Source organism: Wyeomyia smithii, chromosome 1 (genome assembly GCF_029784165.1).
Source record: "Wyeomyia smithii strain HCP4-BCI-WySm-NY-G18 chromosome 1, ASM2978416v1, whole genome shotgun sequence".
NCBI lineage: Eukaryota > Metazoa > Arthropoda > Insecta > Diptera > Culicidae > Wyeomyia > Wyeomyia smithii.
The window spans coordinates 1,991,765-2,113,660 of record NC_073694.1 but is presented as its reverse complement, the minus strand read 5'-3'; the positions used below and the strand labels follow the sequence as shown (position 1 = coordinate 2,113,660).

The 121,896-nt window shown below is 40.6% G+C and overlaps 1 protein-coding gene across 15 annotated transcripts; it reads right to left on the bottom strand.

The window, feature by feature from the left end:
* Nucleotides 1-17,959: 17,959 nt before the first annotated feature.
* Nucleotides 17,960-102,050, bottom strand: LOC129718171 (rho GTPase-activating protein 190). Of its 15 annotated transcripts, none has more exons than XM_055668659.1 (12): nucleotides 101,685-102,050; nucleotides 88,333-89,422; nucleotides 39,941-40,376; nucleotides 38,726-39,870; nucleotides 37,719-38,171; nucleotides 36,164-37,662; nucleotides 21,381-21,425; nucleotides 20,700-21,269; nucleotides 20,258-20,646; nucleotides 19,833-20,196; nucleotides 19,493-19,775; nucleotides 17,960-19,430 (listed from the first exon to the last, which is right to left on the bottom strand). In XM_055668659.1, exons 3-12 carry the CDS (start codon nucleotides 40,088-40,090, stop codon nucleotides 19,232-19,234), a joined length of 5,097 nt encoding a protein of 1,698 aa, XP_055524634.1. In that variant the 5' UTR covers nucleotides 40,091-40,376; nucleotides 88,333-89,422; nucleotides 101,685-102,050; the 3' UTR covers nucleotides 17,960-19,231. The 15 variants fall into 15 exon arrangements, with proteins under 15 accessions (XP_055524634.1, XP_055524652.1, XP_055524660.1 ...); XM_055668677.1 differs by having other exon boundaries at nucleotides 88,333-89,342; XM_055668685.1 differs by having other exon boundaries at nucleotides 88,333-89,342; nucleotides 101,715-102,050.
* Between the last annotated feature and the right edge of the window lie 19,846 nt (nucleotides 102,051-121,896).

The following is a 121,896-nucleotide window of genomic DNA, read 5'->3' as shown; positions in this document are numbered from 1 at the left end:
CTGAAATATGCGTTTCACTTGTATGAGAGCTCACCCCAACCTCCACTACCGGAAGTATAGAAGAGTCTAAAACCATCATGAAAACATTTCTTGCTCTCAAAGGCCCCCCACATACCAAATTTGGTACCATTTGCTTGACTAGATCTCGAATTATGCAGAAATTTGTATGGGCCCTGTGCCCCTTTTCCAGAGTAGGGAAAGGTATCATATAATCATAGAAACATTTTTTGCTCTCAAAAACCTCAACGTGCTTAATTCGGTTACATTTGCTTGATTAGTTGCCGAGTTATGCAGATATTTGTGTTTCATTTGTACGGGACCCCTTTCTTTCAGAAAGGGGTCACCTTTCCTGGCCCATATGTACAAAATTTCACGCCGATTGGTTCGGTAGTTTCCAAGTCTATATGGATTCGACAGACAGACAGCGCTGCATTTTTATATGTTTAGATATTTGTAACCACTATTTTCTTGTTATGTGTTGAAAATTGAGAAAAAAATCGAATATCACTAAATATTTTTGATACGATTGACATATTTAACGCAGACATCAAAAAGGTATACGAAATGATTCTATGCATACGGTCATTAGCTGGTAATGCCAGGCAATAGACACCGTGTTAGTGCTACATTTTAATTCGGAGCTCGACCTTCTGTTTGTTATACACAGACTTCGCAGCCGACTGTTTAGCGTACAGGACAATTGCCCCATCCTGAGCCGAGACTAGAACCAACGGCGACTAGCTTGTTAGGCTAGCATCGTACCTCGAGACCATCTGGGAGGTTCTGGCCAAACTTCTGTTAAAAACACCTGTGAGATAACGAAGAACTAATATGCCCGCTTAGTAGGCACTGGACCACTATTTAAAAAAGCTCTGGCAGCTCTATTTACGTTTACGTTTTATTTGTGCATGAGGTTGTCATAGCGTTTCTCTATTTACGTTTCATTTGTGCATGAGGTTGTGAAAGCGAAATTTGTTCGCAATACCTTTCGATTTTGACGAAGAACTACGTATTCCTTTAGCCTACCACATAGGGATGTAAATAGGAAAACTATTAACGAAAAGGGGACGAAATATGTCCCTTTCTAAATGCTTATAAATCGGTTTGTTTTCAACCGATTTCCTTCATTTTTGCAGCAATTGTTTGGAAAATTATACACGCATCCACCCAAATGTGGAAAATTGTTGATTGATTATGCAAACTATTGTACTATTGATAATTGTCAAGCCTTGTTTAAACGAAAATTACGTCCTCTGATTGGTCGTTATATGATTGCTTCCCAAGCACGGTCGACAGAATCATATACCTTGCAATTGAAAACATGCTATTTGGCCTATATAAGAGCCAGTTTCAGCCGAAGCCGCTCATTTCATCATTGGCATTCGCACATTACATGATCATCATCATTGATCAAGTTTTTGACCGTTGAACAGAACAGTCGTTTTACAAACTGAGCAAAATATACGTTGTGCACTTAGTAGATGGAGGTGGAAGAAACCTGGAAGCTGCAATCCGCGGCGAATAAATCTTCCACGGGCACCAAGCCTAAGCGGAAGAAAACAGAAGCACCCGACATTAGTGAAGACGAGCTGGAAGCGGAGTTATTGCGAAAAAACACCTTCAGTAAGCTGACGGAGAAACTTAAAGCCACCAAGAGCCAGCCGGCTCCAGTGGTGACTGCATCGGTAAACTCGTCCGGGCAGAAGAAGCAGCCTCCGTTGGTGGTTAAGAACATCGGCTTCGCGAACCTAGTCGAGAAAATGGAGCACTGCGATGCCCGACCGACATACAAAATAACCCGGTTCGGCATCAAAATTTTGTGCTCATCGGCGGAAGAATTTGACAGAGTGAAAATCTACCTGCAGGAATCTGATTGTGAGTTCTACACACACGACAAACCAACCGAACGCCCTTATCGGGTCGTGCTTCGTGGCCTCCCACTGGCTGACCCTACCAGCATCCTGGATCGGTTGAAGAAAGAATCCAACATCACTGCCCTGGCCGCACACATCATCCGGCGTAAAGTTGAGTGTGCCGATCTGGACGAGTCGTTTTATCTGGTACACTTTACAAAGGGGTACACCAACTTGAAGAAGCTGAGTGAAGTTAAAAGCATTGGGCACATCATCGTAAGATGGGAAGCTTACCGCAACAAACGCGCTGATGTCACACAATGCATGAACTGCCTGTACCATGGTCACGGAACCCGAAATTGTCATCTGAAGAGCCGCTGCAACAACTGTGGTGAACTGCACGCTACGGAAAAATGCAAATCTAATGCACCCGCCAAACGATGCGCCAACTGCGAAGGCGCTCACGCTGCTACGGACCGCAACTGTCCCAAGAGAGCCGAATACATCACGATTCGGCAACAAGCGACAACTTCGAATCAGCCCGGTAGAAACATAAGAAAAAGTCCGCCTGTGCCTGCTCTGAACGAGAAAAACTTCCCAAGCATCCTGCAGCCCGCCGGTGTGCCAATCCCAGTGGGCTTTTCGTCAACTTCCAACGCCTGGACAAACCAACAGAAGGATGAACGGAAAATCGACCCCCGTGCTAGAGCAGGAGTACGAAATTCACCCTCGAATCCCTCCACGGAAGGTAACAAAGATGCGCTCTACGGATTTGACGAGCTGTGGACCATCTTCAACGAGTTCTGCGATCGTATAAGGCAGTGCAAGAATAAATCGGACCAAGTCCGAGTCGTTGGCTATATGGTTTGCAAATATGGGGTCAATTGAGCCTCGCTGCATCCGTATTGCCAACTGGAACGCTCGCTCTGTAAGAGCGAAAAAGATCGAACTGAGCAACTTCCTTGCTCAACAAAACATCGACGTAGGAGTTATCACCGAAACCAGGCTAAATCCAACATCCAACTTCTCGCTTCCCAACCACACCATGGTTCGGCTAGACCGCCCTAACTCCAGCAGTGGCGGTGTTGCTGTGATCGTCAAACACGGCATCCGCTACGAAATCCTCCCGCATCCGAAGACGAGTATCATCGAAGCCATCGGAGTGAAGATCCATGCTCTACATGGGGGCATCATGCTGTTTGCTGTCTACTATCCTCGCCAGTGTGGGGAACGCAACGGTACATCCAAGCTCTACGCAGAAGACCTCCAGAAACTCACCGATACCAGAACCGGCTTTGTGGTGGCTGGTGACCTCAACGCGCGCCATACACTGTGGCGGAACCGAGGCTGCAACAAAAATGGTGATCTGCTGGCGGAACACCTTAGCTCAGGCACGTGTGCTATCCACTTTCCAGACGAACCAACCTTTCTATCCCCAGCTGGTACAACGTCGACACTGGACGTCTTCCTAACTGACCTGGCCCTGTCTAAGCCGGTCACCCACCACGAACTGAGCTCCGACCACTACCCGGTGGTGTGCGAACTCGAACTGGATCCAACACCTGCTCCGGTCCAGATGAGGAGAGACTATCATCGGGTCAACTGGGTCACATTCAGCCGACTGGTGGACACACGCCTACCTGACGACGAACCGATCCTGCCATCCGTTGAAGCCATAAACAACCAGCTGCAAATCTTCGAGGAAGCAATTCATGCCGCAGAAGAATCCTGCGTCCGTTGGGTACCGGTAAGGCGCCAGTTTACCGCAATTGACGCCCAAACCCGTAGGCTAATCCAACAGCGAAACACCATCCGACGGCAATTTCAGCGTACGGGCTGCCTGCTGAAGAAACAACAAGCCGCCATCCTCAACCGAATCGTCGCAGACCGGGTGGCAAAAATTCGAAACGACCAGTTCGCTACTGACATTGGTCAAATGGGTGACCATTCAAAGCCCTTCTGGAAGGTGACAAAACTACTGAAGCAGAAACCGAAAGCAATACCACCCCTGAAGGACGATCAAGGAGGCATTCTGGTGTCTCCTCCCGAGAAAGTGAATGCTATTGCCAACAAGCTCGTCTTGGCGCACAACATCGGAGACAGCATGGTAAGCCCACACGAGGACATGGTTCGACAGACGATTACCCAGCTAGAACATCAAATCCAAGACATTCCGGAGGCCAGCCAGGTATCAGAGAGGGAAGTGAACGCTGCGGTTAAATGTGGCAAAAATATGAAAGCGCCAGGCAACGATGTCATCTTCAACCTGGTACTGAAGAAACTGTCCAGCAAAGCTTACGGTTTCCTGGCGGCCATCTTTACAAGATGTTTCGAGTTGGAACACTTCCCGACCAGATGGAAAACAGGGAAAGTTATTCCCATTCTGAAGCCAGGAAAGGACCCGACTCTACCGACAAGCTACAGGCCCATCACACTGCTGTCAGCGGTGAGCAAAGTCTTCGAAAGGATCATACTTCAGCGCATGTTGGGGCACATCGAAGAGCATGAGGTCATCATACCGGAACAGTTCGGCTTCCGGAAAGGGCATTCCGCCGTTCAACAGCTGGTTCGAGTGGAAAACATCATCTACCGAAACAAGTCACTCTCCAACAACACTGCCATGGCACTACTAGACGTCGAAAAAGCATTCGACAATGTGTGGCACGACGGGCTGATCCACAAAATTGTCCAGTCCAGGTTCCCGCTGTACCTGATCAAAATGGTGAGGAGTTACCTGAGCAATCGGCATTTTCGAGTCCATCTCTATGGAACGGACTCGGAACAACACGGCATTCCAGCTGGAGTACCACAGGGCAGCTTACTGGGCCCAATTCTCTACAGCATATTTACATCAGACGTGCCTCCACTTCCCAGTAGGTGCAAATTATCGCTGTACGCGGATGATAGCGCGATACTGGCAAATGGACGAATGCCAAAGGACTACCGAGCCCGGCTGCAGCGGGGGGTAACTGCATACGTCAACTACCTTGCTAGCTGGAAAATCAAAGTCAATGAAGCGAAAACACAAACAATAATCTTCAAGCACCGACAATCGCAAAAGCTCTCACCACCGGAAAGTTGTCGAATAACGATCAACGGTATTCCCGTCGAATGGTCGAGCAAGGCAGGCTACCTCGGTGTAACCATCGACGACAAACTGCTCTACAATGCTCACACAGACAGCCTCAGAAAAAGATGCATCGGACTCATGAAGAAATTATACCCGTTGACAGGCCGTAGGTCGCGGTTGTCGCAACGAAATAAAATCGCAATCTTCAAAATGATAGTCGCTCCGGTAGTAAACTATGCCATGCCAGTATGGGGTTCCTGTGCCGAGACCCATAAAAAGAAACTCCAGGTAGTCCAGAATCGTCTGCTAAGGAACATAATGAATGCCCCCTACGACATCCGAATAACAGACCTGCATCGAGCGGCCGGATGCAAGACAGTACAGGAGCGAATAGAAGACTCCTACGCCAGTTTTGTGGAGAAGGCTCTCTCCTCAGAGCACCAACTCATTCGAGGCCTGGTAAATTAGGTTATAAAATTTTAGTGTAAGTAGGATATTCAAATTTAAATATCGATGGTTGAACCATCAAAATAATGCACATATGGAAAAAGCAATAACAGATATTAAAAATATTTAACGAGGAATCCGAAGCTGAAAACAAATATTGTAAATCTCTTAAAATGTTCAACATTGTACAAAACAAAAAGAATTAAATAAAGACCAATTTTAATAATTTTTTAATATTTTAATACGAAGCCGCTCATAATAGTTCTGGACAGCGACAAGTTGTCAACAGCAGTCGTCCTTCCTTAGCAGCAGCACTAGCCCTGTGGTTGGTCACCACGTCTCAGGAGCAGCGCGGTTCTTCTCAGCGTGTGTCGCCAGACTGCCATTATTCCCCCGTGTTAGGGCAGCATGAAGATCGCCATCACCAAATCCAATTTTGAACAGCAAAATGCCTTTTTTCAAGGCAAATAAACAAGTCATTGAAAGTTAATAACTTTTGACAACGTAAGCAAGCATTCTGTGCGGATTCTAGCAGTTACATCTGTCGCGGCCGTCTAATTTACAGAAGGTGAAATAGCTTTCACAGTGCATGTTGTCCGTGTATCTTAACTCCCCCACTGTTGGGACAGCACAAAGGCTGCGATCAACATAACCGATTTTGAATAACAAACTGCCCTGTTAGAATGCATTCACAAAGGCAGTTAATTCGAATATGCAGAGCTAATATGAAGTCGATTCAGTCAATCAGCATTAACAGAATTTCGTCGTCTCCCAGCTGCCAAGTTGCAACATGATGCAACACGCAACAACGAGCAAACGAAATCGCTTGATGTTACAAACAGCAATAAAATACGGGTTAAAACCCGTTGCGTGTGTGAGAGCACCGTCGGTGTTTATTCGCTGGAAACAAATATCGAATGCGAATTGTGGAATTATTCGTCTCAAGAATATTAGAGAATTAGACAACTGAACAGAAAGGCGTGGCCAATTACGTAGCACCCTTCGGCTATAAAAGAGTGTTTCTGGGAAAACTAGCTTCATTCATTAGTCGGAAGGTGAGCTGGATGGACCGTCCACAACGTTGACAGCAGTAGCAGCAGATATCGGCACTAAGCAGTTGCAGTAACAGACCATAGCAGCGGGTCGCGCCTGTGGCTGTCTTCAAATTAAGCACTTGCCCTGTGGTTGGTCACCATATCTCAGGAGCAGCGCGGTTCTTCTCAGCGTGTGTCGTCAGACTGCCGTTATTGCCCCACTACTGAGGCAGCATGAAGGTTGCCATCAGCAAATCCAATTTTGAGCAGCAAAATGCCTTTCTCAAGGCAAATAAACAAATATTTTCTAGAATACTGAGAGCTCTAGTTTAAGCGTTTAGGTTAGCCTCGGTTCTAACTGTGCGAAAGTATGTAAGATTCGCATTCCTATTTTCGTTCGAATCAATACGAAATTCAAGTCTCCTGATACGTGCATTGCATCTTCAATTGTCATTTTTTCAAAGTCATTTGCCGCAAATTGTAGCGAAAAAAAAACATGAAAGAAAAAAAATGACAACTACCATTCTTCCAAGACGCTTTAAAACCGAGTGATTTGTAGGCGATATTCAATTCGTGCAGGAAATCTCAAGCCTACCACAAAAGATCATAATGGTCGCAGTGGTCCAGTTCTTACAAAAAAAAATCTCAAGCCTCAACTTATGATATGAAGGCACTCAAATTTACTCTAGGGCCTATTACAGAAGACGAGGCGAGCAACTCGCCTAGTCTCCAGTCACTGACGAGGCGAATAAAATGTTGTATTACGGAACGCGAGTAAAATTCGGCTGGTAACAACTGAGTCAGGAACGAGTCGAGCAATTTTGCAGATGAGCTACTCGTCCAAAATCTCGCCATCTGCAATACCAAAATTGATCAGGCGAGTAACTCACCGCTCGCCTAGTCTTTTGTAATAGGGGTCTCTGTTTAAGAAGTCCTACATTTATTAATCTTAATCAATATTGGAGATTGTACGAGATAATTAATACAACCATAAAAAACAATAAGAGTGAACATGTCACACAGATTGTAAATGCCTTTTGAAGACCGAAAAAGTCTGTTGTGAGTGCCGAAAAATGCGACATGAAAGTCGTCATCGAAGATACAAGCGTGATTCATATTCATAAATTCCAAATCCTTTAAAGGTAATCCTTTAAGACCAGCTTTATATTAAAACTATAACTTTCCTCAAGGATGAAAATTCGATGAAGAAAATTTACTTTAAATTGGCACAGCTTTCGTAAAAAGCTTGTAGAGTGATTATATTCATCCCGAAATATTGAAACATTTGAAAAAAATATTCTGCAAAACTTTCATTCTACGGAAAAATTACTTTTTTTTTCCAAAGTGATGGCGTACGAACCACATTGTCAACCAGCCAGCAACGATGTGGATTTATTCTACCCAAGATGTAGCCATTTTCACCAAGCAGCCCCGACCGTGGAGAACAATATCTCCAGACGCAACGTGGAGGGATACACTATTGATACGCTTTTTGTCAGTGCGTTAATCATCGCGATCATCGTTTGACGATGGCGCAGAAACGTGCATGGCCTCAAGCAATTGGAGGGCACCGCAAGGAGGCTGTGTCAGCAGCAAAATATAAGCTCTGTATAAAACAAGCACAAAAATAAAAGTTAGTCTAATTCAGGAGTTGAACGTGGCGCGTTCATGATCGACTTGAACTGTCCTACAGTACGGTCGCATTTTACCAACAGCTCGAGGCTAAGTCTTAGACTACCGAGAGATATTGAAATTTTGTTTTTCGCTTTCAACAGGCAATCTTCTTGAAAGACTACCTGTTGAAACGCAAAGTAATAAATTTGTTTTTAACGTTAACTAGTGTTTAGTGAGTAAATTTGGTTTGAGATATTTCTACTTAAATTCTATAGTGAAGCGAAAGTGTAGTGAAGTTTTTCAGTTATGCCTGGAAAAAATAAAAAAAACTCGCTTTGATGCGGCTTCAAGGGAACGTGAGGCATCTCCTCCAAGTGACACTGAAATTTCGACTAACAGGTATGATATTCTTTCTTCCGTTGGGGATCAAGAAATTCAAACTTCTCATACTGAGCATAAAGCCGTTATGAAGAAGGTTAAAGTTCCACCTATTGTGGTATTTGTAGCAAATTTAAAAGCATTCGGATCAGAACTTTCATCATTTCTGTCGGATGTGAAAGTTAATTTTCAAATTGGCCGCCAAGGCGAAATTCGTATTTTGGCCGAATCTCTTGATGGCCATAAACATCTTTTACAGTATTTGACTGAAAAGATGTATAAATTTTATTCTTTTGATGCCAAAAACGAGAGACCGTTTAAGGCTGTTTTGAAAGGTCTTTCAAATGACCAAACTATTGAGTAAATTAAAGAATGTTTGTCAGAATCACTTGGATTTGCTCCCAACCAAGTAATTTTGATGAAACGAAAGGCAAATGCCAAAATTAATCAAACTGGAATACACCAGGAAAATAACTTGGTACATTTTGATCGTACCAAAGTAAATAATTTGAAATGTTTGGAAAAAGCACGTGTTTTATTTAACGTGCGAATAAAGTGGGAAACTTTCAAGAGACATGGAGAAATCCATAATCTTACTCAATGTCGGAATTGTTAAGCCTATGGTCATGGAACTCGAAACTGTCATATGGCTGCAAAATGTATGATTTGTGGTGACTCTAGTCACACGAAAGATATCTGCCCCGTGAAAGAGACCACTAATAGTTTCAAATGTGTAAATTGTGGGGGAAATCACAAATCTAATTTCTTTAATTGTCCTGTAAGGTAAAAAATTATTGCTTCCAGACGACGTAGGAATTCTAAGCAACCTGTTGTCAATGTGGGTATACAAAAGACTTTCAATACTGTTCAGGCATCACCAGCACTTTCATTAGCAGGTGTGTCTGTAGGTAATAATTTAAATTCAGATAACAAATTTCAGACAAAAAATCCTGTTCAGGCAACACCAGGCTGTTCATATGCCAGTGTCCTTACAGGTAATATTTCAAATTCAAACAGTAACAAATCATTCGTGGTTGGTGCTGAAAAGTCAGCCAGTATTGATTTAGGTAGTCCAACTCCAGAAAAGATTGCATACCTACAACAATCCATGCTGCAGCTAATGTCCGTTTTATTGAACTGTAACTCGATGTACGAGGCTGTTCAAGAAGGTATAAAATTTACAACTAATATTGTTATGAAATTGAAATTCAATGATTTTAAATAATGCTGTAAATTTTCAAAATTGGAATGCTCGCTCTTTAAAAGCGAAAGAAGATGAATTTTTCAATTTTTTAACAGTCCACGATGTGCATATTGCAGTTGTGACTGGAACGCTTTTAAAGCCAAATATTAAACTAAAAAAGAACCCAAATTACATGGTTCATAGGTTTGATAGAATTGATGTTGCCGGTGGTGGAGTTGCAATAGTTATCCACCGTCGAAAAAAACATAGTGTCTTACCCCATCTTGAAACCAAAGTTATCGAGAGTTTGGGAACTGAAATTGAAACAAGTATTGGCATTTTATTTAAAGCCGCAGTGTATTTGCCTTTTCAATGCACTGGTGAGCGAAAAAATTATTTCAATGGAGATTTGCAAAAACTCACAAGAAATAAATCTAAATTTTTAATCATCTGTGATTTTAATGCGAAACATCGATCTTGGAATAATGCTCAAAGCAATTCCAATGGAAAAATATTGTTTAATGATTGCTCGGCTGGATTTTATTCAGTTTTATTTCCAAATGGTCCTACATGTTATTCTTCTATTAGGAATCCATCTACAATTGATTTGGTACTAACAAATCAAAGCCATTCATGCAGTGATTTATTAACTCATGCTGACTTTGATTCTGATCATCTTCCCATAACATTTTCTATTTCCCATAAAACTATTTTAAATCCCACTAGATCTGTGTTAAATTATCACAAGACTAATTGGGATAGATATCGTTCTACGATCGAAGAAAATTTGAATGATGATATTATTTTACAAAATAGTGCTGACATTGACAGAGCATTAGATAATTTTAGCAGCTTAATACTCAATGCCCGGAATTTATCAGTTCCTAAGGCTCGAGTGAAATTTAATGCACCAATTATTGACAGTGAACTTCAACTTCTTATACGTTTGAAGAACATACGGAGACGTCAATACCAAAGATCTCGTGATCCTGCTTTGAAAATTATTTTTCAAGAATTGCAAAAGGAAATTAAACATAGATTCACTCTCTTGCGAAATGAGAATTTCATGAGAGAAGTTGAACAACTAAAACCTTATTCAAAACCTTTCTGGAAGCTTTCGAAGGTTCTTAAGAAACCTTCGAAGCCCATTCCAGTCCTTAAAGATGGTGATTGCATTTTTCTAACGAATGAACAAAAATCTCAAAAACTTTCTCAGCAGTTTGAGAGCGTTCATAACTCTAATTTGACCGTAGTAAATCCTATTGAAAATGAAGTAAACCAAAAGTATGATCAGATCACCACCCAAGAATTCCTTTCTGAAGAGGTATTGGAAACAAACTTGAATGAGGTGCGAACTATTCTCAAAAAATTCAAAAACATGAAAGCACCAGGAGATGATGGGATTTTCTAAACCCTTATCAAAAGACGAAAACTTTTTAAATTTCTTGGTAAAAACTTTTAACAGATGCTTTGCACTAGCACATTTTCCTACGAAATGGAAAAATGCCAAAGTCCCTCCAATTTTAAAACCCGAGAAGAATCCAGCTGAGGCATCAAGTTATCGACCAATGAGTTTACTTTCCTCTATTAGCAAACTTTTTGAAAGAATAATTCTCAATAGAATGATAACACATATTAATGAGAACTCAATTTTTGCAAACGAGCAGTTTGGTTTTCGCCATGGGCATTCCACTACTCATCAGATACTTAGAGTAACAAATATGATTCGAACTAATAAATCTGAAGGCTATTCGACTTGAGCAGCTCTACTAGATATAGAAAAGGCATTCGATAGTGTTTGGCATAAAAGCTTAATAGCTAAAATGTCAAATTTCAGTTTTCCGCTTTACCTTACAAAAATGATACAAAGTTATTGAACTGACCGCACTCTTCAGGTTAACTATCTAAATGGTAAATCTAATAGATTGTCTGTTAGAGATGGTGTGCCTCAGGGGAGTATCTTGGGCCCAATCTTATATAACATTTTTACTTCTGATCTTCCTTTGATTTACCACCAGGTTGTGAGAAATCTCTGTTTTGTGACGATACAAGCATTTCCGCAAAAGGAAAAAGCCTTCGTGTTATATGCAGTTGGCTACAAAAAAGTTTAGATATATTTTCTTCATACTTGCAGAAATGGAAGATTTCCCCTAATGCTTCTAAAACACAGTTAATTATTTTTCCTCATAAGCCAAGAGTTTCATTTCTCAAACCCACCCATAACCACGTTATCAAGATGAACGGTGTGGTCTTAAATTGGTCTGACCAAGTTAAATATTTAGGGCTAATTTATGATAAGAATCTTACTTTCAAGGAGCACATTGAAAATATCCAGTCAAAGTGCAACAAGTATATCAAATGTTTATATCCTCTTATCAACAGGAATTCTAGACTTTGTCTCAAGAATGAACTGTTAATTTACAAACAAATTTTTAGGCCAGCAATGTTATATGCAGTTCCCATCTGGACAAGTTGTTGTACAACCAGGAAGAAGACACTTCAAAGGATTCAGAATAAACTTTTGAAAATGATTTTGAAGCGTCCTTCCTGGTTTAGCACGAACGAGCTACATAGGCTCACTAATGTAGAAACATTAGAAAATATGTCAAGCCAAATTATCAACAAATTCCGACAAAAATCGTTGCAATCCTCAGTTGCAACGATTAGCTCACTTTATAGTCAGTAAGATAGTTTTAAGTTTATTTTAAGTTTTGTTTTATTCCTTTTTTTCCCTTGACAAGTAGGTTTAATATTTTTCCTACAATTACATTAACTTAACTGCGAAAGCTAATAACATTCAATAATATAAAAAAGCGTACAAATATATATATATATATATATATATATATATATATATATATATATATATATATATATATATATATATATATATATATATATATATATATATATATATATATATATATATATATATATATATATATATATATATATATATATATATATATATATATATATATATATATATATATATATATATATATATATATATATATAACTAGCTGACCCGGCAAACTTCGTCCCGCCTATTTTTGTGTTTAATTTAATATTTTCAACATTTCAAATTCATTGATTTCTTGGGATTTGTTTAAATCGTTTGAAATTATTGGTTTTATCGGAATGACAACATCCTCGTTTTTTGCCTTTAGTACATCACCTCTATTGAGTGGTATTCAATTATTTTCAAATGCTTGGCTTCTATACATTATTTCGATTATGGAAATATTCATATGTAGTAGTATCCGGTTATTTCCCAGAAGTTACCATCTTACAAAGGGTGTCTGAGGTCAATGTTTAGCTTCATGCATTATTCTGGTTAAAGAAACACTCATATTGGGTGGTATTTGGTCACTTTAGGCTGTTTTTCAGAAACCGGAGGTCACCATCCTGGATTTTAAAATGGCATTTGGAGACAATTTCTGGCCCCTGCGCGTCATTCTGGATCAAGAAACACCCATAATAGGTGTTATTTAGTCGGCTGTTTTCCAGAAACCGGAAGTCACCTCATCTTAGAATTCAAAATGGTTTCTGTGGTCGATTCTAGCTCATGTGTATCATTCTGGTATCGAAACATCTCATATTAGATGGAAATCGGCCATTTTTGGCTGTTTTTCAGAAAGCGGAAGTCGCCATCTTGGATTTCAAAATGGTAATTGTAGACAACTTCTGACCCCTTAGCGTCATTCTGGTTGAAAAAACACTCATATTGGGTGGTATTTGGTCATTTTCGGCTATTTTTCAGAAACCGGAAGGCGCCATCTTGTATTCCAAAATGACATTTTGTGACAATTTCTGGCCTCTGAGCATCATTCTGGTTGAAGAAACACCCATATTTGGTTGTTTTTGGGTCATTTTCGGAAGTTTTCAAGTTTTCACCAAAAGTTGCCATTTTACAACTCAAAATGTTGTCTGAGGTCGATTTGTAATTTTAATGCATTATCACGATTTCGGAAATACCCATATTGGGTGGTATTTGGTCGTATCTCGCTGTTTTTCAGAAACCGGAAGTCACCATCTTGGATTTCAAAATGGTATTCAGAGACAATTTCTGGCCTCTGTGCGTCATTCTGGTTAAGGTGAAACGGGACAGTGGCTTTATTTTGTACAATTTTCAGGTTAGGTTTCATTTCACTTGACGATTTTGAGCGTAAAAATTTCAGCTTCCGTTTAATAAATAGGGCTCGAATTGCTACTCTATGCATGCGTCGGTAGTGCAAACAACCGATCAAAGTTTTACACTTGTAATCTTAATGATTTTCGAGAAAATTACATGGTAAAGTTTGGACAAAATTCGAACACGGAGTTTCACCTTAAAGAAACACCCATATTAGGTGGTATTTGGTCATTTTCGTCTTCTATCCAGTCACCGGAAGTCGCCATCTTACAATTCAAAATGTTGTCTGGGGTCGATTTGTGGCTTCAGGGCATCATAACAATCCCGGAAATACCCATATTTGGTCAATTGCTGCTGTTTTTCAGAAACCGGAAGTCGCCAGCTTGGATTTCAAAATGGCATTTGGAGACAATTTTTGGCCTCTGAGCGTTTTCCCATTCACCGGAAGTCGTAATCTTACAATTCATAATGTTGTCTGAGGTCGATTCGTGGCTTCAGTGCATCATAACAATCCCGGAAATACCCATATTGAGTGTTATTTGGTCATTTGCCACTGTTGTTTAGGAACCGTAGGTCGCCATATTGGATTTCAAAATGGCATTTGGAGATAATTTCTGGCCTTTGAGCGCCATTCTGGTTAAAGTCGCCGACATCTTTGTTACCCCTAAAAATATTCACCTGCCGAATTTGGTTCCATTTATTTGGTTAATTCTCTAGATGTGCAAAAATTTGTGTTTCATTTGTTTGTAACCCCTCCCTCACATAAGAGGGAGGGGTGTCGAGCCATTATAGACACATTTAATACCTCTAAAAACATTTACATGCCAAATTTGGTTCTATTTGGTGGATTGGTTCTCGAGCTGTGCGAAATTTGTGTTTCTTCTGTATGGGACCCCTCCCTTTTAAAAGAGGGAGGGGCGTTAAACTGTTATGGATATATTTGATACCTCTAAAAACATCCATCTGCCCAATTTGGTTCCATTTACTTGGTTAGTTTTCGAGATGTGCATAAATTTGTGTTTCATTTGTATGGGACCCCTCCCTTCCAGAAGAGGGAAGGGTCTCGAACTATCTTAGTCACCTTTCTCGGCCCCTAAAACCCCTATATACAAAATTTCACGTCGATCGGTTCAGCAGTTTCCAAGCCTATATGGAAGACAGACAGACAGACAGACAGACAGAGCTGCATTTTTATATGTATAGAAGATAGTGTTGAAATGTCACCATTTGTGGCAAAACACACAATACTAATTCTGAATAGATATTAGTACATAAATAAATCATTACAAACATTCCCCCCCCCCCCCCTATTAAAAAAAAAAAAAACGTGGTGCGTTCTTATCACAGATGCGAAAAAAACCAAAAGACCAATCCGCGACATTGGTCCAAGTGAGAACCCCAATCGGGATGTTGTGGGGTCTCTACAAGTAGGCGTCCAGTGTTCTGTCGCGGTTAGAGGGAATCGAAGATCCCCAGCAACGTAGGGAGCCTTCAATGGCAATTTATTTGGCCATGAAGGTGACGCTCGAAGAGTAGGCACAGCAAATTAAGCAGGCTACACCAGAGAGTTCTTCACATCCGCCGCTGGATCAGACCATTCAGCAAGCACAGGGAGGTTTTATTATCTATCGTGTACCGAGCCGCCCAGATTCGACGAAGTGGCTCTCGTTTAAGAGTCGTTTCGATAAACGGATATCCACATTGCAAGAGGACGCCGACAAGTCTGCATTCCTATGCAAATTTTTGGAGCAGTTTGAGCCAGCAAAAAACTAAGTTAAAGCTTTGGGAAATTCAGAGACAAGGTTTGCCAAGGCCTGGCAGAAGCTTGAGCCTGGGTTCTATAAGCGTAGAATAGCCTCCGAAGGCTATTTCTTGAAACTACTAAAGGTAAGAAAAGGTTTAACCCTAAACGCAAAATCGATGTCAAGGTTGATTTACGCAGATTCACGCTGCGCATGAAATCCAAGGAAAGCGCCGACAAACGTTGGACTGCGTTGCAAATCACCGCCGTGGAAAGCAAACTGGACGGCGTGACCCTATCCAAATTGGCAGAAAGATTAGACCTTCAAAAGGTTCACACTTAGGCTGAATTCCAGGCAGAGTTGGAAAAGCGAGCTAACCAATTGGCCTGCCAAAGCCTAGACGAGGTTCCACTCCGAGCTCGTCAAATCAATCGGACGACTGCAGTGACCACTGCCGGCCAACAGAAAGAGCAGCAAAATTGCTTCGCTTACGGCGCAAAAGGTCACAGCATATTCTACTGTGTCGCCAGACGATGCTATAACTGCCTCATGGGGGCATTCCGCGGTGTCCTTCTAAGACCAGCTGCAAGGATTTTGATGCTCGGCACTATTGCATCAAGATTTCATGGGAAACCGACAACAGCCAGTTTCAGAGGTCGTCCCGAAGTGCCGAAGGTAATTTTATGACGACTAGTGAGCTGGTTGTCTGGTTGTCCCACGGTTATTAGAGGGCCAACCGAGCATCGCAATACGGAAAGGAGAAATAAAGGTGAAGGCCCGGCATCGAATTAGCCGATCCAGCGTTTTATCTGAATCAACCAGTGGAAATCTTACTCGGATCGTAGGTATTTTTTCAAATGATTGGTCCTAGAATCTAAGGAGTGGACTAATTTCTCAAAAGTCTGCATTCGGATGGCTAATCGGTGAGTTAGCATCTCTACAAGCAGTCAGGCTGGAAAGATCAAAACCCGGCAGAAAACTTACACAAATGGATGCAGTTAAAGAAAACACTGCCGAAACTTACTGAACTGGAATTTCCACGTCAAGCTATCCCGAGCAACCCTGTGCAGTCAGAATAATTGCACCGGCCTTTAGACGCTTCTATACGTGGTTATGGAGGCGTAATTTACGCTTACGTAGTATATGCGCCATGAAAGGAACTGATAGGTGCCAGCGCTAGAAATACATTCCAACAGACCAAAACCCGGCAGAAATTGTTTCCCGAGGAATCTGTAGCAAGTTCAGACTCAAAAGGCTAAATATTAGATCGTGAAAATGTGAGCATAGACCACGCTTTTTGTGTTCAACACTCTTGGAAAACTAAATGGAAAACTAATTTCCTTTTTTTCGAACGCGTGTGTGTTTTTTTTATAAAGATGGACACGTAGAAACTGAAAACAAATATCTGATGCAGTTTCGAAAGCTTTCATGACAGCATCACTTATGTCTTCAATAAAATTTGATTTGTAGCCCTAAAAATATGACGTATCACGTATGATCGAAAACTTATTTGCCTTCCCCTCCTCCGTGTTAAGTGTGTAATTTTTGTCGTAGTGTGTGAGTGTGTGTGGTACAGGTTACATGTTTAGATCAAAAACGTTCAACTGACTTGCATGTTTGTTTATACACATTTACACATTTAACACTTGTATTGTTTTTTTTTTGTCTTTGTTGTTTGCTTTACTTCACACGGCTAGTTCTCTAGTTGCAACTCATTTTTTTTAATGTATCGTTTTTATTTGGTTTGTGGTTTCTTCCATCATAATTGATCCGATTTTTATCTTCTTTTTGCTAACGGAGTGGTGTTTCGCCAATATGCTCTTTTTTTCTCACTCTGCTGGAGAAAACGCGTTGAACGGTTATGGCTTCGTTTGTCATTCTTCTTCCTACTTTAAAAATACGGTCTCTATCTAAAGAATGGTGAAATACTTTCACACTGTTTTTACCACATTTACACTTCTTCCGCCGCGCTCTTGCTCTTGCTATCTCTAGACTTCTAATGGGGGTTTTGCGACGTACAATAGGCTAGCTTAATAAAACTTTTTTTTTCTTTAAAATAAGATAAAACCCAACAAATTAAAAAAAAATATGCATAAAAAGCGCATCTTTTACTTTACTGTCTCTCACTGTTGTGATCACTTCTAGCGTCTATTCAATGTTCGTTTTGTTTGTTTGTTTGTTTGCTTCGCGGTTTCATCAGTAATAAGTAATTGTGTGGACAACTAAAAACTATAGATTCGTTTTAGCGTTTCGTAGTTTTCGTTTAACCTAGTCACAATGCGTTTTGGGACGTGCTCGAGTTTGTAGTTTGTTTGATGAAATCATTGCTTCGTTCCTTGTTAAGGGAGGGGGGGGGGGTTAGTTTTTATACAATTTGTGGCAGCAGGGAGTTTTGTTTTCTTATTAAAAACTATAAAACAAAGTTTATAAAAAAATCCGGGACAAATACGATTCAGGATGGCACGCTAGGTTAGTGTCTCGGATGAGTGGCCGATTGAGAAAGGGGGGAGAAAAGATAAGGGGTAAAAATCTGGCAAATCTGGTCGAGGTTGACTAGAGTCTCGATAGTAATCGTCGTCTTGCGTTTCTACTAACTGTTAATGGAATTTATTTTACGTCGATTCGATTACTGAATAACAAAAGAAAATGCAACGACAAATTTGACACCCAGTTCCGAATGGCAACACAGATGCTCTCCCAGAGGAAGTAATTTAATTTAAAAACATTAAAGCTGCTGGGGGGGCAAACACTGATCAAGCGCAGTTTCGCGGTTTTGTCGTGTCGGTGTCTTTTTTTTTATGTTTATGCTGCTATGTCATAGCATTTCAACACATTAAATTTCCCGCTTAGAGACAGTCACATAATTCCTATCCATGTATGTGTGTGTGTTTGTGTATATATATAGTGTTTACGGGTATAATTAGAGTATGAGTTCGTTTCGATTCTCTTTCCTTAAAAGTACACAAAGTACAATAACTAAAGTCTACCGAAAAGTATTTCACTTTATCACCACATATTTGTTACAGCTTATCGCTTTCATATCAATAATTGTATTTAATGGCTTAACAGGCTTATCGCTTACAAACGATACTATTTTTTTTTCAATAATTTGTTCCACTATTTAGAGCATTGATGGTTTTACTGTTTTTTTTTTTGCCTTAAAATATACACAGGTAAATATACAAATATTTGTTAGCATACTTAGCTCAAATACACTGAAAAACCAGTTATCTGAAAAATATCTCTGAATCTATAATAGAATGTTGGTTGGTTTTTTCACGTCTCCCTTCTCGCCTGATTCGGGACTAAGTAGCAAGTTCCTAAAACTCCGCCGTTGACTCCTCCTCCTAAGCAGTGGTAATAAAATAGCAAAATTTTCCAGCAAACAAAAATAGTTCGAGCCCCGTTTGAGTATCTTGAAGCAATAAATATACACGTTCACATCTACTGAAGGAAAAGATGCGTGCTTTTTCCTTTCGGTTTAATAAAAGCGCACAATACCGCTAAGAGTAAACACAAAAATGCACAACAATTTTCCCTTCTTTTCTTCTTGATTTTGTTTCCCTAAACGCCTAGCTAAAAATGGTATCGCTAATTTTCGAGCATTCGAGTCCCCGATTCGAGGGCGCGTTCCACGAATGACGGGTCAAACTAAAAATTAATCAACAAGTCACTCGGACTGCATGCACTGACACTGACACTGACACTGACTACTCTTTTTGTTCGCTACTACGCTACTCGGTTACTGCTCCGGCCGGTCCCGATCATCAGTGCATCAGACCATCACGAAGGCTTCCTCACCGCGGAACAAGAACGGATACTGATCGATCATCGTCTGGACGATGTCCTCCAGGTAGGGTCGCATCGTTTCGAACCGCATCATGTCGGTGAACTCGATCGGCAGCAGTGTTGGCCACCAGCAGATCGCTAGGTTTTTGCTATCCATGCTGTTAAGCTTGGAGTTTTCCGAGACCCTGTTTTGGGTAAACAAGTAATCAGTAGTTACAGTTGAAAGGTTAAAAAACTCTCAATTTACCTCACGAAATGTTGGAAGATATAACTGAGGATCGCAAAATTATTCGTCGGTAGCCGACCGAGCAGCGATCGCAGCGCAATCAGTCGACAACTGCGGTCGGTTTTCACCACATCCATGTTATGACTACTGATGGCCTGCTGAGGCCGTGATCCGGCAATATCCTCCAGCTCAGCCATCATATCGGCGGCAAACAACGGCGGCAATCGCTTGGAAAAGAAATCCTTCAAAGCTGTCGCCACCGCATTCACAGGAATGTCCAACTTCTCGATGTCCACATCAACCTCTGCAATTTTAAACCTTTCGTAACACTCCGAAGAACAAAAATTCAAATTAAAAGTACCTTCATCGAACTTCTGATACAGCAGATCGACGTGAGTCCTATTACCGGGAACTCGATAGATTCCCTCCGAGTCCAGTCCCTCCAGTTCGATAAATTTAACACACTTTTCCACGAATAATGGAACTAAATTCTTGTCCGACTGCTTGAAGCTCGCCAGCGATGGCTGCTGCGGAACGGGAGGAACATTTTTAGCATTCTTACCGGTCAGCTTTCCGGTACGGCCGGCCGTCTTCTTCGAGTTGGTGTCCGAATCCTTCGAGTCTTTGGAACTGCTCTTGCTGCTATCGATCTCCTTACCGAACCAGTTCTTCTGCTTGGTGATCAACTTTTCCCGATCGCCACCCATTTTGGGAAGAACGCCAAACTGTAACCAAAAACAGTAGAATTAATCAATCTAAATTGAAATGTGTTGACAAAAAACGTACGATCGGCGAATTGTTGTCCCTCGGCGAGGACACATCAATACTGGATTCATCCTCCTGCCGGTCCATTCCGATGTTCTTTTCGTTTTTAAGCTTCTGGTACATCATCGGCATGCCGAGAGCGGAGCCAAGCGGGCCTCCACTGCCTGGCATGGACACCATCATCGGAGGTCCTCCGCCATCACCTGCCCCCGCGGAACCGAGCCCGCCACCACCTCCGAAAGGACCCAGCGGGATTTTTGGCGGCTGCACTGGGATTGCGGTACGCTTCTTGCGGTGCCGCTTGTGTGTCTGTGGTTTACGGTTGATTTTCGAGTACCCGTCCGTTGAGCGTTTGCGTTCCAGCGAACTGGAATCGCTCTCCGAATCGGAGTACTCTGGAATGTTGAAAACTACACGAAACGTTAGAAAATCATCAATTGTAGCTAGCTGAAGTTGTACTCACTTTGTTCCTTCTCCCGCCGCTGTCGAAGCTTGTTCTTCCCAGCCAAATCCATGGCTTCCCGCTGTGCCGCATCGGGTCCGACGATTACACGCTGCCCACCGGAGAAGGTGGTAAATAATTGACTCGCCACGTTGTTAACCGCATCGCTAAATGCATCGTTGATCTGCTCGTAGCCGGCTTCATCTTCGTAGTCCTCGCTATCATCCTCGGGAGCCGCAAGCGGCGCATTTTCTAGCTGCTGCTGCAGCAGCTTTTTGGCTTTCTTTTTCTCCTTTTCGGTCATCGGAGGAGGCGGCTGGCCACCACCCATTCCCAGCTGGCCTTGACCATCGGATTGGCCGATATTCATCCGAGCAATCGCTTCATTGACAATGGCGAAACTTTTTAGATTTAGTTTTCCCGGCTGCTTCAATGTTTGGCTTGGGCCTTTGGGGCGAATTTTCTTCGCGAACGATGTCTGATTCGGTCTTCGACCGGTGGTGAAGGCGTGGTGGGCATTAACCTGCTTCCAGATGTCTTCGTTCTGTTTGTTGTCCTGCTTCGGGATTAGAAAACCGTCGTCTAGCCAGCCTGCAGGGAATCAAATTTGAGGTTAATTATAGAACAGTAATGATTCAAAAGCAATTCAACGGATGTATATTAGTAGTAAAGTTGAACGAAGGAAAAGATGCAATTAGTAACCTGAGTCGTAGGTGTTGATCGAGTCCTTGGATCCGCTGACGTCGGCTGGCAGAGAGAGTGACAGGCATGAGAAAGAGAAAGAAAGCCCAACCGGGGTTAGTTTATTTAATGATTTGTTTTTTTTTCTGGAATGTGGTATTAGAATGAGGTATTAGTTTATTATTTACTTGAGCTATCATCAAGATCCCTTATAAAATCCACCTCCCTATTTGTTCATATAAATGACAATTCTACAAAAGAGGAAAACTAAAATTATTTTGTGTTGGTAGTCGAGCGATGCAAATAGGTCGCAGTGATGCTTCTTTGAGGTCTACAGTTCAATCAAAAATGGTTCTTTTCAGGGCTACCAAAAATATCACTGAGAAGTTCTATGTTATTCTGCGTAGTCCTATGTCAAAATTTCGGTCATGTTTCCTAGAGAACATTTTGGTCCTAGATGTGTTTCTCGTGTTTTTCAGTTTAAACCAATTAACTTTTAGATCACAGAGTTTGGAGTTGAGATTTGCGTTCCTTGAATTTAACTTGCAGCTCCCAAAAATTGCGTGACTTCTCAAAATTATGTTGTAATTAAAATGCGTCTCGAAGATGTTATAGAAAAAGTATTCTAAAAACGTCACAAAAATACACCAAACTTACTCCAGAAACGTTTTAACAATAAATCAAAAATATTTCAAAAATGTCACGAGAATGTGAAAAATGCTGCGAGAAAGTTCCAGATATTTACAAAGTATGTTCTGAATATATTCAAACACATCCAAAAAATGACCAGCAAACGGGCCAAATACGGTTCATAAATGTCCTGAAACTTTTCTAAAAATCTTCCAGAACACGTCAAAATCTATGAATATTCAAAAAATGACCCGAAAGCGGGTTCAATATGTTCCTAAAATGTTTTAATGTTCGAAAACAGTCTCGAGAATTGTCTAAAACTGTTGCTTGGATGCCAAAGAAATATACTAAAAATTAAAAAAAATAGTTCCAAAGGTTCTTTGGAAATATCCCGGAAATGTTACGAAAATTATTTGGAACACAGTAGACCTACTATTGTGTAAAACCAACATTGCAAAAATATCCCAAGATGGTCTTAAGAAGCAAAAAAAATCAAAATGTCTCAAATATGTCTTTTTTGTTGTTGTTCTATCCAATATCGATTTTACAGTTCGCAAGATATTTTTAAATAGAATCATTTCCGTTAGAATAATGTTCGAAAAATTCGCACCGAATAGTTTAGGCTTCAATGCCCAGTTGATCCTAAATCTGTCAAAATCAAGCCTAGGCAGAACCGCATTCAGGAAGTTTCTTGGAGAGGAAATTCAGTAATATTTGTGTCCAGTTATAAAATCTTTGTCTTGGAAAAGGGAGTAATCAGTAGGGCAAAGTCCAATCGGAGTGCGAAAATACGGTTCATGAAATCATGAAAACTAAAAATCTATTTTTATGTGAATAAAATACATCAAAAATTTATGCCCACCTCCAATGGAACAGATTCAGGTACGGAAGAGAGTTTAGAAACGTAAAATATGCGAACAACGCGTGATTTAGGGTTGGGACGTAGATCTCTATCAACAAATGAATTGTTTAATGGCGCAGGAAGGCATTTCCAACTGAAAATGTACCGAAAATGATGAATTTACCATGCTGCTGTAACATTGATTTCAGAGTTCTATGACATCAATGTCAAGGAAACAAGGCCCTTTAAACCTTCTTACGTACCATTATAGATTAAATGGTATAAGTGTAATTAAATTTTGAGTGTAAATGCGTCGCTACTTAAGATAAAGAGAAATGGTCTCGTTTCCGATTCCTTAGATACATACTAGCTGTAGCGATTGAACATCGCTGGGATTATAAGTTATGGTTCAGACTCTTTAGATGATGTTTTCTGGCTACGAGATAATCATTTTCAAGTTTACCATCAGAAAACAACCTTCTAGACAAAAACGACACAACTGAATTCGCCTAAAAAAAGCCACCAACAAGCGATCGAAACGTCAGATAATTTAACTAGATCGTTGTGTTTTTTACACAATGAAAATCAATGAAAAAACCCATGTATTTATTTTATATTTTGACGTTGAACTTCGTCTCTCAGGAAGTTCGACTACATAAGGGTGTAAAATGAATAAAAATAGAAAAAATGGAATAGTGAAAATATATGTTCAGATTCAAATTAATAATTCGGTTAGTTTTCAATGGATTTCGTTCTTGCAGCAAACGATTCCGCCCAAATACAAAAAACATGTAATTTGATTATTCTATTGAAAATTGTCAAGCCTTAGTGGAACGCAGATTTCGACGTTTAATGCTAGCTTTCCCAAGCACGGTCGACGGAATTATAGGAAACCGGGAACACACTCTTTTGGCCATACAACAGCCTGCTTCTGCTCAAACCTACTAGTCTACTAGTGGATGGCTACTAGGATGGTCCTAACCAGTGATGCCATATATACACTTTCACGTATTTTTCATACATATACAGATTTTCTGGAAATAATACACATTTATACAGATTTTTTTTTGGTTTTCGTGGGGTCGCGAACGAAACTTCTTGATGAGGAGTATCGCTCGTCTTCAGCAGGCTTTTGCATTAGATTGCTGCAGAAAATCTGCCCGAAGAAAACCACTGTCGAAGACGTTAGATGCCCTAGATAAAAAACAAAAATGAACTTAAATGCTGTTGAGCGTGCTGGAGGGTTTTTACATTTATTTGTAAGTTATTATTTATTTATTTATGAAACAGTGTTTGTCTTTGAGCCGACGGCTCTCGAAGACTGCTTAGTTTTCAATTAACAGTTGTTACAAATTTACAAATTTTACAAATTACAAATTTTGAGTTATTGATGGCAAACGATGCCAAATACTATAAAGTTTCATCCCCCAAAGACCCATTTCAAAATTCATATTAATTCCAGAAATATAAGTAGATGTGCTTTTATTGCACAAATCTAAAATAACCCTAAAAGGACGGAAAAATGAGGTTACAACTCTCATAACTTGCTTATTCCATGCACATGATAGACCCACACAAGTTCAATAAAAAAAGGAAAGTCTTACAATTCAAATTTTCAACGAAAATAAAAAAAGAAATTTTTGACGCAAATTTTCAAACGCATTTTTCTCGAAACTATGAATCTTGAGTTGTGCCAGTATTGAATTCAACTGACGATATGCAGATTTATATACAGAGCTTGTGGAATTTTTCCTGAGCTTCAAAATACAGATGAAAATGTGGCATCACTAGTCCTAACTAAGCAGTAGCGAGTAGCAGCAGCGGCGGCTGTAGCAGGTACCGGCAGCAGTAGCTGCAGCGGTAGCGGGAGCAGCGTCAACAGTAGGTAAATTGGTCAGCACTTCCTATAGTGAAAAGCTTTGCCGTATTTTGGCAACACACAAACGGGAATGTTGTCAATCACAATATTTCGTCACCGTCACCGTCAAATTTTCTGTGTGAAAACTGCGTGAAAAACAGTGGTTATAAGAAGAGTGCCTGATTCCCGCTGTCAGGGATAGCACGGAGATGCGATCAATATATAACCGATATATAACTAAACAACAAACTGTTCTTTTGGGGACAAATTAAATACTCAATCTGAAGATGTAATATTTTATCATTCATTCATTACTTCAACAGCGGTAGTGGCAACGACAGCGGTGATCTGTCACAGCTCGTTTCTTTTCTCTGAGTCGTAAGCCGCCTTGAAATCCACAAACAGATGTTGAGTCGGTAAGTTGTACTCCCGGAACTTATCGAGGATCTATCGCAGGGTGAAGATTTGATCCGTCTTGGAACGCCCCAGTCGAAAACTAGCATGGTATTCGCCAACAAAGGATTCCGTTACCGGTCTTAATCCGAAGAACAAGATACGGGAGAGCACTTTATATGCGGAGTAGAGCAACGTTATGTCTCGATAGTTGCCACAATCCAATCGATGGCCCTTCTTATAGATAGAGCATAAAGGCCTTCCAACCAGTCGTTCGGCATTTGTTCATCCGCCCAGATCCTTAACATTATCTGGTGGATCGCATAGTACAGCCGCTCGCTTCCCGCTTTTAGAAGTTCGGCCGGGATACCGTTCTTCCCAGTGGCCTTGCCGTTTTTCAGCTCACAAATCGACTTTTTCACCTCCTCCTGTGTCGGTGGCTCCACAGCTTGTTGATCACTCACCATAGCCATACCCCCTTAAAATTGATCAGCCGTTGACATTCGTCAGCAAGTGTGTCCGGCCTGGCCGTTTCAATTTTAGACAAAGCACACAAACATAAGGCATTTGAATTAATCTGATGAAATTTTTGTTAACTTGAAATCTTTACATTTGTAATTGACAAAAACGGCATACGTGTAGAAATCGTCAAGCGAACTATTCGATAGGCAGGCACTGGTATCGTGCATTGAATAATGAAATCTGCCTCAAGAATATGGACTTAAGATTAGAAATAGTCCTCTCGAAGGTTTTGTCTCTTGGCAGTATATAGCCTACGTACTTCTGATGCACTACTCACTACTGTATTGATGTTTCGAAGCAAAAGTCTCGCCTTCGGTGCATCATCCAGGTTTTTCGCGTCTTCACTGTACAAATGCCTTCAATGTAACATTGGTCTCCGGCTCGTACGAAAATTTCTCCGTTTCATAGGGACTCGATGATAAACTCCTGACTGTGATTCTGTAGCTTCGTAGTAGAGATTTGCTGGCCTAATAAGTATCCATCTACTTGCGTCGCTGAAGATTGACTTTTCATGAGTTGATCAAGAATCATCTGTTGGTTTCGAATGATATTTAGAAGCGCTTCTTCCGGATTCATGATTTTGATTGTCCAATAATTTTCGTTGCCACAAATTATTGAATTTCGCAGTCAGGAAGAAAGACGTGTGAGCAAAGCCTTGGTGCTACAATCCGATTCGGAACTCGACCTTCTGTTTACTATATACAGACTTCGCAGCCAACTGTTAAGTGTACAGGACAATTGCAGGGCTAGCGCTACGATCCTACTGACACAAACAGTCTCTCCCGAACCAAGACTCGAACCTACGACGACTGGCCTGTTAGGCTTCATTAAGTTTCTAAGATATTGTGCCCATCGTAGAAAAAACTGACACAAAACTGAAAAGCATCCGAAAAATGTTGTGAGAGAAGCCTTGGTAAATGGTTGGACACGTGTCACCTGAGACCCTATTGTGGTCATTCACCTCTGTCCAGCAACTCCTATCCCAACCTCCACGAGGTGCCAACCGGAATACGAGTAACCTCAGCGGAGATCGGGTAACCAACCCCCGGTGGAAACTTTAGTCGTATGCTGACTGGGAAAGGGGAACGTACGCGGCTGTTTCCCCATGTTAGGGGCGGCGTACAACAGCGTCTGACCCGGAGCGGGCGGCTGAGTCATGAAACGCGGTGTCTCGCCAGCTAAATCTAAGACGACAGCCCCGTCGCGAGACTAGCCATCGCCACCCTAGTAAGGAGGCATGGTAAAAATACTTTACTACGAATAATCAAGAAGAAGAAACGGATCGGATCAATCGGCAACGACCTAGGCGACGAAAAAAGGACACTGATTGGAAGCTCGGAACATGGAACTGTAGATCGCTGAACATCCCGGGTGGCGACAGGATCCTACTGGATCAGTAGCGCATCGTAGCGCTGCAGGGACTTTGTCGGAAAGGAGAAACTGTACGGAGGACGTGTGGCCGCAGGGCCCAGTACTACCAGAGCGGCGGCACAACAAATGAGCGGAGTACCGGCTTTGTTGTGTTGGGCAAGATGCAAAGTCGTGTGATCAAGCGGCAGGCGATCAGCGACAGCTTGTGTGTATTGTGAGAATTAAAGGCCAGTTCTACAATTACTCCATCATCAATGTGCACTGCCCGCATGAAGGAAGACCCGATGGCGAAAAGGAAGCCTTCTACGCGCAGCTGGAGGACGTCTACGGCGGCTGCTCGCAGCGGGACATTAAGATCGTCATCGGGGATATGAACGCTCAAATCGGAAGGGAAGACTTGTATAAACCGGTGATCGGACACGAAAGTCTGCACACCGAAACGAACAACAACGGCCAAAGATGTGTCAACTTTGCAGCTTCCCGAGGAATGGTAGTCCGAAGTACGTTCGCGACAACGACACTAGGAACGGAGGCGCTGAGTGGCAGGAACGACTGGTATGATGGGGAATGCCAGGCAGCGGTGACAGAGAAAAACCGGGCCTGGGTAAATCACCTGAGGGTAAGGACGAGAGAGAACCTGGTCAAATACAGACGGGCAAGGAACGACATGACCACGATCCTGAGACGTAAAAAGCGCCAGCAAGAGGATCGTGACCATAAAGAGCTAGAAGAGCTGTTCATTGCTAATGAGACGCGAAAGTTCTACGAAAAGGTTAACCAATCCCGTAAAGGCTATGTACCGCGAGCCGACTTTTGCAAGGATATAGAAGGTAACTCCATCACGAACGACAGCGAGGTGGTCGACAGGTGGAAACAGCACTTCGATGAACATCTGAATGGCGATGCAACAAACAGAAGCGGAACTGGAACGGACCTGGGAGTTCCAGCAGTAGATGACCGGGTATTGGCCCCCGACCTCTACGAAATTCAGCGGGAGATTGGGAGGCTGAAGAACAACAAAGCCACCGGCAAAGACGGCCTCGCCCAACTCTACAAACATGGTAAAGTAACGCTTGCTAGAGCATTGCACTGGGTCATTTTCGAGATCTGGGAAGAGGAAAAACTGCCGGAGGAGTGGATGGAGGGAGTCGTCTGCCCCATCTATAAAAAGGGCGACAAGCTGGAGTGCTGCAATTATCGTGGCATTACGCTTATCAACGCTGCATAAGAAATACTCTCCCAAGTTCTATTCCAACGTCTAACACCTTTAACAAGGAGGTTCGTGGGGCAGTACCAGGTGGGTTTCATGGGAGCCCGCGCAACCACGAACCAAATTTTTTCAATCCGACAGATTTTGCAAAAATGTCGTGAGTACAACGCATCACGTTTTTATCGATTTCAAGGCAGCCTATGATACAGTAGATCGAGAAAAGCTATGGCAGATCATGCACGAGAACGAGGATATCTTCCCGGAAAAACTGACGCGGCTGATCAGGGCTACCGTGAACCGTGTGATGTGTTATGTGCGTGTCTCGGGGATGCTCTCGAGTCTCTTCGAGTCATGCCAAGGATTGAGACAAGGTGATGGACTCTCTTGTTTGCTTTTTAACATCGCCCTCGAAGGTGTTGTACGAAGAGCGGGCATCGACACGAGTGGTACGATTTTTACGAAACGGGTTCAGCTTAACGGCTTCGCTGATGACTTCGACAACATAGCACGAAACTTTGCGACGGTGGAGGGAACCTACACCAGACTAAAAGCGGAAGCTAAGCGTATTGGACTGCTGATCAATGCGTCGAAAACTAAGTCTACGAAGGGAAGATGCTCAAAGGAGAACAATGTCAGCCTCCCAACCCGGATCACCGTAGACGGCGATGAGCTTGAGGTGGTAAACGAGTTCGTGGTGATCGCTGACAACAACACCAGCAAGGAGATCCGGAGACGCATTCAAGCGGGAAATTGTGCCTACTTTGCACTTCGTAAGACAGTGAGATCCAATCGAGTGCGCCGCCGTACAAAGTTGAAGCTGTACAAAACACTAGTTAGACTGGTAGTCCTCTATGGGCTAGAGACGACAACACTGCTCTCAGAGGACCTCATCGCCCTTGGAGTTTTCGAACGGAAGCATCTACGGTGGAGTACAGACTGAAGACGGAGAATGGCGTAGACGCATGAACCATGAACTGCACGCGCTGCTAAGAGAGACCCCCATTGCACATCTGATCAAAGTTAACAGATTGCGATGGGCCGGACACGTCGTAAGGATGCCGGACGACAACCCGGTTAAAACGATTCTTTTCAGTAACCCCTCCGGCACCAGAAACAGAGAAGCACAGCGTACACGATGGCTTGATCAGATTGAAAGTGACCTACGAGTGATAAGACGCCTGGGAGCATGGCGTCATACAGCCCAGAACCTAGTGGAATGGAGACGACTTCTGATACAGCACGAGTCAGCACGTAACCCATGAGTCAGCAGCGAAATTTGATAGCTCTATCAGTCAAACTCTAACCGTGATGGCGGAAACAGTAAAGCTACTCCGTTCAGAAGTGTGCGCGTTCAATGAATGATTCCCCGCCTCGCGAAAAACGAACAACGACCCTGAGCTACAAGAAGCTCTAAAGGATTGAAAATTGAGGGAAAAGTGGCTACATCGCTGCGTGCGCTTGGCTGGAATGGCGATGCAACCGGCCAAAGAGTGAAAAAGTACCTGGCGAACATGGACATACATGACTGGTCTCGGAGCTGCAGGCAATGACGCAGCGGCAGCGGCTGAAAAAGATTGTCAAGTCGTTTTTCTCGGCGAATCGCGACAACCGTGATGGACGACGAGACCTATCTAACAATCCTGGATGGCAACAACTGGCAGGAATCTTCGTGTTTTACTCTTCCCACGAAACAAATGAACTCCGAGTGAGTTCATTTCACACACCAAGTTTCCCACGAAGGTGTTGCTGTGGCTGCCAATCAGCGAGAAGGGGATGTCGAACCCGCTCTTCTTCTTATTTGCACTGGCCGTCAACGGGGAAATTTAGAGTACGAAGTGCCCGCCGGAAGTTGCGTCGTTCATCAAGATACAACCATAAGGGCGAAGACGCGGTGCTCTGGCCGGATCAGGCATTGGCTCACTACGCGATCGCTGGAGGAGATGAAGCGGCGAATATCAATGTGGTACCCAACTTGGCGAACCCGCCCAACGTCCCCCAGCTGCGTTCCATTGAGAATTTCTGGGCAAATCTGAAGCGTAAGATCTACTCCAACAATTTCGTCGCAAAAATTTTGGCCAAATTATACCGTGAGGCGTCCTAATTCTGCGCGGCTCCTAATTCTGCGCACTTCGTACCAAACTGTTGATGCCGTTTAGTGAGAAAGGAAACATAAGCGGAAAGTTAACAGTTAATATATAGGAAATTACTTTCAAACTTTATTTTTGAAAATCTGCTTTTAATTGATATTTTTTTTAACATTTTAATACGAAGTGCGCAGAATTAAGAACCGCGCAGAGTTAGGGCGCCTTACGGTAATTAAAACGAAGAAAAAACCTCCAAAACATGCTAACACGCATGTTTTCGTCCACCATGCTGCCCATAATTCAAAAATTGGCTGATATGCCATAGGCATCAAATCGAGAAAAACGGATTTCAAAGTTTTTCGTCGGTACAACGTATTTTAACTGTCAATGACAACTTTATTATTGAGTATATCACCCTTAATATGTGCGGGAACCTTGCCGTTGAGTTGATACAGAGAAATCTGCAGTAAAATTCCACCTGCTAAGTATTTTTCACGCAGTAGCCGTTTTTTCAATTATAAACGAAAGGTCAGTTGACAAACCGGTGTGCAATTTGGCTAATATCCATACGATGTGAATTATATTGTGCTCGTTGGTGGTGAAAATGGTTTTAAATTTAATAAAACAACACTGAAGCACAAGTGAGGATGAAAAGGACGACGAGACAATCGTTTTGTGCAACAATATCACAATATAACGAAAATATTATTATTCATGACAATTCCACAATCCACTTTCCAATTTTTTCTCATCAAATCCAAAACAAAATCTGAATCTTCTCTTTAATATTACTTTTGATCAAAGAGCTAAATCGCATTTTTAAGAATGTAGATTTATGACAGAAGGAAACAGTCACGCGTTTTGATCATTGTGTTTCGCAACACAACAAATAAATTCTTGTTGCATTATATATTTTTCGTAAAAAAGTCAAATTTGATGCAATGGCCTTACGATCGCTTACTTGTCGCCAGGCCACAACACACTTTCGAAAGTAAGACGAAACAAAGTACAGTAATGATACACTGGTTCGTGAACACGCCACAGGTAGAAACATATTGGATATTAGCCAACTTCTCAATTATTTTGGATATTAGCCAAAATTGATCCATATTTGCTGCCTTTTCAAATGCATTTTTTGACAATCGGCTTCCATAGGGACCTTGTTTAGGGTGTTTACCATCACGAGAAACTGTTTTCTCGATTTTGGTAAAAATGGCATATTAGCCAATTTTTGAATTATGGGCAGCATGGCGAAGGCTCCGGTTAACTGCAGGAAGGCCGCTCGCAAGGGCGTAGTTGCAAGTAAGCTAGTACAATCACCTTCCATGGGAGATCAGTTATCTGTGTTATTTTTTTATTAGCCAACCGAAAAAAGTCCTTTTTTTAATGCAAACGATAATAAACAAAATGTACATGTTTTGAAATTCAACACGACCATTTTCATGGCCACCTTAATGTACACACAACTCTGAAATCTCAGTGAAAAAAGTATTCGATCTGATAAAAAAATCACAGGTGGGTTGTGTGCAAAGCCACGACCGCGAGGTTGAAGTAGAATACTTTTACACAGCTCTACTTACGACCAGTGATGGAAACGAAACGAATATGATGCAATCGTCGTTTATTCATCATATGTGCACTTCACGATGTGTACAGGCCGGGACTAAACTCGAATCCTCTCGACCCATAATGAAATGATGATAGGGTGCATAGGTTTCTGGGAGAAAACAAACACATGACTAGACTACATCAGCTCTGAGAAGCGATTCGATCGTTGCGTTTGTCTCTCCATAGGCCGGTAATTACGGGAAGAAAGGATAGCAACAGGAGAAAATCATGTCGCCTGAACAGCAGCAGAGGTGTGGTGCGGTGAGAGGAATGTGTGGGGGAAGGAACTACTTCGGCAGCGGTTGAGTTGAAGCGAGAGTAGGATCGCATACACTGTCATTTTCTTTCTTTTTCTGACAAAAAATCATATTCATGAGTCAAAAGAATAAGGATATAACAAGTTCTGATCGCTCTGTGTAACAGAGACGAATAACTTCATATACCGAGTTGTGCACATTGAGAACCACGTATTGTGGTGTACACTAATGAATAGAAATATATCGTAAAGAGGAAAGCAAAAAGAGTGCACCAGCACCGATACTTTGTTTTTCGCATACTGACGACGATGTCAACGCATCCTAGGCTTGTTTTATATGTATTCATTAATCGCTAGAGGTGATTTTTTTCCTTCGCTGCTTACGACTGCACATTACCCTACGGCCGGGCGAAACGGTTCACGCCGCTTTTCGCGTTTAGCCTGGCAGGGGCCTAATGTGCACGGCCAACACAATAGAAAGGTGTTTTCACATTGAAAATTAGACACGGCTTTACTGGAGTAAGTGTTGGCAAATGCATCTACCGCTAATACCGCCGCTATCGTACGAAAGCGCTTCGTTTCATGTGGGGAATAATATCAACAACGAAAAATGACGCGCGTCTAAGCACACCCGAACTGTTTCGCCATGCAGCTTCCATTTACTTCCTTATAACATCCGCCTCATGGAAGTACCGGCTGCAGCTACCGCTGAGGCTGTTACCATACTGCTACTGGTACCCAAAACTATTAACTCTTCAAATTAAGTGTTTTATTTGTCCTCAAAAGAACAATTGTTCAATTCCATATCGGATATAATGCAATCGCAGCTCTGTAATATTACCGACAGTAATATTCTTCTGTCAAAATGATCCAACTTTTCCATTAGAGGAAGTGCCGGCTGATGTACGGCAAAAATCTCGCCCGATCGCTCGCGTTGGCGTTCGTTCTTAGGCAGAGGCCTGAGACTTGGTGACCAACCACAGGGCAAGTGATTTGTTGAATTTGAAGGCAGCCACAGGCGCAACCCGCTGCTATGGTCTGTTATTGCTGAGTGCCGATATCTGCTGTTACTGCTGTCAACGTTGTGGACGGTCCATCCAGTTCACCTTCCGACTAATGAATGTAGCTAGTTTTCCCAGAAACAATCTTTTATAGCCGAAGGGTGCTACGTAATAGGCCACGCCTTTCAGTTCAGGTTTACCATTTCCTTATGTTCTTTAGACGAATTAAGGGCTATTCCCACTGCTTCCGTTCCGGGACCGGGCCGTGGCTGTTCCGTGTGTCGTCCGGGCTCGTTTGAGATTGATTGCATGCGTTCTTATGAACGCATTCACACCGACGCGCCGTGCCCAGACCGGGGCAGCGTTGAGTTGCCGTCGTGCTGCCGCAATGCGAGAGAAAAACTATCGTTGCCAACGATACTTTGTGTTGGCCGGAGAGTGCACGGAAGGCACTCGGGTGGATGCGTGTATGTAGTAGTGACATATTTCGCGCGGAGTGAGCTGCGGTATGAAAAAAAGAGAAAGACGTTCTTTCACATACACACATCAACATGTCTCAGCCAGAGCGCAGCGCAGGCACGGTTCAAGCACGGCGCAGTGTGAATGCATGAAAAGTCCCGGACGAGCCCGGTCCCGGTCCGGTCCCGGAACAGAAGCAGTGGGAATAGCCCTTTATTCCTCATTTCGCATTTGATTTTTGTATCCAGCGAATAAACACCGATGGTGCTCTCACACACGCAACGGTTTTAACCCGTATCTTATTGCGGTTTGTAACATCAAGCGATTTCGTTTGCTCGCTGTTGCGTGTTGCATCATGTTGCAACTTGGCAGCTGGGAGACGACGAAATTCTGTTTATGCTGATTGATTGAATCGACTTCATATTAGCTCTGCATAGTCAATGTCGGTTATGCTGATCGCAGCCTTTGCGCTGCCCCTACAGTGGGGGGTTTACTAAATAAAGTGAAAGTAAAAATTAGACAACTACAACAGAATTTGATTGCATCCCGCACAGAATGTCTGCTTGTGTTGATGCCAGAAAATTATTAACCTTCAATTATTTTTTCATTTGCCTTGAAAAAAGCATGTTGCGGTTCAAAATCGGTTGCTAATTACAACCTTTAAGCTGCCCTAACATTGGGGGAATTAAGATACACGGACAACATGCACTGTGGAAGCTATTTCACATTCAGTAAATAAGACGGGTGCGACAAATTTAAATTGCTAGGATGCAACACAGAATGCTTGCTTGCGTTGACAAAAAATATTAACTTTCAATGACTTGTTTATTTGCCTTGAAAAAGGCATTTTGATGTTCAAAATTGGATTTCCTGATGGCAATCTTCATGCTGCCCCAACACGGGGGGAATAATGGCAGTCTGGCGACACACGCTGAGAAGAACTGCGCTGCTCCTGAGACGTGGTGACCAACCACAGGGCTAGTGCTGCTGCTAAGGAAGGACGACTGCTGTTGTCGCTGTCTAGAACTATTATGAGCGGCTCCGGCTGAAACAGGCCAAATAGCATGTTTTCAATTGCAAGGTATATGATCCTGTCGACCGTGCTTGGGAAGCAAGCATATAACGACCAATCAGAGGTCGAATTTTTCGTTTTGACAAGGCTTGACTATTTTCAATAGTACAATAGTGTGAATAATAAAATTACAATTATCTTATTTTTTTAAGAATCTTAGAAGATTTTCCAATCTATTGCTGCAAGAACGAAGGAAATCCATCGAATACTAACCGATTTATTAGCTTTTGAAATTGGACATATTTTTCACTTTTTCGGTTTTAGATTTTCATTTCACATCCCTATGTAGCCGAACTTCCTGAGAGAAGTATTCTACTTCAAAAAACGAACAAAAGAGATACCGCAATAAACGTCGCTGAGTTGCTATAAGCTGCAATTGTCTAAGTGGTTGGATTCTGGAAATAAATTTAATTCATAACCAAAGGCACGTGAGCATCACATAGTGGTCTTATTCCCAACCATACATAAACCATCATAAACCAAAATTGCTTGACCTTTTGAACAATTTTTCTAAAGACTGCAACTTTCTAAGGAGTTTAATTGACGAAATAAAGTAAGTAGAATATACAGAAAACTGTATGCACGATAACACCATGTTGGGGTAGAACTCCAAACTAACTATTGCTCACCAGAAGTCCTTGACCTCCTGAACAACTTTGCTGAATATAGCAACTTTGTAAGTGGTCAGATTTACGAGATAAATTGAGTTCGTATTATTCAAAACTACAAACACACTAGTTGCGACTAAATTTCGTATCATACTGGCCGTCGACCATAAGCTCTTGAACTCCTGAACAACATTGCTGTAGACCACAACTCTCCAGATTGTTGGAATCACGAGATATAGTTATGTAAATCTGCCCATTTTAGGTGATGCAAAACTTTTCGGGGTCAATTTTGTGAGTTTCTCTTACATGCTTTATAATAGTTTGGCTCAATCCTGTTTTTTAAGACCTCCTTGCATTTTTTGTCAATTTCGGGCAGAATACTTTTTAATATTTGTTATTTGTCCCAGCTGTTTTTCTTTTGTTCTTAGTTTTAAATGTCATTATGCCATTTAGTTTTCATCCATGTTTCTAAAGAATGTATAACATAATTCTAGAATTTTCTATTTTTCTAGCATATTTAAGTTTTGTTTTCGAACATTTTTTGTTTGTAAATAAATGTTATGAAAAATTTAATGTACTTTAAGGTAATTTTGGCAGCTATGTTCTACGGATTTTGTTTGATTTCTAACGAATTTTTCAGATTCTCGATAAAATTGTTGATACATCTATCATTAATACAAATACGACACAACTAAAAACATTCCTTAACAAGCAGCCGAATTTCGTTTAGAATATTTTATCTGCTTGTGTTGTTTCTGGTAACAGAAATAATTCAAAAAGATCTTATCTTGACAACAAATACAATTTTGCTATAATTTGCCCCCACTTTTTTCCCGAAAGCACCCCACTACCAGTAAGTGCGTGAAGCAATTGTTAACAACAGATACTTACAGTTAATCTCCTCGAGGCTGCTCTGCGATTGCGAAACCGTGTTGGCCTTCAACTGGCGCAGAATGGACGAAGGCGTCAGCAGATGATCAGGTGGCGCCGGTTCCGGTGGTGTCGTTGGTGGCGGATAAATCTGAAAGCCCTGGTTACTTCCACCCTTGTCAAAATCACTGCTATCCTCGTAGTAGTACATGTTGGAATACTGTTGCTGATGCTGCTTTAGGTTGTCTAGATCGTCCAACGAATTGATGGAACGATTATCAAACAGCATCTTTTGCTGTTGATGGGGGTGCGGGTGCTGATTACCACTGCGGTAGGTTGTTGAGGAACCATTGATCAGATAGCTTTCGTATCGTGGCGGTGGTTGCGGCGCTTGCTGGTGATGGTGATGCATCGAGTGTTCCATCGTTCCTTCGCCGGAATCGATTGTCAGAGGTTCCTCCATGTTGAAGGCTTGCTCGATTTCTGGCTTCTTGTCCCAGACCTCTTTCAGGAAGGGAGCAAACGAAGCGAATTTGAACTGGTTATCGTCATCGGAGGCGGTGGCGAAGTGTGCCCGCAGCTTGTCGGCTATGGCGTTCCCCTCGGTGATCAGCATCTGGGAGGTTTCGTTGTTGAAGAAGGCATTGACACCACCTTGCTCCGAGACGGACACAATCTGCATTGGTAGGTTCGGAATGTTCAGCGAAAAGGCGCTCAGTGTCGATAGGGACGCCTTTCGTTTGCTTGAGTACAGCAGGATAAAACCATGGATTAGATCATCTCGGAAGGCATTCGCCCCATGGTAAGAGGACAGAATAAGTTCCACGCGTCGCTTGGAGTCCCCTAGGAACATCTCGAAAATGATGTTACGCTCTCCAGCACTGATGCAGGACTGTTCGATCATCATCGAACTCAGCAAGTTTTCGATCGAGAATGGATCGCCACAAAAAATGCACATAATAATCCGCAGATCGGGCATGTCCACCATATTCATGCCATACTTGAGTTCCTCGAAGGGAATCGAGTCGATTACACTGTTCAGTGTGGTATCCACGAAACGGGTCTCCTGTCCGGAGGCGTAGAATTCGTTCTCGTCAATGAAGACACAGTGAAGACGTTCCGCCAGCGATTGGCCATCACTTTGCAGCTGCTGCAGGGTACTCTCACTATTCTTCTCGTCACTCATAAACACGATGTGCAGATTGTTTACACTATCTTTGAAGTCTAGATTATCCACTAGTAGACGGTCGAGCACTTCGTAGATGTAGGTAAAAGTTTGCCTGTTCGAGTAGCAACAGATTAGCCCCTTGGAGGCCAAATCAAACGAGAAGGAATCGTTCTCCCGGTTGATGGTTTCTATGTTCAGTCCGTAGACCTGCCCGTCGACGATGTACTCGCCGTTGTCGTTGCAGTGCTGGTGCACTTTGTCGATAAAATCATTCGCAATGTAATCCAGTCCGATAACGATCAAATTTAACTGCAGCTGGCCATCTTTCTGGGCGAAGCGGGGATTCGGTAGGCTAAAAACAATTTTGAAGTTCAATAGAGTTGTATGAAATTAGACTAGAAGACTTACTTCTGGTTGGCGATCAAAATCCGTTCAATCAGCGCATCCATGCAATTCGGAAACGCCGGACAGTGCTCGCGGATCGGACAGTGAACGAAACCGAGATGTTGGAACAGCATCAGCTTACGGTCCTGATCGAGCCGATCGAGCAGCTTATAGCGGAGGTCCTCCTGCAGCACATCGGTGATCTCCTTCACGTCGTTCTGCGTGACCGTTCCCGACGGTTCAATGTTTTTAAAGTGGTAAAACAAATCGGCATGTTCCATAAGCAGCTCCTGGAAATTGTGCTTCGCTGTTTCGATGAGCTCCCGCTGGTGGTTATCGTAGATCTGCTGGCAGTCATGCTCCGACAGGGCTTCGAAGCACTCGCGACCCATAAACAGGACCCGGACCTCCGCCAGCTGTTTGCCCGGTGTTACGTAACCGGTTTCCTCCAGCAGCTTTTTGAACTGCTTCTTCCATCTGTACGCAGTTGAAAATACATAAAGAGTGGTTTTTTAGTTCAGATCTGATTGAAATAATATGTTCGAGAAAAAACTAATGATTGAAATTCAAAATCACCTCTTTGGCATCCTTTTATGGGTGTATTAGATTTTTGCATAACAGTATTTTAAGTTTTCACAACACAATGCAAGCCAAGACAGGGAGTAAATACAAGAGAAAGAGTTTAGTTAGATTCAGACGCAAACACACGCACGCTCGCACATACAAAAACCAACGCACACACAGAGAGCTATGCACTAATTGATCATTATTTCTCTTTTTTCTACAGTTGCTACATTCTAGATCTACTAACTGAAAAGCATGAAATTTTTGAAAGAAACCCATTCGTCTGAAGCCAATTGCACACCAAGCGGTTACTGTTTGGAGGGAAATCGGTTGGATGAGGCTTTCAGGGACTCCAATCGTCAAACCCGCGAAGAGAAAAACCTCCACTAGACTAGCCTACGACGGCACAAAACCAACCAACAACGGTTTGCACAACAGTGACAAAAACCCAGAGTTCATCTACTTACTCCAGCCGCTTCTGCTCCTGCTGCAGTGCGTTCATGTGGTTTTTGAACACCGTTTCCGCCTCGGCCGTCTCCAGGATATCGAACGGTATCCGGTTTTCGTCCTCCATGTCGCTCATATCGCTCAACTCCGCCCAGCTGCCACCCCGTTCGACCGCATCGAAGAAATACTGCTCGAACTCGACATGGTTACGGAAGTAGCCCCGAATAGACTGCCAATCGTTGAAGGTATCCAGCTCCAGGTTAATACTGTTCATGTCCGGTAGAAGCTCCTGCAAGACACACGCGAACGACTCCATGTAACTTTGGAGCTTCTTCGCCTGGTAGTCTTCACGTAACTTTTTAATATGCCGCCGGAATATCCGCTGACCCGCTTCCTGACCAAACAGTTCCAAAAAATCGTTCCACTCCCGGTGGCTGGCTAGTTTTTTCGACGAGCTAGTCCAAATCGACCGGTGATCGGTGATTTGGGTGCGTATCAGGCGGGTTACGAACTCGGAGCTGGCATTCAGCAGATCGGTTCGCTGTTTGGCTGCTTCGGTGTAGCTCATAATTTTCGAGCGCTGCTTTGCCTTATCGATAATCTGTGCCAGCACGATGAAACCCAAATCAACGTTGATGCTTTCGTGGGCCGACGATTCCACCATCACGATTTGACCTTTGTATTCCTTTCGACTGCAGAATTTTTCCACCTCGCGAATGTACAACTCGTTGGCGTCATCGTTTTTGGTCGTCACCAGCACGATTGGTTTTTTGTTCTTCAGGATGTTGTTCACGATCTGGTTGATGAACTCGATCTGCTTCTCGACGGTCCGATTGGGGACTACGCTGACGTCGAACACGCACACGAATCCATCCACTAGGAATCGACCCTCCGGGAGGACGACTTCTTCGTATTCGTGCTCAATGCCGAGCTGATTTTTGCAGATGTACTTTAGTTTTTCCTGCGAGCTAAGTCGGATGGCCGAACACCGTTTGCTGTACGGTTCCATTTTGCCCACCTTGAAGGGCTGGAATGTGGCATCGTCAACAAACTCGGTCTGCTCGACGACGCTAAAATTATACTCGACGCCCTCGTCGGACGTTTTACGCACCTCACCCCAGTAGAGAAAGTGATCGTTGTTTACAACCCGGCCGCTGAAGTCGGACTGCGTTGGAAAGAGAGAAAAAGGAGGTTAGGAATACTATAGAGAAACCGGATCCCGGACAGCAACTCACCTGACTCAGCACCGAAATGTGATCGATCGCATAATCATCGGTTTTCGGTCGGACAAACCGATTGCACAGGCAGGACTTGCCCACCCCCAGCTGGCCCTTGTCCTTCTCGACACCGGACAGTCCGACGACGGCAACATTGATCTGTTTCATTATCCACGCGGGACACGTCTAGATGGCAAAGTGTGGGGTGTGGGTGGCCACGCTACTCTGCAGGTGGTAGCAGCCAATTTATGCAAATGATGCTTGACTTGGAAAACTAGATTTCTCGGTCGGTCGGTTGGTTGGTATCAAGCTAGAGACCGGCCGGCTTCACGGTACTGTGATTTTCACCGGTCGACGTCGTCGTCTTTTTATTCTTCTTTCTGTGGTATTTCTCCGCGCGTGTATCTCACGTTTTCCTAGCAGCTCTGTGATGAGATAATCCTGCGTAATGATGCTAGAGAAGTAAAAAGAAAAAAAAAAGAAATTGCGTCATTAGTATTAAAAGCGCAATGAAATGAGAAGTTGCAATAATAAAAATAATACCAGCAATGGATAGTAAGAATCCGACTGACTGACCGACCGACCAACCGACAACCGCGGGGGTAGATCACGGAGACCGAGCAGAGAAAGGTCAATAAATAAAACTGAAAAATTGCACTGGAAGAAAATAAATGAAACACCGCCGGGAGCAAGAGCTTCGAACTGCGGGGTCAAGAAGACCAGCCACGGGAGGAGTGAACAACTTTGCTTGCTGCTGGCTGGACAGGGGGGAAAACGAAGGCAAGAGGCAAGATTAATTTTATTATTTGTGATTCGTTAAATCATCAACTTAATTCGGTTCGTGCATGGGTTACTAAATATTACGATTTTTTTTCGGGTTGGTGTCGTGCAATATTTTTGGTTTGATGAGTTTCGCCTCGACGGTAATCTGAGGGTGTTAGCGGTTTTAATGCGTGTATAAATTTGTATAACTTGATTCATTATATCGAATGGTTTGCTCGTGCTTCACTACGCCTTTGGCCATGTGCTGGCGGATGGCGATTTTAAGGGAAACCAAATTGAGTCTAGTTAGATCTATTTGTTTGAGCTTGTTTTTTTTTTTTATAATTATCACCAATTCTAACATTGCTGAAGAGTTAAATAAATTCCCTGATATCCCCTGATTCTTCCTGATGCACCAAACTTTTTCCCTGACTATTCAAATTTATTTTAAACTGATTTAAGTTACGACTATCATAGTTTTTTTCACCTAAATCACAAAACTAAAACGGATCAGACTTAAACTGGTACCTGCCAAATTTCGCACCAGTAATTAAAACAGTTTAGCTTCGTTTTTACTAACTTGAAACTTTAACAAAAATATATTTTTGTTGAGAAACACGTCCACTTTGATAAAATTGAAAATAAAATTGCATTGGTTGACAAAAGAGAAAAAAAGTTGTTCCAAAGTTCAAGAAAGTACCCTAGAAATTATTGCTTTTTAACCATTCCTATTCATTTGGGTGCTCCTGGTGAACGCAGAAGTGCGTCAAAAGGCCGCAGGGTAATTACTCGCTGTGTTCGTGGTTTTTACGTTTACTTACGGGAAAACTTTATGGAAGTGTTTGAAGACTTGAAGTATTTTTTAAGGGGCAGTTAACTATTTTGAGACACACCTGTTTTGACAAGAAATTCCATCAGATTTGGAATTCTGGTTGGATCAGTTGAATAATTATTTTAAAATCTTGACTGTAAAAAATAGAAAATAAGAAATTAACAATTTCGCAATCAAACCTTTATTCTAAACCCTGTCGAATGCTTTTTCTGAGTATAGAAGAGCAGCTCCACATGAATAACCTTCGAATTTCTTAGCTCGTATCATCATAAATTGATTGGTCGACAACTTGAAACCTCAGCTGGATCCTTATCCGGCTTTAAAATTGGAGTATTTTTGGGATTTTTCCATAATTTGGCTAAATATTCATATTGAAACAATTTCTGAGAGTTTCTCAAGAAGAACTTTAAATAAAATGTCACGAGTTCGCTTATTTTTCGCTTTCCCTACTGCACATACTGTCTGCGTAATGAACTTATGTCTTCTGTCAATTGGTTGCAAGAAAGTAATCACCATTTTTGATTACTGGAATATGACAATGGCGATAGTGAAGCTTGCTCAGGCGATGTTAGAAGGTGTGTCATTAGTTCTGAAAGAATTGTAAACGTGATGATGATGAAGTGCAAGAAACTGGAAAAAGATCTCGTCTAACCACTGGTTTTTACGAAAAAAATGTAGTAATTAGTATAAAATGCGCGCACTACTGAATGACTTGTTAGTACTTATTTGGATACTTTTCGAAAAATTTAAAGTAACTTTTTCTTGATATTTTGGTTACTACGATCAGTTCCTTGCAATTCATTCTCAGAAAGTTTTACTGTACCTACAACAAAAAGTTCCCGTGCATTCCCCGCGGGAATTCAACTGAAATTTGAACTGTGATTGCAGTTTAACAAATATACCTACTTCAAATTTTTGGAACTCAGATCAGATCTTTAGGTTGTGCAAATTGTGCATGTGCTTGCTGAGTAAGAAGAGTTTGAAGGTCATTTATCGAGGAAAAACGCTATCACTCCGCAGGAATAGGGTTAAATAAAGCCTATGCTAAAATGGATACGTTCTTCTTGAAATTTACTTTTCAGGAAAATTCTTCTACCAAGAGCAAATACTTAGTTTGCCAGTACGAGTACATAGTTTCAGTCAATTGAACAAAGATCGATTATTTTTTGCATATTTTGAACTCATTTGGCATTGATTGGTACTTTCGTTTTCGCGCCGGAAAAAGCAAATTAAGTAACCTTATTATTATTGAGTGTTGTTGTAGGGTTGCTGGTGAGCGTCCACATCGAATGCTCTGAAATAAATTCAATTCAGAACTAACTTTGTAAAAAAATCCCAAGCCTCTGAAATTTTCCCTGATGACGTTTCAAATTCCCTGATATCCCTGATTTCCCTGATCGAAAAATTAAATCCCTGATATTCCCTGATTCTCCTGGTTTTTCCCGGTAGACGCCACCCTGATTGAAAATGAATCTTTGCAATATTTTCTGGCTTTGAGAAACGTTTTTCAATATTCTGAGTTCAATTATTATTTTTTTGCTCTTTCCTGGCTTTTAGGAACGATTTTTCTCTATTCTGAGCTGAAATTGGAATCATTTTTTTACATATTATATACATATTTTATATACATATACATATCATATACATATTTGCAATTTAGAAGTGTATATTCACGATTTTTAGCTCAATTTGAAATCATTTTCTTGTTTGCCATTTTCTGGGTTTTGGAAGCGTTCATTTTTCTTTCTGAGCTCAAATTAGAATTATTGTATTTATGGCAGATATTCATTTACTTTTTGCATTTTTCTAACTTTCAGAAGTGTTTGCATCGCAATTCTGAAATAACTCTAGGAGCTTTTAAAAATGTTTTACGCCATTCTAAGATAATTTTAATTTTTTTCAGACCTTTTGTTTTGGGTTCTTTTCTGGACTTCAGAAGCGTTTTTCACCCGAAATATTCCAAAATCGAGCTCAGATCAATATCAACATAAAGTTTTTAGTTGAGCTCAATTTAGAATAATTTTCTTATTTGCTCTTTTCTGGTGTGTGAAAACGTTTTTGGTTTTCTAAGCTCAATTTGCTATCATTTAATCTTTGGCCGTGTATGGCCTTAATAGGAATTATTTCCTTTTTGCCCCTCAGAAGCGTTTGGCGGCATTCTATGCTTAATTTGGGATCATGTGTTGCTTAACCCTTTCCGGTTTTCCAGATTTTTTTTTTTGCAATTTTGCGCTCAATTTGCGGTAGATTTTTTTCTGGCTTCTCATGACTTTCAGAAGCGCTTTCCGCCTTTCTGCACGCAATTTGGGATAACTTTTGACGTAGAACTCTCTCAGGAAGTTCGGTTACATAACAGGAAATAGTGAAAAAAAAAGTCCAATTCCAAATGCTAAAAAATTAATTACTTTTCGATGGATTTTCTTCGTTCTTGCAGCAATCGATTGGAAAATCTTCTAAGAATCCTCCTGTACTATTTAAAATTGTCAAGCCTTGTCAAAACGAAAAATTCGACCCCTGATTGGTCGACAAAATTATAGACCTAGTAATTCGACATGTACTATTTGGCCTATGTAAGAGCCTGTTTCAGCCGAAACTGCTCATATATGCTCTAGACAGAGACTACAACAGTCCTTATTTAGCAGCAGCAACAGCAGTGCAGCGGATAGTAATGGCAGCGGATAGCAGTGGCAGCGGATAGCGGCCGCAGCGGATAGCCAGTTGATGCAGCGGCACTGCCTTTAGTAAAATGCTTCGTGCGGTAGCGGGCAGCGTCAGTAATAAGCTGCCTCATTTTGATGACACATCAACGTTCTGGAAAGCTGGCATTTAAAATACGTGAACCGTGAAATTTTTTATTGTTAAAAAACAGCTTTTCACTGTGTTATCTAGCACAAGGAATATCTTATTCGCACTGTCAGTGATAAAAAAATATGGGATCTGCGTCTTATCCGATATTATATTAAATAGCAAGTTGTCCTTTTCAGAAAAAATTAAATGCCCAATTGAAAAGCTGATATTTTCTCTTAGGGAACATCCATAAATGACGTAGCTTTTTTTTAGGTTTTTTTGACCCCCTCCTCCCCCATCGTAGCATTTCGTCACAAAGTCAGGACCCCCCTCTAGATATTTACGTAGCTTTATAACAACCCCCTCCCCCCACCAGATATTTTTTTGCAAATTTTATTATCCAAAACATACCTTGAGTCATAAATGAACAGGAAAAGACAAGGAAGTAATATAAATGTCCCTAAAGAGACAAAACACTGATAAAAAAGAACAATTAGAAAAAATCCAATTTTTTTCTTAGTTTCATGTTTGCTACGTAGCTTGGCTTGAACCCCCACCCTCCCCCTCGTCGCATTTCGTCACAAAACTGCAAACCCCTCCCTCTCCCCTCAAATGCTACGTCATTGATGAATGTTCTCTTGAATAATTTGCACTTAAATGATCGAACAGTTAGGAGATTGACTTCATCTTTATGCCTCAGAACGTACTGAATTATCTTCTCCTCCAGTAACATGTAACCCCCGAGCAGCTTTTCTTATCTGCATGAAAATTAAGTTATCACATAACCTTACTTTACTTCTACTTTTATGGCGACAGATCGTCTACGATCCACTGCCGAATTCAGGATACGTCTCCACATCACTCGGTCTTGGACTAGTCTCCTCGTCTCTAACATCTGCCGACTGGGAGTCCTCCTCCACAGCACACATCCAACGAGTACGGGGTCTACCACGGAGTCGCCGACCTCTGTTGGGCTCTCTGCTAAATATTATCTTCGCCGCTTGTCATGTTTTAGCAGCTTGATGATATCCGCATGTTGGTATGTTTGGTACACCTCGTGTTTCATGCGCCTGCGCCACACACCATTCTCCAATTTTCCGCCAAGTATGGAACGCAGGATCCTACGCTCGAAGACTCCAAGTGCTTGCCGGTCGGTCTCCTTCATCGACCAACACTCGTAGCCAAGGATGGAAAAACTCGTATCATTTCTGAGCGTGCTATTCATAAGCTTTCAATCCTAGCAAACCATCGCTATTAAAAGTTACACATTCTCAAGCTTGCAAGAGACAACTTAGAGCAAAGAAATATATGGTAGCTTTCTTTGACGATTTTGTTTCAGTATTGCCTGCTTTAGGCGGAGCGAGCAACATATAGCGAGTGTTTCACGAAAGAATCGTACACGATTGCACTCAAGCGATCGCAATGATTCTTTCAAATGTTGGTTGCTTGTAGGCGGAATTCGGCTACTCCACATCGTGCTTTCACCGTGATATACCACGATAATTCTTGGTGGTTTCAAGTATCACATGCTAATGCACCATGCTACAATTTCTGTTAGCATTAATGATACCTGCTTGCTCCGGTAGGCAAACAATTGAACGCAATCTAACGTTTATTTGGATTCATAATTTTGTATCACTGGCGATAATATCTCAAAGATTCTCGCGATAATGTTGAATGCAAGTGAACTTGGATACAATAAATACTATCGTGTTTGAATCATTCAGTCTCCTTCTATGATATTCGGAACTCTTAGAAGCGAAAAACAATCAGCAGCGTTTCTATGGAAAACTTGTACGCGAGTGGAAATGGTTGAACGATAACTGATGAATCAAAGAACACATTTGCATGAAATATTGCTAGCGAGTGAACTTTTCCATGCTTGCTCGTGGCCGAAGAGTACCACCGTGAGGATCAGCGTCCTGTAGAGCGGACATGCATGCTGCGGGACCTCAAATGGCTACGTAAACCGTAGAAGGTCCTGTTTACGGCTGCTATCCGTCTCTTCACTTCGCGACTAACATCTTTGTCACACGTCACGAGAGTACCAAAGTACACAAATTCGTTGACTACTTTATAAATGCCTCCATCTATCATAATCTCAGTACCAAGACTCGACAAACTTCCACGCTCTCTACTAGCCACCATGTACTTTGTTTTGGCAGAGTTGATGATAAGCTCAATTCTCGCTGCTATTCTTTAAAAGGCACGAATGCCTCTTCCACTACTCTGCGATTAATAGGGACGATATCAATATCATCCGGAAAGCCAAGGAGCGTATGAGACTTCAAAATAATGGTACCGCTCCGTTGCACGCTGGATCTCCGAACAGGCAATATTAAACAAACAGATTCGAGAACCCGTCACCTTGCTTCCGACCGTCCAACGTCACGAACGGGTCCGCGATTACGCCCGCTATCCTGACGCATGTTGAAAAACCGTCAAGGGTGGCACGAATCAGCTTAATCAGTTTAGTTGGGAAACCGTGTTCAAGCATAATCTGCCATAACTCGTTGAGCTTAACTGAATCGTATGCCGCCTTGAAGTCTATAGACAGATGGTGAGTCTGCAAGTTTACTGCTCGGAGCTTGTCAAGGATTCGACGCAAGGTGAATATTTGGTCCGTTGTAGATCGCCCTTCCCGGAAACCACACTGGTAATCTCCAACAAAGGCTTCATGCAACGGCCTCAGTCTATGAAACAGGATGCGAATCTTCACATAATCAAACCCTAAGAATAGGCGTCGGTGATTAGCACAACAACAGTGGCGGAGCTAGACCGACGGAAAATAAGTGAGAATAAAAAAAAACTAAAAATTGTCAAACTTTAATACGACTAGTAACTTCACCATTGTGAATCTCGATTGATCTGGTTGGCCGTTATATGATTACTTTCCCAAGCACGGTCGACAGAATTATAGAGATAGTGACAGGCAGTGATGCCACATTTTCATCTGTACTGGGAGCTACAAAAATATTTTTCATCTGTATTATTTCCGGGAAAAATCTGTACCAAAATCTGTACCACAGGTCCAAAGTTTTTATTTTCTATATTTTTGAAAAAACAGCTTCAACGTAAATTGTTTGGAGAAAACTGTGACTGCGTTGACTCAGTTAATATTGATTTTAAACTACCAGCTCGATTGTCAATAAAACTTTTGCACACTTGAGAATGGAGCTCGGTTATGCATATTACCGAGCCATTGCGGTTCAATCTCCTGAAAATTCAGCCAAAAAACAATGAAAACCATAATTCAGCAACACTACCCATATTTCGGATGATTTGTACCAACATTTCAGTTTGGTTGAATCGAGATTTATATTGTTTGTATTGTTGCAGAGTCGGTCAGAAAGTGTTTACTAATCTTTTCTAACCATTTAAAAAATCTGTACTTTTTCTCGAAATCTGTAACCTGTACGGTACAGAATCTGTACCGAAAAACGAGAAAATCTGTACATTTCCAGATAAATACAGTTGGTAACAGTGGTGACAGGGTCAGCTGATGCAGCGGCACTTTCTCTAATAAATATCTGCCTTTGTGCGGTAGCGGGTAGTATACAGATAGATACATCAACCGGCACTTTCTTCAATAAAAAGTGACAGCACACTGCATATACTCTGACTGTTGAACCTTGTTTGCGCTGTATAGTGTTTGTTTCAATCATGTTCAATGATGTCGTATTTATATGTGTAAATTAAAATTCGGTAGCAACTCCTCTTTTGCACAAAATTTTAAAAATATTTAATGTAACAAACAACTATTTCAAGCAGTAAATATGGAGCTGACGATTGAACCATGTAATAACTGGGGAAATAGTTATTCAGGAATTTACGAAAAATATAGTCCAGCAGGAGGGACTCGAACCCACAACTTCTAATCTCCGGTCAGATGCGTTTACGATTACACCACCGCAAGACGTATAAGTCGGCCTTTCTAAATAGCTATTTTGTATCGCTTGTACTTTATCGCACGTCATCATTTACTCAGTAGAGTATTGTTTGGTGGCTGGCTTTTGTTTCGTAACTCTCACGTCACAGTGGGGTTTACTGCATCAGTAAGAGATCGAAAAGCGCCAGTCTGTTGCCGTTTCTACCAACGGCAACATCTTGACGTTTTGGTCCGTCATGAAATATTTATTTTTATTGACTATAATGCAAGTCAAGAGATTAATTTTTATGTTATGTAAAAACCCATAACTTACGCATTATTCCACCAAATTAGACACATTTATCATATTTGGATCTCGTGGGTGATTGACTGTGTAGGACATAAGTACCTTTAGATTTGTTTTCACCATTCTGTGCTCAATTTGGGATCATTTTCTTCTATGGCTTGCTTTTGGAAGCACTTTTTGCCATTCTAAGCTCAAATTTCTTGGGAAATTCAATTTGACGCAGGACTACGTCTTTTCTTAATATGGTGGCATGCTGTGAGAAGTGTAATGATCGAAGGGATAAGGTCACCCCGAAATTGTTGTATAATAAAAATTAGTGTACCATTGCGATGGTAAATTAATGAAAAGATGAGTTGAAAATCACTATTTTCAGTTTTGCTTCGCAGCTTCAAACCAATTAGACCGCACCTCATTTTTTTGGTAAGATTCGGACCACTGCGACCATTATTTTGATCTTTTGTGAAAACAAATTTAACTCAAAATGCCGGAAAATGGAGAAAACCGCTTCTGAAGACCATAAGAAAGCGACTTGAGTGCAGAATAGTGAGGAAAAACGAAAATCAAAGTATCAAACACTTCCCTACAGGCTATACGATACAAAAAACTTATCTTAGAATGCTAAAAAAACCCTTCTAATTACCATTAGAAAAGCAGAATAGAAAATGATTCCTTTTTTGTGTTTTAAACGGTACTTCTAGGATGTTTTTTTTTTTCTAATAAATGAAACCGTGTATCTCCAAATTAGAACACTTTCGGGGTACACCAACTTTCAAAAGTCTATGACATAAAAAAACTGTTTAAGGTTTAAGGTAAGGTATTCCTATTTTGCGGGTTCGTTCTAATATATATGAGGTCATCAGTTAGTCTTATTTTCCTTCGAAAATCACAAATTTTAGCTCATGGATTATTTCTTATATTTAGCGCCACCTATTTTCTACCCTGCCAATCGCCTCAAATGCACACCGCGAAACGCTTTCCCAACCGATTACTTCTAATGGAACCCGTCCGAGCAGCAGCATAGTATTAATTCTGCACCGATCGAAGAGCTCAAATAACTAATTGCTTCGGTAATCTGTATAAAGTTAACTCTAAGTCCTACTTGTGCCGGCTTAGATATCGGCTCGCGATTCCTCTGTCGAAGGAGTGGACTTTAGAGAGCGCAGCTAGCGACGTGACTCCCACTCACTCGACTGGATGGCCAGCTCCGGGAAGGCGCGTTATTTCCGTCCGTTCGGTTCATCCTGTTAAGACTATCACATCGTCGTCAGGACACGATTGGAATAGACTGGCGGTGGCACCAGCTGCTGGCACTCACTGAAGTTATTTTTATGGCAATTCAAAGCCACTGTCATCGCATTGGCGTCGTTGTCGTCAATATCGTGGTGGAATGGAAATGGCAGAAACGCAAAATCCAACCTGTGCTACTGCTGCTATTACTCTACACTGGATCCGATAGATAATGAAAATATTAGTATTCAATGGATGCTCCTTTGTTTCGGAGCCAATTTCTGCGGGGAGGATAGTGAACTGACGACGATCGAAGAATCGTGCCCAAAGCATATGCACTGGCTGGCAGGGCACACTGCTTGGCTGCTGAAGGGCTGAATAATGAGTGACAAATTCATTGATTTTATTCATGTTTGCTCGGGTGGAGCTGCTTGGGAGAATGTTAAAAAGATTTTAAGTGGACTTTAGCCAGGTGCGAACACTCTGTGCTTTGGAGGGATTTCACGTAAACCTGGTCTGGGTTTAAAGCTTGCGATAATCTGTCTGTGTACAGCAATGGGTTGAAAATGCTGTTTTTGACCACTGTTCTGCTAACTTTTTTCTAAAGCAAAGCGACTCAGATGTCTCCAAAATCTCAAAAATTCACTAAAATCTGAGAATGAGAATAAGCCGCCAACAGCTGGCTTGGAATCGCTCCCCGCTCTTCGCAAGCTGCTGGCGTTTCAAAAAATTATTATAGTTTCCAGTAAGTTCTCCTAAGTAGCTTCGCCATCAAAAACAAACGATTCTATCAAAAGCCAACTTGACCTTATTCAACCGGTGTTACTCCAGCTCGTGATACGTTGGTTGTTGCCTGGAACGAAGGTGGACCTGACCTTTTTTGATCCCATTTAGCTATTTTTAACTCCCCTCAAAAGACTAATTTTCACTCCCACTTCGTAAGTCCCACTGCCATCGGGCTTCATTGGAAAAGATCGGTCCCTTTTCAACGATTTTCTCTAAACGTACGAGCGTTTCAGCGCGTTGTGCAACACAACGATAGCGGGTGGAACCTTCGTGTTAAGGGGTATTAGCCAAAATAGGGTGACACGAGTTGCAGATTTCAGTTTCACTAAATCTTGATCAAATTTCGTCCCACAACAAGTTAACGTCTTTGTGTGTGCATGTGTATGTTGGGATAATCGAACCTTTCCGGCAAACACATCGGTTTACCACCCTAATAATCATTAGGCCACAAAGCACACCCGACAGAGTGCGGTGACGACCGAGGCATTCAAGGATTCAACTATTTTATCCTTTCTGCCGCTCGCATCGCCTCCCTAGAACAAACTTTTTCTCACCCTTTCCCCCCTTTCATTCAGGGTCATTGTGGCCAACCGCGCTCACACTGCGGTCTCAGCCAAACCAAGCCAGAAAGGAAAAGTGAGAATGCGACTGAAAAAAAAAGAAAAATCTAGTCCAACCGGCATACACACACAGAAAGGGCATATCAGTTTCACATCGCGTCAACTTTTCCTCAACCTGACTCGGCTCGGTCGCCATATAGAGAGAGAGAGACAGAGTGAGACCTGTCGAAGATTAAAACTGATGCTTTTGATAAGTCATGCGAAACAAGGTGGTGGGGCGGCTGGCGTTTGTCGTCGTCACGGCCTCTGCGCGGCTAAAAGCATCATCAGCATCTCGCGGCAAAAAAAAAGTGAAAAATGAGAGCACTGCATAATTTGCAGTACTTAAGGAATTATTCTTGCGTAAGGCGATAAAAGAAACAGAGAAGCCTTCTCGCGTACAGTTTCGGAAGTAATACGCGCTGTGTTTGGCTGGGGCTCTCAGAAGCAGCACTGGATGGATGGATGGATGGTGGAAAGTCGTTGCTTTGTGCTGTGTGCGCGCAAAATTTTCCCTCTGTATTTTTTTCTTTTTTTATTATTATTATTTTGGCAGCCTCCACTGAGCCGTTAGCGTAGTTTAACTTTAGTTCATTTTTTCCAAACTGCTGATTTTCGTCATTGAAGTCGCTGAGGATGAGGTGCACCATCAACTTCCTTTCGGCTGGGAAGTTATTTACAAAGGAATTTTGTTGTGTGAATTTGTGAATTCTTTACTGGAAAATAATGGAAGTGAAAATTGAGTTGTGTTTTTTTTTTCAGTTGCAAAGACAGGTTTCAGTTTCAACCTCCATCCAGCTAATATACCCTAACTCTTAAACGTGCCTTATGGCACCTTCAATGTATGCATAAAGAGAATTAGAATATATATGGTTGAAACTACCTTATACAGGGGGTAGACAAAATGATTGAGACAGCCAAATTTTGTCAATTTTTAAATCGCCAGAACTTCACGAAAAATGAATCAATTGTGATGAAACCGGTTTTATTTTACTTGAAAACTGTTCTAGTTTCCAAAAATTACTAGGGAATTTGACGGGACCAACGGACACCGAAAATAATCCAGATTTTAGGAGTGTGTGTCAAAATGTGGATTCTTGCAACACTTATAACTTTTTCTGACATCTTGTTTCTTTTAGGTTTATATGTTTACAATAAACTAGAATTTATTCTGAGTTCATTGGTACCCAAAGGTAGAAAATCCGTCCTAAAACCATCGAGATATGAATTAATTAAGTATGTTTCTCGCAGTTTTTTCTGCTGTAGGGTACATAGTACACGAAAAAGTTTTTGTTAGAAAAATTTTTTTTCTTTAAGAGTTTGTACTGTGGTTTGTTCTGAAGAGTTTTGGGCAACTAAATTGTCTATTTAAAACCTTTCATTTAAAAAAAATCTCAAAAAACCTATATTTTTGAAATTCCCTTTAAAAAAATATATTTTTTCAGTGTAGGATCTGAAATTTAATTTTTTAATACTTTTAAATAAAAGTTCAGATAATTTTCTAGAAGTTATCCATTGACAATCATTCTCTATCTCTCGTCGTTATTTAAATATATTGATTTATAAGAAAGAGGTTTGAATAGGGTAGATGAGCCAGTAATAGTGGGTGTACCAGTAATGGTTGTATACCAGCATTAAGCATTATTAAGGCATTTTCCGGGATAATAATATATTATCAGATAATTTTGATTGATTTTGTGGAAATATGTCTACGATTTGGTAAACTTTATTGGTTTGAAATCCTATTTAAACACTTTGTATTTATTAATTCATTCAAGAGTGAAAAAAAACAGCAAGTTTCTTACGAAATTTGTAACGCAACAGTGAAGTTTCGTAGCTTGAAATATCAATGTAAAACAAACACGGTGCGCGAACTACTTTCGTGTGTAAATCTGATTCTGGTTCACACAATACAGTCCAGTTACCGTTATTCTTACATTTTGATATTATAGGTAAGTTTTTATTTCACCTTACACTAGTGGTAGCTACCGCCGAAACACAAGGATATATAATAGAGAAAAGAGATGAGAGAACAGCTGAAAGTTGATGAGATGCAGATGGACAAACTTGAGCTTCTTCAAGCTTCAAAGCTTTCCAAGCGCAAATGTGATACAGAACGATGATTATTAACTGCTGATTTTCTCTGATTTGGACTATTTAAACAATTGTTACATGACCTGTTTGTTTTTCTTTTATATTTTCATTATAACATTCGAATTTTTTGATTCATACAAGCGCTCGCAAAGTGTCCCTTGAATTGAAGAACAAAGTTGAGCAGACACAAAGATCAAAAGTAGAGTGGGGTAAAACTACCGAAAAAGATCCTTCTAGCATTGCGAAGCATCATCTGGAGCAAAAGAAGTAGTTTGTTTTTTATCTCACAACTTTTTCACCATTAAATTCTAAACGAATAAATATCACAGCTCATGCTAGACGATTGCCCACGGTGGAAGAAGAGGTTTGGAATGCTACCTTAGAGCATAAAAACAACTAAATTGTAATTCATTTGCTGCAGCCTATGAACAAATCAACTACCACCATTACTGGCACAGTTTCCACTATTATAGAAACATTGCCTCCATAACTGGAACATAAGATTGGTGTACAATTATTCATTTTTCATACTTAATTTGTTAAAAACATATACAAACTGTAATTATACATGACAGTTTATAACATTTTCTAAAACACCAAAGAAAAATGGGTTTGATATATGCGATATGAATATTGATATTCTCGTTTTTAAAAAACACTGGTGCTTAGACCCTCAATTACTGGATCATCTACCCTACTTCAAATCTTCGCAAATGTTAGTTCAGATAAATTTTCAAAAAAATACCCATTCTAAATTACTTCATATTTAGATGGATCTTCGACAGATTTTTAACCTTTGGGTACCAATTAACTCAGAATAAATTCTAGTTTATTGTAAACATATAAACCTAAAAGAAACAAGATGTCAGAAAAAGTTATAAGTGTTGCAAGAATCCACATTTTGACACACACTATTAAAATCCGGATTATTCCCGGTGTCCGTTGGTCCCGTCAAATTCCCTAGTAATTTTTGGAAACTAGAATAGTTTTCAAGTAAAATGAAAACGATTTCATCAGACTTGATTCATTTTTCGTGAAATTCTGGCGATTTAAAAATTGACAAAATTTTGCCTGTCTCAATCATTTTGTCTGTACATGGCATTTATACTGACCTAAAGTATTTTTTTATAATTAATCTGGTTGCTGATTCCGAGCCTCCTAGCTTTTTTGGCTGTATTAAGTGCTATGAAACTTTAATAAAACCAAGATTAGTTTTAGGGTGCCCGTCATCGTATGGAAAAAAAGTGACCAGAAAATTTCAAACAGAAACCCTATACAAAATGTTCACCTGCTCGAAAAAACACCCTGTGCAAAATTTCAGCTAAATCGGACTTAAAATGGGGTGGCGCAAAGCGATTGAAGTTTTGCCTATTTGAAAATCGAAAAATCACCCAAGGGGGGGGGGTTGCTACGTGAAATTCTGGTTTTCGAATTTTTTTTTTGATGCCAAATGACTTAAAAACGCATGAAATGTCGAGAATTGGTGTCATGAAAAATTATTTTTTTTTCAAAAATCGACTCTCTGGGACTTGGTCGTTTTTTCAATTGTGGAAGGCGGAGTTCAAAATGTTTAGAATTTATCTTTTGAAATTGATCACTAGTCTCTCGAAATAGCCTGTATAATGACCCTTTTGGGCGTAAATTTCGTCCGTTCTGCGTTAAATTCAATCGTTTTTGAGATTTTCGCAATTTCAGTGTACACTCTTGCAATCTCGGGGTATGTGATTATAAGGAAATGCTCAATGCGCCTGTATAAGTTAACACGTCATGTTCTCGAATATATTCTTGCAACAGACATCATTTTTCCTCCGAAAAGAGTGCAAAAGAGAAAGAAAAGGAATGGGAAAAAAGCGTAATAAAATTTCGCGTGTAAAATGCGTTCTCTCCACCGCTAGATGTCGATACTTAAAATAAAGAGATTTTGTCTCATTTTTGGTTCTTCAGTTGAACAGATGTGGTAGAAGAGAACAAAAACTACTCAAAAAGGGACATTTTTTGGACATTTGGATACCAAATGCTTCCAGGAATCTGTCCTCGTGCAACGTGGATGACCCCTGATCAAATTCTACTACATAGGTTATGGGCCCAGCACGCTTCTACTGCTTCCGTGCATATCCAAGATGAATACGAACCATGCGCCTCCGTTGATTGTTGCTGCTCACGATTTTGAGCTTCAAATTTGGAAGCAATAAAATATTTTTTGGCTTTCAGAAATGTCATTCTCTGGCCTTTGCTGCCCTTTAAAAGCGGTTTGTTACTCTTCCAAGCTAGATTTTGGGATTTTCTGAAGGATATTCAATCTATTTCGAACGAATTTTTCACACAGATCTGCATGATACTTAAACACAAAATTGACTAGAGTTTAATGTTGTAACTCCATCGAATCTTACCCTGTCAGTCATTCAAATGAGCATGAGAATTACTTTGTTGAGTGACTGAAGTGACAAAGATGTGATCAAAATAAACAGAATCTTGATGAAATGTCCGACAGTTATCGCGCTATCAAACGAGTTGTACAAGAAATTATGCTACCTGGATGATGGCAGACAGCGAGTGACAATATGTTAAAAACGGAGACGTTTGCACAAGCACCAATTTCACACAAATTCATCACAAACACAACCCGTCCCAAGCGAAGACGTCTCCGGCACTGACTATTTCGTTCGTTCAAGTGCAGAAAATGTCCCCAGATAGGTAGTGGAAACTGTTCCGCCTTGTCAGCGACGACAGCAGCAGCAGTAGGAAAAAGATAATAAAAACACCAAACGAAACCTAAAAACAAAACTTTTATTAAGCTCAATTTATACTCGTTGAAAACATCAACTTTCCGACAGTTGCAGAAAAATGTTACGAGTTACTTTCTTCCGTCTGCGAAAGAAAAGATCTCATCTCAGCAGCGCTCGGTTGAGATACATTGCGATGATATTCATGGCCCCCTACCTACTCATCACATTCCGAGACAGAAACAAAAAAAAAGTAGAATCCGCGCCAGTAGCTAGCGAAAGTCGGTACCGCTTCCGGTGTGCAGTCGATTCCCGTGGCGCTTCTTCTGTTGGTTTATAGTAGCAAATTGCATTTATGGCACTCAATGTCGCTATTTTTGTTTTTTCCTGTTCACCCCATTCTACCAAAACCGCACGCCACCTAGAGGACAAATCTGTGTATACCTTAAAGTATAGTATGACGCACTGCCCAGATTGGCCAATCGACGGCATCCACTCCCATTGGTTAGCCATTTTAGTAGCTTATTTTTCCACAATTCTTTCGAATGCTTGTTTCAGGGGGTTGGGAAGATGGAGAAAATTCAAATTGAGATTAAGCAGCACTTTCTACCTTTGCGCTTGCTTCCCGCATCCGACAACAGGAGAAAAGTTTTCCACTTCGTTCCTCTGGATAGTTCCGACCGTTTGGAGTTATCGAAAGCCGAACGGACTATAAGCGAGAGATTTGTTTGAGGACTTTATTCCATTGTTCGGATGCTACAAATGGACCAGAAGTGCCCGAGCAGTGCGATGCACTGAAAGTGAGATTTTTCCCAACTTTTCGTAACATTAAACCGCGTCTCCCGGGGCTCAATTTTAGATGCATCAATATTTCCCATCCAATATTTGGTTGTTGAACATCTGGTTCATATTTTGGTGGTCGAAAAAAAAGCTTTCTTCTGTAGCATGGCATCAGCAGCAGCAGTGGGTTTGGATGTTATTGGTATGCACCGTGGAAGCTTCGAAACTATTATCGGAATGGTAGACGAGTGCGACACCAGCTGCGCCCGGGCGGTCGGACGGTCGGTGGTCGACTGACTAACTAAACTAGAAAGAGCATTCCGGCGGTGGTCGAACCGGTCCGCGATTGGAGTGACACTTGAAGTTTTAAAATTGCAGCATGATTTTTTTACCTGCTTTCATTCCTTTCTATTTTTAATTTTTCTGCAGATTAGGACAGCGCGCGGGGCTGCACTGTCACTCTCGAGATGGTAGATGATTAAAAATGTTCGAAACGGATGTGGCGAAATTCTTTCTGGAGGCCGTGTTCACGCCGGCGATGACTGTTTGTAGAGTTTTAATTGGGAGCATTGCGTTTTTTTGGGGTTACTGGAACATTCTAACTAAAAATAGACATTTTATTCCAATTAACAGGAAACGAAATTTTTAACATTTTTGTTCGATGATTAGTTTTTCGTCTATGTATATAGGCTATACTTGCATCTCAGTTTTACTTCAACATTTCCGTACACAAACTAGAAAGATTCTATAGTTTTTATTCACAAAAGGACAAAATCAAAAATAAAATTACAAAAAAAAATCTCATTAATTTTGGCCTTCGAAAGCCTTTACTCGCTCTTCTAAGGTCTTTAGAATTATTCTCGTTTTGTTCTTTCTCGACCCCCAAGAAATGATTATTCTGCTACTGAAGCGCACTTTCAGCCGTGCAACACTACAACTCGGTGTTTTGGGTTTTATTCTGCGGTTGCAACTTGGAACAAAACTAAACTAATTTCGTGTTGGTAGATTCGAGAATGCAGGCAATTAGAATGAATGATACACCCGCGAAGTCAACAAATTAACCGTGTTCACCAAGACGATTAAATACCGAATGAAGTTCAATGATTGTTTTTATTTCAAGCCGAAAACGTGGAGTTGACGATTGAGAAATGTACTTAACTGAGGAAACAGTTAATTAGAAATTTACGAAACATATAGTCCAGCAGGTTGCAATATTTCCTCAGTCAACTCCACATTTACTGCTTGAAATAGAAACAAAAATAGCATGACTTGCATTATAGTCATTAAAAATAAGAAAGTTCGATGATTCGATCGGAATTGGAGTACAACTTCGTATAATATTCTTACTTTACTGATTTAATGTACAGTATAGACTTTTGTTGAGCATCATTAAAAATCATTAAAAATAAGAAAGTTCGATGATTCGATCGGAATTGGAGTACAATTTCGTATAATATTTTTACTTTACTGATTTAATGTACAGTATAGACTATAGAGCATCGTTAGTTCTGAGCATGTCTAGGGTTTTTCGCTGTTTCAAATTACATTTGTGATACTTTCAATTTAAACTTTTCTGAGTTCAATTTGGTTTTTTTTTATCCTTTTCAGATTATAAGAAATATTGTTACGCTATTCTGAGAGTGTGTTTTGTTTTTTTTTTTACCTTCAGAAGTATTTTTTTTTTAAATTTAGGATCTTTACTTGTCCGGTTTTTAGCTTCTAAAGTTGGGTCGCCGTTTAAACTTATCAAGCCGTTGTCCTTCTCTTGACCTTTTCACGCCTAGCTCAGTTTAATTTAGAGTCTTTTTGCTGATTTGTAACCCCAAGAAGCGATTTTTTTGTTCAGAATTATGAGCTCAAATTGAGATCGTTTCCAGTGTTTAGCCTAGCGAGCGATATTGTTTTTTTTCCAGTGTTTAGGCTTTCCTATTTTTAGAAGAGCTTTTCCGCTATAGCTTATGCAGCTTGTTTCACCATTCTGGACTCAGTTCTGGATAATTTTTTAGTTTTTTCTGGCTTTGCCATTGCTCTTTTATGATATAATATTATCTCCTTCTTTGTGTTTTGAAGTCGTTTTTCGCCGTTACGAGCTAAATTTTTAATTATTTACTTTTCTGATGACTCCTAGCTTTTTGTAGTATTTTTCGTCAATTTTAGCCTATTTTCCATTTATTCTTGTATCAATTTTCCGTTTTCGTTTTGTCTACTAGAGAACTTATTTTAAGTTTTCTTATTCAACGTTTGAAAGCGTTTTATGTCGCTATTGCTTGCCTAAGCTTGGTTTTCACTATTCTGATGATTTTTTTTACCCTAAGAAGCGTTTTTTTTTTCACAATTATGCTGTCAATTTAAATCTTTTTTAACCTTTCCTGGGATACAGAAGCGCGTTTTGATTGTTCTTTAGAAGGATTTTTCGTTCTCTTTAGTCAAACCCGGAATCATTTTCTTTACTGTTTTTGGCATTTAGATAGGATTAGAATTTAGAATTTAAAAATGATTATTCGGTAATTTTTCTAGCTTTATTTTAGATCATTTTCTTGTTCTGCCTTATGCGGCTTATTGCACCGTCCTGTGGTAATTTACCTTTTTTGCATTGTTAATCTTAAGAAGGGTTCGTTCGCAATTTTCTGTTCTATTATGAATTCTATTGGAATTCAGTTTTCAGTTTTTTTTTTCTGGTCAACCCGTTCAGTTTTTCCCCAAGTCCGAGTCCAATTCTGAAGTTTTCACTCTCTCCAGCTTAGTTTGGGACCATTTTCTTTTTTTTCTTTTTTTTTTTCGTTTTGGAGTAGATTTTCCTACCTTTTAGAAACGCTTTTTCGCTCTTTCCAGCCGAATTCGGATTCATGTTCTTGCTTGTTTCTGGCCTGAAACACGTTTTTTTTGCTGTTCTAAGACCAAGAATTTTGAATTATTACTAAAGCAACTGAACATCAACACTGAAACTTCAAGCTTCTTCAAGCTCACCAAACTCGAGTGATTCTCGAATCTGTTCGAAGCTCAGTTTCAGATTTTGGATCTTCAAACAACAGAACGTTAATATCACTCTTTTGAGCATATTTTTCGAAAGCAAACTAGTGAACAATTGCGGTGAAATTCAAGAGTTAGAATGTGCGAAAATCTAGCCACGAAACATTACTACTCACTGTTTTGTCTTCATGTTGCGGCTGCGGCTCAGTGCAAAACTAAATTAATTTTGTGTTGACAGGCAACCAGAATGACACTTGTATGATTCTGTTGTAAAGTCGACAATCGTTCTTATCGAGACGGATAAATAATGAATGGAGTTGATTGATTTTCCCAAATTAATTTTTGCAAACTTAGCAGAATACACCAGTGTCGGAGAAAACATCGCAAATAATACCACTGTTTTCGATGCACAGTACGGACTTTGATAAACATCGGCATATACAGTGGGTTCAAATCACTGTTTCAATCTGCGCAGTCAAAAGTTAATAATACAATCGAGTCTCAGTTAAAACTCCATATTTTTTTAATTGAAGGTCCTTCTCGTCATTTTTGTGATCCTTATTATAACTTTTCTGAGCTCAATTTAGGATAATTTCTTCACTCTTTTCTGACTTTAAGAAACATTCCATTCTTATCTTATTACTTATTACAAGCGGTTTTTCTGTCTTTCTGAGCCAAGTTTGGAACGTATTTCTTCTTCTGTCTTTTGGGGACCTTCGAGAAGTGTTTTGTTGCTATTCTGTGATGATTATTTGATTCCTTTTTTTCTTTTTTTTTTTTCTTGTATGGGCTATTACCTGCGGCCAGAAAAGTTGATCTATTGGTATTTTACCAGGTTGTCTATCATTAGCAATATTACTATTTAGAGTAAGTGATATGCTTAGTATTTATTCGTGCTCGTGTGTATATTTTTTTCACCCTTCCAGCTCTACTATACCAGCCTTGTTGCTCCTACCAAGTATCGCCAATTATGATTCCTTGGAGAAGTTCCAACTATGTGTCCTTCTGGTTAGTTTTATAATAAGAGGGAGTTAAGAGTTAGTCACAATGCAGTCGAATCCCTTTATAACATTTTTTTAGTAACAAATTTTTTATTGCGACATTTCTCGACTGTATTACAAAGTTTAACGAGAAAGAAAGGCAAGTAAGGAGCCTGAGAATGAACCTATGCTTAAGTTTTTTTGACATCGAATAGACATGATTCTTCAAAGATTCGAACCCACGACCATTCGCTTGTTGAGGCGGTCACGGAATTTTTAAACTAAATTTGTGAAACTTTTCGAAAAAAAAATTATTGGGCTTAATTTGAGATCATTTGTTTATCCTTTTTAAGCATTTAAGCTTTTTGCGTTATTCAAAGTTAATTTTTTAGGCCTTTACAAGTATTTTCCACAACCAGTTCGGCTTCCGGAAGGGCAGGTCCACGCTGGATGCAATCTCTTCCGTCATTAAGACGGCGGAGGTAGCAATCCAGCGCAAGAGAAGGGGAATACGCTACTGCGCAATCGTCACGCTCGACGTGAAGAATGCGTTCAATAGTGCCAGTTGGGACTCCATAGCGCTCGCGCTCAGGAGCATCCATGTACCGATGTCGCTGTACAAGATTCTGGAAAATTATTTCCAGAATCGAGTACTTGTTTACGACACGGAGGAGGGTCAGAAGTGCGTCCCAATTACCGCAGGAGTTCCGCAAGGTTCTATCCTGGGCCCGGTGTTGTGGAATGTCAGGTATAACGGAGTGTTGAAACTCAAGTTCCCTGTAGGGGTTGTGATCGTCGGCTTTGCAGACGACATAACGCTGGAGGTTTACGGCGAGTCTATCGAGGAGGTCGAGTTGACGGCCGCGCACTGTATACGCAAGGTCGAGGACTGGATGCGCTCCAGGAAACTGGAGCTCGCGCATCATAAGACGGAGGTCACGGTTGTGAACAACCGTAAATCGGAGCAACAGGCGGTGGTCAAAGTCGGAGACTGCACCACCACCTCGAAGCGATCCCTGAAGCTCTTGGGGGTTATGGTGGACGACAAGCTCACGTTCGGGAGTCACGTCGACTATGCCTGTAAGAGGGCCTCATCGGCTATTGCAGCACTATCTCGTATGATGTCCAATAGCTCAGCGGTTTATGGCAGCAAGCGAAGACTTCTTGCCAGCGTGGTTTCGTCCATACTTAGGTATGGTGGGCCAGTGTGGTCCAGAGCGCTAGGTACTAACAGTTACCGTGGTAAACTGGAGAGTACCTACAGGCTCATGTGCCTGAGAGTTGCGAGTGCGTATTGTACGGTGTCATACGATGCAATCTGTGTCTTGTCCGGAATGATGCCTATCAGCATCGCAAGGAGGACAGAGAGTGTTTCGACCAACGTGACACAAGGGGCATACGAGGTACCAGAAGGTCATTCTCGATGCTTCGCTGGCAGCGGGAATGGTCCAACTCCACAAAGGGCAGATGGACGCACCGACTCATACCGGAGATATCCGGCTGGGTCGGGAGACGACATGGTGAAGTGAACTTCCACCTGACACAAATCCTGTCAGGCCATGGTTGTTTCAGGCAATATCTGCACAGGTTCGGACACGCGGTGTTCCCCATGTGTTCCGAGTGCGTGGAGGAGGAGGAGACTGCGGAGCATGTCTTTTTCGTATGCCCCCGTTTCGTAAGAGCAAGGAGCAACATGATGGCTGTGAGCGGGCCTGGCACTACTCCGGACAATCTAGTTCGGAGGATGTGCGACGACCCGAACATCTGGAACGCGGTCTGTGCGGCCGCCTCTCAGATTGTCCTGGAGCTGCAACGTGTGTGGCGGGTCAACCACCAACACGCCAGTGGTAGCTAACTACCAGTCTCCAGGTAGTTAGCTAGGAGGTTATAAGAGTAAAGAGGGTGCATCACGCACAAAAGCCACTCCCCGACGTAATACTTAACCGTCGTTCCGGGAAGACCAGGGCTGGAGACTGGAGGGGTTTTAGTGGGTCGGGACAGGGATCAGTAGGTGCCTGGGCGAGTGTAACTACCCCAGCATCTCTCCCCTAGTCTCATCCCCACACCCTGAGTTCTCTTCTCAGGTGTCTGTTTGCAGATTTCCCCGCCACCTTAAAAAAAAAAAAAATACGGCTCTACAAAGTAAAGGAGTCGATAATAATACATTGAGCTGGATTAAAGCAATGCTCTAGAGCAGGAAAATCACAGCCGCATTGGGAGATACGTCTGTCACAGTTGAGCCAGTCAAAGGGTGTTCTCAGGGAGGAATTCTTTCGTCATTGCTATGCTCACTGGTGGTAGACGCTCTTCTCACTAAGCTATCGCAGCTAGGCTATGAATTCATTGGTTATGCCGACGACGTAGTCCTTATTGTTAGGGGAAATGTGATCCAACTCTTTCAGGTCGAATACAAACGAATTACTCCTCCACTACTGAATGGGATAAGACTGAGTTTCAGCAATGAGACCAAATATCTTGGAATCATTCTGGATAAGAAGTTGAACTGGACTGCTCAACTAGACTAGGCTATCAAAAAGGCAACTTCAGAGCTCTGGACTTGGAGTACACTGTTTGGCAAGATCTGGGGGTCAAACCCACAATTAGCACAACTGCATCCTGAAGGAGTTCAAGCTAACACCTTTAGTAACAACAGTCTCAGACTGGATGGAAGCAAAACCCAATATGGACGTTCCATATAGGGTGATTGACACACATCGTTCGGTGTGGAGCAATGGAGGGCCGAGTCTTCCATCGGGTTTTTGGTGGTTTTGAGAAGCGATCTGAGCTCAAATTGGGTACATTCTGATTTCGACTTTAATGAGTTTCAGAAGCGGTTTTTTTTTGCAAATCAGATCAGTACACGGTTTGTGTTATGTTTGGCTCATTTTGAAACATTTATTTATGTTTTTTGTGGCCTTTATCTGCGTTTTTGCTGTTCGGAGCTCAATCAAAGATTTGGAATTATAACAAGAGTATGTGGAGACCACACTAAAAACCTTTCTTTCTTTTAGTGGAAGAGTGTCACCTGTAGCATTCAAGCAACTTCAGGTCTCTGTTCAAAGTGATGCTGTCTCAAAATTGATAGGAGTATTCGCACCACCAGACGCTCCTTTCATTGTACGCTAATTTGTTGCAAGAAAAACTTTATTTAAGGCAGATAAAATTCAAGAATAAATTCACTTAGCGTTAAAATCGTGGGTCATATTGCAAACTGATCAAGTTATCACAATACTCTTTAAAAATATTGGTTCAGTCTTTGTTTCTGCATAAACAAAACATGAACCAATTCCAGCAATCCTATTCCTCGTGCTTCATTCCATCTGATCGAGCGTTTCGTGTATCCATCGGTTCACCTTAAAACAATATAAAGGAAAAAAGCTTCGACAGTTTGGATTCCGCCAACCCCAAAAGCCGGGGATTTAGTTGTTCAATTCCATTTCCAGGTGCTTTCTCGCAGCCAGTTCGGTGAATTTTCTCACCATCGACGGTCGCACAATTTCCCATTTCCACTGCACATATCCTGTGCTGTCACGCACTGAGATAACTTACTTTACTGGAAAATAGCGTGGAAACTGCAGCAGCACCGTTTCGCACGAGATCTAGCAACAGCAAACTATCCACGTTTGGTTCTGGAAGTTATGGGCTGTAGTATAAACGGCATCAGCCTGTACCATCTTTTGCTTGCTTGCTTGCTTACCGTCATGACATGTGATGTACGATTATCTTCGGTTCAATTCCCAGCGAAACCACACGTCAGCATTAGCAGCAAGAGGGTAGTGAATTTTCACACAGATGTGTAACGATGACGGTTGCTATCTGCTCTGCTCCTGTACATAGAAGAGCACGGCAGCGAGTTGGCGATAAAAAAAAAACGGAATGCAATCGATACAGTAAGTGCGAACCTCCTCTGCCACCGCTGCCACGAGATGGATTGAAGGTTAGGGATTTCGGGAGTAAGCTCATATGTGGCGTCTCCTTCTTCTTCGATAAGTATACCTGCATGTGTCGGATCTTAGGAGAAAGAAAAAGTAAAATTGCAAGGACTCTGTCGATTTCATTCCACTCGAAAAACAGCTAGAAAATATAAATGGTTTCAATTTCTATACCAACTGACACTCAACAACTTTTCCCATCTTTCTTCGCTGGATTCCGATTTGGAGATTTTGATGTGACACTCTCTCACTAGCACTACACTCAGTGTACCATTCGAGCAAAAAGCCGTCACGGGAAAGTAAGAAGAACAGCCATTATTGTCAAGGGATGTGAATGGGTACTTCAGCCCACCGCTCTGTGTGTCATTCAGTGGTGCGCTTCCTTCCACAGGGGTTTGCAACGGAGCGGCTGTTCTAACGTGAAGGACCTCTCACGCATAAAGCGCTCCGGGTTTGTCTGTTCAAAAATTACGCAATCAGTGCCGGAGATTCGCCGTATTACGGCCGGTCGCAGACAATCAAAATCCTCCCCCCCCCCCCCCCCCTCTCTGGACCCCACGGAAGGCAACACATTGTTCGGTAGAGCACATAAAGCGATAAAACTCCCTTCGGAGGAATCCTTCATCAGCTGCTGCTGCTGTTGGCGACTGAACGTTAGTTTGTCATCGCGCCCGCCATAAAGTGGGAAAAAATCGATGAAATAAAAACTATTACAACTCGCTCTCTATATATGGTGGCGCGCTTGAGTACATATCTCCCCATCGATGGGAATCTCCAGGCTTTTTTCTTCTTTTTCGCATCAGCATCATCAGATAGAGGTATTCGTTCGAAATTCCGCTTATTTTCCCGAACCCTGGAATGGCGTGGACTCGCCTCTGGCCCCGTGAGTATGTGTGTGTGTGAAAGAGCTGGTGTGTATGTGTGGCCCACCAAATGCGAAGGACCGTTGAGACAGCCAAGGATCCGCGCGTCTCATATCACGCCACCTTATCCGCCGTTTTTGCCAGCTCCTTCTAGATTGGAACGAATTTTTGGACTGCCATCGGGAGCGAGCTTTCGGCACACAGTAGCTCTAGACTAAAAGGCCATTATCCTTGACGGTTATTGTGGTCCATAAATAAGTGATGAAGCCTGTGTCGGTCGCGAGGAGAAGCTCGGAAAGCTTTTGCGTATAAAAGAATGCACGAGGATTCGTAGCTATAGCGTAGCTCTACGGTTGGCCCCGTTCTGTGTCTGCCTACTCTGCCGAGGGGACTGTCAGGACTTCGCTTCTTGTTCGTCGCCTTATTCTGCTTGCTCAGGATCCAATTTCCCGCAGGAATGCTGACGGTAATGTTACGAAATTCCGACGAGCGTGAAACTGTAGCACATCATTCTCCGCCATCGGCGGCGGCAGCATGGATGGAAAAGAACCGAATGGTGTCCCCCCGTAACGAAGCGGCGAGGGCAAATTGAATCTCGGCTCGAAAATGGTAAAATCAAAGTGTCACATTCTAATTTGGCAATTGCCAAACGGCATACTTTCATCACTCGCTGCTATGGGCAAAATCTGTACCTAATTGAGCGTTGGCTGATGATACGCGGACGGGAAAACGTCCAACCGTGTGTCAACGTGCGGAGTCTGATGTCTGATTGAAAACAGAAAAAGCTAAGATTGAGCAATCACAGAGATTGATGCAGAATCAAATTTTAATGACAACGATCTCCCCCAAAAATATCTAGCAAAAAAGGGACCGAACCAACAGCCTGTGTAAAATTTTATTCGCAAAGAAAAAACAACTATTGATGATTCAATCAGGACATTCGCTACATTTGATTGGACAATTAATGTCCGCTACGGTAATTTCGGATTTTATTCGTTGTTTTGCGCGAGACTTCCGGAGGAAGTGACAGGTGCAGAAGCAATTCCAAAATCAATGAGACTGATATCTCAGTGGTTCTAGTTATGGCTTGTCACGGGCATAAATTTTGCCATAAAATATCAAATGATGAAAACCATTTCTAATGGCCAAGATTGGGCATTAAAAGGGGGCTGACAACACTATCCGGAAATGCAAAAGAAGCTATGAAAGGGCAGAAAAAAATCATGTCAAAATGATCTAAATAAGCCAAAATATTACTCGGAATGGCGGAAAGGCAAACGAGAAAATGGTTTAAAAATGGCGAAAACCCAAAAAATAATCCCATAAACTAAATCAAGTTCAAAACAATGAACAAATAAACTCCTAAAGAAACTAGAAAACCACAAAAGAATCCCAAACTGAACTGAGAGTTCCAAAAACACTTTTAAAGCTTGAAAAAGACCAATACTACTCGTCATAAATTTTGAATCTCCTTACTGAGTATTACAACACAAAGTTTGGAAAGTGCAGCACTCCGAAAAGCAACACCTGAAATGGGCAGTTTTATGCAAAGCTATCTTGTGATTCCGACTACCTATAGAGTTGTGGTATTGAGCAAACTTGTTCGAGAGTTTAAGGTCTTGTGTAGGGTTTGCAATATTCCCGAGGATTGACTTCCCGGGAAACGGGAATGAAAAATCTCATTTCCCGGGAATTCCCGGGAACCGGGAGTAGAAAAAAAATCTTAGTAAAAATGAGATGTCAAATAATGTTATTAAAAAAAAAGGTATCAAATAATTGTTTGCAGTTTTATTATTAATTCGCATGAAAAAAAACTTTTTCAAGTTCACATAAAAAATTCACGATCGATTTTTGATGCAAATATTTGCAGAAGAGTAGATTTCAGGGTTTTAATGTCGTCGAATAATCGCTTCAGATCCGCTGATAATTTTCCGTTAAGCTCAAATAGTGTTATTTCCTTCTGTAGAACTTTGCTTAAGTTCGCTGAATCACCGCTGGTATTTGATTTCTAGAATACTTCTAAATCACCGATTCCAGCTCTCACTACATTTTATTAGAAACTGCAGCGTAAAATTTTTAGTTCATTGGAAAGTAAACTGAGTTTTAGGCAGGTATTAAACGAGGCAAATATTTGCTATATCGGTATTAAATTTTTTTGCGGGCAAAATATTTCTTCGGGCTTGGTGTGTGAAATCGTTGCCATAACTTAAGTTACACGGACTAAGTTTTATTCAATTATTTATTTCTGGTCGCATTGATTTATAAATTCACAGTTTTAAGAATATTTTATCAATGAACAAAGAAATAATCAAGTAAAAAAAATCGCTCAGTAGTGTACTAACTAGCATAGAACGACATTAAACGAGGCAAATATTTGTCTAATTTTTCATTTACTAAATGAGACAGTGACAGTGACAAATAATTGAAGCAAATGATTTCATGGTTTTACCTCGTTTGAATATGATAGTGGCTAATCTAGAGACCAAAATTCAATATTTTAAATTTTGAGTATTTACACCAAAAATTGTGATTTTTTTTAAAAACTGATATATGATCACTCGTGGCCTAAAACGGAAAACGTGATTGAAATGAGGTCAATATCTTGTACCGTTTTTAGTAATGGGGGAAAGCAACCCGCGTAAAAAAACGCGTAAAAAGCGACCTTACTGTGCTTTCTTGTTTTATTATTCAGGGGGTAGTTGTAGTAGCATATTCCTGAAACGAGAAAATATCGAATTTTAATTCTAGTCAGGACTCACACCTTTGGGCATTTACCATGCGTTTCAACCGTTCCCTACAGTTCTAAGGCCCATTACCAACCTTCAAGTATCATTCCGGTTTCTAAAATACCCAACAGTCAAATACAGTTGTGTCAAAATCAAAATATTATTATATTTTTCGAAACAAAAAATTGTTCTTTATTATTATCAGGCTGTAATTTATTCCAAGAGTTAAAACGTATGTGCTAATAGATTTTAACATATAATAGATTTTGTATGAAAAAGACCAGATCACACCCCTAGGTGTATTAATTTAGGTTTTTTTTTTCAAACAATCGGTAAACGGCAAAACTACATTTCCGGAGATGATTCGACCGAAGATCGAGAAAATTACGCTCGCATGTCTACGTAAAACTTCACTTATTTTGAGGAAATTTACGTAAAACACACGGAGGCTTGTCAACTACAAATATCTGCTAATTGATCAACATTTGCATTTCGCAGCAAATCTGCACATATAGTATCCCTGCTGTTTACATACTGTTTCACCTAGAAATACTCAGAGGAAGAGATTCGCGATGAAAAAGAAATCGCCAATTCGGCAACTGGGTTACATATGTCAGAGGTGTCAGATCTCTACTCAAAGCGCAATGTGGACTAACATTCGACTTGTATAATCGGTGGTGACGGTGAAAGTCCTCAAGAATAGTGAAGTGCTTCGCAAAAACTGTTAAGGTGATATATTTTATGTTTATGTTTAATTTTATACACCTTCACTTATTTTGTTACCTATACACAAGGTTTGTTGAACTCCGGGTAAAAATCACTCACAGCATTCTTAATTTATTCATTGGCAATAGAACAAAAAATCGTATAGAAATAAACACGTTCTTTTTTGTACCTGATTGCAATACCTCTCAATGTGGTGTTACCTTTCTTGTTCGTTTGGCTCCAATTTTGACGGTTCGTTTGGCTCACCGCATATCTCTTCCTCTGAGTATCTGAGAATCTTTCTGAGAAAAAATCATCTTGATGGTCTACCAGCGCCGCGTACGGTCGGTGTTGACAACAAGAGGTAAACAATGTTCAAAAATTTAAATAATAGTTTTTTAATTATTTTATTATGAAGTATGCCTATAAAAACTACATTTTCGTGAACCACAAATTAGGAGCTTTCGATTGATGTATATATCATCGTTAACCGATTCATTCGAAGCGAAATCATTTTCAGAGAAGGCTTGACTCAGTTTTCTGAAAATTTCTCAGAAATTACTCAACCACAAATTACCACAAGTTGGATTTAAAAACCACAAATTAACCACTAAATATTGGTGATAAAATAATTAAAAAAAATACTTTGTCAAGCCATCTTGAAATGAGCTCCTACAGACCATGGCATGGTGAAAAATGCATTTTAAGGATAGAAAAATAAAAAAAGATCCAACCCAATATGATGAAAAAATGCTCCCTGGGACTGATAAAGAATAAGCAGAAAATTATTCCAAACTAACTAAAAACCACAAATTATTGTTTCCTAATTAAACTCAAAATGACAAAAAAAAATAAAAGATCACAAACAAACAACATCGCACGCTAGCCTGGGGGGGCTAATGCGGTCTCGATCAACTAGATAAGTTAAGAGAATTCGTTATCGATATTATTTTCGGCACATTTTGCATGTTGTAGGATAAGTACAACGATACACCGTGCCCCAGTGCTGAGTCGAAAAAATTTCCAGCTCGAAAAGTTCCTCGACCTGATCGGGAATCGAACCCGATATCACAACCGTGTGGGAGAGCTAGCCGACCGACATCGCTAACCACAGAACCACGGGGACCACTAAGATCACAAAAGATCACAAAATTTAGCTCAAAATGCAAAAATAAATCTCTCACCGAACCAAAAATATCGCTCCTGAGAGCCATTAAATGGCAAAACAGAAAATGATGAGATAAGAAAAAATTAGAAGGAAAGCTATCCCATATTGAGCTCCAAATCACGAAAAAAATCCAGGGAAACCAAGAAAAGATACCATCCATATTGAACTTAGAGTAGAGAAAAACGCTTTGATAAAGACAAAAAAGAGAATGAAATCCAATCAAGTTTATGATAACGAAAAACGTTTCTAGGGCCTAGAAAAAGATGATAAGCAACGATACTTAATTAAGTCCAGAACGACAAAAAACACTTCAGAAGACTAGAAAGGGACAAAAAAGTGACTCCGAATTGCGCTCAGAATAGCGAAAAACTCTTCCAGAACCTTAAAAAGAAAATCATCTCGAATAACACTAAGAATGAAGAAAAAAGTGAAGAATAATGCAAAAATGTTTCTTATTCATAAAAAAAGCTCTATAGAGTGGAAAATAGGTTCCAAAGAAAATACCTTCTAAAATGTAGAAGAAATAAAAAATAAACAATCCCCGAATGAAATTTGAATTCCCGATAAAATGATTTCTGAAGGCCAGAAAATATCGCAAAAATTGACATTAAATTGAACTCAGATTTTTTCGAATGTCATGAAAGGTGAAAAAGAAGTGAGTAAACGCTCCTATAAAATAGCGAAAAATTACAAGTTGATTCCAAAGGTGCACAGATTGAACTCAGAAGAATGGAAAAACGCTTCTAGGAGCTAGAAAAGGGCAGAAAGGAAATTATCCCAAATTGACTTTAAAATAACGAAAAAATGCTTCTCAAGATTCGATTACGCGTAGGAATAAAGCGGACAAAATTAGGCTTAGAGTGTCTAAAATCGCCAAGAGGAGCGAAAAATCAAATGATTCGCTTTTATAAACCCCAAAATAAGGAACAATGAGAAAATTACTCCAAGTTGAGCTGGAAATGACAAAAAAGTGCTACTAAAGATTAGAAGAGATACAACAAATCATCTGGAATTGAGGGTAGAAAAGAAATCAGACTCAGAATGGCAATTAAAGAGTGTTGAAATAAAATGATTTCGAAGTGAGCTTAGAATGAGGCTGTTCAAGGCCGCAAATTGAGGAAAATGATTGCAAAATGAATACACAGGAAAGGGAAAAAAAAAACAATCAACACAGTTTCACCTTAAAAACTGGAAAAAAAAAACAAAAAAGAAAATAACGCCTAATAAGGGGTGATCACAAAAATTAAATAAGGGTTTAGGGGGGCTTTCGAAGGCTTATTAAGGGAGCGGGAGACTCGAGAAAATCTCACGTAAGATAAAAAAAAAACTAAACAAAAAACCAAAACAAACTCAAAGAAAATTATAATTCAGTTCAAAAATATATCGCAAGGATTTTAACAGATGAACCCAGGGCTGGCAGCGAATCCACCCCAACTGAATGAATATGTACTTTAGTTTGTTAACAAGGTATGAAATTAACTGGTTTATTTGTTGTTTTTTATTCTTTACGAATTTGTTGAATACAATTTTTGTTTTCGTAAACTGACCATGTTTTTGAATTATTTTCAATAGTTTCCTACAAAAAAAACTTTCACATAAGATTGAGTGGAGGGGGGGGGGGGGATGGAGGGGTATTATGAAATCTTTCAACGCCTTAAAATGGGAGGAGTGTCGAACATTCCGAAAAAAATATTTACGTAATTTGTGGATGACGCCTAACGAAACACACACAGGGGCCGAAAAAGTTATCCCAAGTTAAGCACACATTTACCAAAAAACCCTTTGGATGGTTTCGAACCCATATGTAATTGAGAATAGTTAAACAAATTTAAGGGCCAGAAAAAAAAAACAAAATATAATATTATCTTAAACTACACTGGTCGACAAAAGTGAAAAAAGCTCAAAACAGTTGCCCTAACCATTCCTGTGAATTTTAGAGTCTTTAGTATATGCAGAAGTGCGCCAAAATGCCGCACAGTAAATGCTCACCGGGTTCGTCACTTTTACGTTAGCTTACGGGAAAACCCATTCAAGTCTCTTAAAAGGTAACTTTGCAAGGGGCACCAAAATTCACACGAATGGTTAAAAAGATAATCTCTTTCATTTTTTCCGGTTTAAGCTCTAGAAAAGTCTTTAGAAAGGCATTTCCGTTTCTAAGGGACAAAAAAGGGTAGAAATAATTATACAAAAAACAACTCCCAAATATTCGAAATTAACGTGGGATAACAAATACCGGAAAGACGCCTCAAAACGCTAGAAAAGTATGAAAAATAAAATGAAGTCAGATAAAAAAAGTCTATTAAGTTCAGAATAGTGCAAAACGCTCCTATAAACAAAAAAAAAATATCTCGAATATAACTAAAAATGACGAACAAGTGTTTCTGAAGGTCTGAAAAGCATGCCGCATGCATGAAAATAACCTGAAAAAGACTCAGAGTAGTGCAAAAAAAGCGTTTCTAAAAACCTAAAAGATCGAAAAAATATATAATCCTAATTTGAACTCAGAATAGCGCAGAAACGGTTCCAAAGGCTAATGACTACCTAAACTTGTATAGCAGAAAACGTTTGCAAAATCCAGAAAAGTACCAAAGAGCATAAGCATTTATGGAGCACTGAACAGGAAAAATACAACATCTAATGACAAAAGAAATCCCATATTAGGCTCAGATCAGACTAGCGAAAAATCTTTTCTACTTACTGACTCAATTCGAACTTCAGAAAAGAACAAAAAGATCTCAAGTTGATTCTAAAGATTCACAGATTGAACAAAAAAGAGTGGAAAAACGCATCTAGAAGCTAGGGATGGTCAAAAAGAAAAACTATCTCAAATTGACCTGAGATAGGTTAAAAATGCTTTTTTATTAAATTTAGCTTTTTTTTATTAAATTGAACATAGAATAAGGATACAGATACTTGAAGCCCAGAGAAACGTAAAGATGAATTCAGAATGGTAAAAGCGCTCATTAATATCGGAAGCGTTCATGAAAACCTTTTTCTAAGAGCCAGAAAAAGCTCAAAAGAAAACTATCGCAAATTACGCAAAGAATAGGAAAAAACATATTGAAAAGCAGAAACGATTAAGAAAAAGTCACAAACAGCAAAAAAAATCAGATGGAGACTAAGATGCCAAATTGCAGGTAAAAAGTTTCCATATTTAGCTTCGTATAGCGGAAAAGACTTTAAAACGCTACAAAAAGAAGATAATCACGGAATAAGCTCAAAAACACTTCCACGGGACAGAAAAGAAGCTCAGAACAAAAAAAGAAAAAGGAAGAAAAAAATGGAAATGAGAATTGTTCAGTATTAAACCCAAAATGCCCAAAAAATACCAAATTGAGCTCAGGATGACAGGAACCGAATTCATCATAGCGGAAAATCACTCCAAAAAGCTAGATAAGAATACAGGAAGTAAATGATCTTAAAAAGTTCAGAATAGTGAAAAAAAAACAATAAAAAAGACCTTAGCAAAAATTTCAAATTAGGTTCAGAATGACAGAAAAATTCTTCTAAAGACGTGACGAGAAAGCGTAAAAAACTAAGCCCAAAACATGCATAGAGTACAGAGAAAACGCTGTTGAAATTCAGAATGGATTAGAAACAAAAAATATTTCGATTTAAGCTTAGAATAGCGAACAAACGCTTCTAAAGGCCAGAGACAGCGTCGAATCGAGTTACCTATGTATAGGGCCCCATGTCTTCAAGTGTTTTGAAATAGTTTTCAATACGTTTTTCTGGTTTTCAAAATATTTTCCCCCTTTAAGGTAATTCTGAGGAGCTTTATTTTAGATTTCATTGACTACTTTTTTATTGTTTCGTAATGTTTAAAGTGTTTTCAACTAGTTTTTTTTGGGAAGGGTCATATAGAGATTGATCTGAAATTGAACTTAGAATAGCGAAACAAAACCTACAGCTTAGAAAGGGCCGTAGAAAAACATGAACTTAAATCGAGCTCAGAAAGACGAGAAAATGCTTCTGAAGATCTAGATGACCTTCAATTGAACTCAGAAGTGGTTTAGTGGTATAAAAGGTCAACCGAACGATGATCATAACGCAAAAGAAATAATTATCCAAAAGCTTAAAATGGTGAAAAAAAAAACGTTTGTAAAGATAATATAAAGTAAAAAAAATAATCTTAAATTAAAAGCGAAAAATACTAGAATCATCTGAAAATTGAATGAAGCCAAATTGAGCTCTCCGAAAAGTACAAATAAATAATCCCAAATTGAGAAAAAATCTTCTCAAGGCTAGTAACTGGTGAAAAATAATCTCAATTCCTTTCAAGGTCAGAGAAAGCTCCAGAGGGCCTGAATACGACAAAAAAAGAATATAATCCCGAAATAAACTTATGAAAAACACATCTAAAGGTCAAATAATAAAATGATTCTATATTGAGAAAAAGTCAAGAAAGAGTGATCCCAAGTTCAGCTCAGAATGAAAAAAAAAAAACGTTTCCGAAGGTCAGAAAAGATTTAGCTAACTTTGTCAATGTCTTGTAGTATGATTAATGAGCTACCTTACCTACTTGAATTGAACGAGAAAGTGCAGAAAAAATATTTTTTCGATGAAAGCATTAACAACTTGATTGATAACGTATTATTAACTTGAAATTAGTGGTTTCAATTTAGGCAAACACAACTCAAAAGTCATAACATTTACTTAACCTCTGGTTAATATCCAATTCCAAAGATAAAGTTCAACAATTTTCATTCAACATTCAGTCGTTCAAGCGCACAAATATCTATCATAACCGTTTGTCCAAGGCACTCCTCCGCACTCGTTTCTAAACGACACAAACCTCCGCGAATTCCACAACCTTAAATGAGTATTTATCGTGCAAAGTAAATGGTGGCCGATCGTCCTCCCCCTTAATGTAGACGACGCAAATGGCAGCAGCAGAACCACGTGCCGTAACGACCCAAGGTCGTTGTCGTTGTTTCATGCTAAAACGTCGCCGTTAGTGCAGCGATAATAATTATTCAATTCATATCTTTTTTATGTACCGAAACATATTCGGTTTCTTTTAGTGCTTCAGTCATGCCTGCACCTTCTCCATCAAGACGCTCGCTGTGCTGAAGAGTCGATCCAATGATGATGCACCAGCACGAACGAACCGCCCACACGCCCTCTCGCTGCCCTGTGTTCAACCTTACCGAACCCGCGTAATTTGTGATGCCTTGTGTACTAAGAACGGGTAACGCGCAGAACATAACACAGCATGTAACGCGGTGGACACCCGCGTGCAATGACTGTTGATCAACGACCAGATAAAGATAGACAGAGTGCGAGAGAACGGGAGAGATTGCATCATTACTCTTCATTCCCTACATTCCCCGATAGAGCGAATAACGAACGAATGGCTAGACACGTGACTTGGATAGAATCTAAGGTTCCCTGTCGCGCGTCCCACCAATTGGCCTCGAGACAGGTGTTGATTACCACGGCCAGTGAATCACGCTTCACAAATAATTGTCATTAGATTGAAAAACCTCCACTGAATATTTTGTTGTTCATTCTAACGATTTGTTTTCTTCATTCTTTTGCTTCTAGAGTGACAGATAAAATAAAAACATATTGCTGGGAGGGCCCCTGCTGGAATTTCGGCTACAGAGAGCAAGATTGGGATGGGAATATAAATTGGCTAACCTTAACAGCATTTTTTACTCTCTCTGTTAACAGGTCGAAAGATTTACGACCCTGCCGTGACTCGCCAGCAAATGAACGCCCGGGGGTTTGCTCCTGAATATTCAAAATGCCATGAATCACCACTTGATTGCAATCAAAGTTCAGAAATGCTCGATGTTTGGTATGCAAAAATGACCTACACCTATAGCTCTAGCTAGATGTGTATATAAATATGTATATATGTTTACTGTCCCTCTCATCGGTCACCAGCCAGTACCGATAAGGGGCAAACAGAAACACCCCCTGTTTCTTGCACACGAAGTTTAAATTTATTCAGGATGTTAGAATTTAAACTACCACAACAATCTCTTCTCACCCACCGCTGCAGGGGCGATCCGAACCAGAAGCAAATTAAAATCGTGCAAATATTTCGCGACGCCTGGCCCGAAAAGTTACACTGCAACAAATCCGAACCGAACCCACTTTGGCACAAAATCAATCACACGTGAAAGGCCAACAACTTTCTTCCACTAGAGTGTTGCAACCCCCTCTGGGAAGGTCGACCTGACGGTGTGGGTGCGGTGCACTGCAGTGAGAAGGAATTGGCCGGACTTTGACATACCACATAATGCCAAACAAAATACTCGAAAAACACGAAGCGCATAAAAAGCGTGAGTGTATGTTTACAGTCAGTCGTCGTGTCGAGTGAGAATTGTAAACAACAATGAATGAATGCAGAGATCCATGTAGAATAAAGTGGCAGGGGGTCTGGAGGAGGAAGCGGGGGTTGGTTGGGAGGTTGGCTGGCTGCCCCGGGAACATCAAGGAGCCACTTTGTGACGAAGTGTGTAACAGGCGCAAATGGGCAACCAAACAGGGTTCTTTTGCGCTCCCCCAGATCATGTTGGCGGTAGGTATTAACACGAAAGGTTGCTGCATATTTCAACGTTTTGGCGGGGGTACGGTGAGTCGAGATGTGGTTAGATGAGAAAAAATATCTTTAATGTGAAAAGTGCAGAAGATTAAGAGGTTTAAATTTTGATTTGGATCTTGAACCTTAAATCCAAAAACGAAGTTTAAACTTGCGGGAAAAAATAAAGAAAACGACAAAAATACAGAATAAGAAGAAAAATGATTATGTAAAAATTAAGAGTGGAACATTTAGAAAATGTAAGTTGAAATGTCAAAGAGTAGAAAGTCCGAAAACAGATATAAAAAATGCTTGTAAAAGTCGGCAAAGCTCGAAAAATCTGTGTCTCGAATTTAGCCTAAATACGCTCCTCAAAGCCAGAGACTAGGAAACTTTAAGGATCACGAGAGGAAACAATCTAAAACAATACATAGCGTTGCATTGCCACACACGCTGCAGCTCCAGGGCAATGTAAGAGGTGAATGTGCTGGTCGCGCTCCAGAGGTCATCGCACATCCTCCGAACTAGGTTGTCCGAAGTAGTAGCTGGCCTGGCCCGCTCGTTGCCATCATGTCGAGGATGACCTTCTAGTACCTCGTATGTCCTTGTGTGCCACAAGGGTCGAAGCATTCTCTGTCTACCTTTATGACGATGCTGATAAGCATCAAGCCGGACAAGATACAGATTGCAACGAATGACATCGTACGATACGCACTCGCAACTCTCAGACACATGAGTCTGTAGGTACTTTCCAGTTTACCACTGTGGCAGTTAGTACCTAGCGCTCTGGACCACTCTGGCCGGCCATACCTAAGTATGGACGAAAACACGTCATCATACGAGATAGTGCTGCAATAGCCGATGAGGTCCTCCTACAGACACAGTCGACGTTGCTTCCAGACGTCAACTGCTCGTTGACAATAACCCCCAAGGGCTTCGGAGTTCGCTTTGAAGTAATGGTGCAGTCTGACCGCCACCCGTTGCTCCGATTTACGGTTATTCAGAACCGTACCTCCGTCTTATAATGCGCTAGTTTTAGTTTCCTGGAGTACATCCAGTCTTCGATATTGCATATACAGTAAGCGGCCGTCAACTCGCTGTAGACCTCTACCGTTATGTCGCCTGCAAAGCCGACGATCACATCTCCTACAGGGAACATCACCAGTCTGCTGAGTCTGCATCCTCTCAAGCACCTTGCCTGTAGTGTCCAGCAGACAGGTAGGCCTATATGCCGATGAGTCCCCTGGCCTATATGCCTATATGCCGATGAGTCCCCAGCCTTCGACCTTACTGTTGAACCAATCTCAGAGGTTCCACCTATTCGGGAAGAGGAATATCTAGGCGGAGGGAGCTGGTGATCACGATGAGTTCCTCACTCGGATTGGATGTTTGGCAGGGTAGGCGACCATCCCTGGTCTGTGTCTGAGATATTGGAACGTCGGACGTGATGTCAAGGACTGGGCTCGTGGCCTGGAAACAGTACTTCGATTATACGCTCTGTAGGCGCCAGCGCGCCTTCGGTCTTGCCCATTACGATCATGTAGGCGTCAACCCACAGATTAGTATTTTTACTCGCGCATACACTATCGAAGCATCTTGTTTGCCTTTATCGCACTCTTTAGCGTTGATTTTTCTGATCCGAAGACTTGCGAAGAAACAACAATGTTGTCAAACTTCAACGCTTCCAGTGTTTGCCCGCATTCTCATCAAGTCCACTGACGGAAGTGCGCGGAATCACAGCTAACATATCGCTTTGCACTGCGCTGGGAGATTTTTGGTCTGTTTTATGCCTCTCGCTTGTATCACTTATTGATATCGAGAGAATGTTGCTGTTGACTCAGGATTGAATGAGTAAAGCACGAATTTATTAAATGGTACCCGGCGTAAATCATTTCAACGCATTTGGTCATTTTTGATTTTTGTTTCACATACAGTCAGGTTTTTTTCTACGCTTCGAATTGGCTGCTTACGTTCGTTCACATTAGTTCATTCATCTCCGTGCGAACACAGTTTTTTCCGGTCTAGTTTCAAACTGCGAGGATTTTCGCCAGAACGTCGTAAAGAGTCGCGCACAATTGGGATACTGTGCCAGGCCTGTCGCTGAGAAAGCTGGCGAAAGATGAAGGAGTAAGTGTCAAAGCCGTTCGTGCTGCGATTCGCAAGTATGCTGAAGAGAACTGTTCCCAGGATTTATTGAAAAGTGGCCGAAATTGTGGTCCAGTATGTTCGGACATTGGCGAGAAATGGCAAGGAAATATTCAATCGTAAAAGCTCAGCGTATGTACATGATGTGGCGAAAAAGGTGGGTACGTCTGTATCGAACGTTGTATGTGCTAAGAAGAGACTCGGTCTGAAGACATACACCGTGTCCAATATGGTCGGTGTTAAGTCAGACCGGACCAAGTGACATTTTGATCATTTCGAGAAAAACGAGTTTGAAGTTTGTTGTTCTGGAAATTTTGAAGTTTTCAATATTTTTGTGCAGTTTTGATGTTATAAGTTGGAGTATCTTTCTAACTGTATCATGCAATGTTACAATTGAAAAAAAAGTGCCGTGAGCTCAAAAAGGACAGGTTTGTAACTGATTAAATGTACTTGGTCCACTCTGATTGAATCAAAGAAGAATCATTAATGACTTGGTCCATTATGACTGAACAATTGAACAAATAATTTTAGTCCATTGATCGTCGGACAGTCAAAAAATTTTTAATCTACATGGCTAGCTTCTGCGACATCAACAATTATTGAAAATTGTTTGAATAAACTTTAAACTGTGTTTGTTTAAGCAAATCAATGGTAGGAACGGAAAGTTTTAATGGAACAAAAATATGATTAATTCACTCAATTAAGTTATTCGTAATCATCTTTTTTCTCTGCAACTCTGGCCAAAATTGCCGTAGAATTGATAATGGACTGGATGGTTTCGTCGTGCGTCGTGCGTTCTGGAATTTCTGTCACGTTTGGATGTAGTGCTTCAAGGACAGCTTCATGAAAAGTTGGCAAGGTTCTCCATTATTGATTAGAAAATAATATTGAATAGATATTGACAATATGCTTTACACACTAAAATGTCAATCGAGTCAGCTTCTTCTTGTAGTGATATGAAAGGTCTTCTCCAAACAATCGCTTGTGTTGCCTTTAGCTCCGTAATTTCATTACGGGCATAAATCTAATTAGCTTGCATAAAACAGTAACAAACATACACTTACCACTTATTTAAACCTCCTGAGAATATAATTCATTGGTAAAATCATCAAATTTTAAGTCAGTATTACTACTGTAACTTGAACTTCATTCTGAAATTGTGGAATGTTGCGTCACCCACACAAATGACTAACGTTTCTCATTTACGTGTTCAATCAGAGTGGACCATGTACCTACATTTTCCTCATTTACTGGTAAAGTATACTTTTTTGACTAACGGGCATAGAAGCATTCCGATAAGTTGCCCAATAGTGTTGAAATTAATTTATGTTGACTTCAAACTGATGCTGTAAATTCCGATAATTTCAACTTTTTTCTGCTTAACACATGGTTCACTTTGTCTGCACACTATAAGGCATGATATCAGGTCATGTTAGTGACAGCAATAAACGGTCCAAAACCACATTCAAAACCGTGCGTGAAACTTCACAGATTCCGATGGGGGTGAGTGGAAGAGTTCTCTGATACAAAGAAATCCGGGAAAACGCTTGAAAATTCTTCCGTTCATTCGCTTTTATCAATAGCTGACCGAAGGCAGTCTCCTTGAAAATAAACACTTGGTCCATTCTGACTGAACACTGTAATCGCTTTTCATTGGTCATGCAGACAAAAATCATGCTGTTATTTCTGCTGCTTTAGAGATAAATAAAATGTGATTGTTGTGTGATGTAGCTTAAGAAAGTCTTTATCCAATACTATCGTTAACTCGTTTTTTCCAATTTTGCTACTTGGTCCGGTCTGATTTAACACCGACCATATATTCTCATACAAATTGAAACTACATTTATCATACAACAGCTGTTTCGATTTTATTAATTATTGTTCGATTTGAAAGGGACTATATTATTAATAAATTGCAAGTGCTTTGAAATAACTCCACCTTTAACCCTTTTGACGAGCTTCAAACGTTTCTCAAATCCGTCGCAGGCGGCACGAATGACTTCCATGGACATTTCTTCCCATATACGAAGGATTACGGTTTTGAATCAGGCCAATGTAGGTATCCTGTGTTCGGTAATCTTCGACAACATGTATGACCATACGAAGTAATCCAAGGGATTCAGATCTGGTGGACTGGGAGGCCATTCATTTTTGGCCATAAAGTCGGTCAAATTTTCCTGACACCAGTTCTGAACCAGATTCGCTGTGTGAGAGGGTGCTCCGTCCTGTTGAAACACATAATGACCTTCTCCGTACATTCTATCTACGCTTGGCTTTATAACTTTCTCCAAAATTTCCGTTTTATAATAAATAGCGTTAATTTTACCGCCTTTCTCAATGAAAACAAGCGGTAGCTTCCCTCGCTTGCAAATACCAAACCATCACTGAAGCGGCACTTTGGAACCGAGGCACGTTTCTGTCACTGTCGGGGATATTCTGCGAAGAGTAGGCCCACAATCTGTCATTTTGGACATTGTGAGACTGTTGCAGAACAAATAATTTTTCATCCGAAAAGATGAATTCTTTTCCGGTGTGCCGCGATAGTAGGAGAGTGGTTCTTTCGTACTTTTTTGTCTTCGAAGTTGCTAATACTCCGTGAACTTTACGTTTCTTGAAAGCTTGACATCTCAGGTGTTGTTTCAGCACGTTGTGTGTGGTTGATTTGGACACGTTAAGATCAGCGGCCATTTTACGTACAGAGCGGTGCGATTTTCGCCGAATTCGTTCTCTTACGATCTTAACCATTCGCTTAGTCCTAGCTGAACGTAACCGACCGGATCTCTTCCCGTCATCCAATTAGGAAGTGTCACGGTATCTTCTTATGGTCTGGTAGACATACTCCCAGGTTTATCAGGCTTTTGAAAATGTGGCCTGGGCGCTCACCTTTCAAAAACCTTTTTATCACTTCGGCACGAAATTGTTTCATCGTCGATAAACAATGGACACTTAATGAAAGGGAACAAACTGCTTCTTGAATAGTCTGTGTGAACATGGTACAAAATTACACCAATACATATTTGTGCATATGTGCTACCAGTTTATCACAACAATGATACAAAAAAAAGTATGAGAATATATTGGACACGGTTTACAAGACGTAACGTCTGCCGAAAGAAGCACAAAACAAACAGCATCGGTCAAATCGAGGGTAGAAAGTTGTACAACGACATCTTTTGCAAAAATGATACCTATCTTATAATTAATGATGGGACCTACGTAAAACTGGACTATAGAACGTTGCCTGGACCACACTTTTACACGATACGGGAAGGAAAAACCCTTGAGAAAGAGAAGATGTCTATTTATACTGCAAAATTTATAATATTTATATATTTATAATATAAAATTTATAATATGCGAGTGTGGAAAACTCTTCATTACAACTAATACTATGAACACTGAAACATGCATTTATAAATGCTTGCAAAAGAGAATGCTGCCCATTTGATCCAAAGCACATGAATCCGCCAAATTGCCCGGAAATACACTCAATTGAGACATTTTGGGCATTAGTGAAGGCAAACTCAAAGAAGCATGTTAGAGCAGAAGGTACTGTGGAAAAAATCAAAAAAGGTTTCGAAGCTTTGCACTCATGATGCGAGTTCCAGTTAAGTTTTTAAACAAGTATTACTTCAGATGAATATTTCACTATGGATCCATTCAGTGTTAGGGTTCTGAACGTCTTGCAAGGGTTTATATTCAATTTTTCATTTTGGCATCACTGTAAAGTACAATTTAGTGCAGATTGCGTTCTGTCTGTAATTGTGTTGACAAATTTCCACGAACCATTATAACAAAATCATCAACAAAGCCAATGACTTCAAAACCTTCAGCTGCCAATTGATGGAGGAAGTCAACTAGCAGCTGAAGGGATCATTAAAAGCACCATCTATATCAAGAAATACTACTAACGCAATCCTTTTATTGTTAGCAGTTTTTATTGTTTCACCAGCAGATCGTGCATCTTCTTCCACCGCGTGCGAGGCCTACCAAGGAGTTAACGGCCTCTTCCTGGTTCTCTATTGAAGATAGTTTTGGCGACTCTCTCGTCAGGTATTCTGGCTACATGTTCAGCCCACTGAAGCCTGCCCCGCTGTATTATCGTCACTATATCAGCATGTTTGTATACCTGGTACAACTCGTGATTCATGCGTCTGCCTCAAACTCCATCTTCCAGTTTACCGCCAAGTATCGATCGCAGAGCTTTACGCTCGAAAACTCTGAGCACTCGTTGATCAGCTTCCTTCAGCGTCCATGCTTCTTGTCCGTGAAGGACCACCGGGAGTATCAGCGTCCTATAGGGCGCACAGTGCGTTGACCCATAGACAAAAGTCGGAAATTTGACAATTTTTTCGTCATTTTCAACTATGTTTTTATGTTAGTGCAACCTTCTACCATCGTTTGAGTGTATTTGTGCAAGTTTCTGACGTCTCTGACACGCGTAGTAAGTGGACACAAAAACAAAGATTAGCAAGCGAAAAGGCACGTGTTTCCAAAGATTGAAATTGGTGTATAACGCTTTCTCTCTGATACACAAAAACTAAGTGACTTTTAATCGAAACTTGGAATGGATTACATGGATAAAGGTTTGTATAATCCATTTATATACAATTTAGAATGATTGTTATTGCAAAACATCGTGAATCAGTCGGTAAACATAAAGTTATTCAGAGAAAAAAAATGGAAAACATTAAATTTCCAAATTAACAAGTCGTTAAAAAATCTACCAATTTTTACTAATCTGAGATTTATGTTAAAAGTTACTATGAAAGGTAAAGAAACAATAGACATTAACTGCAACTGCTAATTTGTGCGAGTTTTAGATTTTTTTGCATTTTCGTAGGTCAACTTGCGCGCCAGACATACAAAACCTTATATGAGAAGTGGCATCAGCAATCAATTGGCAGTAAAAATGATGCAGTTTTCTCGACAACGATGGAAGTATTTGGATAAGAAGATGCTTCTAAAGCCAGTGAGCCAATTGTGAATCGATCTAATCAACACAATGATAGCAGTTCGGTAATATACTGTTTAAACTCTCTAGTCCCCAATATTATCAAACTATACCATTTAAACATTTAAATTTGTCGCTAGTGCCATAATTGGTTCACTTACCCTAGGAGATAAGTCAAGTTTTGGTCTTTTGTATAGTATTTTCCATAAAAAAAATCGTTCAAACAGAAATAGTGCTGAACAGAAGCCTCATACGAAGGATTTTGACTTTTGTCCAAACTTTCCATACGTTCAACGCACTGTGCGGCGCTAGTTTTGTGCGAGTTTGCAAACTACGGGAGCTTAGCTCCCATGTGAGATTTCGTGATGATCGTACCGTTTCTTTGCACGTTTGCTCTTCGTACTGCACCTTCAAGGGCGATGTTGAATAGTAAGTTAAAGAGCGCATCCCCCTGCTTCAGTCCATCCAACGTTACGAACGCGGCTGATGTCTCGCCAGTTATCCGCACGCATGATTTCGATCCCTCCAGCGTCATACGACTCTGCTTAATTAGTTTCGTAGTAAAACCGTGTTCCAGCATGATCTGCCACAGCTCGTTTCTTTTCACTGAGTCGTACGCCACCTTGAAATCCACAAACAGATGAGGATCTGCCCCAGGGTAAAGATTTGATCCGTCTTGAAACGCCCCTGTCGGAAACCAGCCTGGTATTCGCCAACAAAGGATTCCGTTAACGATCTCAATCTGAAGAACAGGATACAGGAGAGCACTTTATATGCCGAGTTGAGCACGTAATGCGTCGATAGTTGCAACAATACAGTCGATGACTCTTTTTCTAGATAGGGCATATGAGGCCTTCCAACCAGTCGTTCGTCATTTGTTCATCCGCCCAGATCCTTAGTATTATCTGATGGATCGCATAGTACAGCCGCTCGCTTCCCGCTTTGAGAAGTTCGGCCGGGATACCGTCCTTCCCAGCGGCCTTGCCGTTTTTCAGCTCACTAATCGCCTTTCTCACCTTCTCCTGTGTTGGTGGCTCTACAGCTTGTTCGTCACTCATAATCTTCATTCTGTGCTTGCTCTGCTCATCCGGCTCCTCACCGTTCAATAGCGCCTGATTTTGTGAAAATGGTATTAACTATTTCTGCAGTCCTTATTGGCCTACAGTCCTCTACTTCTGAGTTCTCCCTATCGTTACAAGATACTAAAGTTGACACTCGAAAGTGAATCTGCATCATTATTTGAGAAGTTTTATGGCTCATTTCAAGATGGCTTGACAAAGTATTTTTTTTTTTAATTCTTAGAGCACCAATATTTAGTGGTTAATTTGTGGTTTCTAAATCCAATTTGTGGTAATTTGTGTTAAAGTAATTTCTGAGAAATTTTCAGAAAACTGAGTCAAGCCATCTCTGAAAATGATTTCGCTTCAAATGAATCGGACAACGATGATATATACATCAATCGAAAGCTCTTAATTTGTGGTTCACGAAAATGTAGTTTTTGTAGGCATACTTCATAATAAAATAATTAAAAAACTATTATTTAAATTTTTGAACATTGTTTACCTCTTGTTGTCAACACCGATCGTACGCGGTGTTAGTGCTAGTGGGTTATCTGAAACATGTCGACAGTCGTTCATATATACGACATACAGTTGTCGCTGCCGTTGAAAGCTTTTTTGTTTTATTATTCAGGGGGTAGTTGTAGTAGCATATTCCTGAGACGAGAAAATATCGAATTTTAATTCTAGTCAGGACTCACACCTTTGGGCATTTACCATGCGTTTCAACCGTTCTCTACAGTTCTCAGGCCCATTCCCGACCTTCAGGCATCATTCCGGTTTCTAAAAGACCCAACAGTCGAATACAGTTGCGTAGTTGGAGCAAGTTGTCTGGAGTTTTGTTCCACCAAAGCACATCTTTAATTGAGAGTTGTTTTTTTACGGGACAGCTGGCCTTATATGCTTGAATTATTTTTCCAGTAATATTTTGTGCCACACTGTCTAATTGTTCTGTTGTTGTTTGATTCAATTGAACAGTTTGGTGGTATATTTTTAGGCTGATGTTTTTGTCTATACAAGAATTTCTGTATACTACTTTTATTGGTTCACCAGCATTATAATCAAACACTATGTCTTTATGATCAGATAAGATTCCTTATCTGGGGCATTATTCTGTTTTAAGTTGTGTAATGGGGATTACCATCGCATCCAATAACGAATTGCTTAATATTTTCTTTACAGAATGAAGGCTGCAACTTCAGGTGGAGGTGCTTCATCCACATCCCCAGGAAAGTATGCCGAGGCTATTTACGCCTCGGTTTTTCCCCGGGATGTAGGTATCTCCATCCGAGTTGCGGCAATATCTTCCGAAATAAATTCTGTTATTGGTACTTGGTTGCTACTTGGCGAATTTTTACCATAATTACTAATCTTGGTTATGAGACTTTGTCCATGGTTCTTGTACGAGCGATACACTTATATTTTTTGTTGTAAATTTTCGGCAGAGGACTTCTCCTTTAGGAAGATGAAGATTAATTTAAATTAATTTCATGTTCTCTTTCACCATTTTATTCATTCGATAATTTTATATATTTTTGCCCTTTTTTGAATATATTTTTGGTTGTCTGCAAATATATATATTTGTTTGACGTTAGTTATCCTTACTCATTTTCTGGTCCCTAGACGACCTAGTTGCATTTTGGTGCTTTGAGGGCCTGGCATTATTCCGGTCCTTTAAAAGCCCAGAGTTTTTGCAGTCCTGTAACTGAATTTTTTCGATCCTTCAAGGGCTCAGAACTATGTCGTTCCTTTAGAGGCCCAGAGTTACTCCGGTCCTTGGAAGACCTTTTGTTTTTTTGGCGGCGCTAAAACGCTTCGATTCGGTCCTGTCGAGTGTTTGAGGTCCGAGTGATTCATGGTTCTCAGAATGATTGTCCAGTTGTCGGTACAAAGCCCATCGTTTTGGCTTTCAATGTATGCTCGAATGCTATTGAGGTCGTCGTTCACGCTTTGTGGAAAGAAGCCTATCCAAACTTCTGGTTTCGGAATCCTGACCGAGTCAACCACCATTAGTTCTGCACCTTCCCACAGTTGTAATGTAGGAATTACAGAGCCTAACCACTCCACTGTCTCTGGGTCCTTACAGTTTACCATGAACTTCGGTTTGATCACCTCTTTGCGTTGATGGACAACATTTCGCAGAATGGCATCCTGCACCGTACTTTTTTGGTCCGGGGTCAGCAGGGACTGCGGATAGTTATTCTGCAGTATTTCGCACCGATATGGCCACTTTATTGTAGGTTTGTTGATGTCCTAATAATTATTAGGTCGAGGAAGAGGATTTTACCATCCATTTCTTTCTCAACCGTAAACTTAATAGAGCTGTGCCGAAAGTTAAAAAGTTTCAGAATCTGTTGCAAATACCGCTCTTTTAAGTTGCGAAAATATCATCAACGTAACCTGAAACGAGGAAAAAGATTATCTTTTCCTAGTTTTTCTTCGAAATCGCTCATTAATGAATCAGACAAAAGAGGTGAAAGCTTACTTTCCATACTTAGTCCGAACGTTTGCCTGTGAAACTTACCTTTAAACAGGAAATAGTTCTGATTCATGTACACTTTCGATGTGATTTTGTGGCGCTCGGCATCAAAGGCTACGAATGGCTTAAGCAGTAAAAAAACACTTAAAAAAAGGGTGGTGACGTCGACGTAGCTCAAATCTATTCAATTTATTGACCAAATCTACCACTCATTTCCTCTGCCAACCAGATGGTAGGTATGGCTAAATAGCTATTTCCTCCGTAGGTGTACAGATATTAGAAGAAGTGCGTTGCATTGTCACCGGATTTTTGAGAATTTTCGGAAAGCAATACCGTTGGATTCGGAACGTGAAACATTCTTTCTAGATATTCTCCTTCCATTCGGCCGAAATCAAGAGAAAAAAAAATTCAAAACTGAAAGACAAAGGTCGAGTAAGAAACTAAAATGTGAAAAGAAAAGAGCGAGAAAATGAAAATTGAAACTTAAAAACAAGAACGTTTTGAATACAGAATATAACATTATATTATAGAAAATTGGTCTAAAACCCGGCTATTTTGAAAACCATTCAAGCATTCAAAGTGTTTATAAGACTTCACACTTTTCATCTAAAACTTAGCAATTATTCGGACTCAACTTCGCAAACAGAATCTTTCCAGTACAAAGTTTTCGAAGTAAACAAGTGTGTTGAGAAAACTTCGCTGATTTTCTAGCACATCATGCTGAGAATCTGCCACGTCGGTGGCGGTGACATTTTCCGACGAAACGGTCAATCCAACAACATAAACATTACCCTCCGGGTGAACTGTTCGCGACACAATTATACCGCTCCTACAATCTTCCTACACACATCACGAAACAATATTTTACGAGAACTAGTCAGGCATGAACACACCCCCGGTTTTCGCGGGCGGGAAAACTTCCGCCGTAAATTTGAAAATTCTTGTCGCGTGCTGTTACCCACAGTGTCGGTTGGCACCGAAAACCCGGTCGGTATCGGTATAGATTTTCTGCGCCGCCAATTATTCGCGGAACTTCCTACTTCCTATTCTCCGTCCTCCCAGGCACCCCAAACAGGCGACGGCTACTGGGATGGGACAGCATAATAAAGAGGATAAAAAGGGAGCCAACTTACCCTTTTGGAAAATGTTGCCCTGCGTCGTCCCGTTGTAAGTGTGTATGTAGTGGTACGCGAATCCCTGCTCCTGGTCTGGCTGTTTTCTCTCTCTCTCTCTCTCTCTCTCTCTCTCTATCGGTGTGTAGTTTTGATACAAGCAGCTTCTGCTGTTGCCGTCACTGTGCAAATACGGTTGACTGGCTTTTGCTTGCTGACACTCTTGGGCAGCAACAGAAACACTGTCTCGTCTCTCCTGCCACTGCCACCACCACCACCACTGCCACTAACAACAACACCCTCCTGTTGCGCCCGGCCAACCGCCGTTCCGGGCTTGACTACTGGCTGTTGCTGTTGCTATTGTTACTTCTACTGGTGCTTCCTGTCGGGTACCGAACTTGCAGTATTCTTTCTTCGCTGTATTACCACCGCCTTCTTCTATACCGGAGAAAGTTGGCCACACAGAAAAAATGGAGTTTCCCTTACACCCACAGTTTGTACCGAACCTACTAAACTATGATGTATGGAGTTTTTGTTCGGGGTGTCGTCTTTGAAAGCGATTTTCTCTAGGTTTTCCACACTGATGCAACCACCGACAATAATAAGGACGATGACGACGACGACAACAACAACAGCAGCAGGCGCAGCAACAAGAACAGCAACACTTAGGACTCTTGGAGAACACTTTTTCCTTTTTGCACTGCGCGCTGCTTTGCCGGTCGGTTGGTCGGTCGGTTGCTTTCAAAAGGAAGCTTTCAATCACTGCACATGCACACACAACCGCACACACTTCCCTCCACTTTGGCTGGAGCCGGAGTCGGCGAGGAGGAGCAAGTAGTGAGCGAGGGTGCGTTCACTCACTCGGTTGAACTTTCGCCTTTCTACTTACAATATTATTTTGCCATTTTTCATCATCGCATATCGTTTTCCACGATGCAGTTTATGGTTCTAGTATTTCTGCTGTGTTGCTTTCTCGCTTTCAACTCGAAACCATGGCTCCTATATTTATTTGTTTTTCCCGTATATCATCGCTGGAAATATTTGCATTCAGGTTCTCCTGGTCATTCTCAGGGCTGGAAAATTCTGCCTGCACTCGCGCTGGGGCTTTGTGCTGCAAAAGCAAAGGAAGGGAGAGGATGGATAAGAAGGGCAAAGAAAAAGTTGACATCAATCAATTAATTGGATTTTCCGCCGACTTTTCGCTGGGCCCCACGTCCTGCTGCTGCATGTGTGCGAAAAAGGGGGGAACGCTGAGATTGGGTGCCACTCGGTGTTGCGCCAAAACAAGGGAGGAACTCCGAACCCCAAACACCGGTTTTGCATCACGGGTCACTGACCCCCGAGGGGTTGGTGGAAATTTTCATTTGATTACTAGGGGTTGTGTGAGCGGAATGCAGTAGCCAACAACCAACAGTCACAGTCAGTCAGTCGGTTTGTGACCCCGATTTTTTGTTGTTATTTTCAATCGCCCCCGCGCGCATATCGATTCGTCATGTAGGTATGCAAAATATGCTCTGCTCTGATGGGTGAATTGCCGGCGTTCGTTCTGTAATTGGTAATCGGCTGGACGAGTTTTTTTTTGTGTGCGATTGCATAGCTCCAGATGATGGAGGCTGCAAAGTCATATAGGCGAGGGGAGAGGGGAGTGAGTGAAGATTTGCGTAGATACCGGGCCTCTTCGTTTTGGTTACGTGAATTTTGTCTGCTTTTGAAACAGCCGGAGTCAATTGGAGCTGATGAGATTAGAAGATAATGAGCCTAATCAATCATGATTTGCTTGATCGGTTGCGCCAAATTTCTACCGAAAAATGCTGCAAACGAGTTGAATTTGAATCATTGTTGCAATCATACTGTTTTACTTGTGATCTTCAGTTTGGCAACAATTCAATATGGCGAAAGAAATCACAAAAGAGCAAAACTTCATAGCTGGTATTTTCTGGCCTAATGCCAAAAAGAACTGGACAGCTGAGTTCCGAATATCGAGCCAACTTGAAAAAAGTAGCGATTCAAAAAATAAGAAAAACCTTAGTTACAGAGTATACTGTCACACTGTCATAGCTTTATGCACTGTTTGTTCTGTCCAATGATTAGCAATTCTAGATTTAGTTAGTTTAGTTTTAAATCTTAAAGCTCTGTGAAAAATTGCTTCCAAAACTGTAATTCTACACGCCTCAAGCTATTGAGAGGTATAATCCCAAAAAAATTTCCATCCAGTAATGGGTATTTTTTACTTATGGTACAGGTTTTGGCTGAAAGGGTCTCTGATCTGTTTTTTAAATGTTATTATTCGGACAACTTTTCGATTTTGTTATGCTTATTTCTAGACTTTCCAATTGCTTACGTATCTTATTTTTGCATTCGTGTTATTTTTATATACCTTTTATCAAAGACTTGCTCATTTTTGCGTCTTTTACTCTTTCAAAAACTTTTTGTATTTTAGGTTTTAAATTTTCATACTATTTGGTTCACTTATTATACATTCTCATTCTTTTTTTTTTTTTTTTTTGAACCTTTTCTTGACGTTTTTGTGTCTATAGTCTTGCCTGAACTGTTTTCCAACTTTTCTGCTTCGTTATCGTACGACCGTGCAAGACGAAAGCGCAATGAAGAAGGTTAACACAGCTCCATACACTGATGAGGTCACGGCATCGGTTTTCTGGGATGCCCATGGGATAAATTTTACTATTTTTAAAACAAAGTAAATCAACGGTGAGTGTTTTGTAAAGCTGTTGGAGCGTGTAATCATGATGTTTCTTCGAAATAATGCATTGTCCAATATCAATGAACTAAGAAGCTTCATTTTGGAAACATGAGATTGACCCTTTCTTCGTTTTATTTACTGCTCTTAAACATGAAAAAATGGTACATATTTGACAACAATGGAGAGAAACAATCTGCAGTTGATAGTCCGATAATCGTAGGCACTTTTCCACTTGTCATTCCAAACCAGACGAACGTCACTTTTTGGTATATTATACAAACAATGAATACAACAACCTTGAGAATTTCCTCACAAAGAAAATTGATAAAGCTTCTACAGGGCGGCACTTTTAGAATTAAATTCCCAGATTTTTCCTGATACTCCCGGAAATAAAACATCATTTTCCCTGATATTTGTCAGCATTCGGCACAAACAAGTACAGCATAAATGAACGCAGCTCTGAAATCTCAGTGGAAAAAGTATTTGATCAGATATAAAACTGAAGGGTAGCGGCCCCGAACTAGCCTTTTATGCTAGAAAAAAAATCAGTTTTTGCGCCAAAGAGCCGTTTTTCTGGTTATTTTGTTTTGATTTTGTTTTTCTGATATTCCCTGATTTTTCTGATCGGAAAATAAATCCCTGTCATTCCCTGATTTTTCAGTTTTTCGCTACTCTGCTTCTAGCTTCGACTTCATTAAAAAAAAATTGCGGTGGCAAGTGCAGTGATAAATGAGATAAAAAGCATATGTTCACATAATCTGGGCCAGGTTTTTTTGCAAGAGTGGGAGTTTTCACATTAAGATGCTGCAAGAAAGCTGCCGAAGTAATTTCGTACCCTAATATAAATCTCCTTCTCTTTTGGTCACGGGCAAAGTTGCGAGTTATGATTTAGGCTTAATTTTCTTCGCAAGCCTTTCATCTTTCATACAAAAAAATAAAATTTTGAACAACTTTGTATGATAAACATGAAGTCCCTAATTAATACAACTTTGTAGAAGAGAGCTTTGCTCATATAAAAAAAAAACAAAGTTGAGAAAAAAGTTACATTCGGTATCACGTTAAGATAATTACCACAAGTTAATTTACAAGATCATTTTACTAATAACTTCGAAAACTGTGGTAAATCTAGAGCTAATACATGCGAAATGCAGAGACCTCGCGGAACCTGTGCAAATATTAGTCAAACCAATCTTTCTCTGTGATCTTTCAAATATCTGCTCAGAGGCGAATACCAAATTAGGCAGACTCTTCCTAAAAAAATATATGCTCTATCAACTATTGAAGGTAGTTTAGTGGTCTTACATGGTATCAACGGATAACGGGGAATCAATTCCGCAGAGGGAACCTGAGAAATGGCAACCACATCCAAGGAAGGCTGCAGGCGCGTAAATCACCCAACGTCGGTACGAAGAGGTAGTGGCAAAAAAATCTGCTTTGCCGCCCTATTCCAGATACAAGTTTTGTAATACGAGTCTATGTTTGTCAGTCTCATATCTTCCTTTATGTCTAATTTGTCAATCAAGCTGCAGAAGGGTTGCAAATTCGCTTTCACAGAGGTATATAATAGAATGAAATTCCCTACATGAGATTCACGACCCCCTTGTCATACGTGAAGCTCCGATTAAGGGAGTAGAAAAATTTGAATATTGGAAGACACAGTCATAGTCCTGCGATTCCAAACCCTTAAATGAGAAGTCTAACTTCTTTACTTGGGACAGTAAAATATTGCGTGGCAGATATTAAACGAAAGCCTAATAGTTGTGAAGACCACAAAATAAGGCTGGATGATCCTGGATTGAAGATTGAAACTTGAATGTAGCACTTCCCATAAGACATGAAAGCACCATGAAAAAGGCGAAGATAATTCCATCCGCTCACGAGGAGATAGCATCAGTTTTCTGGAATGAACGCGGCTTAAATTTTGCTAGGTATCATTGTGACAAACTGGCTATTTGAAGACGCTCAACACTTTTTACTGGAAAATGCAGCGAGCAAAAACAAAAAGAAAACTTCAAGAACTACCCTCGTACGCGCGCAAAAACAACAGTTTGAAGAAAAAATTCATGAAAATGAATCGTGAATTATTTTCAACAATAAGAAAACAAATCTCTTTGATACGGTAATAGAAAAATAGCCTCAATACTTCCGTGAAACATACATCTTACAGCTGCTCCCGAGATACGGGAGAAGACTGTGAGTGTCAGTAGGATCGTAGCGCTAGCCTCGCAACTGTCCTGTACACTGAAAAGTTAACTTCGAAGTCCGTGTATAATAAACAGAAAATCGAGTTCCGAATAGAAATGTAGCACCAAGGCTTTGCTTTGCTTACTTCCGTGAAATACTCACAGGGCTCTTTAATTTTAAATGCCATTCCAAACCAGCTTCATCACATCGTTTTGCTGATAAACCCCGCGACTAAAGAGCTTCAAAAATGGTTCCGGTTTGGTTACCTAACCATAAATCCTCGTGACTAGGAGGCAAGATTTGATATCAAGCCAATGATATATTAGCTTTAGTTTTAAGTTTGTTATTCTAAGTTTTAGCCTCGAAGTTCAACCCTTAGACTTTTTAACGTGAATTTCAAGGACGTCCGAATGATATTTGGATCTCAAAATTTGGAGCTAAGTGTCAGACCAAAAAGACTTCACATAATACTTTATACGGAGTACTTGAGGACTTCGAACGGAGGACTTGAGAATTGATTTGGGAACTTGAGACTTAAATCTAAGGTTCAAAAATTGAATTCGGATTTAGGATTCAATACTTGACGCAGGGGCGACTCGTCCATAGGTGCAACCTGTGCAATGCACATGGGGACAGGCAAAAAATGAACCTAAAATCCAAATTCATGCTCTTATTTTCTTATTTTTTAGTTTTATTCTTAAATAGTAACAAAGGGAATTACTTGCTTTTATTCGCGGATAAAATTGTAATTACTTCCCCAAACTCTAATTTTCAAAATTTCTAGTTGAACAGGTAGGTTTAACAGCCACGAGTCGCCCCTGACTTGACGTTACATTAAGACATTTAGGAGTTGAAATTAGGATCTGTTTTTTCGTTAAGCTATTAGAATTACATTGTCCATCGATGTAAACTTTTGTATTATATCCTTGTCTACTATACGTCTCCCTTGCAAATACAATGACGACTATCGTAGGGTGATTAGGTACCTGCATGAAAATAATCACCTTTTTGGATACAAAGACCAAATCTCTTAGTGCTGTAAACAGCCTCTGTCAAGAAACTTTGATCTGCGTTTGAATAATGCACCACAACTGCGCAGCAAATGCTCCGATGTTTCACTTTTGACAGATATCGTTCTGAATTCAACTGATGTTTTTTAAAAGATATCTGCTCGGACGATGGCCCGTTACTAGGCCGGTGTTAGTACAAAGAGTGCTTTTGTTGAGCTCTCAGAGCTTTTTGAAATTGAATGAACTTAGTTCACTTTAGTTTCTTAAGCCTTAAAACATTCCAAGCTTTGCCTTTGAAGATCTGGACTTACGAGTTGATTTTTAACTTGAGAAATTCGACATGAAACTTTGGACCAGAAACCAAAGTGTAAGTATTGGCCTTTGAGTCGTAGGACTTTCTATTATTTTGAATTTGATATTTACGATTTGATATTTGAGAAAGTTGCTAATTTCTGTTTCTGAATTTGAAATAAACGGTAAAAGATTTGACAATTTCTAAAGGTTGGTGTTATTCAAGCAAGTGTCTTTCTTCGTATGTGCTGTATTATCGACTCAGAAATTGGCTTCGGAACTCGATTTTAAAACTATCAGCTTGAGATTTGTAATCAATGTGTGGCTCGAAATTTGACCGAATAAATTGTCCCAAGCTCTACGATTCGACACTTGGAACGTTGAATCTAAGATAACAGGCCTTACACACTTAATTCATCTCGGCAAACTTCCAAACAGCTGATCGAGCTCGGCCAACTTTTCAACAATAAATCAGCAATATATTTCGACGAACATTCAGCAAACATATCGATTTACCGTGAACCAGCAAGTAATGACATCTCGCCTGCCGAAGTTCAAGAAAATGCTACCGAAAACTTGTAAAACAGCTCGCTGAATTTATCAGCTGTTGAGTTCTCGGCAATAAAATCTAAGTGTGTAAGTCTTACAGTTCGGTACTTGGATTTGAGATTTGGGAAAAAAAGACTGCTTTGGATTTGAGCGATGATGCTTTATGAACAAAATCGCAAACAGAGGACTTGAGATTTTGGATTTTCTCGTTGAGATTTGATGCTATCTATTGGAGTTTTCAGTCCAGAATCCAGAAATCTGGTTTTAGGTTTCAATAAATTAGATTTCTAGAATTTGGTCTTATAGACTTGCGATCGTATTTTTGATTGAAAGCTTTTCAATGTTACGTGCAATTTTGAGATCTGATATTATTACTAAACATGATATAAGATCCTTGGAACTTAACACTTGGGACTTTTCAGTCGAAAATTTCGACCTGACACGTAGCCTTGGTGGTAATTACTTGACTTCATTCATAAGAACTTCAACTGAAGCTTTCACTCGATATATGAAACTTAAACTTTGAGGTTTGAGGTCCGTTAGTAAAATTTGAGAACAAAAATCGAAAAGCAGCTTCTCAAATTGATTTTGCGCAAGCACCCGTAAAATCGTCAACGCTCTCTTTGGGACATCGGAAAACAATTCGGAATCATGCAGTCAACGGTAGGTCGTGTGATCAAACATTTTTCTCTTGTAGAATGCTGAACCACTTCGACCATTTTTTGATCTATTGTGGTGTGCTTCAACTTACTGTAAGTGCGTACGAGCAGGTTCATCACTATTTGGCGAGTTGATGTCCTTGCTACATTGCACATTTATCGCAGTTGGGCAACGCAATTCGTGTGAAGTTTATTAGCTCCCCGGGACTTTTCCTTCAAATTTCGGTAGGTTCTATGTGTCCCTTACCGAAGATACGCAATTCGCATTCGCAGCGTAGATGTTCTGATGTTTCGCTTTCGTTGCCACAAAGGCGACATTTATCATCATCAAGTTTGCCTGTCTTCTTTAGATGATACTTACTCGGACAGTGCCCTGTAATTCGATCTGTGAATGTCCTCAGGTCTTTCTTATTTAACCTGAGCAGCACGAGGCTCACGATTTGGCTCTATGAATCTTTTCGATTGTCGTAATCCGCTGTAGTTGACCGGGAAGGGCTTCATAGATATAAAGTGCAGAAAGTTCCAAATCGTGACGAATGGTAAAATGCGATTGGAAAGTCACGGGTAAGCTTGAGATTCCGGAAGAAGTAAGTAGGCAGAAACTCTCAAAGTTTTCCAAGAAATACCAATCTGCTCATGTGGCACCGTTCGTGACTACCGGGACTGTAAACGCGGAGATCTACATCAAGGAATGTCTACAGAAGCGTCTGCTTTCTCTGCTGAAGCGACGCGAGGGACCTTCTATCTTCTAGTCGGGTCTAGCTTTTTCAAATTATGTCTTGGAGTGGTACGAAGCCAATCACTTTCGTACCCAAGAACATGAACCCTGTTAAAGCACCGAAACTAGGGGCCTATAGAAAAATACTGGGCTATCATGAAGCAGGCACTATGGAGGTCAAATCTGAGGACATGAAGTAGCGGTGGGTTTTCGCACATAGAAAGCTGCAGTCAGAGATTGTACAAAATCAAATGAGTGAAGTTAAGCGTAAGGTGCGAGCGTACGGTTATGGCATTGAAGTTGAATGAAATAAATAAGCCGAAAGCTTACTAATGGGTTATATTTTTGGTTACTAGGCAGTTTTATACAGCGTTTTTTTCGTGATGCAATATGATGTGCAACGTTTAAGGTGAAACGGGACGGTGGCTTTATTTTGTACAATTTTCAGGTTAGGTTTCATATCACTTGACGATTTTGAGCGTAAAAATCTCAGCTTCCATTTGATGAATAGGGCCCGAATTGCTACTCTATGCATGCGTTGGTAGTGCAAACAATCGATCAAAGTTTTACACTTGTAATCTTAATGATTTTCGAGAAAATTACCTTGTAAAATTTAGACAAAATTCGAGCACGGAGTTTCACCTTAAGTTCCATTTTTACTGCACAGTTTGATATTGCACAGAAAGGTTCTGGGCCAATAAACTGTTAGTTATATTCTTGTTTCCCAAATTCGTCTGCCTTTTCATTTCTACCAATGCCCCAATGTCCTGGAACTCAGGGTAAATTACCTGAGTTCGTTTGAGTTCGCAATGTGAGATTATATTCCTAGACAATCTCGGATGTACTGACTGTCAGAGTAAAAGCAAATATTTGCATATTTTTATTTGCTATTCAAACATTGCAAAAATCTCTGCTTGAAAACCCTGTTGTCACAGAAATATTAATTCCGGGGCCAAAGATTCCTGCACCAGTTTTTGTATTTTTGAGCCGTCTGTGAAAACTATCGTTGAGTCAGGACGAACGTCTGGAACTACGATTTCCCAGGTTGTACGCGACATTTCGCGTACTTTGTAGAAAATGTTAAAGTTTTTCTGACACGCCATCCAGTGTCCATTCACACTCATCACTAGGCCTTTGAAAAGATTCAGTACACTCAGGTGACTCCCAAGATCATCTGGCAAAATGGTTTTTGTTCTTTTGAGCCTCCGTGCATTCTTCTGTGCTTCTAGTTGATCCTACCATAGCAATGCACTCAAGTCGTCGAACTTTATCTAGATTTTTTCTAGTGGTAGCCTCTTTGGTTTTGGGCGTATAATCGAAATGAATATCCACATCACCATTTTTGGTCCCAAACCCTACCTCTTTCCAACGGTCTTGAAGCACTACCATAAGGCACTGACTGCTTCGTTGATTGCATAGTCAAGATGTGCATTCTAGTTCAATTTGGCATCAACTGTTCACTTAACAGAATTCCTACTCTTATAAAAAACTTGAGTTTTTTAGGTTGAATTTCCTTTTTATAGTGAACGGTACGATTAAGCTTTTGCTTTAATGCTTTAATGCTTTTGAATTAATGCTGAGGCCCTTCTTTATATACCAAGACTGGGTATACTTTAGAGCAGTGTAGCGAAACTTCGAAACTGAAAAATAAAAATGATACAACAGAAATTTCATTCTCACTCTCTTCAAACTGATCGTTATGCGTGTTAAGTATCAGTGAAAATCATGTCAGTGAAATAAATGATTTGTCTCAATCATTAGACCTGAGGCAATCCGTTGTATGAAGTCGATGAAATAGATAAGCATTTTCATCTTCAATCGCATAAACATCGTTAACCCATTCCCCGCGTGTGATGACATATGACATCACCTGACATCTAAACTTTGGTTACAGTTTAACAACTATGTTTGAAATTTTTAACGATGAAACTATTCAATACGGTTAGAGAACAGAGAGATCCTCAATATGCAATAGAGTTTGTACCAATTGTATATGTGGTTGCTGAATAATAAGAGTTTGAAGGACATTTTCTGTGGTAAAAACTAATTTCTCTACGCCGGGACAGGGTTAAAGTAACAGGACGTGTGCGAAATCACAGTTATGCTGACATTAATTTCACCTTCACCTCGCCCGTGTTGAAACTGTTATTCGTAGTTTTTAGTTTTAACTGAGAATCTATCACTGACAGTGAAAAATTGCGACTCTTATCGCCCTTATCGCGATAGATGAGCTTCCCATCAGAGAAATGTTTTATCATTTTGCAAGCATAGTGTAAATCTAGTAAACAATACTCGTGTTAAATTTTTTTTTTACCCCATTGCACTAGACATTGAACAATAGGACAAATTTCTTACGAATGCTTACAAAGGGTGAGAGGAGGACTCAAGAGAATCTTACGTAAGATTAAAAATTTTTGAAAAACTAAAAAAATATAACAAAAGTTAAAAAAACTAAAATTAGGTAAATTATTTCTCTCTGTGATCTTAACAGCCAAACCTTGACAAAGCAGTGAATTCACCGTTACTGAATGATTATGTACTTTACTTCATAGGGGGAGGGAGGGTAGAAAATTTCGGAAGTCCTTACATAACTTATGGATGACGGCTTTTGCTGTTTCCAGATTTTTAAAAATTTACCTGGCAACGATGGCTCTAAGTCACATTAAATTTGACGCTTTTAACTCGGGACTTGAAAATTAAGACATTGAGATTTTAAATTCGAGTCCCTTGATTTGTACTTGGGAATTGAGATTTGAAGCTCGAAATGTAGAATGAGAAATGATGTCCCAAATCTTATTTCTTGGGAGTTGAGATTTAAATTAAAAGATTTAGATTTTTTGGCACGAGATTTAGGAAACGGAACCATTCATCTGAGATTCAGATTCATTGAGACCTTGAAAATTTATACCATGCGATTTCTAATTCGAATATTTGAGGCTTGCTAGCGGGTTTTACTTCAGACTTGGGACTCAAAATAAAATGATTCAGAATTTTAATCTTGAAACTTTTGGCTGGAGATTAAAAGCTCAAAATTGGAATCTCTAAATTTAGTTGAGATTTTGAAACGTTCATCACTATCTTTGAGATTACCTCCAGGAATCTAGAACAAAAAATGTGGATAAAATAGTATAGTTCAAGAGCTAGTCTCTAGAGTTCGACTGTGGATTGAAAACTGCTTTGAGTAGATGTTGTCCTCATGACTTCTTTGGCCTTCAAATCCGTTCAAATCCGTAAGTTCCGTTTTTGAGCATTGATCTTAGAACATGAGAAATGAAAACTGGATTTTCGATCAGCGCTCACTCTACATGATAAGTTAACTTGGAACCTTTGATTGAATGAGCTTGATACTTAATCTGAGGGAGAATTTGAAGATTTGTACCCAGTTCTCGACCCGTAGACTTCTGATTTAAAACATAGGTCTTGAAATACAGCCAGGAAGACTTGGCTGATATAGTAAAATCTGAGACTTGGAACTTGGCACAAAAAACTTTCATCTTTAGATTCGTTACCAAAACCTTGAAACATGGGCTATGAATACTAGTATTAGAGATTGAAACTGGAAATATAATCGTTCGAACCATGTTCTATGGAATTTCCAAGGTGTGAAGTCTTGCCAAGTCAAGTGAACATGAAACTCGACCTTTAGAATTTTATATTCGGGCTTTTTTTTAAATCTATGCATTATAAAGATGAGATTCTGACCTTGAAAAGTGGGGAATGCCTAAGGGTGTCTGGAGACTTTTCATTTGTTTTCAAAACTTCGGATCTAAGTCTTTGAAGATAAGGATTCAAACATTAAGGTTTTTTGAATTTTATCGATCAAAAGATTTTAAACGTGAATTCTGGGTTCGAATTTAATCGGGAGGCTTAAGGCATCTTAAACTTGAGACTCACTGCTTAAGACTAATACTCACCATAAATACTTGTAACTTAGGACTAATCTTGGTTTGGTCGTGATTTATGTAAACCTAAAGATTACATATCAAAGTTGTTCAATAATTGTAAAAAAAAATCAGCAATATTCTTTCCACTGTACAGCCTCAAATTTATTTTCCCAGACTGATCGCATTATCATAAACAAAAAGCTCGTCCTGTGTTAAAAATGCATGCAGCGATGCGACATGGGGTGACTTTTGAAATATTATTTCATATTCCATTATACTTTACAACATAAAGCAAGCAGAATTTATTCGGCTTATGGCCTCTGCCGAGCTCTTACGAGTACAAGATTCATCTTTTGCCAGGAGCTTATAGATACAAATTAAATCTCCCAGCAGACGTTTGGGTTGATGGTAAAAGCTTTCGCCAAGCCAGTGACTGCAATCTAAGGCGCAGTAAGCCGGTTAACAAAGGATATCGTTTTCAGGGGATGATAAATATTTAGTCTGTTTGTTCTAGGTTGAATCATTGATGAGCTCTAACATTTCAATAAATTGTAACAAAACCATTTCCGAAGAGGTAATCCAACTATCGATTTTGAATCAATCTTCCAGCAGCAGATTTTCTGGTAAAAGTTGTAATCGAGCAAAAAGAGAGTAACCCTCGATAGATTGTTGCGTACACAGAACAAAAAACCGAAAACCTTCCCACACCCGGTGTGGACAGTTTGCAAACTGTGCGAAACTCGGACGCAGTTCGCAATCGGCACCGGGAGAGAAGGAAAAACAGCATAGGAAAATCAATAAACAAGTCCCTCCCTCGTGCCTCTTTGTGCCTTCGGTGTTCCCAGCCATGTTTTGCAGCAGCAGCGGCAGCCCGGCAGTCGGAAAACTGCTTTTCCATTTCCAGTCATGGGAAAGACCAGGATTCCTTTCACCTCGCTCGACTGTGGCAAGGAATTTCCTCTGCTCTCGATGATGACGACGAATGGATGAAAAAGTAGCGACCGCAACTTTTTGCACTTTTTGATAGTGGATAATTTCACAACTTATTTCTTTTTCTGTGAGTTCTTTCCTCAATGAAATTTCCTCGCTTGTTCCGGATCAAAACTTCACGCACAGTAAGAAACACCACCAAATTGTCGTCAGCTCTATGGCGCAGGCCGCTACCCAAAAAACCAAGACGTTGTCGTAGAGGACTGGCAGCGGCGCTGGCTCTGGGGAGAAGGTGTTGTCCCTTCCTTCTTCAGAAAAGTGACACTTTGACACGCAGATAGAAAAACACTTTTTCACACTTCAATGCAAAACAATTATCCACCCGACTAGTTCAGGAATGGCCAGAAAAATGGATGGAAAACCACCAGACAGACACCTTTTACGCACCAACAAAAGACGAGAAAAAAAAGATCTCACTTCGCGACTCTCATCAAACTGCACCGTCACAGGCCAGGCCAGACTGGGCTGGAGAATGTCATGTTTTTCGCATGTTTCACACAGGAGGCAAAATGGAAACCTTCGATCAGGGGGAATTATCACTTCGCGACCGAGGACATACCTACGACGATTCGCGGATCGAGCGCCACACTCGGACCGTAAAAATTGGCCCACGCCTTGCTTCGCACTGTGCACGATTTCACGGATTTTCCGCACGATTTTCCAGCTTGTTGTTTGCAAAGACTCCGACTGCGAACAGAATTTCTCACTCGTCTCGTCGTTCGCCTTTGACTCAATCGCTAGTGGCTCTGGATGGCTAGAGTGGCTGGTTGAATGGCGATGACACCAACACACAACACAGACGGTGATGATTTGCGGTTGTGTTTGTGTTTTCTTCTGCAATCTTACCCATACTTGTGCGTATACGGCCAGCGCCGCTGTAAATCTGCATGCTTATCACTCGCGACGCTCGTGGATTTGTGTATCGGATACACGCTCGCTCACACAAAGCAAAGTGACGAAACGTCAAACGTGCACGGGACACACGCAGCTGCAAAACAAAATGTGAACGGGTTGCCAAATCGATTATTAGGCTAACGTAACACAACCAGAAGAAAACCGCAGTCAATAATCAAATCTCGGAATCAAAGGTAAAATCTCGACTTTCTAATTGAATATTGTAATTCAAAACTAAACCTTTATGATATTTGACTGATGAGAATTTTTACATGAACTTGGGTTCATTGGGTTTGATATTTTGAACTTTCGAGTCTTGGAGCATAAAACTTGGGATTTGAAGAATGCTATTAAACAACGGACCTTTGAACTTGATAATTAAGACTTGAGATTCCAAACGAAAGACTTATAACTCAACTTGAGTCTAGACACTTCACAGAATTTGGGCAACACTTAGATTTTATTGCCAGAAACTCAACAGCTGATAAATTCAGCATAATACTCTACGAATTTTCGGCAAAGTTTTCAAGAACATCGGTAAATGAAACATCAATACTTGCTGGTTTACGGTGAATCAATAAATTTGCTAAAAGTTCGTCGAAATGTATTGCTGACATTTGCAAAATAAATTTGCCGAGCTCGATCAGCTGTTGGGAAGTTTGCCGAGATAAATTAAGTGTGTAGTCCTCAAAGCTTCAGCCTTGAAGTTCTACTTGTGCAATATTTCGAAATTTTTACTTCAGTTTTGGATTTTTGGAGACTTTACAAACTAGGACCGGGAATTGGTGCAATGAAATTCAAAACTACAGTTCGAGTATATGATGTTTGAGGTTTTTTTTATACAATGTGACTCTTCTCGTGCTTCACAGTAGTTAAAGATGGACATTCTGGCATCTCTGGCAAGTTATCATTTGAAATATTTCTATTTCTTGAAGAAATATTTCAAAAGGCTAAATGGCAGAGAATTTCCAACCCTTATCCTTATTTCAAGCAACAATATTCAGTCGGGCTCACACCACGCATTTATTTTGAAAAGGTAGTTTTACAGACAGACGTCCAAAAAAGACCAATATTGATTGTAATTGCTGTAATTAAATGATCTTGAAATGATTTTTATACAGTGGTGGGCATCTTTCCGCTCATTCGCTAAATCGGTGATTAGCGATGCTAATAGCATAGCATAGCATAAACAGCTGCACAACTTCGTAGATGGAGTCAGCAACAATACTATGTTTACGAGAACAAATTACCCTCGTTTGTGAGCAGCAACATAAAATTTGGAATCTAATCAAACGTTGCTAAACAAAGGTCAGATGTCTTCAGATAATTGTTACCGCCCTGGCCACGTCCTTGCAACTGTTGGGGAACGGAAAAGGAATGTTAGTCCAACATTTACTTAAGAGAACCGCAGAGAACTCTGCGTGCCCCCATAAATGTTACGTGAGATGGGAAATTTTAGTAGGAAAGGGAGACCCTGGGATACATCTGTTAGATGTTGCGGGTCGATAATTGATTATATTATAGGTATAAATTTTGAAAGCTACGAAGAGCTGAAGCTTTAGTGATTTACCGACTTATTAGTTTAATTTGTATTTTATCAGTTGAATTTTTAGAACTCATATAGCAATTTTACTGTTTTATGTTTTGTTGTTGTGGATGAATGAATTGAGTTTAGACTCTTAATAATTTTGCTATACGCTTATTGTTATTCACCGGTTTGACGTAACTTGCAATAGTAGCAAATCAATCTCTAGTCAGCCAGCCTTAAGGGGCCTTACCTCTTAGTTGAACATTGTCAAATAAGACCTACGCGAACAAAGTCCAATGTTCTACGAAACAAAAAACAAAAACTCTAAAAATAATCTAAAAATGTGCTAAGTAACGCATTCGCATGAACAAAACATTCCTCTACCCTCAACCAAAAATACATACGAAACAGATCTGTATGAATCTACCTCTACACGTCGATGATCAAAGCTAATCGCTAATCCGCTCACTGGAAAATTTAGCTCGGTAATCGCTAAAATTCATAAACCAATCTTTAACATCATAAATTATGTGAAGCAACATTTGGATTCTGAGCTCAATTTGGGATCATTTTCTTTTTTGGCCTTTAGAAAGCGTTTTCGGCGATTCTGAGCTCAATTTGGGATCATTTTCTTTTTTGGCGTTTTCTGGCCTTTAGAAAGCGTTTTCGGCGATTCTGAGCTCAATTTGGGATCATTTTCTTTGTTGGCGATTTCTGGCCTTTAGAAGGCGTTTTTGGCGATTCAAAGCTCAATTTGGGATCATTTTCTTTATCGGCCTTTTCTGGCCTTTAGAAGGCGTTTTCGGCGATTCTGAGCTCAATTTGGGATCATTTTCTTTTTTGGCGTTTTCTGGCCTTTAAAAGGCGTTTTTGGCGATTCTGAGCTCAATTTGGGATCATTTTCTTTTTTGGCGTTTTCTGGCCTTTAAAAGGCGTTTTTGGCGATTTTGAGCTCAATTTGGGATCATTTTCTTTTTTGGCGTTTTCTGGCCTTTAGAAGGCGTTTTCGGCGATTCTGAGCTCAACTTGAGATCATTTTCTTTTTTGGCGTTTTCTGGCCTCTAGAAAGCGTTTTCGGCGATTTTGAGCTCAATTTGGGATCATTTTCTTTCTTGGCCTTTTCTGGCCTTTAGAAGGCGTTTTCGGCGATTTTGAGCTCAATTTGGGATCATTTTCTTTTTTAGCGATTTCTGGCCTTTAGAAGGCTTTTTGGTGAATCTGAGCTCAATTTGGGATCATTTTCTTTCTTGGCGTTTTCTGGCCTTTAGAAGGCGTTTTTGGCGATTCTGAGCTCAATCTGGAATCATTTTCTTTTTTGGCGATTTCTGGCCTTTAGAAGGCGTTTTCGGCGATTCTGAGCTCAATTTGGGATTATTTTCTTTTTTGGCGATTTCTGGCCTTTAAAAGGCGTTTTTGGCGATTCTGAGCTCAATTTGGAATCATTTTCTTTTTTGGCGATTTCTGGCCTTTAGAAGGCGTTTTCGGCGATTCTGAGCTCAATTTGGGATTATTTTCTTTTTTGGCGATTTCTGGCCTTTAAAAGGCGTTTTCGGCGATTCTGTGCTCAATTTGGGATCATTTTCTTTTTTGGCGATTTCTGGCCTTTAAAAGGCGTTTTTGGCGATTCTGAGCTCAATTTGGGATCATTTTCTTTTTTGGCCTTTTCTGGCCTTTAGAAGGCGTTTTCGGCGATTCTGAGCTCAATTTGGGATCATTTTCTTTTTTGGCCTTTTCTGGCCTTTAGAAGGCGTTTTTGGTGATTCTGAGCTCAATTTGGGATCATTTTCTTTCTTAGCGTTTTCTGGCCTCTAGAAGGCGTTTTTGGCGATTCTGAGCTCAATTTGGGATCATTTTCTTTTTTGGCGATTTCTGGCCTTTACAAGGCGTTTTTGGCGCTTCTGAGCACAATTTGGGATCATTTTCTATTTTAGCGTTTTCTGGCCTTTAGAAGGCGTTTCGGCGATTTTGAGCTCAATTTGGGATCATTTTCTTTTTTGGCCTTTTCTGGCCTTTAGAAGGCGTTTCTGGCGATTCTGAGCTCAATTTGGGATCATTTTCTTTTTTGGCGATTTCTGGCCTTTAAAAGGCGTTTTTGGCGATTCTGAGCTCAATTTGGGATCATTTTCTTTTTTGGCCTTTTCTGGCCTTTAGAAAGCGTTTTCGGCGATTCTGAGCTCAATTTGGGATCATTTTCTTTTTTGGCGATTTCTGGCCTTTACAAGGCGTTTTTGGCGCTTCTGAGCTCAATTTGGGATCATTTTCTATTTTGGCGTTTTCTGGCCTTTAGAAGGCGTTTGCGGCGATTTTGAGCTCAATTTGGGATCATTTTCTTTTTTAGCGATTTCTGGCCTTTAGAAGGCGTTTTTGGTGATTCTGAGCTCAATTTGGGATCATTTTCTTTTTTGGCGATTTCTGGCCTTTAGAAGGCGTTTTTGGTGATTCTGAGCTCAATTTGGGATCATTTTCTTTTTTGGCCTTTTCTGGCCTTTAGAAGGCGTTTTTGGCGATTCTGAGCTCAATTTGGGATCATTTTCTTTTTTGGCCTTTTCTGGCCTTTAGAAGGCGTTTTTGGCGATTCTGAGCTCAATTTGGGATCATTTTCGTTTTTGGCGTTTTCTGGCCTTTAGAAGGCGTTTTTGGTGATTCTGAGCTCAATTTGGGATCATCTTCTTTTTTGGCTTTTTCTGGCCTTTAGAAGGCGTTTTTGGCGATTTTGAGCTCAACTTGGGATCATTTTCTTTTTTGGCCTTTTCTGGCCTTTAGAAGGCGTTTTTGGCGATTCTGAGCTCAATTTGGGATCATTTTCTTTTTTGGCGTTTTCTGGCCTTTAGAAGGCGTTTTTGGTGATTCTGAGCTCAATTTGGGATCATTTTCTTTCTTGGCGATTTCTGGCCTTTAGAAGGCGTTTTTGGCGATTCTGAGCTCAATTTGGGATCATTTTCTTTTTTGGCGTTTTCTGGCCTTTAGAAGGCGTTTCCGGCGATTCTGAGCTCAATTTGGGATCATTTTCTTTTTTGGCGATTTCTGACCTTTAGAAGGCGTTTCCGGCGATTCTGAGCTCAATTTGGGATCATTTTCTTTTTTGGCGATTTCTGGCCTTTAGAAGGCGTTTTCGGCGATTCTGAGCTCAATTTGGGATCATTTTCTTTTTTGGCCTTTTCTGGCCTTTAGAAGGCGTTTTTGGTGATTCTGAGCTCAATTTGGGATCATTTTCTTTTTTGGCGTTTTCTGGCCTTTAGAAAGCGTTTTCGGCGATTCTGAGCTCAATTTGGGATCATTTTCTTTTTTGGCGATTTCTGGCCTTTAGAAGGCGTTTTCGGCGATTCTGAGCTCAATTTGGGATCATTTTCTTTTTTGGGGATTTCTGGCCTTAAAAAGGCGTTTTTGGCGATTCTGAGCTCAATTTGGGATCATTTTCTTTCTTGGCGATTTCTGGCCTTTAAAAGGCGTTTTGGCGATTCTGAGCTCAATTTGGGATCATTTTCTTTTTTGACGATTTCTGGCCTTTTGAAGGCGTTTTCGGCGATTCTGAGCTCAATTTGGGATTATTTTCTTTTTCGGCCTTTAGAAGGCGTTTTCGGCGATTCTGAGCTCAATTAGGGATCATTTTCTTTTTTGGCCTTTTCTGGCCTTTAGAAGGCGTTTTTGGTGATTCTGAGCTCAATTTGGGATCATTTTCTTTTTGGCCTTTTCTGGCCTTTAGAAGGCGTTTTTGGCGATTCTGAGCTCAATTTGGGATCATTTTCTTTCTTGGCCTTTTCTGGCCTTTAGAAGGCGTTTTCGGCGATTCTGAGCTCAATTTGGGATCATTTTTTTTTGGCCTTTTCTGGCCTTTAGAAGGCGTTTTTGGTGATTCTGAGCTCAATTTGGGATCATTTTCTTTTTTGGCGTTTTTTGGCCTTTTGAAGGCGTTTTTGGCGCTTCTGAGCTCAATTTGGGATCATTTTCTATTTTGGCGTTTTCTGGCCTTTAGAAGGCGTTTTCGGCGATTTTGAGCTCAATTTGGGATCATTTTCTTTTTTAGCGATTTCTGGCCTTTAGAAGGCGTTTTTGGCGATTCTGAGCTCAATTTGGGATCATTTTCTTTTTTGGCGATTTCTGGCCTTTAGAAGGCGTTTTTGGCGATTCTGAGCTCAATTTGGGATCATTTTCTTTCTTGGCCTTTTCTGGCCTTTAGAAGGCGTTTTCGGCGATTCTGAGCTCAATTTGGGATCATTTTTTTTTGGCCTTTTCTGGCCTTTAGAAGGCGTTTTTGGTGATTCTGAGCTCAATTTGGGATCATTTTCTTTTTTGGCGTTTTCTGGCCTTTAGAAAGCGTTTTCGGCGATTCTGAGCTCAATTTGGGATCATTTTCTTTTTCGGCCTTTTCTGGCCTTTAGAAGGCGTTTTCGGCGATTCTGAGCTCAATTTGGGATCATTTTCTCTTTTGGCGTTTTCTGGCCTTTTGAGGCGATTTCGGCGATTCTGAGCTCAATTTGGGATCATTTTCTTTTTTGGCGATTTCTGGCCTTTAGAAGGCGTTTTTGGTGATTCTGAGCTCAATTTGGGATCATTTTCTTTGTTGGCGATTTCTGGCCTTTAGAAGGCGTTTTTGGCGCTTCTGAGCTCAATTTGGGATCATTTTCTTTTTTTGGCGTTTTCTGGCCTTTTGAAGGCGTTTTTGGCGCTTCTGAGCTCAATTTGGGATCATTTCCTTTTTTGGCCTTTTCTGGCCTTTAGAAGGCGTTTTTGGTGATTCTGAGCTCAATTTGGGATCATTTTCTTTTTTGGCGTTTTCTGGCCTTTAGAAAGCGTTTTCGGCGATTCTGAGCTCAATTTGGGATCATTTTCTCTTTTGGCGTTTAATGGCCTTTAGAGGCGATTTCGGCGATTCTGAGCTTAATTTGAGATCATTTTCTTTTTTGGCGATTTCTGGCCTTTAGAAGGCGTTTTCGGCGATTCTGAGCTCAATTTGGGATCATTTTCTTTTTCGGCCTTTTCTGGCCTTTAGAAGGCGTTTTCGGCGATTCTGAGCTCAATTTGGGATCATTTTCTCTTTTGGCGTTTAATGGCCTTTAGAGGCGATTTCGGCGATTCTGAGCTTAATTTGAGATCATTTTCTTTTTTGGCGATTTCTGGCCTTTAGAAGGCGTTTTTGGCGATTCTGAGCTCAATTTGGGATCATTTTCTTTTTTGGCCTTTTCTGGCCTTTAGAAAGCGTTTTCGGCGATTCTGAGCTCAATTTGGGATCATTTTCTTTCTTGGCCTTTTCTGGCCTTTAGAAGGCGTTTTCGGCGATTCTGAGCTCAATTTGGGATCATTTTTTTTTGGCCTTTTCTGGCCTTTAGAAGGCGTTTTTGGTGATTCTGAGCTCAATTTGGGATCATTTTCTTTTTTGGCGTTTTCTGGCCTTTAGAAAGCGTTTTCGGCGATTCTGAGCTCAATTTGGGATCATTTTCTCTTTTGGCGTTTTCTGGCCTTTTGAGGCGATTTCGGCGATTCTGAGCTCAATTTGGGATCATTTTCTTTTTTGGCGATTTCTGGCCTTTAGAAGGCGTTTTTGGTGATTCTGAGCTCAATTTGGGATCATTTTCTTTTTTGGCGTTTTCTGGCCTTTAGAAAGCGTTTTCGGCGATTCTGAGCTCAATTTGGGATCATTTTCTCTTTTGGCGTTTAATGGCCTTTAGAGGCGATTTCGGCGATTCTGAGCTTAATTTGAGATCATTTTCTTTTTTGGCGATTTCTGGCCTTTAGAAGGCGTTTTCGGCGATTCTGAGCTCAATTTGGGATCATTTTCTTTTTCGGCCTTTTCTGGCCTTTAGAAGGCGTTTTCGGCGATTCTGAGCTCAATTTGGGATCATTTTCTTTTTTGGCGATTTCTGGCCTTTAGAAGGCGTTTTCGGCGATTCTGAGCTCAATTTGGGATCATTTTTTTTTTGGCGATTTCTGGCCTTTAGAAGGCGTTTTTGGCGCTTCTGAGCTCAATTTGGGATCATTTTCTTTTTTGGCGTTTTCTGGCCTTTTGAAGGCGTTTTCGGCGATTCTGAGCTCAATTTGGGATCATTTTCTTTTTTGGCGATTTCTGGCCTTTAGAAGGCGTTTTTGGCGATTCTGAGCTCAATTTGGGATCATTTTCTTTTTTGGCCTTTTCTGGCCTTTAGAAAGCGTTTTCGGCGATTCTGAGCTCAATTTGGGATCATTTTCTTTCTTGGCCTTTTCTGGCCTTTAGAAGGCGTTTTCGGCGATTCTGAGCTCAATTTGGGATCATTTTTTTTTGGCCTTTTCTGGCCTTTAGAAGGCGTTTTTGGCGATTCTGAGCTTCATTTGGGATCATTTTCTTTCTTGGCGATTTCTGGCCTTTAAAAGGCGTTTTTGGCGATTCTGAGCTCAATTTGGGATCATTTTCTTTTTTGACGATTTCTGGCCTTTTGAAGGCGTTTTCGGCGATTCTGAGCTCAATTTGGGATTATTTTCTTTTTCGGCCTTTAGAAGGCGTTTTCGGCGATTCTGAGCTCAATTTGGGATCATTTTCTTTTTTGGCCTTTTCTGGCCTTTAGAAGGCGTTTTTGGTGATTCTGAGCTCAATTTGGGATCATTTTCTTTTTTGGCCTTTTCTGGCCTTTAGAAGGCGTTTTTGGCGCTTCTGAGCTCAATTTGGGATCATTTTCTTTTTTGGCGTTTTCTGGCCTTTTGAAGGCGTTTTTGGCGCTTCTGAGCTCAATTTGGGATCATTTTCTATTTTGGCGTTTTCTGGCCTTTAGAAGGCGTTTTCGGCGATTTTGAGCTCAATTTGGGATCATTTTCTTTTTTAGCGATTTCTGGCCTTTAAAAGGCGTTTTTGGCGATTCTGAGCTCAATTTGGGATCATTTTCTTTTTTGGCGATTTCTGGCCTTTAGAAGGCGTTTTTGGCGATTCTGAGCTCAATTTGGGATCATTTTCTTTTTTGGCCTTTTCTGGCCTTTAGAAAGCGTTTTCGGCGATTCTGAGCTCAATTTGGGATCATTTTCTTTCTTGGCCTTTTCTGGCCTTTAGAAGGCGTTTTCGGCGATTCTGAGCTCAATTTGGGATCATTTTTTTTTGGCCTTTTCTGGCCTTTAGAAGGCGTTTTTGGTGATTCTGAGCTCAATTTGGGATCATTTTCTTTTTTGGCGTTTTCTGGCCTTTAGAAAGCGTTTTCGGCGATTCTGAGCTCAATTTGGGATCATTTTCTCTTTTGGCGTTTTCTGGCCTTTAGAGGCGATTTCGGCAATTCTGAGCTCAATTTGGGATCATTTTCTTTTTTGGCGATTTCTGGCCTTTAGAAGGCGTTTTCGGCGATTCTGAGCTCAATTTGGGATCATTTTCTTTTTTGGCCTTTTCTGGCCTTTAGAAGGCGTTTTTGGTGATTCTGAGCTCAATTTGGGATCATTTTCTTTTTCGGCCTTTTCTGGCCTTTAGAAGGCGTTTTTGGCGCTTCTGAGCTCAATTTGGGATCATTTTCTTTTTTTGGCGTTTTCTGGCCTTTTGAAGGCGTTTTTGGCGCTTCTGAGCTCAATTTGGGATCATTTCCTTTTTTGGCCTTTTCTGGCCTTTAGAAGGCGTTTTTGGTGATTCTGAGCTCAATTTGGGATCATTTTCTTTTTTGGCGTTTTCTGGCCTTTAGAAAGCGTTTTCGGCGATTCTGAGCTCAATTTGGGATCATTTTCTCTTTTGGCGTTTAATGGCCTTTAGAGGCGATTTCGGCGATTCTGAGCTTAATTTGAGATCATTTTCTTTTTTGGCGATTTCTGGCCTTTAGAAGGCGTTTTCGGCGATTCTGAGCTCAATTTGGGATCATTTTCTTTTTCGGCCTTTTCTGGCCTTTAGAAGGCGTTTTCGGCGATTCTGAGCTCAATTTGGGATCATTTTCTTTTTTGGCGATTTCTGGCCTTTAGAAGGCGTTTTCGGCGATTCTGAGCTCAATTTGGGATCATTTTTTTTTTTGGCGATTTCTGGCCTTTAGAAGGCGTTTTTGGCGCTTCTGAGCTCAATTTGGGATCATTTTCTTTTTTAGCGTTTTCTGGCCTTTTGAAGGCGTTTTCGGCGATTCTGAGCTCAATTTGGGATCATTTTCTTTTTTGGCGATTTCTGGCCTTTAGAAGGCGTTTTTGGTGATTCTGAGCTCAATTTGGGATCATTTTCTTTTTTGGCGTTTTCTGGCCTTTAGAAAGCGTTTTCGGCGATTCTGAGCTCAATTTGGGATCATTTTCTCTTTTGGCGTTTTCTGGCCTATAGAGGCGATTTCGGCGATTCTGAGCTTAATTTGAGATCATATTCTTTTTTGGCGATTCCTGGCCTTTAGAAGGCGTTTTCGGCGATTCTGAGCTCAATTTGGGATCATTTTCTTTTTTGGGGATTTCTGGCCTTTAAAAGGCGTTTTTGGCGATTCTGAGCTCAATTTGGGATCATTTTCTTTCTTGGCGATTTCTGGCCTTTAAAAGGCGTTTTTGGCGATTCTGAGCTCAATTTGGGATCATTTTCTTTTTTGACGATTTCTGGCCTTTTGAAGGCGTTTTCGGCGATTCTGAGCTCAATTTGGGATTATTTTCTTTTTCGGCCTTTAGAAGGCGTTTTCGGCGATTCTGAGCTCAATTTGGGATCATTTTCTTTTTTGGCCTTTTCTGGCCTTTAGAAGGCGTTTTTGGTGATTCTGAGCTCAATTTGGGATCATTTTCTTTTTTGGCCTTTTCTGGCCTTTAGAAGGCGTTTTTGGCGATTCTGAGCTCAATTTGGGATCATTTTCTTTTTTGGCGTTTTCTGGCCTTTAGAAGGCGTTTTTGGTGATTCTGAGCTCAATTTGGGATCATTTTTTTTTTTTGGCGTTTTCTGGCCTTTAGAAGGCGTTTTTGGCGATTCTGAGCTCAATTTGGGATCATTTTCTTTTTCGGCCTTTTCTGGCCTTTAGAAGGCGTTTTTGGTGATTCTGAGCTCAATTTGGGATCATTTTCTTTTTTGGCCTTTTCTGGCCTTTAGAAGGCGTTTTTGGCGATTCTGAGCTCAATTTGGGATCATTTTCTTTCTTAGCGTTTTCTGGCCTTTAGAAGGCGTTTTTGGCGATTCTGAGCTCAATTTGGGATCATTTTCTTTCTTGGCGATTTCTGGCCTTTACAAGGCGTTTTGGCGATTCTGAGCTCAATTTGGGATAATTTTCTTTATCGGCCTTTTCTGGCCTTTAGAAGGCGTTTTCGGCGATTTTGAGCTCAATTTGGGATCATTTTCTTTTTAAGCGATTTCTGGCCTTTAGAAGGCTTTTTGGTGATTCTGAGCTCAATTTGGGATCATTTTCTTTTTTGGCGTTTTCTGGCCTTAAGAAAGCGTTTTTGGCGATTCTGAGCTCAATTTGGGATCATTTTCTTTTTCGGCCTTTTCTGGCCTTTAGAAGGCGTTTTCGGCGATTCTGAGCTCAATTTGGGATCATTTTCTTTTTTGGCGTTTTCTGGCCTTTAGAAAGCGTTTTCGGTGATTCTGAGCTCAATTAGGGATCATTTTCTTTTTTGGGGATTTCTGGCCTTTAAAAGGCGTTTTTGGCGATTCTGAGCTCAATTTGGGATCATTTTCTTTCTTGGCGATTTCTGGCCTTTAAAAGGCGTTTTTGGCGATTCTGAGCTCAATTTGGGATCATTTTCTTTTTTGACGATTTCTGGCCTTTTGAAGGCGTTTTCGGCGATTCTGAGCTCAATTTGGGATCATTTTTTTTCGGTCTTTTCTGGCCTTTAGAAGGCGTTTTCGGCGATTCTGAGCTCAATTTGGGATCATTTTCTTTTTTGGCGATTTCTGGCCTTTAGAAGGCGTTTTCGGCGATTCTGAGCTCAATTTGGGATCATTTTCTTTTTTGGCGTTTTCTGGCCTTTAGAAAGCGTTTTCTACGATTCTGAGCTCAATTTGGGATCATTTTCTTTTTCGGCCTTTTCTGGCCTTTAGAAGGCGTTTTCGGCGATTCTGAGCTCAATTTGGGATCATTTTTTTTGCGTTTTCTGGCCTTTAGAAAGCGTTTTCGGCGATTCTGAGCTCAATTTGGGATCATTTTCTTTTTTGGCGTTTTCTGGCCTTTGGAAAGCGTTTTCGGCGATTCTGAGCTCAATTTGGGATCATTTTCTTTTATGGCGTTTTCTGGCCTTTAGAAGGCGTTTTCGGCGATTCTGAGCTCAATTTGGGATCATTTTCTTTTTTGGCGATTTCTGGCCTTTAGAAGGCGTTTTTGGTGATTCTGAGCTCAATTTGGGATCATTTTCTTTTTTGGCGTTTTCTGGCCTATAGAGGCGATTTCGGCGATTCTGAGCTTAATTTGAGATCATATTCTTTTTTGGCGATTCCTGGCCTTTAGAAGGCGTTTTCGGCGATTCTGAGCTCAATTTGGGATCATTTTCTTTTTTGGGGATTTCTGGCCTTTAAAAGGCGTTTTTGGCGATTCTGAGCTCAATTTGGGATCATTTTCTTTCTTGGCGATTTCTGGCCTTTAAAAGGCGTTTTTGGCGATTCTGAGCTCAATTTGGGATCATTTTCTTTTTTGACGATTTCTGGCCTTTTGAAGGCGTTTTCGGCGATTCTGAGCTCAATTTGGGATTATTTTCTTTTTCGGCCTTTAGAAGGCGTTTTCGGCGATTCTGAGCTCAATTTGGGATCATTTTCTTTTTTGGCCTTTTCTGGCCTTTAGAAGGCGTTTTTGGTGATTCTGAGCTCAATTTGGGATCATTTTCTTTTTTGGCCTTTTCTGGCCTTTAGAAGGCGTTTTTGGCGATTCTGAGCTCAATTTGGGATCATTTTCTTTTTTGGCGTTTTCTGGCCTTTAGAAGGCGTTTTTGGTGATTCTGAGCTCAATTTGGGATCATTTTTTTTTGGCCTTTAGAAGGCGTTTTTGGCGATTCTGAGCTCAATTTGGGATCATTTTCTTTTTCGGCCTTTTCTGGCCTTTAGAAGGCGTTTTTGGTGATTCTGAGCTCAATTTGGGATCATTTTCTTTTTTGGCCTTTTCTGGCCTTTAGAAGGCGTTTTTGGCGATTCTGAGCTCAATTTGGGATCATTTTCTTTCTTGGCGTTTTCTGGCCTTTAGAAGGCGTTTTTGGCGATTCTGAGCTCAATTTGGGATCATTTTCTTTTTTGGCGATTTCTGGCCTTTACAAGGCGTTTTGGCGATTCTGAGCTCAATTTGGGATCATTTTCTTTATCGGCCTTTTCTGGCCTTTAGAAGGCGTTTTCGGCGATTTTGAGCTCAATTTGGGATCATTTTCTTTTTAAGCGATTTCTGGCCTTTAGAAGGCTTTTTGGTGATTCTGAGCTCAATTTGGGATCATTTTCTTTTTTGGCGTTTTCTGGCCTTAAGAAAGCGTTTTTGGCGATTCTGAGCTCAATTTGGGATCATTTTCTTTTTCGGCCTTTTCTGGCCTTTAGAAGGCGTTTTCGGCGATTCTGAGCTCAATTTGGGATCATTTTCTTTTTTGGCGTTTTCTGGCCTTTAGAAAGCGTTTTCGGCGATTCTGAGCTCAATTTGGGATCATTTTCTTTTTTGGCCTTTTCTGGCCTTTAGAAGGCGTTTTTGGCGATTCTGAGCTCAATTTGGGATCATTTTCTTTTTCGGCCTTTTCTGGCCTTTAGAAGGCGTTTTCGGCGATTCTGAGCTCAATTTGGGATCATTTTCTTTTTTGGCGTTTTCTGGCCTTTAGAAAGCGTTTTCGGCGATTCTGAGCTCAATTTGGGATCATTTTTTTTTCGGTCTTTTCTGGCCTTTAGAAGGCGTTTTCGGCGATTCTGAGCTCAATTTGGGATCATTTTCTTTTTCGGTCTTTTCTGGCCTTTAGAAGGCGTTTTCGGCGATTCTGAGCTCAATTTGGGATCATTTTCTTTTTTGGCGTTTTCTGGCCTTTAGAAAGCGTTTTCTACGATTCTGAGCTCAATTTGGGATCATTTTCTTTTTCGGCCTTTTCTGGCCTTTAGAAGGCGTTTTCGGCGATTCTGAGCTCAATTTGGGATCATTTTTTTTGCGTTTTCTGGCCTTTAGAAAGCGTTTCCGGCGATTCTGAGCTCAATTTGGGATCATTTTCTTTTTTGGCGTTTTCTGGCCTTTGGAAAGCGTTTTCGGCGATTCTGAGCTCAATTTGGGATCATTTTCTTTTTTGGCCTTTTCTGGCCTTTAGAAGGCGTTTTCGGCGATTCTGAGCTCAATTTGGGATCATTTTCTTTTTTGGCGTTTGCTGGCCTTTAGAAGGCGTTTTCCGCCATTTTGAGCTCAATTTGGGATCATTTTCTTTTTTGGCCATTTCTGGCCTTCAGAAGGCGTTCTCGGCGATTCTGAGCTCAATTTGGGATCATTTTCTATTTTGGCCTTTTCTGGCCTTTAGAAGGCGTTTTTGGCGATTCTGAGCTCAATTTAGGATTATTTTCTTTTTTGGCGTTTGCTGGCCTTTAAAAGGCGTTTTCGGCGATTTTGAGCTCAATTTGGGATCTCTTTCATTGTTGGCCTTTAGAAGGCGTTTTCGGCGATTCTGAGCTCAATTTGGGATCATTTTCTTTTTTGGCGATTTCTGGCCTTTAGAAGGCGTTTTTGGTGATTCTGAGCTCAATTTGGGATCATTTTCTTTTTTGGCGTTTTCTGGCCTTTAGAAAGCGTTTTCGGCGATTCTGAGCTCAATTTGGGATCATCTTCTTTTTTGGCGTTTTCTGGCCTTTAGAAGGCGTTTTCGGCGATTCTGAGCTCAATTTGGGATCATTTTCTTTTTTGGCGTTTTCTGGCCTTTAGAAGGCGTTTTCGGCGATTCTGAGCTCAATTTGGGATCATTTTCTTTTTTGGCGTTTTCTGGCCTTTAGAAGGCGTTTTTGGCGATTCTGAGCTCAATTTGGGATCATTTTTTTGCCTTATCTGGCCTTTAGAAGGCGTTTTTGGCGATTCTGAGCTCAATTTGGGATCATTTTCTTTTTTGGCGTTTTCTGGCCTTTAGAAGGCCTTTTCGGCGATTCTGAGCTCAATTTGGGATCATTTTCTTTTTTGGCGTATTCTGGCCTTTAGAAGGCGTTTTTGGCGATTCTGAGCTCAATTTGGGATCATTTTCTTTTTTGGCGTATTCTGGCCTTTAGAAGGCGTTTTTGGCGATTCTGAGCTCAATTTGGGATCATTTTCTTTTTTGGCGTTTCTGGCCTTTAGAAGGCGTTTTCGGCGATTCTGAGCTCAATTTGGGATCATTTTCTTTTTCGGCCTTTTCTGGCCTTTAGAAGGCGTTTTCGGCGATTCTGAGCTCAATTTGGGATCATTTTTTTTGCGTTTTCTGGCCTTTAGAAAGCGTTATCGGCGATTTTGAGCTCAATTTGGGATCATTTTCTTTTTTGGCGTTTTCTGGCCTTTAGAAGGCGTTTTTGGCGATTCTGAGCTCAATTTGGGATCATTTTCTTTTTTGGCGTTTTCTGGCCTTAGAAGGCGTTTTCGGCGATTCTGAGCTCAATTTGGGATCATTTTCTTTTTTGGCGTTTTCTGGCCTTTAGAAGGCATTTTCGGCGATTCTGAGCTCAATTTGGGATCATTTTCTTTTTTGGCGTTTTCTGGCCTTTAGAAGGCGTTTTTGGCGATTCTGAGCTCAATTTGGGATCATTTTCTTTTTTGGCGTTTTCTGGCCTTTAGAAGGCGTTTTTGGCGATTCTGAGCTCAATTTGGGATCATTTTTTTTGCCTTTTCTGGCCTTTAGAAGGCGTTTTTGGCGATTCTGAGCTCAATTTGGGATCATTTTCTTTTTTGGCGTTTTCTGGCCTTCTGAAGAAGGCGTTTTTGGCGATTCTGAGCTCAATTTGGGATCATTTTCTTTTCTGGCGTTTTCTGGCCTTTAGAAGGCGTTTTTGGCGATTCTGAGCTCAATTTGGGATCATTTTCTTTTTTGGCGTTTTCTGGCCTTTAGAAGGCGTTTTCGGCGATTCTGAGCTCAATTTGGGATCATTTTCTTTTTTGGCGTTTTCTGGCCTTTAGAAGGCGTTTTCGGCGATTCTGAGCTCAATTTGGGATCATTTTCTATTTTGGCGTTTTCTGGCCTTTAGAAGGCGTTTTTGGCGATTCTGAGCTCAATTTGGGATCATTTTCTTTTTTGGCGTTTTCTGGCCTTTAGAAGGCGTTTTCGGCGATTCTGAGCTCAATTTGGGATCATTTTCTTTTTTGGCGTTTTCTGGCCTTCAGAAGGCGTTTTCGGCGATTCTGAGCTCAATTTGGGATCATTTTCTTTTTTGGCGTTTTCTGGCCTTCTGAAGAGGGCGTTTTTGGCGAATCTGAGCTCAATTTGGGATCATTTTCTTTTTTGGCGTTTTCTGGCCTTTAGAAGGCGTTTTCGGCGATTCTGAGCTCAATTTGGGATCATTTTCTTTTTTGGCGTTTTCTGGCCTTTAGAAGGCGTTTTCGGCGATTCTGAGCTCAATTTGGGATCATTTTCTTTTTTGGCGTTTTCTGGCCTTTGGAAGGCGTTTTCGGCGATTCTGAGCTCATTTGGGATCATTTTCTTTTTTGGCGTTTTCTGGCCTTTAGAAGGCGTTTTCGGCGATTCTGAGCTCAATTCGGGATCATTTTCTTTTTTGGCGTTTTCTGGCCTTTAGAAGGCGTTTTTGGCGATTCTGAGCTCAATTTGGGATCATTTTCTATTTTGGCCTTTTCTGGCCTTTAGAAGGCGTTTTCAGCGATTCTGAGCTCAATTTAGGATCATTTTCTTTTTTGGCGTTTGCTGGCCTTTAAAAGGCGTTTTCGGCGATTTTGAGCTCAATTTGGGATCTCTTTCTTTGTTGGCCTTTAGAAGGCGTTTTCGGCGATTTTGAGCTCAATTTGGGATCATTTTCTTTTTTGGCGTTTTCTGGCCTTTAGAAGGCGTTTTCAGCGATTCTGAGCTCAATTTGGGATCATTTTCTTTTTTGGCGTTTTCTGGCCTTTAGAAGGCATTTTCGGCGATTCTGAGCTCAATTTGGGATCATTTTCTTTTTTGGCGTTTTCTGGCCTTTAGAAGGCGTTTTCGGCGATTCTGAGCTCAATTTGGGATCATTTTCTTTTTTGGCGTTTTCTGGCCTTTAGAAGGCGTTTTTGGCGATTCTGAGCTCAATTTGGGATCATTTTTTTGCCTTTTCTGGCCTTTAGAAGGCGTTTTTGGCGATTCTGAGCTCAATTTGGGATCATTTTCTTTTTTGGCGTTTTCTGGCCTTCTGAAGAAGGCGTTTTTGGCGATTCTGAGCTCAATTTGGGATCATTTTCTTTTCTGGCGTTTTCTGGCCTTTAGAAGGCGTTTTTGGCGATTCTGAGCTCAATTTGGGATCATTTTCTTTTTTGGCGTTTTCTGGCCTTTAGAAGGCGTTTTCGGCGATTCTGAGCTCAATTTGGGATCATTTTCTTTTTTGGCGTTTTCTGGCCTTTAGAAGGCGTTTTCGGCGATTCTGAGCTCAATTCGGGATCATTTACTTTTTTGGCGTTTTCTGGCCTTCAGAAGGCGTTTTTGGCGATTCTGAGCTCAATTTGGGATCATTTTCTTTTTTGGCGTTTTCTGGCCTTTAGAAGGCGTTTTCGGCGATTCTGAGCTCAATTTGGGATCATTTTCTTTTTTGGCGTTTTCTGGCCTTCAGAAGGCGTTTTCGGCGATTCTGAGCTCAATTTGGGATCATTTTCTTTTTTGGCGTTTTCTGGCCTTCTGAAGAGGGCGTTTTTGGCGAATCTGAGCTCAATTTGGGATCATTTTCTTTTTTGGCGTTTTCTGGCCTTTAGAAGGCGTTTTCGGCGATTCTGAGCTCAATTTGGGATCATTTTCTTTTTTGGCGTTTTCTGGCCTTTAGAAGGCGTTTTCGGCGATTCTGAGCTCATTTGGGATCATTTTCTTTTTTGGCGTTTTCTGGCCTTTAGAAGGCGTTTTCGGCGATTCTGAGCTCAATTCGGGATCATTTTCTTTTTTGGCGTTTTCTGGCCTTTAGAAGGCGTTTTTGGCGATTCTGAGCTCAATTTGGGATCATTTTCTTTTTTGGCGTTTTCTGGCCTTTAGAAGGCGTTTTTGGCGATTCTGAGCTCAATTTGGGATCATTTTTTTGCCTTTTCTGGCCTTTAGAAGGTGTTTTTGGCGATTCTGAGCTAAATTTGGGATCATTTTCTATTTTGGCCTTTTCTGGCCTTTAGAAGGCGTTTTCGGCGATTCTGAGCTCAATTTGGGATCATTTTCTTTTTTGGCGTTTTCTGGCCTTTAGAAGGCGTTTTTGGCGATTCTGAGCTCAATTTGGGATCATTTTCTTTTTTCGCCTTTCTGGCCTTTAAAAGGCGTTTTCGGCGATTCTGAGCTCAATTTGGGATCATTTTCTTTTTTGGCGTTTTCTGGCCTTTAGAAGGCGTTTTTGGCGATTCTGAGCTCAATTTGGGATCATTTTCTTTTTTGGCGTTTTCTGGCCTTTAGAAGGCGTTTTTGGCGATTCTGAGCTCAATTTGAGATCATTTTCTTTTTTGGCGTTTTCTGGCCTTTAGAAGGCGTTTTCGGCGATTCTGTGCTCAATTTGGGATCATTTTCTTTTTTGGCGTTTTCTGGCCTTTAGAAGGCGTTTTCGGCGATTCTGAGCTCAATTCGGGATCATTTTCTTTTTTGGCGTTTTCTGGCCTTTAGAAGGCGTTTTTGGCGATTCTGAGCTCAATTTGGGATCATTTTCTTTTTTGGCGTTTTCTGGCCTTTAGAAGGCGTTTTTGGCGATTCTGAGCTCAATTTGGGATCATTTTTTTGCCTTTTCTGGCCTTTAGAAGGTGTTTTTGGCGATTCTGAGCTAAATTTGGGATCATTTTCTATTTTGGCCTTTTCTGGCCTTTAGAAGGCGTTTTCGGCGATTCTGAGCTCAATTTGGGATCATTTTCTTTTTTGGCGTTTTCTGGCCCTTAGAAGGCGTTTTTGGCGATTCTGAGCTCAATTTGGGATCATTTTCTTTTTTGGCGTTTTCTGGCCTTTAGAAGGCGTTTTTGGCGATTCTGAGCTCAATTTGGGATCATTTTCTTTTTTGGCGTTTTCTGGCCTTTAGAAGGCGTTTTTGGCGATTCTGAGCTCAATTTGGGATCATTTTTTTGCCTTTTCTGGCCTTTAGAAGGTGTTTTTGGCGATTCTGAGCTAAATTTGGGATCATTTTCTATTTTGGCCTTTTCTGGCCTTTAGAAGGCGTTTTCGGCGATTCTGAGCTCAATTTGGGATCATTTTCTTTTTTGGCGTTTTCTGGCCCTTAGAAGGCGTTTTTGGCTATTCTGAGCTCAATTTGGGATCATTTTCTTTTTTGGCGTTTTCTGGCCTTTAGAAGGCGTTTTTGGCGATTCTGAGCTCAATTTGGGATCATTTTCTTTTTTGGCCTTTTCTGGCCTTTAAAAGGCGTTTTCGGCGATTCTGAGCTCAATTTGGGATCATTTTCTTTTTTGGCCTTTTCTGGCCTTAGAAGGTGTTTTTGGCGATTCTGAGCTAAATTTGGGATCATTTTCTATTTTGGCCTTTTCTGGCCTTTAGAAGGCGTTTTCGGCGATTCTGAGCTCAATTTGGGATCATTTTCTTTTTTGGTGTTTTCTGGCCTTTAGAAGGCGTTTTTGGCGATTCTGAGCTCAATTTGGGATCATTTTCTTTTTTGGCGTTTTCTGGCCTTTAGAAGGCGTTTTCGGCGATTCTGAGCTCAATTTGGGATCATTTTCTATTTTGGCGTTTTCTGGCCTTTAGAAGGCGTTTTTGGCGATTCTGAGCTCAATTTGGGATCATTTTCTTTTTTGGCCTTTTCTGGCCTTTAAAAGGCGTTTTCGGCGATTCTGAGCTCAATTTGGGATCATTTTCTTTTTTGGCCTTTTCTGGCCTTTAGAAGGCGTTTTCGGCGATTCTGAGCTCAATTTGGGATCATTTTCTTTTTTGGCCTTTTCTGGCCTTTAGAAGGCGTTTTCCGCCATTTTGAGCTCAATTTGGGATCATTTTCTTTTTTGGCCTTTTCTGGCCTTTAAAAGGCGTTTTCGGCGATTCTGAGCTCAATTTGGGATCATTTTCTTTTTTGGCGTTTTCTGGCCTTTAGAAGGCGTTTTCGGCGATTCTGAGATCAATTTGGGATCATTTTCTTTTTTGGTGTTTTCTGGCCTTTAGAAGGCGTTTTTGGCGATTCTGAGCTCAATTTGGGATCATTTTCTTTTTTCGCCTTTCTGGCCTTTAAAAGGCGTTTTCGGCGATTCTGAGCTCAATTTGGGATCATTTTCT

What these genes read in the sequence shown, in the direction of transcription:
- LOC129718171 (XM_055668659.1), bottom strand. Translation starts at nt 40,090, where the DNA reads ATGAAACAGATCAATGTTGCCGTCGTCGGACTGTCCGGTGTCGAGAAG. An exon ending in ATTTTGATCGCCAACCAGAA is followed by an intron (nt 37,663 to 37,718) that starts GTAAGTCTTCTA and finishes AATTGTTTTTAG; the next exon opens with CCTACCGAATCCCCGCTTCG. An exon ending in GTATCAGAAGTTCGATGAAG is followed by an intron (nt 19,776 to 19,832) that starts GTACTTTTAATT and finishes TTAAAATTGCAG; the next exon opens with AGGTTGATGTGGACATCGAG.